This window comes from Brassica napus, chromosome A2, assembly GCF_020379485.1.
Source record: "Brassica napus cultivar Da-Ae chromosome A2, Da-Ae, whole genome shotgun sequence".
Taxonomy (NCBI): domain Eukaryota; kingdom Viridiplantae; phylum Streptophyta; class Magnoliopsida; order Brassicales; family Brassicaceae; genus Brassica; species Brassica napus.
Window position 1 is genome coordinate 12339517 of NC_063435.1, and position 144179 is coordinate 12483695.

The window sequence follows — 144179 nt, forward strand, 5'->3', positions numbered from 1 at the left end:
AAGCCTCGGGTTGTACCTAATAGGATATGTGTACTTAGGCGGTTGGCCTAAGGTACCTGGATTTATTTCGGGAACTTCGGGTTAGTCGTTTATGTACACATTGTGGCTTCTCGGTTTGGTTTCAGTTACGAGTGATCGGCTGTGCATGTTCTTGTTTGATTGTTGCACGGCTGGTCGAGTCAACTTATACTTAGACCAGATCGGGGGTGTCACACCATCGTTCTTTGGTTCTCAAAGGCGACAGCCGGTGTAACGAGTTCTGTGTCATTGCTTGCTTCAGTGTCTCGGTTGGCTAGGGACATATCCCAGTTCTGATTGGGTTCCTTGAACCTGTCAGTGGTGTCGTTGGCTGGTTGTGTGCAGGTTTAGAGAATTTCCTAGGCAAAGTGTGGCTTCTGAGATCAGGCCCGACTTTGGTGTCGAAGGTGAGTGTCAGTGGGGGTTCGGACAACTCTCCTCAGGTATGGGTGTTCTCGTCCCTTCTCTCCTTCTGATGTCTTGCACGTAATCGACAAGGAAGAATGCAAACTTGGCAAGAACACCGACTACCAGCTACTTCAGGAGACGTCTCGGGGACTCCAGCGTCCGATGCAACGAGGTAAAACCCACCTCCCCGAAGTTAACGTCAATAGAAGAGAACGGTCATCGGTAGTCTAGTGATTACTAAGCAATCTATCAGAACGCGTCAGATAGGTGGTATTGCGAAACTAGAAATTGTAAATGTATTGATCTAGATCATTTTGTTCGAGTCTGGTTTGTATTCGACTTTGATGTCCGTTCGGGATTGATTTATATAATAAAAAAAAGTTAAAAAAAAAAAAACAAAACATGTTTTCATCATTGAGTTATCTATTACAAATTTTGAGAATTACTTTGCAACCAACAAATCTGTATAATTAATTATAAAGATTCACGTTTAATGGTCTTATTTGTATTATAATGAGTCGTTTACAAAAAAACTATGTCTAATGGTTGTACTTACGCCATATTGAAAATCTCATGTAAGTTATAATTAATCACAGTTTTTGTAATTCGAACCTCAGACATTCTCCAATGTATGAATATAAACAAATTCTTAATCAAAACTTAAATCAAACCTTGAACTAAAAGATTTCCACTGTTAACAAAATATGTTAGTCGGCAAAAAAGAGACTGATCAGCCTTAAATGATTAGAGCGTCTGCAACGGGGATCCGTTCCGAATCCTTAGCGAGTCCGTGATATTATTAAATTAATAAACGAGCCGAGAAAGGGAAGGATTAGTCCGTAACTAAGGATTAAACAGACTTGATCCTTAGCTACGTGTCATAACCTGAGTGGTCCGGTCTGTTTTCGTCTTTGCTGTATCAAAAAAAAATTAAAACATTTGCGACCGAAGCGGAGAAAAAAAAATAGCTCTCGACGAAAGGTGATTTGTGGCGATTTCGATCCGTCTCGACATCAAGGTAAATCTTCCGATTCTCTTGCAGATTTATGGATTAGGATTATGTTCGTTGTTGTTTTCCTCTCAATCGGTTTGGTTTTGTGTTTTCAATCGAAGAATTTTGGGGGTTGAAATTTTGTTGTGAAATTAGGGTTTCGAAGAATATTTTTTTTCGAGACGATTTGGAGTTTAAGTTCGTTTGTACTTAGAGTTTGATTACGTTCGATGTTGTTGTCCTCTCAATCGTTTGGGATTTTGTGTTTTCAATCGTCCGGTTTGATAAGGATATTGGGGTTTCGCATTTTTTTTTCCACTCGATTTGTGGTTTAAGGTCGTTTGTAGTTAGGCTTTGATAACGATTTTGGTTTTCAATCCCATTTTACCACTTGTTGTTAGCGTTTTATACTTATTGGTTTGAAAGAAGATGAATGTACTTAAAAGTCATGTAGATTATAGGTTCATTCAAATGCTTGTTTCAATTGATTTGGGTTACATGATTTATTTCAGGTTTACGAAGAATGGGACAAGATTATTCATACAGCCAGCCTTCGTCATCAGATGAGTACGAAATAACCGCACTGATTCAAGCTGAAGTTGAACTGTACGGGGATGAAGCTGAGAGTAACTACCATATTGCTGAGCCGCTTCAGTACCTACCTCAACCCGAGTGTGACGAAGGAATCCCGACCACCTGCTATTGTGGTGGTGACCCTGTGGTTTCTATATCTTCCACGGCTAAAGATCCAGGGAGGAGGTACTTCACCTGCCCAAATGTCGATGATGGGGACTGCCACATTTGGAAATGGTGGGACGTGGCTATCACGGAGGAGATGCGTGAGTTGCAGACACAAATTAAGCAGCTTAAGGATCAAGGTTTTGAGTGTGAGCAGAAGGTGGTAAAGCTACATAAGACTATGTGTGCGTTATCTAAGAAGAAACCGGGCTTATTACAAATGGCTTTGCAATGGAAGTTTGTCTAGTGGTCTCTGCAGTAGTTTTTTTTAGGTTTGGCGGTCATGTATCTGTCTGGTAAGTTACTCTCTTGTGGTTTTGGGTTGGTCTTTATGCATTTTTGTAAAAAAATTGTGACCGTTTGATCTCATGTTGTTGCAGGAAGAGCTTCAAAGAAGTAAAAGCGAGTGTCTAAAACCTCAGGAGTGTCCGTATAATAAGGTACGATACAACTATTTCCTAGTTATAGGGGTCTATGACTACTGATATGTATTATATAAAACGTATAGTAGTGCAAAAATTTAAAAACTTAAAATCTATTGCGTTTAAATGCTTCCTTTTTTGCTTTCCACTTCCTACCGCCTCAGATGTGATTGTTTTAAATGTTTTACAACGTTAGGAACTCGGTTTTACTCTGATTTGATAGGTGTTTAATGCAACTAGTTTGATTTCTACCTTCCTAACTGCTCGGTTTTCATTGATTTTAATTTTCCTAACTTGAAGTGCGCCTACTTAAGGATATGTATTGCTGTTAGAGTGACATACTACACTTCTCTAACCATGGATAAGAACACTAGTTATGTTAATCTCATGTTTAGTCAATCTCAATCTTCAGTTGACCTTGATTCACCTGAACCTTTTTGGTTTGGTAGCCAAGGTCATGAGGAGCCTATTGTCGAGCCTGTTATCGAGTATGGGGTCGAGTCTGGTGGGAAGGAGAGGAGGAAATGGTCTCTGAAGGAGGATAAAATACTTATTGGTGCTTGGCTTAACACCAGTAAGGATGCGGTGGTGAGCAATGAGCAGAAATCTGGACAGTTCTGGAAGAGGATTGTTGCCTACTACAACGCAAGTCCTCAACTCGTTGGGACAAAACCTAGAGAGCTTGGTCAGTGCAAGCAGAAGTGGGCTAGGATTAACGAGCAAGTCTCCAAGTTCGTTGGGTGCTATGATGCGGCTCTGAGAGAGCAGAGAAGTGGTCAAAATGATGATGATGTGATGAAAGCTGCACTAGACTACTTCTACAATGATCACGGTTACAAGTTCAGTCTGGAGCATGGATGGAGGGAGCTGAGGCACGACCAGAAGTGGTGCTCAACCTATCCGTCTAATCACGGTGGTAAGGAGAAGCGCAAACAAGTGCTGGAGGTGGATACAGAAGACGAAGTGGGAGAACCAGAGGCACGACCCGTGGGCGTCAAGGCTGCTAAAGCTGCTTCTAAGAGAAAGAAGAGTGGTAAAGAAGAGGAGTTGTCACAGATTCAGTCTATCATGGCAGTGAAAGAAAAACTTTCTAAACATAAACTGCTTGAACGTTTACTTGGCAAGAAAGAGCCACTCACTGAGATGGAAACATCTCTTAAATTCAAATTAATGTCTGAGATGTTGGGTAGTTTTGTTACTCGTTTGGTTAGTTTATCTCGTGTCGTTTGTTTGTATTGTTTAGTGCTAATAACTGTTGCCTTTTTCTGTTGTTTCAGGTTGAGCAGTAGGACATGTGAAGGCACGGGTGCTGCAAGAAAAAGGTGTTTTGTTGTCTAGCTTCATGTGAGCCAACTCACGGGTTCTACTGTATCACTCTATGTTCTATAAAAGTTCACGGCTGGAGGATGTTTTTTATTGCTACCTATCTCATTTGTTTACTCTCAACTAGTTCTTCTTTCCTTTCTTTTGGTTGCTACTACTCGAAAGTGTTGTAATATTTTGCTATCAAGGTGTTGTAATCTTTTCCTACTACTCGAACTTGTAACAAGTATAAACTGCTGCTTCACTTATTAGGTAACACAAACATTTCTCCTTTACCAATCTGTTATAGAAACTAATCTAAAACTTGCAAAAGATTATAGAAACCAATCTTAAACTTGTAAAACCTAATAGAAAAGATCGTTAAAACTTTAAAAAAATTGCAAACCTTGTTGAAAGATCTTTAAAACTTAAAAAAAAAAAATTAAAAACCTTGTAGAAAGATCTTTAAAACTTAAAAAAAAATGAAAATCTTGTAGAAAGATCCTTAAAACTTAAAAAAAATTGAAAACATTGTAGAAATGTCATCATCTTCATCCGATAAAGTCGAAGAAAGACTGGAAGAAATTTTCGAAGAAATCGTCGAAGATACATACAATGAAATAGTCCTGTCCCATATCAATAAGCAAAGGAGACATGCTTATATAGAACGAAACCGTGAAGCAGGACACAACCGTTTATGGAATGACTACTTCAGCGAAGATTCTACATTCTCTCCACAATTATTCAGACGCCGTTTCCGCATGAATAAGGAATTATTTATGCGTATTGTCGATGGCCTCTCAGAGAACGTTCCATTCTTTCAACAAAGAAGAGATGCAACCGGCAGGTTAGGCCTTTCTCCACTGCAAAAATGTACGGCAGCTATTCGTCTGCTTGCTTATGGTGCTGCGGCTGACACGGTAGATGAATATCTCCGAATTGGTGAAAGCACGGCACTTTCGTGTTTACACCATTTCACTGACGGAATAATACAGTTATTTGGAGATGAGTATCTACGAAGACCCACACCAGAGGATCTCCAACGACTGCTCGATATTGGAGAGAAACGCGGGTTTCCTGGGATGGTAGGAAGCATTGACTGTATGCATTGGGAGTGGAAGAATTGCCCAACCGCTTGGAAAGGGCAGTATGCACGTGGATCAGCTAAACCGACGATTGTCTTAGAGGCTGTGGCTTCACAAGATCTTTGGATATGTCACGCTTTTTTTTGTCTTCCAGGTACCTTAAACGATATCAATGTCCTCGATCGGTCTCCTGTTTTTGATGACATTTTAGAAGGTCGGGCCCCCAGGGTAAAGTACGTGGTCAACGGACACACGTATAAGTTGGCGTACTACCTCACAAACGGTATATATCCAAAATGGTCAACATTTATCCAATCTATCACACTCCCTCAAAGTCCTAAACAAGAGTTATTTGCTAAAGTTCAAGAAACAACCCGAAAAGATGTGGAGAGGGCTTTTGGAGTATTACAATCCCGGTTTGCGATTGTGAGAAACCCGACTCTTACAATGAACAAAGCAAAGATAGGAAAGATTATGAGAGCATGTATCATACTACACAATATGGTAGTCGAAAATGAACGAGATGGATCCATTCATTACGATATATCTGAATTTGAAGAAGGAGACGTCACCAAAAGTTCAGAGGTCGAAACCGAGAGGCCTACAAATCTGAATAATATGTTTCCCAATCGGAATGATATTCGTGATAGGCATATGCATGAACGATTGAAGAATGATTTAATCGACAATATTTGGAACAAATTTGGTGATAAAGATTAATAATTAGTTTATCTTTATATATTTATATTTAATCATTGTATCTTTATTTTTAATCAGCCAATTAATAAAATTTCAATTTCAGTTTAAAAAAAAAATTAATAATATTTTTTTTTTCTAAGGACCCATCCTCGGAAACACCAATGAACGACCAGTTTTGATTCGAAACCTTAACTATTCAAACAAAAACTAAAAAAAAAATTACTAAAATATTTCTAAGGTTACATTGGTGAACCTCACCATTGCATATGCTCTTAGAGAGTGTAAGCAGTATGGATGGAGTCGAACTGTAGAAATCCTAGAGACATGAATTAAAAGAACAAAGAGTGATTAGTTTTTAAAAACAAAGCGACGCCATAGGCGATTTTTGAAAACCACCACCAAACTCGTTTCTTCACCGGAGATCCACGTTTCCGGCGGCTTCGGCCGTCGGAGTTTCCTGTTTTTTCTTTTAGTTATTGTTACTTTAGTAATCTAACCAATTCATGATGAATTGGACATCAAATTTTTCGATTTGGAGAAAACCAAATCGCGTTTTGTTGTCACCCCACCACTTGCGATCACCCGGATTTAACCAGCAGCGAATATCACCTATGATATTGTTCGGAGATATATCATTGCTTATGCGTTTTCGTCGAGCGTTGGGTGTGCGTCTCTTCTCCCTACGGGAGTATCATTCTCCGGTGTTGGAATTCCTAGTCTTATGGAGTTACTGTATCGATGGCCTTTACTTGCACATGTTGCAAGTTGATATAATCATTCAAGGATCTTGCCTTGTGCAGATAAGGAATCGACAAAAAATCCCTCCATGGCCAGGAGATTTCAAGAGATGGATGCGTCTCATACATGAAGAGTTGGAAACGTGGTGTATAATCATTGGGTTATACTTTTGGTGGTTCATGTCGTACAGACAATTGCTACTCATCTTGTTTATTCTAAAAGCTTTCCTTCAAGATTCAGTGGTGTTGATGATTAAGAATAAAATACAGAGGAGTGAATGGGGAAGTGTACGATTTAAAGCATGGAGTCTGAAGATATCTCAACAACAAAACGGTTTGAAGTTATTGCTTTATTGGTCCCAAAGCAAAAGAATATCAACGCCATGGACAGGTATAATTAAACATGTTATCTCCTGCAGCGGGAGTGTTAGGGACGGATTGCGATGTAACAGATGGATCGTATCCAATGATCTTTTTAAAGAAGAAAGGCATTTACTCACAAGAATTGAGAGCCAAAAGAAAGATCTTATAAGACCAAGAACGAAGTGGAAGAAAGCTAGCGAATCAGCCTATCCTACGAATGCGTTAGGAAGCATCGTGTTACTGCTGTCTCTGTTAAATGTTCTTTTTAACATGTTTGATGTATCTTATGTTTCATGTAATATGTTACATTGATTTGAAATTAATAAAGTTAAGATGTTAAAAAAAAAAAAAGTTAAGTACCCTAATGACCAAACTAAAACGGGCCGTATTATTGATCTCTGGCCCATTATAATAACCCGGTTAAAAGGGAACCCCTAGATGGCGAGAAGGATCTCGCTATATAAATAATAACGATGAACTCCAGTTTTGAAAGTACAAGCACTTTCATCACCACTCACCAGCAGCAGGTTCTTTCGGCGCCTTTGTGTGTATTGATTTGTTTATGTTTTTTGTTCTTGAATATTGATTGATTTTCCAATTTATATTTTTTGTATTATTGTTCGAGTTTTTTTAGTGAATCTTAATGCATCTGTTTACCCACTTTTCTAACCAAAGTGAGTAAAATCACGAAGAATGGTAGAGAGGTTAAGAACGGATGCGGAGATCGAAACGGTTATCTTACCAACCCATTGCGTAATTTTTCTCTTTGCTTTGGCGTCAAATGAATCGACCGAAACTTCTCCTTTTAATTTAGAGATTTTTTTATTTAAATTAGCGTAATTTTAGATGGCAGATGAAGAATTGATTAATTTATGCTTAAAAAACGCAGAATAATAGTGTTTGACAAACAATCTCCGCTTATTATCTGATGCCAATGTCTTTATCAAAATTAGAATTTTAAATAGTTTTGTTTTGTAATGGGAAGAAACAGTGATGAGATACTAGCAGACGGGCGGTCTGAATTGATGCCACCGGTTTAGTTTTGGTATAATATTTTTTTTTTTAAAGAAATAATAATAATTCGGATCCAAACTGAAAACACGTTTTTGTGTCACTGATTACATCTGAATCACAAGGTATTACTCAGATCTTCCGATGAAGCTTCTGCGAACAACGACGACGACGGGAGAATTATTCTGGGGATACTTCTTCGTGATAATTGGTTCCGTATCCTTCTTCGGATTCGTCTTTGCAGTCATCGCTTCAACTTTGCTACCGCTCTCTCAAAATCCCTTAAACCAAGGTCTGAAGAAGGATAGGTACTACTACTGCTTCTTGGTCCCCTTGACTATACCTGTTATAACGGTTGCCGTCTACTTTCATTGGCTAAGCATGAAGCTCTTCAAGCACGCCTGATACATCCCATTAGTATTTGTGAATTTCAATTTCACTCTCTCAGCTTGATGAAAGCTAATTTGATGAGAGTGTATATGCATTCTTCTAGAGTTTTGATGTATTCAGATGAAATTAGATTTTTCAATTTTATGTGGTTATCTGTTTATGCTCAATCCATTTGATGATAAATATGCAAGAATGACGTTTGAAATTTAATGTTTTTAACTCAACTAAGCTTAGAACTCACATGAATGACGTTTATGGCGAAATTAATATTACATATTGAGGTTTCGGGGCTTAAAACCTCATTTTATTCAAAAAAACACAGAATGAGGTTCTGGATTAAACGCCTCTACTGGCTACTGCTAAGTTTTGCAATAAAAAGATTATGAAGTAGCATACAAATTACAGGTTTGGTCCAGTGGTTGTTGAAACTATCCTTAGACATTACATCATCTGATGAATGTTTTGACTTGATTGCTGGTTTTATCGAGCACGGAGATTGTACAGTCTTGATGATGAGGTGAACACCGAACTATCCATGATCTGTTCTGGATAATCAGGAGACTCTGATAACTTAAAGAACCGCCACTTGACTCCACTTAGGACTCTGAGGGGTCTCATCATCTTACTCATCTTCCTCTCTACTGCCTTCATGTTCCTCATCTACTTCGCACCACCTTTTGCTCTAGCTCTACGCCTTCTCAGCGTCCACCAATCTAGAAAATCTATATCCTTCATCTTTGGTCACTGGCTAGCTCTATGGCCTTACCTCTTCGAAAAAGTCAACGGAACAACAGTAATTTTCTCCGGAGACACCCTTCCCGTAGAGAAACGTGTTTTGCTAATAGCAAACCACAGGACAGAGGTGGACTGGATGTATCTTTGGAACATCGCATTGAGGAAAGGCTGTCTTGGTTACATCAAGTACGTCCTCAAGAGCAGCTTGATGAGGCTGCCTATCTTCGGCTGGGGGTTTCATGTTCTTGAGTTCATACCAGTTGAGAGGAAGCGTGAGGTGGACGAGCCTGTTATGCTTCAAATGCTTTCAACGTTTAAAGACCCTCGTGAGCCCTTGTGGCTAGCTCTCTTCCCTGAAGGAACTGACTTCACGTATACTACATGTTTCCCTCTCTGACTTTAATTACATACGAGTTCTGTGACGTGTGTGTAAACCTTTGTTGTTGGATATGCAGTGAAGAGAAATGCAAGAGAAGCCAAAAGTTTGCAGCCGAAGCTGGTCTTCCAACGCTATCAAACGTACTTTTACCGAAGACAAGAGGCTTTAGCGTTTGCTTAGAAGCTCTACATAACTCTTTGGACGCAGTATACGATTTGACCATCGCATACAAGCCTCGCTGCCCATCTTTCATGGACAATGTATTCGGTACTGATCCTTCAGAAGTTCACATCCACGTAAAGCGAGTTCTAGCAAAGGAGATTCCAGCAAGCGAGGCAGAGTCTTCTGCTTGGTTAATGGATTCGTTTAAGTCCAAGGACAGGCTGCTATCTGATTTCAATGCTCAAGGGCAGTTCCCAAATCAAAGACCAGAAGAAGAACTATCTATTCTCAAGTGCATTGCAACATTTGGAGTGATAGTATCTTTGACGGTACTGTTTCTTTATCTGACCTTGTATTCACATAGCTGTTTCAAAGTATATGTTGGTCTAAGCTTCACATATTTGTCTTTTGCTATTTACTACAAGTTCCGGCCCTCACCATCTGTTGGCTCTTGTAAAGGAGGTTCTTGTAAAGAATCAAAAACCCATTAACTCTGTTGTACATACATTTTTTTTTCAGACAAGAATATACAGGATCAAAAGATACAATATATTGATGAAAAATTCTGAAATAATACTCATCTATCCAAAAATATTCTCTAATTTCTAAATCATAAACCCAAATCTACAGTATTTCTCAAATCTATAAAAACCTTCCAAAAATAGCAATTTTTATGAAAATAATTTAAAAAAACAATCTATTGATGAAAAATTCTGAAAAAAATACTCATCTATCCACAAATATTTTTGTTATCCTAATTTCTACATCACAAACTCAAATCTATAAAAGTTCTCAAAAAATGAAAACTTTCCAAAATTAGCAGCTTTTAAGAAAATTATTATAAATACAATATATTGATAAAAAATTCTGAAAGAATATTCATCTATCCACAAATATTTTTGTTATCCTAATTTCTAAATTACAAACACAAATCTACAGTATTTCTCAAAAATAAGAAAACTTTCCAAAAATATCAGTTTTTATGAAAATTATTTAAAAATACAACCTATTGATGAAAAATTCTGAAAATATGCTCATCTATCCACTAATATTCTTGTTATCTTAATTTCTAAATCACAAACACAAATCTACAGTATTTCTCAAAAAAATGAAAACTTTCCAAAAATAGCAGTTTTTATGAAAATTATTTAAAAATACCACATATTGAGGAAAAATTCTGAAAGATTACTCATCTATCCACTAATATTCTTGTTATCTTAATCTCTAAATCACAAACCAAAATCTACAATATTTCTCAAAAAAATGAAAACTTTCCAAAAATAGCAGTTTTTATGAAAATTATTTAAAAATATAACCTTTTGATGAAAAAATCTGAAATAAAACTCATCTATCCACTAATATTCTTGTTATTCTAATTTATAAATCCAAACCCAAATCTACAGTATTTCTCAAAAAAATGAAAACCTTCCAAAAATAGAAGTTTTTATGAAAATTATTTAAAAATACAATATATTGATGAAAAATTCTGAAATAATACTCATATATCCACAAATATTTTTGTTATCCTAATTTCTAAATCACAAACCCAAATCTACAGTATTTCTCAAAAAAATAAAAACCTTCCAAAAATAGCAATTTTTATGAAAATTATTTAAAAATAGAACATATTGATAAAAAACTCTGAAAGAATACTCATCTATCCACTAATATTCTTTTTATCCTAATTTATAAATCACAAACACAAATCTACATTATTTCTCAAAAATATGAAAACTTTCCAAAAATAGCAGTTTTTATGAAAATTATTTAAAAATACAACCTATTGATGAAAAAACCTGAAAAATACTCATCTATCCACTAATATTCTTGTTATCCTAATTTCTAAATCACAAAACAAAATCTACAGTATTTCTCAAAAAAATGAAAACTTTCCAAAAATAACAGTTTTTATGAAAATTATTTAAAAATATAACCTATTGATGAAAAACTCTCAAAGAATACTCATTTATCCACAAATATTTTTGTTATCCTAATTTCTAGATCACAAACTCAAATCTATAAAAATTCTCAAAAAATGAAAACTTTCCAAAAATAGCAACTTTAAAGAAAATTATTAAGAATACAATATATTGATAAAAAGTTCTGAAAGAATACTCATCTATCCACAAATATTCTTGTTATACTAATTTTTAAATCACAAACCCAAATCTACAGTATTTCTCAAAAAAATGAAAAATTTCCAAAAATAACAGTTTTTATGAAAATTATTTAAAAATACAATATATTGATGAAAAATTCTGAAATAATATTCATCTATCCACTAATATTCTTGTTATCCTAATTTCTAAATCACAAACCAAAATCTACAGCATTTCTCAAAAATATGAAAACTTTCCAAAAATAGCAGTTTTTATGAAAATTATTTAAAATACAACCTATTGATGAAAAATTCTGAAAGAATACTCATCTATCCAAAAATATTCTTGTTATCTTAATTTTTAAATCACAAACACAAATCTACAGTATTTCTCAAAAATATGAAAACTTTCCAAAACTAACAGTTTTTATGAAAATTATTTAAAAATACAACTTATTGATGAAAAATTCTGAAAAAATACTCATATATCCACTAATATTCTTGTTATCCTAATTTCTAAATCACAAACCAAAATCTACAGTATTTCTAAAAAATATGAAAGCTTTCCAAAAATAGCAGTTTTTATGAAAATTATTTAAAAATACAACCTATTGATGAAAAATTCTGAAAGAATACTCATCTATCCACTAATATTCTTGTTATTTTAATTTCTAAATCACAAACCAAAATCTACAGAATTTCTCAAAAAAATGAAAACCTTCCAAAAATAGCAATTTTTATGAAAATTATTTAAAAATAGAACATATTGATGAAAAACTCTGAAAGAATACTCATCTATCCATTAATATTCTTGTTATCCTAATTTATAAATCACAAACACAAATCTACATTATTTCTCAAAAATATGAAAGCTTTCCAAAAATAGCAGTTTTTATGAAAATTATTAAGAAATACATTCTATTGATGAAAAATTCTGAAAGAATACTCATCTATCCACAAATATTCTTGTTATCTTAATTTCTAAATCACAAACACAAATCTACAGTATTTCTCAAAAATATGAAAACTTTCCAAAAATAGCAATTTTTATGAAAATTATTTAAAAATACAAGCTATTGATGAAAAACTTTGAAAGAATACTCATCTATCCACAAATATTTTTGGTTATCCTAATTTCTAAATCACAAACCCAAATCAACAGTATTTCTCAAAAAAATAAAAACCTTCCAAAAATAGCAATTTTTATGAAAATTATTTAAAAATAGAACATATTGATGAAAAACTCTGAAAGAATACTCATCTATCCACTAATATTCTTGTTATCCTAATTTATAAATCACAAACACAAATATACAGTATTTCTCAAAAATATGAAAACTTTCCAAAAATAGCAGTTTTTATGAAATTATTTAAAAATAAAACATATTGATGAAAAACTCTGAAAGAATACTCATCTATCCACTAATATTCTTGTTATCCTAATTTATAAATCACAAACACAAATCTACAGTATTTCTCAAAAATATGAAAACTTTCCAAAGATACGAGTTTATATGAAAATTATTTAAAAATACAACCTATTGATGAAAAATTCTGAAATAATACTCATCTATCCACTAATATTCTTGTTATCCTAATTTCTAAATCACAAACCAAAATCTACAGTATTTCTCAAAAAAAATGAAAACTTTCCAAAAATAGGAGTTTTTATGAAAATTATTTAAAAATACAATATATTGATGAAAAACTCTGAAATAATACTCATCTATCTACAAATATTCTTGTTATCCTAATTTCTAAATCACAAACCCAAATCTACAGTATTTCTCAAAAAAATAAAAACCTTCCAAAAATAGCAATTTTTATGAAAATTATATAAAAATAGAACCTATTGATAAAAAACTCCGAAAGAAAACTCATCTATCCACTAATATTCTTGTTATCCTAATTTATAAATCACAAACTCAAATCTATAAAAATTCTCAAAAAAATGAAAACTTTCCAAAAATAACAGCTTTTAAGAAAATTATTTTAAAATACAATATATTGATGAAAAATTCTGAAAGAATACTAATCGATCCACAAATATTCTAGTTATCCGAATTTCTAAATCACAAACCCAAATCTACAGTATTTCTAAAAAAAAGAAAACTTTCCAAAAATAGGAGCTTTTAAGAAATTTTTTTAAAAAACACAATACATTGATGGGAAATTGCCACAAATACCACATTCATAGTACCAATTTTCATGTTTACACTAACCACTTTTACCCTCACTTTTAATGAAGGGTAAAATACAATTATACCCTTAGGGTTAACTAATCTAGACTTAGTGTTTAGAGTTGAGGGGTGGGGTATGGTTTTTGGAGTGTGAAATTTATGATTCTAATAAAGATATAAATACTTAAAAAATATATAAAAAATTTTTAAAAATAGTTTCAAACATAATTTTCGTTTTTCAAAAAGAAATTTGAAAAAAAAAATTGAAAAAAAAATTCAAAATTTTTTTTTATAAAAAAGTTCGAATTTGAAAAAGTATAATTCGAAAACATAAATTTTTTTTTTATTTTTTTTATTTTTTTTTTATTTTTTTATTTTTATTTAAATAATAATTTATTATATATATAAATAACAAGGATATAAGAGTCTTTTGCCACTTAATGAAGAAGGTATTTTTGAAAATGTCTCACTAGTGGTGGTAAAAATGAAAAGTGGTACCATGAAAAGTGGTACCATGAAAGTGGTAAACATGTAATTTCCCCTACATTGATGAAAAATTCTGAAATAATACTCATCTATCCACAAATATTCTTGTTATCCTAATTTCTAAATCATAAACACAAATCTACAGTATTTCTCAAAAATATGAAAACTTTCCAAAAATAGCAGTTTTATGAAAATTATTTTAAAATACAATATACTGATGAAAAATTCTGAAAGAATACTAATCTATCCACAAATATTCTTGTTATCCTAATTTCTAAATCACAAACCCAAATTTACAGTATTTCTTAAAAAAATGAAAAACTTCCAAAAATAACAGTTTTTAAGAAAATTATTTAAAAATGCAACTTATTCATAAAAAACTCTGAAAGAATACTCATCTATTTACAAATATTCTTGTTATCCTAATTTCTAAATCACAAACTCAAATCAATAAAATTTCTCTAAAAATGAAAAATTTCCAAAAATAGCATCTTTTAAGAAAATTATTTAAAAATACAACATATTGATGAAAAATTCTTAAAGAGCACTAATCTATCCACAAATATTATTGTTAAACTAATTTCTAAAGCACAAACTCAAATCTACAGTATTTTCTCAAAAAAATGAAAAATTTCCAAAAATAGCAGCTTTTAAGAAAATTATTCAAAAATACAATATATTGATGAAAAATTCTGAAAGATTACTCATCTATCCACAAATATTATTGTTATCCTAATTTCTAAATCACAAACCCAAATCTACAGTATTTCTCAAAAATATGAAAACATTCCAAAAATAGCAGTTTTTATGAAAATTATTTAAAAATACAACCTATTGATGAAAAACTCTGAAAGAATACTCGTCTATCCACTAATATTCTCGTTATCCTAATTTCTAAATCACAAACTCAAATCTATAAAATTTCTCAAAAAATGAAAACTTTCCAAAAATTGCAGTTTTTATGAAAATTATTTAAAAATAGAACATATTGATGAAAAACTCTGAAAGAATACTCATCTATCCACTAATATTTTTGTTATCCTAATTTATAAATCACAAACACAAATATACAGTATTGCTCAAAAATATGAAAACTTTCCAAAAATAGCAGTTTTTATGAAAATTATTTAAAAATAGAACATATTGATGAAAAACTCTGAAAGAATACTCATCTATCCACAAATATTTTTGTTATCCTAATTTCTAAATCACAAACCCAAATCTACAGTATTTCTCAAAAAAATAAAAACTTTCCAAAAATAGCAGCTTTTATGAAAATTATTTAAAAATACAACCTATTGATGAAAAACTCTGAAAGAATACTCATCTATCCACTAATATTCTTGTTATCCTAATTTATAAATCACAAACTAAAACCTATAAAAATTCTCAAAAAAATGAAAACTTTCCAAAAATAACAACTTTTAAGAAAATTATTTAAAAATACAATATATTGATGAATTTTTTTGAAAGAATACTCATCTATCCACAAATATTCCTGTTATCCTAATTTCTAAATCACAAACTCAAATCTACAGTATTTCTCAAAAAATGAAAACTTTCGAAAAATAGCACTTTTTTATTAAAATAATTTTAAAATACAACCTATTGATGAAAAACTCTGAAAGAATACTCATATATCCACTAATATTCTTGCTATCCTAATTTCTAAATCACAAACCCAAATCTACAATATTTCTAAAAAAAAATGAAAACTTTTCAAAAATAGCAGATTTTATGAAAATTATTTAAAAATACAACCTATTGATGAAAAACTCTGAAAGAATACTCATCTATCCACAAACATTCTTGTTATCACAATTTCTAAATCACAAATTCAAAGCTATAAAATTTCTCAAAAAAATGAAAACTTTCCAAAAATATCAGCTTTTTAAAAAATTATTTCAAAATACAACTTATTCATGAAAAACTCTCAAAGAATAATCATCTATTCATGAAGAGGCGGGCCTTCTACGCCTTATGAAAGAGGCGAGTTTATATTTTTTTTTTTATTATTATTATTTTTTAATTTGCCTTAAGAGGCGTTATTAAAACTTGCGTTAATGATGGTCTTATTTGTAGATATTAACTAATAAGGGTGCTCTAGTGACCAAACTAAAACGGGCCGAATTATTTATCTCTGGCCCATTGTAATAACTCCGCAAGCCCGTTAAATGGGAAACCCTAGATGGCGAGAAGGATCTCCGCTCCCATATATAAATAATAACGATGAACTCCAATTTTGAAAGTACAACCTATCTAACACTTTCATCAGCAGCAGCTTCCATCCTCGTCTAAATCACTTTTGAGTATATTGATTTTCCTATTTATCTTTTTTTTTTTTGTATTATTGTTTTAGTTTAGTGAATTTTAATGCATCTGTTTACCCACTTCTCTAACCAAAGTGAGTAAAAATCACAAAGAATGGTAGAGAGGTTAAGAACGGGTGCAGATATAGAAACGGTTATCTTACCAACCCATTGCGTAATTTTTCTCCTTGCTTTGGCGTCAAATGAATCGACCGAAACTTCTCTTTTCTATTTAGATATTTAAGTTTTTCTTTTCTTTATAGTTAGTCTAATTTTAGATGGCAGATGAAGAATTGATTAATTTATGCTTAAAAAACGCAGAATAATAGTGTTTGACAAACAATCTCCGCTTATTATCTGATGCCAAGCAATGTCTTATCAAAATAGTTTTGTTTTATAGGGGGTGTTTTTGTAATGGGATGAAACAGTGATGAGTTACTAGCAGACGGGCGGTCTGAATTGATGCCGTGTAGATTGTCTGCCACCGCTACAACTTTAGTAGCATTCTCTGAGTTTTTTTATCCTTTTTTTTTTTTGTGATTTATGTTGCAGTTTGATGATTTTTGCGATGATGAATTTGCTTCTAATTTATGTCTGGACATATGAGATTATTCAATCTTTGATATGATTGGTGCAAATTTTCTGAGCTTACTTTCGCTTAACTGATTTTTATTTCATTGATTCCAGTTTTTTTTTAATCAAGTAGTAACTTTTTGGTAAAAGCAAGTGTTGTCTCAATGTCGGTTTTGTTACTCATCTGTCATCACAGCAGTTTCACAGAGGAGGCATGCAATGGTTACAACAACTCTCTTGATGATCTAAAGCTATATGTGCATTCTCGTCTGGCCACGGTTCCTGTGACTTCAAGATACTGATAGTGGTAGTTCGTATCAGTTTCAGAGTTGTTGGGTGTTTTAGAATCAGATGATCAGCAAGAACTACAGCTGATCATACAACTTCGGAGAAGAATTTCCTCAAGATATAGGAAGCATTGAATAGCAAAACCTAGAGGGTCTGAGATGATGAAAGACAAGATTGGTGATTGTGGTGCATCAGCTTTTACAGTAGTGCAATGAAGTTAGTTGTAACAGTTGTTAGCGAAGAGGACTAGTGAACATTTGTGGAGGATATGAATGGTATATGTGAAGACGTTTGTTGTGGTCTTTTTACTGATGTATGTTTGTTGTACAATTACCTGAAAAAATACATAAATCTAAACCCCTGGATCCAAAATCATCTTTGTTTTGTTTATATATTTATCTCAAAGGGACCATACTATAAGTAACTCTTACAGTCTTCTAAGTCAATCCAAGAAATCTTACAGATACTAATATAGGCAGTCATAAGCTTTGTTTCTTTCTGAATCTCAACAAACACAAGAAGAGAACAATCTTTCAAAAATTGAAGGCACACAGAGAAGAGAAAAACACTTGAAGAAAGTCTATTACTACACACCAGTATTAGCTATATAGCAGTCAAAAGAGATTGGTGATTGAGTGGAGTTAGAGAAAACAAAGAAGCTTGAGGCAAATTTGAGTTGAAACTAGAAAAGCCTTGCTCTGAAGTTTCTGGTGGTTGATTGATAGGTTCGAACCAGAAGTCCAACTCCAATGCCGAGTCCTACACATACTCCAAGCCCAATTCCTACACCAACCCTCACACCCGCATTGAACCATGACATCTCTCCATCTTCGTACTCTCTTCCCAAATACATATCATCATATTCTTCTTTATAGCTTCCGTATTCTGTTACCTACACACACACACAAATAAAATAACTGCAAAGAAGTCAGCAACAGAGAGAACTCTAACTGAAACTTACCTCAAAATCTTTCCGTGGCTCATACTCCGGAATCGAATCTAATCCACTCCTTCTACTCTTCTTCTTTCTGGAACCAAGCTGTAGCGTCTTTGTCAAAATAATGGGTGTTCCTGAGAAGCAACCAGTGACATATACTTCAACAATTGGCAACGGAGAAGACAACTCCTTCAAGAAACCATACCCTGTAGTAACCTCAGCTTCACAGTTCATTCCCCACCGCTGCTTCACGCTATTACTACCACCACCAGACATCTCTAACGTTCCAGACAAAACAAGCTCATCTTTGTCGTATACCTCCAACTTCACATTACCAGATAGCCTGATGTTGTCTGTGCTGATGAAAGTAGCTGCTTCCGAGTTCTTATCAACACGATCTCTCCTTAGCTGAGAGGAAACGATGCTCGTTCTGACACCGTTGATCTCGACAAGTGTATCAGGATCAAGAGGGATGTGAGTGATTGTGAGGACCTCAGGTGTGGATTCATCCACCTTCAAGTTGCTTATTCTGACGTAGAACACTCTCAATTCTAGCAATGATGATGGTATCCTGGAGTTGTGATGGTTTTGATATCTAACCATCTGATATGCTTCACCGTTGTTGTTACGTGTCTCGCAAGGCTCCACCATGATTTAAGAAAGAACCAAAACTGTCTTTCTATATTTCTTAATGGATCGAAACCTTGTTGGCATCAGAGAAACGTATGTGTTGGATCCGGATTGCTTTGCTGCTGAAATTTTGGATCAATGGAAAGTAAATAACTTTTTCAGGAGCAAAGATAACTTTCATTCATTCATTCCCAAAATAGAAACTTTTACAAGGAATCATCTCAAAAGAATTGTAAAGATTCATACTTTACTTGCTTTTTCAGAAACAGAGAGATAGTCAATGAAGAATCAAATCTCAGGTGAAAAAAGGTAACATACTTTCAGTGAGAGATATAAGCCAATGTTATGTCTGGAAAAGAATAGATTTTGAACATTTTAAAACTATGTTTCTATAGCGAAGGAACTATTTTTAAAAATAAAAAACAAACAAAAAAATTGGAATTTTTCTCAAAAGCGCAGAAAAATCAGGAGAAGAGAAAGGAGGCTCACCAAGAAGAAGTTCCATCCACGAAGTCACAAAGAGTGCTTCTTAACCTTCTTGTCTGCGTCTCCAAAATCAAAACAGCAAATAAGTATTAAAATATAAAACCATTTTTTTAAAAAATACACGAAAAAGGGTTTTGTCTTTATCGAAAATATTTGTATTTGGTGAAACCACGAAAAAGAAATATATAATGAGGAGAAAATAATCAAAAATCAAGAAAATATTTGATGGGGAGGATTTGAGTTTGTATTTGTTGGGTATGATCCAACGAGAGCGAAAGAAGATGGACTCTTTCTGACTTCTGATCACGTGATGTCGTGATCCTTATCCCTTTTGGACCAGAAGCCTATTCTCTGTTTACGAGACACGGTCGCTTTCATTAGAAACGACGCGCATTTTCTTGTTGGTTTTTCAAAAAGGTAAATGGTTCGTTTTAAAAAAATTATTACCCCGGTTAACTTTCTTGATGAAAAGTGGACGTCATGCCGTTTCTACTTGTCCTAACTCATAAATTTTGTTGTGATAAACGACGGTTTGAATCTACTCTCATATGATTGACCGAAACAAAAAAAATTGACCAAAAAAAAAAATATATATATACTCTCATATGATAAATAAGTCTTTCAAGTTTCAATTAATATTGCATTCAAACCATGATCATATATGTAAACAGGTATCATCACTAAAAGAAGAAACGATGTACAAAAATGAAATAAAATCAGAGTACGTGCAACATACGTAATTGTATATAGTTAAAGAAAGAAGCAATATATAGCAACGAATGGAATAACATCTACATGTAGAAGCATGTGAAATTTATTTATGGGTTTCTTTATAGAATTGGAAGCTTTTTATTAGAACTCAAACCTAACACACAAACTGCAGCTACCAACCGGTGGTTACAGGATTGCAATATTCTTCACTAGATTATAAATTTCAATCTTTGAAGCTTTATAGTTTGATATTTCATAGTATTTGACACTGGTATACGAATAGAAGTAGCACATTATACGTGAACCCTGTCTCCAGTAATAATCTATCACATTTATGTATAATATTGGTGGATAATATAGAGAAGAAAAGATAACCGACGGACAAACATAAAATCTTCTTTTGATATTAAATACTATTGTTGGTTTTGTTTCTGTCTGTAAAACATTAAAAACAAAAAAGCCCGATAAATTATTGCCCTTGAAGATATTTTTTTTTATTTTACTATTGTTGTTGAAGATAAAAGTGATTTAAGAAAATATCTTGAAGATATTAAAAAACAAATAAGCCGTTAAAAGAAATTGTATGCTGTTGAAAAAAACTGATGGGAAAGAGAAGGTTTCAGAAAGCAAATGAACCGTCAGTGACGGTATCAGAAACTTCCTGTCCGTCGGGGTCTCAGACAACAAGGAGACGAAGGGGAAGGCCGAGGAAGAATCTTGAGAGTTCAGAAGAAAATAAGGAAGAATCTGAAGAAGACGAAGACTACGAAGAAGTTGAGATTATTGACAGAGAGAAACAGAAGAGGAAAGTTAGACGTAGCACTAGTGTGGAAGAAGAGCAAAAGTGGAGACATGAAGACTTACAGAATGAGGAGGATGAGAAGAAGCCGGATACGACGGTGAAGGCAGTTGCACCGCTGTCACATAGACGGTCGAGGAGGAAGAACACACCGGTGAAGAGCTGGTATCAATAGGCTTAAAATATTGTGTGTGTTCATCGTTTAACTATTGTTGAGTTATAAATTAGTTAAGAACCATGATGAGAAAAAGATCTTTGATTTATAATTTCATGAATCCGATAAAAACAAGTTTTGCCAACAACTGTTTGGTTTTAGAGAATAATTTATGGCGATTTGAAATAAACTAAAAATTAATTGTTTCATAAATAATGCTTGATAGGGGTTTTAGTTGTGGTAGGTTTGTTTAATGTTTGATTTATGTATTTGATGGTAACGTCACTTTCGGATATTTGAATGATACCAAAAAGATGCACATGGTGAATAGATAAGTTAAGAAACTAATGGATATTGCTAGTGTAACAACTTGTCTATTATTAAAAGGTAAAGCTAGATTTAATAGAACTTGATGTATTTATCATTCAACTAATTAATCAATTTACCCACACTAATTATATTCAAAGAATCAAGAAGCAAACGTCAAATTTGGTAAATATCATCCGAAGCCAAGAACAAGCAATAGACTATATCGATAGGATGACCAACCATAGTGCAAGAGACAGATCTTTCTAACACAAAGCTATAAAAGTTAAAACATACAGAGAACATGATTGTTCATGCACATAAATGATTAAGAAATTCAAATTGTCTATTTAAAGAAGTAATATATTTTTTTCACTAAACATTACAGTTGAATCTATATACGGTAGTCATAATCTATAACATGACTCTTTATTAGTTTAGCAATTACATATGCCCGTTTCTTAGAAACACTCCTATAATTTTCTGTGATAGTAACTCAGTGTTACTTTGCCTTAGCAACAAAATAAAAACTTGAGGATTTTGTAATAAACTAAAGTCAACAACTTCCAAATCTACCACCTATTAAAGAACAAAACGGTTCCTATTAACCGAAACAAAACCTTAGATAGAAGATAATATCAGAGCACCTATTCCACATGGCTACAACAGGACTTTAGATACTTCTAATTTCTTGAATTTGACATTAATCCTAGAAAATCAAGAAAGGTGAATTGCACATTCTAACTACACACAAGGATTCAAAAGATTTTCAAGCTTCATCAACTGAGTAAGACTAGGAGACCAAGGGATAGTCTGTAACAATTATAGAGTGTAACGAAGTAATTAACATCAGCATATGAGAATTGTGAACTTGTCATTTCACATGTTTAGAAATGATCACAAAGGGTTTAGAGTAATAAAACAAAGCCTAAACACTCAAGATTCAAGAAAACTATTACGACAAGCAGCAAGATACATCATACATTCAAGCACCAAACAAAGTAACAATATAAACACGAAATAAAATATAACTTTTCATTAAAGTATATATTACCAATCAGTTTAGAATTCTACAGATAGTTAGTAATTATATGAAAAGACTTTTTAAGAAACATTCTGATGCTTAAATAATGTTTTTTTTATAAGGATTAACAAGCAATAAGTTTCTACAATCTCACGAATACTAGACCAATGACAAAAATATTGCCAAGACTCATAGACTTGATAACAGATAAAAATCACTGTTACTGTAAAAACTCAAGTCCATGTATACAATTTATAGAATCTAACAAAGTAATCGTTAGCTTAGTATGCAGAGTTGTGAATAATTCATTTCACATGTTTACAATGATTAAGACTTAAGAATATAACACAAAGCAGAAACGTTCAATATCCAAGGAAACTACAACCACATTCACCTACGTTGATCTAGAAGTGACCTCATAAAAATAAGATACATTATAATACATACATACACCAAACTGATTTAAAATAGTAACTTTTTCTAATCAACATACATATACTAACGTAGTTTAGAATGATCATTGAGAGAACGAGGATCATACACACAAAACGGATACATTCAAAATTCAAGGAAACTACTCACACAATCCATATGATTTTCGCCTGTTGCTCTACAAGGGACTCTAAAATATATTAGTTACATTTGTTTATCTAGAGGGAGACCTTATTCATAAAAGCATCAAACTAAATAGATACTAACAACATGATGGAATCTCTAACCTATGTTGATTTAGCAGAGAATCCAAGATACATTGATTTCATAAAATGAGAGACCTTATAATACATACAAGCAACGAAATAAGAGATTCTAACACGTTTAGAATGACCACTGATGGTTAAACGCGTGACACAAATAAAAAACATTCAAGATTCAAAGAAAAAACTACTACCACAGTTTACAGGAGTCTCTCACCTATGTTGATCTACAAGAGACTCCTAGATACTTTATACGTCCAAGCACCAAATTAAAGATAACAGAGATTAAACATTGTAAACACAATGTAATGTTCCAATATTAAAAAAGAATCTACTTGCTCATCAATGGATATGTTAGCAGTCAGTTTTTAGAATCTCGTGGATGCTAAATCAATGAGAAACGTTGTCACTTATTTAGATTAAACATTGTAAACGCAATGTAATGTTCCAATATTGAAAAAAAAAATCTACTTGCTCATCAATGGATATGTTAGCAGTCAGTATTTAGAATCTCATGGATGCTAAATCAATGAGAAACGTTGTCACTTACTTAGTTTGTATTCATATGTAAGAATATCAAATTGTAAGAGAAAAAGTGAAGAAAAGCATATACCTGAACAAGCGTCAATGAGAATATGAACAATACCTAAACAAATGTAACTAGTATTCACTTCATAATTGAATGTATCAACTAAGTAACAAACAAGTTTTGAAAAGCACATACCTGTCAAAGAAATCTGATACACTTGAAATCGTCTCTGAGTCTTCTGAAGCACATACAAAACCTGAGGAAATCATAAATCTAATTAGTCTTTAGTTGACGCAAAATGCCTCATAGTTACCCAATAAGTGTAAAATAAAGTTATATATAGTATTTTTCTTAAGGCTTGCTTTATGGGACTGAATGTTTTTTTTCTATCCAACAAGTTCAAATGTGATGAAGACATTTTCATTCAGTCTTTGTCTGAAAATTTATTTTTAGGCAAGCCGTGGGTACTGATGTGATGAAGACTTGTTCACTCACCGTCTTTGTCTAGAACTTTTTTACTAAGCTGTGGGTACAAATGTGATGAATACTTTTTCAATCACAATCTTTTTCTAGCAAAGCCGTGGGTACTGTTGTGATGAAGACGTTTACAATCACAGTTTCTGTCTAAAGACTTTTTGCAAGCCGTTGGTACAAATGTGATGAATACGTTTTCAATCACTGTCTTTGTCTAAAGACCTTTCTTGCAAGCCGAGGGTACAAATACGTTTACAATCACAGTCTCTGTCTAAAGACTTGTTTTTTTAAGCCGTGGGTGCTGGACTTTTAAAGCTGTGTGTAAGTAATGGATCTGGTTTAGATGTAGAGTCTTTGTCTGAAGACTTCTCTCAAACCCTTAATAAAGCCGTGGGAGCAAGATTTTCCAATTAGTTTGCATAACTTGTGATCGTTATTTCCATTCAACAAGTTCAAAACCAATTCATAGTCTTTGTGTAAAGAGACCTTTTTGGCATGCATCTGTTTTCAGTAACCAGCCTTTGTCTTAATACTATTTTCATAAGCCGTGGGTACAAACGTGATGAAAACTTATTCAATCACAGTCTTTGTCTAGAGACCTTTATCGCAAGCCGTGGGTACTAATTTGATGATTCACACAGTCTTTGTCTCAAGAGTTGTTTTGAATCCGTGGGTACTAACGTAATGAAAACGTTTTTTCAATCACAGTCTTTGTCTAAAGATTTGTTTTTTTAAGCCGTGGGTACTAAATTTTGTCACACTTGGCATCTTCAAACATCCTTTTGCTTTATAGAGCTGTGGATAAAGCAATGGATCTGGTTTAGATTTAGAGTTTTTGCCTAAAGTTGTTTTTATAAGCCGTGAGTACTTAATGAATCCAACCTTTTATAAGTCGTGGGCTACTATTAATGTTTTTCAACTCGTAGTCTTGTGCCTTAAAAGACGTTTTCTGAACCGTTGGTCGTTTTTCCATCCAACGAAAGATTCGCAAGCTGTGTGTTCAATTCATAGCATTTGCCTTGAGACTCCATGTTAAGTCGTTGATTGACTTTTATAAAGCCGTTGGTCGTTATTTCCATCCAACAAAGTTGAAAATCAATGCATAGTCTTGTCATAAGACTTTTGCACTCTAAATATTGTCTTGCAAGCCGTGGGTACTAATCACAGTTTAAAGAAGTCTTTTGTCTAAAGAACTTTCATGCAAGCCTTGGGTATTGTTGTGATGAAGTCTTCGCCAAAAAGACCTTTTATGCACGCCGTGGGTACTAATGTCACAAAGACGTTTTCAATCACAGTTGCAAGCCTTAGGTACTAATGTGATGAAGACGAGTTTTTCTTGCAAATGTGATGAAGACATATTCAATCAGTCTTTGTCTTAAGACTTTTTTTGACAAGCCGTAGGTACTAAAATGTGATGAAGATGTGTTCACTCACAGTCTTTGTCTAGAACTTATTGCAAAGCCGTGGGTACAAATGCGATGAAGACATTTTCAATCACAGTCTTTGTCAAAAGACTTTCTTGCAAGCCGTGGGTACTAATTAATGTGATGAAGACGTTTTCAATCAGTCTTTGTGTAAAAGCCTTTTTTGCAACTGTGGCTACTAATGTAATTTTGTCTAAAGACTTTTTTACAATCACAGTCTCTGTCTAAAGACTTGTTGTTTTTAAGCCGTGGGTACTAGGCTTGTTTTTTTAAGCCGTTGGTATTAATTAACATGATGAAGACGTTTTCAATCACAGTCTCTGTCTAAAGACTTGTTTCTAAGCCGTGGGTACTTTTTAAGCCGTTGGTATTAACATGATGAAGACGTTTTCAATCACAGTTTTTGTCAAATGATTTTTTTTTGTAAGCCGTGGGTACAAATGCGATGAAGACATTTTCAATCACAGTCTTTGTCAAAAGACTTTCTTGCAAGCCGTGAGTACTAATGTGATGAAGACGTTTTCAATCAGTCTTTGTGTAAAAGCCTTTTTGGCAACTGTGGCTACTAATGTGATAAATACAGTCTTTGTCTAAAGACTTTCTTACAATCACAGTCTCTGTCTAAAGGCTTGTTTTTATGCCGTGGGTACTAGGCTTGTTTTTTTAAGCCGTTGGTACTAACATGACGAAGACGTTTTCAATCACAGTCTCTGTCAAAAAACTTGTTTTTTTTAAGCCGTGGGTACTAAACTCGTGAACGAGACTCGGGACAATTAGTTTTCATCACTTGTGGTCGTTATATCCTCCATCCAACAGTTTCACGCAACGGGACTCGGGACAATTAGTTTTCATAACTTGTGGTCGTTATTTCCATCCAACAAGCTCATAACCAATTCATAGCCTTTTGTCTTAAAGACATTTTGCAAGCCGATGGTTCTTTATCCATCCATCAATTTCATAGTCATAGCCATAATCATAGTCATTTTATGTCTTAAGACTATTTTAAGCCGATGGTTGTTTTGTAAAAAGCCGTGGGTACTAAAGACTTTCTTACAATCACAGTCTCTGTCTAAAGACTTGTTTTTTAAGCCGTTGGTACTAAATTGTGTCACACTTTGCACCCTCAAACATCCTTTGCTTCATAGAGCTGTGGTTAGGCAATGGACCTGGTTTATATTTAAAGTAGTCTTTGTCTGAAGACTTCTTTCAAACTGTACATACCAATATTGATAAAGCCGTGGGTTTACTTACTTTTCAGAACTTGTGATCGTTATTTTAAACCAATTCATAGCCTTTGTGTTAAGGAATTTTTTCAACGATCTCATAGCCTTAGACATAGTCATGTTCTGTCTAAAGACATTTTGTAAAGCCGTGGGTACGAAAGTAAGTTTTACTTACCATCCCCAAACATCTCTCGCATAGACATGCACTACGAACCAATAGTTTTTAGAGCAATTGGGACGATCTCATAGCCTGTCTTAAACTTTTTTTGGCACAGGCGTTGGTATTTTCTAAGCCGTGGGTACTTTCTAAGCCGTGGGTACTAATGTGATGAATACATTTTCATCAGTCTCTGTCTAAAGACTTTTTTTTTTGTAAGCCATGGGTATAAATGTGATGAGGACGTTCTCAATCACAGTTTTTGTCAAATGATTTTTTTTGCAAGCCGTGGGTACTAATGTAACGAATACAGTCTCTGTCTAAAGACTTTCTTACAATCAGAGTCTCTGTCTAAAGACTTGTTTTTTAAGCCGTGGGTACTAAATTTTCTCACACTTTACACCCTCAAACATCCTTTGCTTCATTGAGTTGTGGTTAAGCAATGGACATGGTTTAGATTTAAAGTAGACTTTGTCTGAAGACTTCTCTCAAACCGTGCATTCCAATATTAATAAAGCCGTGGGTTTACTACTTTTCACAACTTTGTTCGTTATTTCACGCAACGGGACTTGGGACAATTATTTTTCAACACTTGTGGTCGTTATATCCATCCAACAGTTTCACGCAACGGGACTCGGGACAAGTAGTTTTCATCACTTGTGGTCGTTATGTCCATCCAACAGTTTCACGCAACGGGACTCGGGACAAGTAGTTTTCAACACTCGTGGTCGTTATATCCATCCAACAAGCTCATAACCAATTCATAGCCTTTTGTCTTAAAAGACTTTGTAAGCCGATGGTCCTTTCATAGCCATAGCCGTAGTCTATTTTAAGCCGATGGTTGTTTTGTAAAAAGCCGTGGGTACTAAAGTAGGTGTTACTCTCCATCCATCCCCCGCCAAACATCTCTTTGCACTACCAACCAACCAACAGTTTCTAGGGAGATGGATTTAGATTTTGTATTGGGACTAAGCTAGCTTTCACGCAACAGGGACTCGGGACAATGTCCCCAAAATAAGAATCTGGCTAGAACACTATTAGATTAGTGTCTGCCTATGATCTTTTGGAGTCTGATAAAAAAAACGTAATGACTAAAGCAGTAAGAGAACTTATCTGCTTATTGTTGCCGTTGAACTCAAAGATTCACACTTATCTTCAATCTGTCAATGATGGTTTCTCCACATCCACATTCTGTAAAACAAAAACAGAGAGAGAGAGTTAGGCTAAAGTGATATGTAATTGTCCACTTGTACAAAGAATACATAAGCAATCGGCACAAGAAAGAAACGTATGTATACAAGCAATCGCTTTATACAAACCAATTTCAAGTGGTAAAGATATAGATAACATCCATAACAGAACATCAAGTAGCCCAAATCTAAAGCACCATCAACGATAGAAGAACAAAAGCAATTCGCGTAGACAGAGGGGTTACCCCAACGATGATTCCATACGGATTCAGGCGCTTTCCAAGATCACTGCAACAATAAATACATGAACGATTAAGGAAACTTGAAACCCTAAAACAAAATCGTAAAAACCCAATCGATTGCATCAAACCCTAATTAAATAAGAACCCAACAAGACAAATTCACCATCAAGAGAAATCGAAGAGGAGAAAGAACTTACTATTTTAAGAATGCCGTGAACTTCCGCTTGTAAAAAGTCTTTGAAAAAGAGTTATCTCCAGACAATTCGATAGAGAAAACTCTAACACCCTCTAAGAAGTGAAGAACCGTGGATCCCTCTGATATATACGCTTTAACAAAGTATCGCAACGGATACATTTTTAATTGTACGGTGAGTGTTTTTCCACGTGTCATGCTTTTAATCACACGATTTAACTTTCTCCTCAAGGTTTCATTTGAGTTTCAAATGTAGGCTCAAGAGAGTTTTAAACTAGGCCCAACAAGGCCCATTTTAAATATTAGACTTATTTTACGTTCCATCTGATTCATCTTTGTCACTCTGGTTTCACCAAATATGCCTTCTTTGTCACATAAGCTTTCAAGAAACTATTTAACAACTTGAAATTAAATCCTTACAAACCAGATTTTAAACTAGTTTCGAGTATTTTTCTGGAGGAACATTGCATCAACAAATAACCTGTAAAGTTAAAAATTCTAGATCATCATTGTTCATTTCTGGCAATGCATAATCTGTAGTCTATGAGAATAACTTGATCAAATTACAAACAAAAAAAACTTGAAAGTGTGGTCATATACATTGTAACAAAAGATTATTGACACATAACAAACAAACAAATCTTAGTAACTTCTCAGCCCAACAGCTGGAAAAATCTCACACTTCTTTGTTTCTTCTTCCGTTCTTGTCCAAAACAGAGATGTAGAGAGAGATAACTACAAAGAATGAACTTGTTTTAAGTCTTCTCATCTGAATAAGGCTTGAAGTTCTTCAAGCGTTTTCCCTTTGGTCTCAGGAACCCACAGAGTCACAAACACCACTGTGAATGCACAAACCACTCCGTATATCGTGAAAGTTGCTGTCCAAAAATAACCAAAAACCACATCAAGAAGATGATCTATGCTGACAGAGAGAAAAGAAGAAGAGAGAAAGAGAGAGGGAGAAACCTCCGCTGCTCCAGGCTAAGAGCAAGTTAGCAGTCATGGTGATCAACCAAGAGAAGAACCAATTGGCTAAAGTTGCTATACTCCCAGCTAAACCCTTTATGTTCACAGGAAGGATCTGTTTTATCACAACAACAACAACAACAAAGCAATCAAAAAGTAGTTTCATAAAGCTTTTTAAGTTCTAACTTCTAAAACCAACTCTATACCTCAGACATAATGAGCCATGGGATTGGTCCCATTCCCAATGAGAAAGAAACAACCATTGCCTGTAATGATTTAAAAGAGTTAAAAGCAAAGACAATAAAGCTCAATGCATCAAGAAAGTTTCAATACATAACAAAAACAAACTTACCACTACTCCAACTACTGACAAGATGCTCAGCATACTGTACATGTCTGAATCAGGAGACACAAATCCCTATAACAAAGAGATGTTAAAAACTCAAAAAGAGTCAAACCTCAGGATTGGTGGAGAAGATAACATTAGTGTGTTTACGGAAATTAAAGTACCTTAAGGTAGAAAGCAGCTGCAACAATCACAAGGCTAATCGTCATCCCAACCGAAGAGATCTAGAAAACATTTCCGTTTGCCTCGTTAGTTTTCAAAGAAGAAGTCTTAAAGATAATGAAACTAACGAAGTGATACTCACGGTAAGCAGAAGCCGACGACCTGCTTTGTCCACCAACCATGTTGATATTGCAGTCGCCACTACTTGAATAGCACCAACCCCAAATGTTGCTGCGTTACTCGATGTAACTCCTATGATTGAAAACACACAAAGAATATTAGATTATGTAATACTACGAAACAAGAAGCAGTAAGTGTTATAAGGGTACCTGCAGATTCAAAGATTGTACTAGAATAGAATAGGACGCCATTGATTCCACCGAGTTGTTGAAGTACAAGCAACCCTATACCAACCTATTTTGCACACACAACAAAACATGGGAGTGTATGACAATGGTTCTTAAGGTAGAAAAAGTATTAACCAAGGAAAAGTATCTGCACCATAAGAGGGAAATAGTATCTCCTGCGCTTGAGATCTACAAACCGAACTGTAGATGATCTCTTTGTAGATGATGCTACAGATCTCTGCACATTTGCATAAAAAATGTTCAAACATCTGTCTTCATGGTACCTTTTGAAACCAAGAACATTTTTTTAGTAGTAGTTTACCTTAATCTCATTAACCTCAACGGTAATATCAGTCTCAAATCCCCTAAGAACTTGTAATGAAGTCTCAAAATCATCAGTCATACCCATCTTTGCCTACATTTAACAAAAACAAAGCGTCCCATCAAAGTGGATTAACCATAACATGCACTGAGCTAAAAAGAAAATTAAGGCGTACCAGCCAGCGAGGAGACTCTGGGATGAAAAAGAGGCCTGGTATAAGAACTATGCACGGCAATGTCCCTAAAGGTTAAAAGGAATACAATCAAGAAAGTGCTTAGAGCCTTACAGATATAAGAAAAAAAAATGGTCTCAGGCTTTTACCTAGAACTGCTAGAATTCTCCATGGAACAAAGAGTCCAAGTAAGTAGGCCAGCATTATTCCAATTGTTACAGAAAGCTATAGAAAATATATTACAGGGAATCTACAATTAGGATAGAAGAGGTGTCAGGTTCATCAAAATACAAAAGATGAGTATCTCAAACCTGGTTAACTGAACCCAATCCTCCTCTCATGTTTTGTGGAGCTATCTCAGCTATATATACAGGCACCTAAGACCATTTGAAAAAAAAAGTTGCATATAATATACCAAACGTGTTACTTCCATAAGCAAAAAAAGAACAAAAAAAAACTAGATGAGTTGAGTGGTTACCGTGTAAGAGATGATACCAACACCAAAGCCTTCTAAAAGCCGTCCCATGTAAAGAAAAGAAGTATCCTACACAAAACCAGATATGGAGTTGAGAAGCTGAATGGAGAAATTGAATGACAAGAGATACTCACTTTTGCAAATGATATGCAAAGCCATCCAATGATATTGGGAATCGCAGCAATCATCAAAGACTGTCCAAGACAACACAAAAAAGTTCTTTTTTTTTTCTTTTAGAGCAAAAACAGAATAATCATGAATCAAGCAAAAACAAAAGCATACCCCTTTTCTTCCAATGTATTCTGCAATCTGACCACTGGCAATTGCACCAACCATAGCACCCACATTGGACAGAGAACCAAACACAGAGTACTAAATACATGAAGCAAGAGACCCAAGTCATGAGAGAAGCCCATTATAGAAACCAGACAGACAGACAGGCCTAGACATAGAGACATTGGTCTAATTACCTCAGATACAGTTAAACCAAGATCCTTGGTGATTTCAGCTTGTGTTGGAGAAGAATAACCACACTGAACCCAAAAAGACACAACCAAAAACAGAGTTTCACATCAAAAGGTCAAACCTTTCTTCAAAAAAAAACAGAGGAAAAGTTTGGATTTTTTTTTTCTTACAGTGAATCCGAATTGAATAGGACCAAGAGCAACGATCAAAACACAAGCAAGAACAGAGATTGAGTTGTCTTTAATAATCTGAGACGAACCCATCATACTAGATTGTCTCGAACCCATCCGGTACCAGCTTCCCGTGTGGATGAACGGTCGTCGCAGATCATTCCTCGCATCCTCTGTTTCATCCCTGAAACTCATCTTTTTGATTATGTCTAAATCTCTCAAGCCAAAGCTTCGAGATTTCGAAGTTAAAATGCAGATTCTAAACCGGAGAAAGGTGTTGGACTTTCTTGTTCGGTTTAGAGGATCTACAAGATTGGTGTTCGAGGAGGAAAGACTTGGATACGAAGGGATTATTAAGGGACGCCGTCTTATTTAGAAAATGGAGAAAATGGGAATGTGGGTATGTATGGCTGTAATGTAGTGATTATTCGCTGGAGAGACTGCTTCAGAGGTTTTTTAGATCAAAGTTAAGGTCTTCGCGTAAATCAAATTTAGACAAAACCAAGGTTCTTTCTTGTGTTGGATAAAATGATAAATGGATAATTATTTCTGTACACTTTCTTTTTTCTTCTTAAACTATAAATATATGTAACCATTACAAAAATAAAAATTTACTAAAATCACAAGGGAATCTATTTCTAAAAAACTAATATTTCTATTTCTAAAAGAAAAACATTTTTTTTAAATCAGACATATTAAAAAAGTTATTTAGTAATAATATATTGTATTTTTAAAATAACTGGGTTTATCAAATTTATATTGATTTAATGTTATTAAAACTATTAATCATAAACTTATGTATTTATAAATATGTGTGAAGAGCTAAAAAAAAATCTATTGATATAAAACATTATAAGTACTATTTTGTGAAACTTTAGGAAAGATCCAATCTTTGAAGACCAGCTAGTAGGGATGGCAATCAAGGACCTGGACCGCGGGCTTGGCCCGTAAAGGCTTGCTGCGGGACGGGATTGGACCTCCATTTGGTAAGCCCGCAAAATTGCGGGCCTCGCGGGACAGGTTCAAAGCGGGACGGGTCAAAAGCGGGACGGGTCAAAAGCAGGACGGGTCGAAAGCGGGATGGGCTTAACCCGCAGGATTTTGAAGACCCGCAACCCTAAGTCCCCATTTCTGCTTTCGCCTAAAACATCGAGAGAGAGAGAGAGAGAGAACAATTCTTATGACTTTTTCCCCATAAAACATAAGGAGTTCCGGCGATGATGCATGATTCGAGCTCCGGTGATGATGATTCGAGCTCCGACGATAACGACTCCAGCTCCAGCGATGACGATTCGAGCTCTGGTGGCGATGCCGATTCGAGCTCTGGTGTTGTTTTGATTTGGTTTTCTCTTTTTATTACACACAACTATGAATTGCTTTATTACAATGTGATATTTCTTGTTTAAGTTGATTGGTTTTGTTTTCAGTATTGTGAAGTGGTGTTTTTCTTAAATTAAATTTGGTTACAGTGGTGTTGTTTAGGAGAAAAGTTAGTTGTATAACACGTCACTTGTATAATTTGGTAAAGTGATTCACGATTTTCTTTGCAATCCAAATAATTAAAAAGAGAGATGGTTTGATGAAGACATAAAACACTTGAGCCAACTTATTACAAAGATAACAACTCAATCAGATTCAAACTCAACAAAAGCTTATGCTGATAACAAAAGAAGGCTTTTAACTCAAGAACGCAAGCACAAACGGAACTTTGTGGCATTGATTTTGATAAGTCTTTAGTGAAGCTAAATGAGCTCTCTTCAACTCTCTTACACAACTCTTATACTTGAGCATTCATGAAACAAACTGTAGTAGGCGGTTTGATAAGGAGGTGTCCCGCGGGACGGCCCGCGAAGACCTATATATTTTGCGGTACGGGTTTGGGCCGGCATTTTGAAGACCGCAGCCCGCGCGGAACAGGCCCGCTGTAACCCGCTCGACGACTAACCCGCTGCGGTACAGAACGGAACGGGATCGGTAAACCTGTTTGACATCTCTACCGGCTAGTATTATTTGACGAGTTTTAATTTGGAAAATATGATACTACAGATAACTACAATAATTAACTGAAGGAAATGTTTTTAAAATAATTTAATGATTTTTAATTCTTTGGATAAGACATCCACGTCTTACTGACATCACTAATGCAAATGCGTATCAGAAATAAAAAGAAGTATATCAGAAAATAAATTTAATGGAAAAAAATAATGAATAGAAGCAATAAAAATCTTGTTTGAATCCAGACAACATAATCGGTTGTTTGAAGTCATGTAGATATGTATACAGAAAAAGTCTGATTATAATTATTTGTAAATAATATGATACTTATAAGAAAATGATTTGTAGCTACTAACTTCTTTCTTTTTTTGAACACATTTGTAGCTACTAACTAATTCATATAAACCACGTGGTGGTGAATTAGTAGTCTTGAGGGAGCAAAAGCCCCAAACTTCGAAATTCCGTGTGACCACCCGGACTAGCATTAAATCGCAAGAATACTTGGAGTGTCGTGGACCTCGTGGAACTAGTCGGTTGACCTCGGTCGCCGGATCTCCACGGTTATAAAAAAAAAAAAAAAAAAAAAAACTAATTCATATAAGAAATGTCCTTTCTTTAAACAAAAGAAGTTCGATCTACAAGTCTTCAGTGTGAATTTTTCCAATCGCCACAAATCATTTTTATTCATTTTTATCCGTGTGGCATCATATCGAGGAAGAATAAAATATGTAGATTTTTCCACAACATCATGAATAAAATCATGATCTCTTTATTACATTAACTTGTCAATCTGTGAATATTATACACTACTCATGTACACATCTATACTATACTAAAAGCAATATATCCTCAAAGGAGAGGGATGCCACCTCAGATTAAAAAATTAGCCAATAAAAATAAATTATAGTGCCACATCATCATTATATTCTCTGTCTCGCGAATATCATCTACGTTTCCTCTTCCTTTTTTTCCCAATAAAGATGGTCTTCATGTTCATCTTCCTTTCTCTCAGCGTACAATTTTTTACTCCCACAAACTCTTTGTCTGCCTTTCTTTACAATCCAAGCTTTATTCGATTTGAAACCAAAAGGATAACTCAAACCCTATAAATAAGAGAAGTTTGCGATTCCAATCCCCCTACACCGACACCTTCTAATCTTTCATCTACTTGCCAAAAGCCAGACACCTCCTTCAAGAATGTATTCCTCTGACGTTGTTGTTGCCCAATCAGATATAACTCAACCTTTGATGCTCTCCGATTTGGTAGGACTTCCCAATACATTGTTGGTCGTCTCCTCCTTTTCTGTGGTTCGCTGGGATTCGCGCAACATAAAAAAAAAGGGGTTACGGGAATCATCCTCCTTTTCCTTGATGAAAAGGTATGGTCTTTTCACAATGTAAAGCATGATTTATTCTATCTTAGTTTTTAAATTAAAAAAAATCTACACTGCGCATGATATAAAGCTTGGATTGTAAAGAGATGTTGAAAAACAAATGTTGACTTCTTCTATTGATTGCATACGCAGAATTAGGTGATTCAAAGATTCATCCCATCTGCTCGCGCCGATCACTACCGTCCATCTTTAGTGGACGGTTCCATTATAAAACTTGATAGGTATGAAGTTGCAAGATGCACAAATATGTACAATATTATGTTTCATCTCTCAAACACGTATTGATGAACGCCTAACCGCTACTCATGTGATTAACCTTCAGGAATTTATGCTTCAGAAATTCCTGCCATGAGAGAGTTCACAGCCAGGTTACAACTCATTCTTTATAGCGCTAAGACTCAGATTTAAATGTCTGTTAATATTCTGCATAATACATGCTGTCTTCAGCTTGGGAGGTGCAGCAGGAGAGATCGGAACACTTTCATCTCCAACTCTAATCAGCAGGTAGCGCTCAGGCTTACACTATAGTTTAATTGTCCTTTGTCACTTGAAAATAGCATTTGCTATCGTAACTGTATTGACTTTGTGAAGACGCGAGAAGCTGATTTCATTTGCAAAGCGCCGATTGTTGAGGTCCTCCACCAGAATGGCAGGCCGTTCGTTGCTTGCATCGGGTGCAACAGAAGTTGGACAAATGTGGCACTTCTCTTCGTTGCAACAAATGCGTTTCTCCCAACGTTACCGGTGTTACCCAGGCATGCAATTTACATTCTCACACACAGTTTAGATAACACTGAGTTTTAAAAGGATGTTTATTTTTCCAAACCTTTTTGCAGAGGTACCGTGTCGAGCTATCAGTTGATGACGGCAACGATAATGCTATGTTTGTGGTCTTCGACATGGAGAAAACTAAGCTCGCTAAGAGAGATGCTGCTGATCTGGGTGGGTCATGAGCTGTATGTTTTTCTCTTTCACCTACACGCTACATTTGTCTATATTTACAATTGTTACAGTCACCCTGAATGCCTCTAAACCCTGAAACAAACTACAGATGAATGGCGTTGGAGGGCAGGAACTACCGACATGTCTTGAAGAGCTTGCTAGAAAGGAATAATACGTGTCACTTCATACATTTTCACATCAAACCATCGTACCTTTTTCACCGTCTCTACAATAAGAGAAAATAGCTTCTTTGACAACCAAACCAAAACGTTTTCTTCTTGCTAATTTGAAATAACACATTTACAACTATCTCAGAGAGTAGCAGCAACAACCAAGCCCCAGTTGTTGAAGGGGAAGGTGGAGAAACAGCTGCATCTGCCAGCAACACTGCTGCAGCAGGAGACGATGAACCAAATCCTCCCGGTTTTGAAGCGATAGAGAATAGTCGCAAACGCACGTGTGAGTGATAGTTCCAAGCCCGTCCTGCTGTCAACCCCACTTAGCTTTCGTCTGTTTCGAATTTCCTAACTTGCTATGATTTGAATCGATTATATATGATTTTCAACTTTGATTTTTCTCTTAAATTTCTGGCTAAGTCTCTCCCACAAAGAGGACAATTACTAATTTTTTATATTAAAAAGGCAGTGTTGAGTCTGTTGACGGCATTTTGCATATCGATAATGTCCACAACTAAATACATCACTACATGTTTACATAGACTTTCGTAAAGAAACGTAACTCAGAAAAAATTGCATAAATGTCAGCTCTGTATCCATGCATATAGGTTGAGAGCATAAAGCTCTTGATTTTGTTTTTCTTTCTCTTTGAAAAGGAATTTGCGATGATAAGATGAAAATAAATGCAAACAAACTAGATAGCCATAGTAGGCTACAGTTAAAACAACATTTTTAACACCATAATAAGAATATATACACATACCTACGTAAGTCCAATAAACAAACAAATCCCAAAACAATCCATCCATATATCAACAAACACTTACAAAACCTGACAGATGCATTTCGAATATCCGAATGTATCCAAAATAGATTTATATACCTACATATATTACTTATTTTTAGATTTAATGTCCAAATATATAAGATACTTTTAAGTTGTCCAAAATATTTGAAAATATATAAATAGTCAAAATTAAATATCTAAAATAGCTAAAATATATTCAAAACACCAAAATTCTTGAAATGTCTATTGATTTCTTATTCAAATATTCAAATCAAGCCAATTTATATGTTAATTTTTAGGTATTTTGACATATGTTATTCAATTTTATATGTAATATATTAATTTATTTATAGATTTTGAGAAGATTTAAGCATATAATAAATTTTAAAAATTAAAAAATAATTTAAATTTGTTATCCGAACCCGCAAAGATCCGAACCGGAACCGAAACTGAACCAAAATTTAGAAATATCCAAATGGGGATGAAATCTTCGAATTCAAAAACCAAAACTCGAATAGACCCGAACCGAACTCGAATGGGTACCCGACCGTTCATCCCTAACTCGGCTAATCCACTTTGCAATCTCAAAAGGAATTGCCAAACATGAGTCACTCTTTTATAGATAGAAATATATTCAAAACACCAAAATTCTTGAAATATCTATTGATTTCTTATTCAAATATTCGAATTAAGCCAATTTATATGTTAATTTTTAGGTATTTTGACATATGTTATTCAACTTTATATGCAATATTTTAATTTATTTATAGATTTTGAGAAGATTTAAGCATATAATAAATTTTAAAAATTAAAAAATAATTTAAATTTGTTATCCGAACTCTAACCCGAACCGAGCCCACAAAGATCTGAACCGGAACCGAACCCGAACCAAAATTTAGAAATATCCAAATGGGGATGAAATCTTTGAATTCAAAAACCCAAACTCGAATAGACCCGAACCGAACTCGAATGGGTACCCGACCGTTCATCCCTAACTCGGCGAATCCACTTCGCAATCTCAAAAGGAATTCCCAAACATGAGTCACTCTTTTATAGATAGAAACAACACAACACCAACGTTTAAATTTGCTCTACTTTATAATATTTTTTTGGTTTGGTCTTAAACATGACTAATTAATTTGGACTTATCGCTTGAATGGTTTAGGAAAGCAGTTCTGTTTTCTTATCTTACATAAATTGAAAATATGAATTCAATATCACAACAAAATCAAGCTCTAATCAGACACACAACATAATACATCTGTGTATTTTAGTCCATCTCACAGTCTTATACTAAATGGTCGCCTCAATCATAATGTCATTTCCGGCAAAGATTATGAAGACAATCGGCTTGAATTTAACGCCATGGTATTGGAATCAACATATAATCTTTAAAACTCAGCAATAAATACCAAAAACTAAAAGTACTGGTAGAGCTAGACCTAGGCACGGTCTGAACATCATAGACGAGGCTGAAATGAAAAAGATAACAAATGAAATAAAAAATGAAAAAGTGGGAAAAGACATTCAAAACAAAGATTATGGCCAAAATACGAAAAGAATAAATAAGATGAACCAAAAGCTAGATAACAAAACATTTTAAATTGATTCAAATAAAAATTTAGACGACAATTTACGACAACAACAAAATAATAAAACCAGTATCTATATACTCCCCAAAGTTAACCCGAATAATTGATTTCACTAAAATCAGTAAAAGATAAGCACCTAAGTAATTAATCATTGTGTATCGATCATTCCCACAAAACAATTACATATAATAACCACAAATAAACGTTAATATACAAGTCAAACATAAAATAACGATATGTATCCACAAAATACTGAACCATAAACACATAAAGCAAGCAGTCGAAAGGGCGAGATTGACAAATATTCTTATGTGATACATAAGAAATAAATATACAAAGAAACAATAAACCGACTGGTTAGAAGTGTTAATCCAAAAATATATAAATGTACTTTCACAACAAATGAAATCCTACTATCAATTATAATATTAATCACATTTAAAAACAAGAAATAAAAATTAATATTCACTTTTATACCAGGAGCAAAATTCTAATCTGATAAAGCAAATGTTGTATCCGGTGGTTTGGGAGAATTTGAACTTCACAAGTCTAACTATTACTCCCTCTGTTTTATAGTAGATGAAGTTTTGGTCATTTGCACACATATTAAGAAATTTTTTTTTCTAAACAAGAAATCATTGAAATATAATTTAAAATTAATTTACTTAATTATAAACAAAAAAAATAAAAACACAATTGGCTACACATTTTTTGATAAATTTAAAGTTACATAGATATGTTAAACTATCATCTATTGTGAAACAAAAACAATCATCTAAAACATTACCTATATTGAAACGAAGGGAGTATATTTAAAATGATACATAATTGTAAATGGGCATCAACTTCAGAAGAAAATAAAATGTGACATTTATTGAATTCAAAAATGCATTTTCTTATATAAATACATATGTTATAGTATTCCTGCAACCAGAAATGTAATATTATTAAAATAAAAAATAAAATTCGTTGTTATAATATCTCCTCTTAAATAAATAAGTATATGTTCTTTATTCACCGAAACATAAACATTTAAAATGAAAAATATAAATGAATATATGACACATGAGAGTAAAAAGATTACAAGACATAATACATTACAAACCAATATTACAACAAAGACAAACACAAAAACCCAATTTACTTTACTACATATTTTAAAACTAATCGAAAACAGTGAATAAAAATTAGTATTTACCGCAAGAGGGGGTGTGGCAAGTACCCGCACTCTAATTTGCTTTTTTCCATTATAGTTAGCGCTAAATTTAAATAAATATACTTAAACCTAACATAAAATAAAATATTAAATACATATATCAACATGATCATATTTTCATAACAGACATTTTTCCTTGAGGCTAATGATAGTGTATAAAGCTTCATTTCAATGGCATGAACTCAACTCGCAGATTCTCCACTTTCTCCACACTCACTTTGTGAATGATTCCTTCAATCTTACCTTCTCTATTTCTACAACAATTTCAAATGGTGTTAAGTTTTTTTTTGTAACTCCTGAGTGAGTTTATAGCGTACGATGATAGATTACTACGGATTAAATGGATAGAGAACTCATGTATCAACAATACACAAATCATGAAATAATCCATGCATTGTCTCTTTAGTGTTGTGTATTGTCATATTCGTGCCATCAAGCATCAGCCATTGGCGTCTCTAATGCTTGGGTATGAGTGAAGGCAATAAATCTTAGTTAACTTTATTCATTTGCATTTTCATTCACCATCATGTATCCCACATGTAGTTTTAGATATTAAAAATACAAAAATTAAGTTTTAATCCTATCAAATCCAATTTATAATTTTGTAATTTGACCACAATATATATTATATGCATTACTATGTTAAATACAAATATATTTGTCCAGACCCGGGCGTAGCCCGGGAAAATCCCTAGTTTAATTAATCATGCATCAATTATTTCATACCATTTCCAACTTATATTATTGAAATTCAATAAACTTTTTTCTCATCTTCAAATTCAATTAACTCAGGGGGGTTAGTAGGAGTAGAATTTTTATAGAGTTGGTTGATTCTAAAAGTCAAGATATTTGTTAAATTTGTAAAGAGTTATAAAGAGTATTTCATATTTTAAAAATTTATGAAAATGTTCTAATTCAAGGATTTTAAGAATCTAGAGAAAATATGCAAGATTTTTGAAGTTTTGTCTTATAAGTAAAATTATCTAGAATTCAATTCCCAATAACTCTAGATTTGATAGAAACTTAGAATCATTAAAAACCAAACTTTTTGAATAACAAGAGATTTTATAAGTCATTAAACAATCATCAAACCAATAACACTAGATTTTAGTAAGAATCTTAGAATTCACCAACCAATAATAATAGAATTTGAAAATTTTAACAATCACTACAAATCCAAAACAATTACTGTTTATATTTGTAACTAGCTATCTGACCTGTCAAAAATGTGTTTATATGATGATATGGAATCTTTAATTCTTCAAGATACATGAGACATAATATAATATGTTGTTTATGATTTTAAACTAAACCAAAACGGTTTAAAATTTTGTTGTTTGGTAAGAAATATATAAGGCAAAACGAGATAAATGTGAGCTAAGAGAAGGCCATGACAGACAAAGACAAAGTATCATATCATACCAAACACGTCTTTGTGATCTGATACTACTGTCTGCATTCATCACTTATAATTTTTTATATGTCTTGTATACTATAATACTGTTGTACTTAGCTAACATTTGATAAAGTCTTCTGTTTCCTCGTTTCTCACCGGTACAATAGTCCCTTCGTCATTAGATATTTTATTCTTTAACCCTCATTGTAAAAATGATCATAACATTAAGCAAAAAAAATTAACCAAAAAATTACTCAATCAAATTAAAGGACAAAATAAATTAACACACAACGTTTTAAGATCGAAAAAACTGTGTCATTTAAATACCAAACTTGTTTTTGTTTGCCAAAAGAAATACAAACTCTTCAATAACTCAAATAAACACCAAACTTATTTTGACCGAGCCATTTTAGTATTACTTTTTGTCAAACATATATTGTCGTGTATATGGCTTTTAATGTTAACGGTGATTGAAAACTTTTGTTTTAAATTAGAACACAGAACAAAATTCCTGAATCAAAATACCTAATTCCAAAATTGATTTCCTCTCATCACTCTTCTATCTCGTTTTTTGATATCAAATCCAAGACATCCTAGAATCAATCATTCAAATAGAGACAGAATAAAAAGTTGCATATTCGTCGCCCCAAGGCGAGAGAACCATAACCTACTCATGATCCTTCTCCCGTAATTGTACTGGGACAGGTCGAGCTGAGAAGATCAGTGTTGGGGCTTGGTTTTTGTTATTGAATAGCTCAGCACTCATCATGATGTTCGTTTTGGTGTTTTTATTTTCCTTCTTTTAAACATTTCACAACTACGAGAAGAACAATAACAGCAACAAACAGTTTCAAAGAAACAATTAATAGTTGTTCAGAAAAAAAAGAAACAATTAATACCAAATAAAGACATTATACTCGACCATGACATCAAAACCATTAAGCTTATAAGTCTCTGCCTGTGCATGGTCTCTAGCGAACTCGAACGCACCACTGCCTCCTAAGATCGGAAACTCTCTCACCTTTATCAGTATAGGATTCCGTCCGTACATCGAGACGGTGATGCCGTTCAACTCTCCTTCCGTGAACACCAAGTTAAAGACCATTGTGAAGCTTAAGGTGTTCATATCCGTCGATGCGTACATCCCTGAGCTCTCCCGACGTCCTTGGAGCTCAGGTCGAGTCCCTAGGTGATCAACAGGTTATCGGCAACACAATCACACCACACGAGATGGCCAAGGAGTTTGTAACTCTGATGGCGATATGGGTTTGTCACCGGAGATTACGTCATGGAAGTAGAAGTGGAGTTGTGTGAGCTTCTCCGGCTCGTGTCCTTACGACAAAGTTTAAAGACAAAGTTTTGATCACCGTTAACATTAAACGGCATATACACGACAATATAATGTTGACAAAAAGTAATACTAAAATGGCTCGTCAATGTGAGTTTGATATTTATTTGTGTTGGTAGCAAAATGAGTAAGTTTGGTATTTAGATCAAATTATCAAACATTTTTTTCCTTGGCAGATCAAAGACTTTTCTGTCTTTTGGAACTTAAATTATTTTTATTGGGCCCAAATCGAAGACCCAATCAATCTAGTTTATGCTAATGAAGACCCACTATTTTTTTTTGGTCAAAACAGCCCTTACAGAGGACGTTGGAGCGTGAAAGCCACTCTCGTTGAAAGCGCGTTACAAAAGAAGACCAAGACACAACATGATAAGTGGTGCTTTTCTCATCCAAGTCACTATTTTTTGTTGTAATCTGAATACTTGCTTTGTGAATTAAGGACTAGTTATTATTATAATAACGAAGTTGATAATGCATTAGTCTTCTTATGAGGAAAAGTCAACGAACAGAGGATGTTATGTCATTGTTGTGTTGAGTTGTCAAAACACACTAACAAATCATAGTCACATGGAAGAAAAGGAAAAGAACCCTTTTGATGATGCATTAGCCTTGGTATCTTCTATTATCAGTTTGAAGACAATATAGTAGATGAAAACTACTGTTTGGTTTCTTGCCTCTGTCACTATAACAGTAAGGCAACAGATTCTTCATTCTTCATTGTCCTCCACACAGCCTAAAAACTGTGTTAAAGTAAGCGGGGAGTTTAGTGTATAAGAAAGTGAAGCATGAAAGAGTGGGGAAGACTTGAGAGACAAACAAAACTCATTAGTTTTGTTTTTGTAGAAAACAACAAAGCAAGTGTTCCGAAACAGTGAAGTAGTAGGAGTCGTTTTGGTTTTGGCTACAAAACAAGTTGGCCGCCTACACATAACCCTTAAGTTTTGTTTTTCAGAAAGAAAGAGAGCTGATAGGGACAAATCACTGATTTCCTTTTTATCCAGCTAAAAAATGTTTATATATATACTATATAGAAACGGTGGCTGCCTGGCTGCTTAAAATATTTCATTAGCTTAATCCAATCGCCAGGTTGATGCAACTTTAAATGCATCTAATTAACCAGAGATCAGTTTAGGTGGACTATGCATAAAATTGAATACTTTAGTCAAACCAAGTTGGTGCAATTTGGTGCAATTTTTTTTAAAACCAAATTGGAAATTCCAAATCCCAAAATGTTCCCACAGCTATGCTTAGGTGTAAAAAAGCATAGCAAGAAAGGAAAAGGGTTGCTTGGGGGAAAGCGTGGAGGGTGGCAGAGAGTAGAGAGAGAGATTCAGATATTGTTGGGTTCTTCTACAGTTGTTATTACATCAAACTGCCCTTTTTGGTTTGATTCTCTGTGTGAATGTATACATTTCATATCGTAACAATTCTCAATCGTGTTCCCTCTTGCATAATCTTATTTAGTAATCTTTCTTAGCATATATTACTCTGTTGTATTTTTTTAGAGCATTAACAAATCAAGATTCCAGTATTATAGTGGTTCTGCAATGTAGCTAATAGCTTGATGGTACTATAAATATTGTTTTTAAGAAGATACATTTTTCAATAGTAGCATCAAGCTATTTTAACCTGAGAAATTGGTGCATTTATTTTCTTAACAATTTCTTGTGGATTTCCTGAGGATGTGATTCAAGAACCTAATTAATTTCAAGAACAGTAGTAAAACCAGGACACAATAGTTAGTAAACTTGCCAGTTTTTGGTTGGTTAAACTATAAATAGGTTTTAGTTTGATTCGTTTTATTAAAGCCAAATAAATTGTTAGAAAGTGAATGAGGTCATAATGCTAAAGGGGACAAAACATGTTATGGTAGAGAAGTAATTATCGTGCGACAGGCTGTCCATGGAAAATTCTGCAGAAGCTATGACGATTACTTTTATTATCTTTGTATCAATTCAGTTAATTAAATTACGACATTTTAACATTTTCGCAACATTTTTACCTCTTTTACCTTTTTCACATTTATTCATCACACGCATGAATTGTCATATTGACGATTTTTTTTTTTTTTTTGTCAACTTGTTCATTTCATTAGTCCAACAGGACAAATTGGATCGGTTTACAAACATAATTTAAGCCCATACAGAAATATGAGAAAGGCCCAACATCATATACTTAAATAAAAGAAGCGATCCAGAAAAGCTTTGTCTTCCACGTATCTTAATCGAAGCTTCAGAACGCACAAAACAATAACACGTCTCTCACACGTGTCGTTCATGCATTGAACGGCAATCACGGCCGCCGAGAAGCTTCACCGCCGCAATTCTCTCTGTAACCGCTCCTCCATCTCTGTCTCTCCACCGCCGTAAAGGTTGAAAGCCTCACTGTAATGGACGTAGATGCCGACTCCAAAGCTCCTAACTTTCGCCCAAGCCGTTTCGTTTGGTCAGAATTTCTATCCACCATCAGATGATAAAACTGGGAAGAACTCAGATGCTTCAAGAGGAGACCTTATCAGACCATCTTCACTATAAAAGATGCTGACTTTTCTAAATCTCCAACTAAAACAACTGAGATTAATCCACTACCGCATATTCCTTTCGTAAAGGGTACTTCACTCCAAGCCGATCTACTGGCCCCACCTCAAAGGAGGGTGAAGGTTGATTCCCATAAAAGGAGTTAGTGCGTATCTGAGAAGAAGAAGATAACCCAACGCTAAACAAAACGGGATATGAAATAGTTTGCGAAAGAGGAGAGTTTTATTTAAAACTGAACCCAAAAAATCAAAGAAAAGAGAACATCCATGAAGAACAGCTTTGATTTTGAGTTTGGAGACACAACGAAAATCGCCTATGCGAAACATCAAAATCGCCAAAGCGAAGACTGATCCGCTAATCGGAAAACATAATCGCCTAAGCGAACAAAACAAATCGATCTTTCGATCGAAGAGTTATTTTATATCAAAACATAAGGCATATCTCTTTTTCCCTGTGAAAGATATGAGTTTGTGAACCAGGAAAGAAAGAGAGAATTATCTCTCTCTAAAGAAAAGAGAGAGAGAGCCTCAATCTTTCAATTATTTTCGTCATATTGACGATTAGATATGCTGATGCTGTATTTTACATCTTCTGAAAGTACAATATGTTACGTAGCTAAATGGCACAAAAATGAATGAATGAATGCACGTCTAATTACATCAGTTTTACACTACAAGAAAACATATTTTTTACGAGGGCAATATACGTTGTAACTTCGTCGTAAACGCGGTGTTACGACGAATGAACTTTGAAACACGTTTCGTCGTAAAACGTCCGTCGTAACCGACGTTTCGTCGTAAATGACTTGTTAAGTTTACGACGAAATATATTCCTCGTAAAGCGCAAGGCAGAGATTCGTCGTAAACGACACGTAAAATTTCGTGGTAAACTCCACGTAATGGATTCGATGTAAAGCACACGTAAACAATTTCGTTGTAACACCCTCGTAAATATTTCGATGTAAACTCCACGTAACATTTCGATGCAAAGACCACGTAAAAACTTCGATGTAAAAGACTCGTAAATCTTTTCGACGGTAATCAGTTGTAAATGTTTACGTCGAGCCTACATCGACGTTTCGTTTTATAATATATTTTGAATATTGTTTTTAACCTCAAATATATATATAAATTTGAATTTATTTAAAATTCAGAATTTTAAATAATTTTAATTTTAAAACGAAATATGAAAATAAAAAACATATATAAAAAAGCATTTAAAAGTCATAATATTTAAATTCATAATACAAACCGAAATATTAAAAAAACTAAATATCATCGAAGTAGTCGGTGGGGTTGCTCGGCTGTTGACGGGTTGGATCGGACTCTTGGGGATCTCGTACTGGCAACCCAAGAGCGGCTCGTCTCTGACTAAACATTCTCTGCATAACCGGGTTTCCCACGGCCATCACGTCTAGCAAATCCTCAAGAGAGTCTAAACGAACCTGCTGGCTATCCATTCGAGCTTTCATCTGAGAAGTCTCTTCATCCCGTCTCGAAGTGTATGATGAAGTTGCCCTTGCAACTTGGTTAACAGAGCCTATACCGACTATTCGTCCCTTCTTTCTAGGAGCCAGCTATAAAATTAAAACATATATTAATATAGTTATTAAAAATAATGTAAACAAAAATTTTTAGTTGTACTACCTCTTCGAAGATTCTGTCGGCTTCTTCGGTGGACAATGTGACGGGTAATCCATCGGGAGACTCCTGAGTTAGTTGCATCTCCCGTTCTTCAATCCAAGTAGCCACTGCTTAAGCGAGTTTCTCAGATGCAGGATCCACAAAAACTCCGTCGGATGTGGCGTGAGTCATCTTGAATAGGTCAGACAGAGATGGTAAGACTCCCGTCTTCTCCAACTACAAAAAAAAATATTAAAAATTATATTAATTGAATATTTTAAAATAAATATTTAAAAACAAAACTTACAACTTCTAGACGGATGCCTGCATGTGGTTTTTGGCCGGTTCTGTGAAGCATGGGCAAATTACCATCTTTATCCTTCATTCTTCGAGAAGCCGAGCACGAATTGGCCTTTTTGATCGAAGAGGGGTGCTTCCAATAGGCGATGAGGCCATCCCACACATCCTTCGTGAGCTCAGTGGGCTTTCCCTCATACCCGTTGAGCTCCCACTTGTCCTTCCAATCGGAGACTGTGCTGCAGAGGCGGATCTTTGCTTTTGCAACGAATTCCGCCTTCACCATCTCGGTGATTCCCAAAGACCAATGCCACTTTTGCTGAAACACAAAAAATTTGAAAAAATTACAATTAATAATAATATTTTAAAAATATATACATATTTAAAAGTGAAAATTTAATTAAATTTAAAAATCTTACCGCAAACATTTTAAACCAAGTGATCTTAACGTGATTTGGAGTCTTGCTCCAGTTCGGATATGCCCCGTCGTAGTAACCCTTAATCGTTTTCGAAACGCTCCGGCCAACACGGTTGTTAGCCCCAAACCTGAAAGGAAAACAATTTAACCGTTAGAAAATAAAAATAATTTAAATTTTAATGTAATAAAAATTAATAACTTACCAATAAGTTCCTCGGGGTCTATCAGGGTCTAGAACATCCAAACCCTCCCGTCCAGACTGGGCAAGCAAATTCTCTACCGTATATCTCGCGAATGGGGCATATGAAGGCACACGCAAATCCGGATGAACTGCACCTTCTGGGACAGGCTCAGGTGCAGCCGCTGGAGGAGGAGGTGGAGGCATATGCGGTGGAGGCATTTACGGTGGAGGCATCTGCGGTGGAGGAGGACTCCAAGCAACTCTCTGAGAAGGCTGAGAGTCTGGAACTGCGGTGGAGGATGATGGACCGGAAGACGATGGACCGGAAGAAGATGTACCGGAACCATCGTCGCCAAACAAATCTCTATAACTAGGTGCTCTGGATTTTCTTCTAGGAGCCATCTAAAAAAAACTAAAATATATTTAACTAATTACGACATAATAAAAATATTATTCTGTTACCTAACTAATCACCTAAACTAATTACCTAACCAATCACCTAAACTAATTCCGTTACCTAACTAATCACCTAAACTAATTTAAAAAAAAAAAAAAGAGAGAAGAGAGAGTTTACCTTAGAGAGAGCAAAGAAATTTGGGAGGAATGAGCGAGGCAGCCTCGCTCTCGGCGTCTCCTTATATAGATTAGGATTCGTCGTAAAAGCGACGTAAATTTACGACAAATTTACCAGGTCCGCGTTTTTCCATTTACGACGAATTTACCAGGCCCGCGTTTTTTTATTTACGACGAAATTACCAGGCCCGTGTTTTTCGTTTTACGACGAAATTACCAGGCCCGTGTTTTTCGTTTTACGACAAAATTACCAGGCCCGCGTTTTTCCATTTACGACGAAATTACGACGTTTAACCCTAAACACCGAGAATGAAATCCCTAAACCCCAAAGTCACATATCATCTAACATCATATTTTATTTCATACTACTTCTTACTCTTTGATACATATATTACATCACTCTAAATCGTTTTCATTCTCATCACTATTACATCACTCTAAATCGTTTTCGTTCTCATCACTATCATTATAATCATCATCGTCGCTTCTCTCAAACTCGTCTTCACGTGCTTCATCTGTCGCATCTTCGGGAATATATTCATATTGAAAGTTTTGCGGGTCGATCAAAAGGATTTCATCAGTTGGTTGTTCTGGTACCTCAACTTCAGTGATAGCGTCTTCTTCTTGTAAGGGCGGTTCTTCTCCAACGACAATGCATCCACGAGGTATAACTTTGATAGCAGTTACCCAGTTTATCCCAGAAGTTCGAAGCCGAGGATAAGGAAGGAAGCTAACTTGCTCGGCTTGTGAAGCTAAAATGAAAGGCTCAAATTTGTTGTATCTTCTCCCAAAATTGACATCCACAACACCAAATTTGTTATACCGAATCCCTCGGTTCATAACAGGATCGAACCATTCACATTTGAAGATGACGCATTTTAGCTTCAATAACCCCGGAAATTCCACTTCAATAATCTCTTGCAATATCCCGTAAAAGTCTATTTCACCTTTCATGCATATTCCGTAGTTACTCGTTGCCCGATGTCTCCCATACTCGTATGTGTGAAAGGTAAATCCTTGTGTGAAATACATAGGTGATGTGGTGACCTTTGCAACTGGACCTTGAACCAATTCGTGAAACCATACGGGATAATAAGGATCGTCATAATCAACCTGCGAAAAACATATATATATATTCTTAAACACTTACTTAATTAATATAATAGTATGAGATATATTACCTGTGATTTTAACCACTTGACAAAGTGCTTATCTTTACGTGTATCCACATCAGTTGCAGATATTCCTGGTATTGCTTCTTCAACTTGAGATACAAACATCCTGCAAATTGAACAAATAATCAAATCATACATAATTAACTTCAATTCATATAATTAACATTCACAAAAATATTTACCTTTCAAAGTAACGGGTCATTGCATCCTCGCAGTTGAGCAGAATATAAGTGTGGGCACTATGTTTATCTTCTTCACATGACCACCATACTTCTTTCGTTTTACCACCAAACCGTCCAATTTCGCAGAAAATGTCAGGAACACCATCAATTAGATATGATGTCGGTACTCCACCATCATCATATCTCCTAGGAACTCTTTTTCTCGTACGAACAGTTGGAGCAAAGTAGTATGATGTGAAGTTAGATGTTTCGGCTGTCAAACTCCCTGCAACTATTGAACCTTCTACCTTTGCAAGATTTCTTGCTTTCCCCTTCAAATGTTTCATCTGTCGCTCATACGGATACATCCATCCGTTGTGAACAGGTCCACGAAGCAATGCTTCATACGGTAGGTGGACAACTAGATGCTCCATGACGTCAAAAAATGAAGGAGGAAATATCTTCTCCAGGTTGCACAATATGATCGGAATGTTCTGATGAAGTTGTTCGATGACTTCTTCTTTGAACGTACGTGTGCTAAGATCTCTGAAAAATGCTCTGACGGCTGTATATTTTAAAAGGAATCAAATTAATAACATTTCGTAACATATGTATATATATATAAATTTATAATTACCTGCAGTGTTTCGTGGACATTTGCTGGAAGGAGCTCGGCAAAAGCAAATGGAAGCAGTCGTTGCATAAACACATGACAATCATGACTTTTCATTCCGGAGAACTTTTGACATCGTTCAATACATCTTGACATATTTAAAACATAACCATCAGGAAACTTAACTTCCGATGCAACCCAGTCAAACAAGGTTGTTTTGGCTGCTGATGACAACCGGAAGATGGGAACAGGAACGTTTCCATTGCTCTTGATATGTAACTCACTTCTTGAGCAAATATCAGGTAAGTCCATCCTTGACTTTTTGTTAACTTTTGTCTTCCCAGGGACGTTAAGTAATAATGTATTCATGATGTTCTCAAAAAAGTTCTTCTCGATATGCATGACATCCAGATTGTGGCGTAAGAAAAGATCCTTCCAATAGGGTAGCTCCCAAAATATACTCTTTTTATGCCAATTGTGAGATACACCATACCCATCAGGCATATTTCCAGGAACATGCCAATTTCCTCCAACCTTAACTGTTTCCTGAGCTCCGTAATAATCAATGTCCGCTTCAATCTGCTGGCCGGTGAGATATGGAGGAGGACTGTCTCTGACAATTTTTTTGTGTCGAAACAATGTCTTATTTCTTCTTTACGGATGGGCAAGTGGAAGAAACCGACGATGACAATCAAACCAACAACTCTTCCTAACATTCTTCAGTTGAAAAGCATCTGTGGATCCAAGACAATACGGACAAGATAATCTTCCATGTGTTGTCCAGCCAAACAACATCCTATAAGCAGGGAAATCACTTATCGTCCACATCAGAACTGCTCGCATCGTAAAATTGTTTTTCAAGGAACAATCGTACGTCTTCACCCCTTCTGACCACAATTGCTTTAGCTCTTCTATCAACGGTTGAAGAAAAACATCAAGAGACCGTTTTGGATGCTTCGGCCCTGGGATTAATATGGTCAAAAATAGAAATTCTTGTTCCATGCACATATCCGGCGGTAAATTATACGGCGTAAGAATGACTGGCCACAAAGAATATTGTTTACCAGACATTCCAAATGGACTAAATCCATCGGTACATAACCCAAGATAGATATTCCGAATATTTGTAGCAAAATCTCCGTGTACCTTGTTGAAATGTTTCCACGCTCTTGCGTCTGATGGATGTGCAACCTCACCATCTCTCTGGACATGTTCGGCATGCCACCTCATCGACGCAGCAGTCCTCTCAGATTGATATAATCTTTTCAATCTGTCTGTAATTGGTAGGTACCACATCCTTTGGTACGGTACCCTATTCCTCCCACGGCCTTGCGGTTTGAATCGTGGTTTTTTGCAGAATCGACACTCTTCTAACTTGTCATCTTCCTTCCAGTAGATCATGCAGTTGTCGATGCAAACATCAATCATCTCCGAGGGTAACCCAAGACTATAAACCAATTTCTGAATCTCATAATAAGATTCAGCAGACACGTTGTCTTCTGGCAAATACTCTTTAAACAACTCCGCCCATGCATCCATGCAATTCTCAGGTAAATTATGATCCGTTTTAATATTCATCATCCTAGCTGCTAGAGACAATTTAGAGAGACCTTCTCTACAACCAGTGTAGATTGGTTGATTTGAAGCATCTAGCAATTCATAAAACCTTTTTGCATCCAAATTAGGTTCTTCTACATTTCCAGTTCCATCTGCTATTGGTGTAGTTGTTTCTAAAAATGCATCACTAATCATATCTTGAACCCTATCATGATCTACCATCTGCTCCTCTTGATGATAATTATATTCATTATGCACATGATTCGGTTCTTCATTATGATGAGCATCCTCAAAATTAGCATTACTACTACTAGCTTCATTTCCCCCATAACCCTCTCCATGTTGATACCAAATGTAGTACTGTGGTGTAAATCCTCTGTTTACTAAATGATTCCATACAGTTTCACTACGTGCAAATTTTGAATTCTTGCATTTTGAACAGGGGCATAACATCTTACCGCTTTCCTGCGTGATCGGTGTACATCCCGCCTGGTGCATGAATGTCTCTAGCCCATTCAGAAATGCATTCGTCAATCTCCCGTCGGAATCTTTGTGCAAATACATCCAACTTCGTAACTCGTAAATACTACCGCCACCGACCATTTTTTCTTCTATTTTTTTTTAAATTTTTTTTTTCCGTTTGGGTCTTGTGAGGAAGATAGTTGTGTGTTGTGAGGAAGAGAGTTGTGGGAAATGACATATATATAGAGAAATATTCGAGTTGGGTAGTTGAAATATAACAACGATTTTACAAGAAAACTTTTACATGGATTTTACATAGTTTTTTTACAACGACTTTACAACGAACTTCGATAAGTTTTTCACCTAAATATAACGGTAACATGATTCGTTGTAATATCGATGTAAAGTTTTCTTTTCGACGTAATTACGTCGTAATATTACATGGCGTTTACGACGAAATTTGGTTTCGTTGGGTTCGTCGTAATTGCGTTGTTAACCCACCATTTACTATTTCTAAGACAACGATAAAGAACCTGTGTCGTTCGTCTGTCTGCCAATTCAGTGGAACGACAAGGAGAAAGTGGACGGAAGTGCGACTGGTTTGTACTTGAGAGGAACCTTTGACGATGGTCGGAGGTTCCACTCAAGTATAAACCAACTGCACTTCCCTCCATTTTCTCCTTGTCGCTCCACTGAATTGGCAGACAGACGAATGACTCATGTTCGTTATCGTTATCTTCAAAATAGTAATTGGTGGCTGAATGAGGAGCATAGTCTAAACGCCATCAGGTTCGAGAGGAAGAGAGTTGTGTGTTGTGAGGAAGAGAGTTGTGGAAAATGACATATATATAGAGAAATATGGTAAGTTTTACATGGATTTTACATGGAAAATTTACAACGCGTTTACAACGAATTTAGGTGAGTTAAAGCACATTGAATACACGTTTTCACCTTTATATAACGGTAACATGATTCGTTGTAATGTCGATGTAACGTTTACAACTATTTCGCATTCCACGTACTTTCGTCGTAAACTTACATTGACTTTACGACGAAAACGTTTCGTCGTAAATTACCATGTAGTTTACGACGAAGTTATGTCTCGTCGTAATTGCGTTGTAAAGCTTATGTAAATTTATGAGGAAATTATTTCCTCGTAAAACGCCGTTGTTACTGCTACGTTTTCTTGTAGTGTTAAGATATAAAGAAAATATATTATATATGCATGATGACTTCATCGGATATGAATAGGGAAAAAGATTAATATTCGTATTAAAATGATGAAAATTGATAAATAATACACTATATTAGTTTAACTAGCTTGAACATGATAAGTATAAGTTTTCTTTATAAAAAAAACAGAAAATAGAACAAATATCTCAGTGCATGAAGTTACGGTGGAAAAACAGTCATTTCATATCTAATATATCGCGATAGTTTCAATTTATATCAGACTTATATGACCGTGCAAAAATATGTAAACATTTCAAAAATTTCAAAGAATATACATTTTGTTTACTTTTTGAGAAAAATATATATCAATCACCACATCATCTAATTTTGCTAACGTAAATAATAGTCAGCTATTTTTCTTCACGAAGATACCACATGTATAATAATTAAAAAAATAGTCATTTAATAAAAAACTTTTTCAAGAATGTAATTTTTATAATTTTTTATTATTTATCAAAATAAACAAAAATTAATTAGATAATAAAATTTTAACCTGATAAGAGATATATTTTTTAATGTTTCGATCCTATCCAATACTGTCCTTATAGGAATTATATGTGTCGTAATGATTCAAATTCAATGCTAGTATTGCACTCGTGTACTCTCGATTAATCATGATTATGTTGTTTACAATTAAAAGTTTAACATATACTAAATATTATCAAAACATTATTTAAAATATCTCTCATATATAAAATTTAGATTTCATTATTTAATTAAATTTGGTTAATTTTACTAAATAATAAAATTATTAAAAATTTACATTTAAAAAAAATATTTTTATAAAACAATTGTTTTTATTTATTTCATTTTAAACAAAAATTGTGTACACATGGTATTTCCGTCAGCAAAACGAGATGATGTGACTGCTGATGTAGCGAGTAATGTATAATTTTGCCAAAAAAAAATAATATGTTTGTTATATGAAACTATTTGTTTCATGCACTATGTTTAGTAATAAAATTTTAAATCTAATTTATATTTAGAAACAAAATTTTATTATTACTTTATATTTTATTATTTTTTTACCAAAAATTTACTGTAAATTTTGATTTAATTGAACTTAAATTAAGAAAAAAAACAATTTTGTTTTTTTTAATTATATTTAAGAATAGATATGTATATATTTAAAACTACAATCTTAGATATATTTTAATCTATTTTGGATAAATATATTACATCAATTTGCATAAAATTAATAAAAATTAATATAAAATTTGTATAATTATCAAAAAGTATAACTAAACATTAAAATTTGTAGATATATAAAAGAAGTTAATAATATTACTATAAAATTATAATTTTAAAAATTGAAAAGATCTTTTTAGTAATAAAGCTGTACAATTATAAAAAATAGAAATAGATAATATTTGAAATATGTAAAATATTATATATTTTATTATTATATTATTTAATGTCATATTTGAATTGAATAGATTTATTTTAATGATGATGTATAGTTTACTAAAAAATTACCAAAAATATAAATAAGCATTTAATGTAATTATCCATGTTACATTTAGTCATAACCTATGCCATCAATTTTACTATCTTATCTTATGTCATATTTATTTAGTGAAAGTGATTGAAGAGATGACATATGTCAAAATTACTTTGTAAATAACTTCTAGAGAATTTTTGAAAGTATATGTATGTTTTTGCACCGTCATATAAGTTGGTATGAATTAAACATATCATTATATGTTAAGTATGAAATGACTGTTTTTCGATGATATGGTCTACTAAATTTTAAACCAGAAAACTCTAATGAGAGAACTCCGATAAATATCTCAATTTTTTTTCATCAAGAATCTCACTAATAGAAAATAAATACTGTAAATACAGTTACTGAAACTCATGGAACTTTATATAGACTTATCAATTAATTATTAGTTTAATTTCTTTAAAATATTGAAATTTAGTTAAGTAGTTAAGTTGTTAGGAAAAAAAAATAGTATTTTAACTTAGAAATTCACTATAGAAACTTTGACAATGAAGTGCTCTTAGATATTTGTATTAAACTCCTACTTTTTTATTCTAAAAAGCTTAAAACTCTAGTGTATCGAAAGGGATAAAAGGTATAAAATAGGGAGAAACACTTCGTATGTTATTCTGTAGTGTTACAAAAATAAAAATAAAATCGAAGTTTGTAGTGATACTAAAAACTAATTAAAAATAGTAAACGTTGAGTAAACGGGTTTTGGATGAAAAACATTCAGATTCGGTTTTTCTGTTTTAGAAACTAAATCGCATTATTCTATTTACTGTGGTTGTGAATCCGTCCATATAAATATCTGAAAGATAATTTATCGTAGGCTGTATTTTACACTTAGGATTTATATCTGCATTTTTAATAGATCTGAGTTTAACCATTTCACTTAAACAAAATTGGTCGTCAGACAAGAAAAAAAGGGATCGACAAAAAAATAATGAAAGAGGAAGGAAGAAGAGATATGAGTGAGGGTAAATGGTGTTTGGACAAATTAGGGTTTAAGGGTTTGGAAAATCAAGAGAGATAAGTAATAATGAAGGAGAGAGAGAGAGAGAGAGAGAGAATGGGCGGGGCCCATAATGTGGCAGGGCATGTGGCTGGGCTTCCAACTTGACTTTGTCGGCTGTTCTCTGCACTGCCCTTCTCTGCGACCCACAGACTATAAAGCCTAATTTCATTTCATTTTTCATATTAATTTAACTCTTCTCTCTTTTTTGTACATTCTGAAAATAACCGTATATATGGTTATTAAGTTTTGATTAATTGTTGACAAAAAAAAAGTTTTGATTAATTATTTATTAATTTCAGTGTCCAAACAAACTTACAACGATTATATTTAAACAATTTTTAAAATAAACAACAAACTAAATAATATTAATATGATTATAATTATTTTTCAAAATAATATTATATTCTTTTTGAAAATATGATTTTCTTATAGAATAACTTGGAAACAAAATCGCAAATGACCAAACTGGAGTATGAAACAATCAAAGAGGACCTCTGCACCGACTGAATCAAAGTTCTTAGATAGATTAATTAAGAGTGTTTGGAATACTTAACCACTAAGTTGCACGAAAGTTTCATCAAACTTTTAGTTCTTGCTTTAATACCGGAATCAGAATCAAAATCTTATGAAAGATTGCGAAATATTATTTACAAGATACTTTTAAAATATCTTTAAAAACACGTTAGAAACATATAATTTTATATTAAAAATGCAATGTTATAAGTAAATATAAAAATATAATCATGTCATTTGTTTTCATAGAAGATATAAACTTTAATAGTAACAAATAGTGATAATAGAAATATTAAAATATTAAAATATTAAAATTAATACTATAATTAGATTTTATGCATTAATAGAATAACCGTTCGAAATATTTAAAAAATGATTTTAAAAAAAATATTTTATACATTGAGGTTTTTGTTAAAGATATGTCCAAAAAAAATTGAGTCAGTTATTTATGAATTTTAAAAATAATTACAATAATAATTTCTTATAAACTTAATTTATGTGTATTTTCACAGTTTTGATATAAAATAATAATTTCTTATAAACTTAATTTATGTGTATTTTCACAGTTTTGATATAAAATCATTTAGAATGATTATAAATGAATTAATTTTTTATTTTAATTAGAATCATATAATTTTTAGTTATAATATTTTTAAAAATCTTATATTTTAATATATTTAAGTTTCAACACGCATCTCCTTTTTAATTTTTTGGAAAAATTCTGCTTATGATTTTTCATACGGTTCCGCTTCCTCGTATCTGTCTTATTTACATAAGTTAACCACCTTTCTTTTTTGAACAACAAGGTTAATCACCTCAAGAGTTCTTATTTACATGTGTTTGGATCTAAGGCATATTTACTACCACTAGATCACAAGGTCCGCTCAAGAGAAGAAGAAGTATTACGTAATAAGATCATCCTATTACCAATGTACATAAGATCATCCTATTACTAATGTACATATGATCCACATGCACAACCTACAATGTTTTGAATTGATTATTGTGTTAGTGTACATTTAATTATTATGATAGTGTTTATTTAACTTTTATAAGTTGATTATTTAAATATTTATTATGCTTAAAGGGAATTAACTGTTGGAACGCACATGGAAGAGTCTTAATAAGACCATTACAGACTGATTTGCATTTTAGCATTATGCATCAACAACAAAAAAAAAAAATCACAATACTGTTGAAATTTCAATTTTCTATTTTCACCAATTTTTTTATTGTATTTTATACATATCAAGCACAAATGACAAACTGTACACGGTAAAAAAAAATCTATTAAAAAAGGATACACTTCAGACTTATTGACTTTTTCCAATGTTTTTAAATCCGACCTGGACACTGAACCGAACAATTTACCGAGTCGTTGGATTACTGAATTTACCACGGGTGAACCACATATTAATAAATGAATTACTTTTTATATAATAATATATAAGCTATAAAAGTAAAAATATAATCTAAAGTTTAATATTTTAACACATAAAATAATAGTTTGGATGTGTATATATTTTATGTTTAAAAACATTTAGAACATACTTGACTTTAGTTTTTTTTATTTTTATGTTCATTTGAGATACAAAATACCAAAATCTAATTTAGAGTATTTAAAATTTGTTGTAATAAGATAAAAGTTATGACATGTAAAAAAAATCAAGAGATAAAATCATAAATATTTAAATGTCTAATATGAATAATAAATTAAACATCAAATCCAAAATAAACCAAAAGTAAAAGATCATTGTAATAAATTGTCAATAACGGAAATAAACTAACTCCAAATCACATCAACTAATTTCGGTTCTTTCTATTGTTCACTTCATTTTTTGCAGGTGGCATAGTAAAATATTCATCAAAATCTAAAAATCACAAATACAAAAACTGAAAAGGGAAAATATAACCTTTTTTGTCAGCACTTAACTTCTTAATTAGAAAATTAGAATATAAAACATAATTAAAAACTAAAAAAAATTATTTATTGCTTCAACCGGTGGTTCAACCGGTATCGGGTTATGGGTTTTAGTTTTGCGATTTTTTAAATATTGGGGTTTCACAAAATCCAAACTGTATTTTTTTTAGATTACTAAATTTACCGGTTCAACCGCGGATCCGAATCGGGTTTCAAACACACAGTTTTTCTCTAAAAATCCATACTTTTCAATGTAAATGGTGTCATTAATTAACGATGTTTTGGACATTAATATATCTACCGATTCTGTTGGTATTAATGTATACATTGAGATTTTATCAAAGATATATCTATATTGAAAACCAATTTAAATGGTTATAATCCTAACTAGATTTTGACCCGCACGCCCGTGCGGATGTATTTATTTAAAGAAAATATGATGTTATTTGATTTTTATGTCACTATTTAGGGTTAGGCAAAAAACTCGAATTTGAAGAATTGAACCGATCCCAATCCGAATAAGTTGTACTAAATCCGAATCGAAATTGATTAAATATCCGAATTATTCAAAATTTGGTATTTGAAGAACTGAAATCTAATCCGATCTGAACCGAAGTATTTTGGGTATCCAAAATAGATTTATATACTTATATATATTAATTATTTTTAGATTTTATATATATAAAAACATCCAGAATATATATGATACTTTTAAGTTTGCTTAAATGCTTGAAAATATATACAAATAATCAAACGTAAATATCTTAAATAGTTAAAATATACTCAAAACTATAAAAATACTTAAATAATTATTAATTCTCTACCAAATATTTAAACCAAACCTATTTAAATTGATTATTCAAATCCGAACCAAATCCTCAAAGATCTGAAATGAACACGAAATCCCAAAAAGACCCGAAAAAGAACCCGAACGGCTACCCCTAATCACTATTATATATATATATATATATATATATATATATATATATATATATATATATATATATATATATATATCCTATATGTGTCATCATAGGTTACAAAATATGTGTTATCATATAATTAATCGTATTTTATACGTACCATCAAATAAGTTTTCTTATAATTAATAATATTTTATACGTACAATCATATAAATAACCACATAAATTGTATTTTAAAATTTAATGTGAAATATAAAAACCATAATTTAAGTTGGTGTTTGAAATTGGGATTTGTATTGTATTTTTCTTATATATATTAAAATATTTTTATAATAGTTATCGAAAAATATGTTAGTAAAAATCAAATTTTGAATATATCTTTATTTTTGAATAAATTTTTGATATAAATCAATTTTAAATTATTATTTTGATTTGAATATATATATTATCAAGTAACATAGACCCATTACTTTTTAATATAATGTAATGAACTTTCAATTTTTTAGTAGTATAAGCCCATTATTATTATTTTTCTAACTTACTACTATCCATGTTTCCAAACAATACTATTTTTTAACTACTATCCATATTGCCAAACAATCTCAATGTGTACTTCAACTATAATAATATAGATACGTACAATCATATAAATAACCACATAAATTGTATTTTAAAATTTAATGTGAAATATAAAAACCATAATTTAAGTTGGTGTTTGAAATTGGGATTTGTATTGTATTTTTCTTATATATATTAAAATATTTTTATAATAGTTATCGAAAAATATGTTAGTAAAAATCAAATTTTGAATATATGTTTATTTTTGAATAAATTTTTGATATAAATCAATTTTAAATTATTATTTTGATTTAAATATATATATTATCAAGTAACATAGACCCATTACTTTTTAATATAATGTAATGAACTTTCAATTTTTTAGTAGTATAAGCCCATTATTATTATTTTTCTAACTTACTACTATCCATGTTTCCAAACAATACTATTTTTTAACTACTATCCATATTGCCAAACAATCTCAATGTGTACTTCAACTTTAATAATATAGATGATTATAGGAACTAATCAATCTCAATAATATAGGAACTAATAAATTATTAGTAATAAAAAATACGATAAGGAAATAAAATTAGCACATAATTTTCTAAATTACATTAATATATTCCTAACAATATATTATACGTTTTGATATCTTTCGTCTAACTAATCTGTGATTAAGAGTATTCTATCTACTAGGGGTTGGCCCGCCCTACGGGCGGGTGAGTATACATTAAAACTATTTTATACTAAAATATGTTTTAATTTTATAAAACATTTGACAATTTACTTTAAACTGTTTTTATTATAAGATCATATATATTGTAAATTTTATTAAATTTTGCTGATTTGTTTTGAAAAGACCATTCACATTTTTTTTGTTAAATACAAAATTGTTAAATAAAAACTAAGAAAAATGCATTGATTAATATTTTTCTATTTTATTTCCATTGCAATTTGATAAATTTAAGAAAATCTAAAGCAAGAATAATAATTTTTTTTTTTCTAGTACCAGATTTTAATATTATTACAATAATTTATTTTTTCGCGATAATAGTACATCCACCTCCAAGCTAAATCAATCGAAAATCAAATGTAATGTGATAAAATTATAAATATTTATATTTTTAAAGTAATATATAAAAAGTTTCGATAATTTCATAAATGATAATTAAAATATTTTATGTAACAAAAATTATGTTTTCAAATATATGTTTTCAGGTTATATTAGATATTCAAGTTATAATGAAGTTTTCCTTAATTTTTAGTGTTTTACTAATTATGTTTTGTAAATTATTTTAGCATTTTCTGAATTTTTTTAAAATTTTTTTATTGAAATGTCACTCATGCTATTTAATTTTTTTTATAAATAGTGTTATAAATTAATAAGATATTACATTTCTAATAGAATTTTACTTGAATTTCACACCCTATCATAACAAATAATTTACTTTGAATAAGCTAGAGTAAACCAAACATAATTTAATCAAATAACTTAATTGTAGTGTAATCATTAATAATATGGAAATTAAGAGAAACTAAACAGCGTACAAATGTTTTCTGAAATTTGTTTTTCTTTTCAAAGACTAAAACCTAAAGAAGTAACTAAATCATTTAATCTTTTCAGTGGTGATGTATTGAATGTTTCTATGTAATTAAATATCTCATTCTCAGTTTCCACATAGTAACATAACATCATAAAGCATGTATACTTACATAATTAAATGGAACAAAACAATATGTTAGGTTTATATTCCAGACCAAAACAATCAAAGAATATATCACCAAAACTGCAAACAGTTATGTATATACTTTGAATCTACACAAATCATGATTTATTTTTTACTTTTGTACATTTACTTTGATTTTTTGTTATACTTTTTTTTTTAATTTTGATTTAGATATTGCGAAAGAAGAAATAATTGACTCAATGTAATAGAGTTAGTATCTTAATTAGATACACAATATAAAAGTTAGTGTTGTTTGTTACTGCTATATTTTTTTATGTTTGCTTTTTTTTTTGAACATCATGTTTTCTTATTTTACGATCAAGTTATTATCCATATATAAAATATATATTTTTATCATAATTTGGATTGAAGAATTTTAGAGTTACATAGCAAAGTTGTGTATGTCAAAAGCATCATGCCATCCTTTGTGTATATTATCGAGACAACCACGAACCAAACCAACTTCACCATCACAACCTGCCACCTATCCTCATCATCATCATTGCCACTAAAACCACCTGCCACCTATTATCACCATCACCTGAGGTCAGAATGTCTCACAGACCTGTTGTCTCCATGCCAGATACATTTGAAGCACCTCTGCTGATGCAGACATTACAACTTTGAGCTGAATTCTATTTTTTTGGGGGGAAAATATGCTTTCGCTTTTGTTACATACACTGCAGCAAAGAACGAAGCTACCAACGAAAAAATCTTACTGCACTTTAAACAAATGGAGATATTAAAAACCACTTCAATCAGAGAAACAAAAGCTACAAATTATTGTGCAGGAAGTTTTCTACATATCAATCAAGTGTAGACAAATCAAAACCTGGCTCGTCTCTGGTAGAATCTTGATGTTTCTTGATACAATTTGGATTGAAGAATTTTTAGAGCCAAGTTGTATCGAGACAACCAGGAACCCAACCAACTGAATCATCACCACCTGCCATCTATCATCATCATCATTGCCACTCACTTGAAAAATCTAATTCCCATACGCTAAAAGTTAAAGATGCATATATATTACTCATCATAAACTGCATCCTTTCTCTGCACTCTCTTGCACATTCATCTCGTTTCGCTGCAAAACGCCAAACTGTACCGTACAATGGGTTTCACTTCTTCAGATCAAATACCTGTAATTGTATAACCACCTTGAGCTCACAAAGCAAGTACAATTATCATAGAAGCAAACAAAAAACAATCCAAGTAATAAAGTTTTTGTTTTTTCATGATAAGAAAAGTGTAAACGTTTTTTAATGTACTAAGAAACTTTCTTACACATGAATCAGAATCTTTAAAGCCAAAAGATTGTGTAACTTTCACCGATAACAATCAGAGAAAGACAGAAGATTTAATCATGACAGAACACTAAGAATATCGTAGCTCTACAACCCACATCGATTCAACTTGTACCATATAGTTTACAACAAAGTGATTCCATCCACAATCTAAACTCAAATAAAGTGAAAAGTAGATTAAAATCCTCTTCATATAATTAAAGAAAGAACGACCCAGAACCGTGAATTAAGTTTTTTTTTAACCAACATCAACGTAAATGCAAAGTTGAAGTAAGGTGAGCTCAAAAGTTACGATCTTTAATATCTGATACAAAAATCAAAACAAAAGACACAGACCTGTTCTGCTCTCATCAACCATCGAAGCCTCTCTTTAAGAACATGTACAAACTAATCACTAATGACTGAGAAAAAGAAAATGCTGATTTTTACAGGAGGAAAATTACATATTTATAACTCCAGATTCACCGTCTGGAAGAAGGGAGATGATATATTGAATGAGAAATCGTGAAAAGAGTGGGGGAGATGATGTTAAATAGAATGTTAATGACAAAAATGAATGATGTCGAGGTTCGTAACTGTGCCAGTTTTCATAGCAGGTGAGAAGAATTTCAAGGGTTCGACGCAGACGGCGAAATATTTTTAGTGAAACTCACGTCAGTATGCTGATGTGTAATTTTGATTGGTTCTGAATATTTTTGCTGATGTGTCATGTCTAGAAATCCTTCAAATTAGCTTCTTTTATATAATAGGATTTATTAGTTTATTTATGAAAATACAATCATATTTAAAGCAAAAAAATAGTATAGATAAGAATATATCTATTAATATTTCAAAGGATTTTCAAAACGTTATCGAAAAATATTCGTAACAACTACACAATATCTTTATCTTGGAAAATACTTAAAATACTAATTACACATCTAATATTGTCGTTTTTTAGAATATTCCGATTAAACAATACTATTTCTATTTTGTAGTTAACTTGAAACAATATATGGTGTAGATTTCGATCAAGAGATTAATATCAATTATTATTTTTATATTTAACAATTTCAAAAGATATGATACACTAATTTTTTTATATGTATGAAAAATAAAATATCAAATATAAATAATTGTGCATGTTAATTCAAAATTATGTTAAATATCTATAGTGTGATATGTCAATAAAAAAAACTGTTGTAATCTACTCCATAAAATTTTCCTTTTCTTCTTATATATATTTTATATTTAAATATATGTATTGGAACATGTCAATCAAAAAACTGTTGCAATTAAATAACGAAATATCTTTTCTTCTAATTTCATGCATTTAATATTAAATATTTATAATGAGATTTCTCAACTCAAATTCTTGTGAAATTCACTCATGAAATATTCCAAAACAATCTTACCTTATAAATATAATATTTTGAGAATTTGTTAAAGAATATTCTATTTTATAGCTTATAGTGAAACCTATATCATTTATAACAAAGAAACGAAGTCCTTGAATTTTTTATGATGTTAGCTTTTTGATGCTTACGATTTAGTAAATTTGTTTTATTTTAGAATGGTAAAGTTTTATATATATATATATATATATATATATATATATATATTTGTTTTTTGGTTTTCTGATTTTGGTTTTAGTTTATGTGCAAATGGACTATCATTTGAAGTCACATATGATTTGATCATTTTTCTTCAGATTTTTCCTGTGAACTAAACAGTTGTCACATCTATAAATCTCAAGTAAATTCCTTATCTTTGCATTTCATATTTATTTTATGGGTTAGATCTAATCATGATCGATTTAATATAGCTACAAAAATAGTCGACCTAAGAATCCAAAACTATTTTGACTTCAACTTTCAAACACTCGATTTTATCGGTAAGTTTTCTCTACTTATATTTATAGTTTTAATAGTATAGATGATGTAAACACCAAATAAACCAGAACCAATGCTGTTATTTTTCGTCTTTCCTTTTGTATTTCTCATTTGTTTCAATTATGTTATTTAACAGTATATTTATATTTCTCATTTCTTTCAATCATTCACAATTATCAGTTTTCATAAAAAATAGAATCAAAACCGAGAAAGTGAAATAAATATACTAAACACACAAAAATCATCGAATTCTCTTATTGTTTTTTTTTTGTTTCTCTCAATCTTGGCTTTTGATTTTTTAGATGGCAGCAGGAAGAGGAGTCATTCATTCAGAAGTTCCAGAAGAAGAAAGCAACTTTGGATCAATCTTCCTTCCATTCACATAATGTAAAAGAAAAAGTAAAAGTAAAATATCTTCATCATCGGTTATTACTCTTGACCATGTAAAGACTTTAAACTTTGACCACCAGGCCACTTAGATCGACAAACAGTTCTGCGTATACGACATCTCGATGAACATGTTCTCTGTCCACAGCACACGACCACAACAAACGACTCTGCCTACAACATGTTGGAACCTCCGAAAGCTTGCATCCTATAATCTGCAAAAAATTGTACTTCTTCGGGAAATCAAACCCCAAATATAGTGTAAAGCCTTTAAACTTTAACCACTAAATCACGTGGCTATGGCTTCGCCTAAGTTTAATATATAAAGCAATGTTTTCAGATGAGATCCAGATATAGTGGCACATTAAGTAATTGTGTTGCTATTATAATCATCAAAATCCAATATTAATATATGTTATTTGTGATTTAAAATGAAATAATTTGACTATACGAATTCTAGAAATTCAGCAGAATATTGATGAAAATGATCGAGAATATTTGGTTCGATGAATTGATATTTTATTTTTTGTTTATATACATTTTGATATTCAAGATTTTAGATTTATATTGTAATTGTTAAACATGCTATTTAAAAATAAAGATTGTTATGGTTTATATGAAAAAAAAAAAATATATATATATATATATATATATATATATATATATATATATATAAGTAAATTATCACTTAACCAAGTCAATTTCGATTCATTGCGTAATGACATAAAAGATTGTCCAGTTTGTGTTGGATAAATAACTCTAATCCCTATATATTAAAAGAGAAATATTACAACGTTTGAGATAAACATGTGTCATCACCAAAATAATTTTTAGAATCGCTAGAAAAATATGTTGGTTCATCTAAATACATAATAAACTTTTAATTAAATTAACCATAAACTAATTATTAATGTTCTTTATTCTTTCCATAAATAAATATTACGGAATTGTCTAATGTGACTAAAATATATATGACAATTAATGATTTTAAATAATAAAAATTTAATAAAAATTAGTGTATCCTCTATCATTTTTTTCAATTTTAACTTATTAAAATAAATTAAACACCCACATAACCATATAATAAAAATTTAAAATTTTTCGTATATATTTTATTTTGAATATTTAAAAAACGACTATAAATTACTAAAACAGTTAAAAGTCTCACATTAAAAAAATTTGTGATCCATAGTTTAAAATTCTTATTATTAAAAGATACAAATGATTACAAAATTATATAAGTATGAAGTCTCATTTAATAAATATTAAGATTAAATATATATACATATATATTATATATATTATATTTTTATATATTAATATAGTTTAAATTAAACTATATACCATATAAGAATATATAAATATTTTAATTTTGAAATTTGTTTTGAATTTTTTTTTAAATTATAAATTACTAAAACTTTTAAACATCACACAATGAATTTTTTTTGTTATCCATGATTTAAAATTTTTTTTATAAAAAATACAAATGATCACAATATCAGTAGACAAAATCATTTAATAAATATGATTATTAAAAATATACTATATATCTATGTTAATCTTATTTAAATTTATTTATAGACCATGTAAAATAGAAAACGTGTTTGTTTGGATTAATAAAAATTATTTATGTATTCCCATCAAATTAATAATATATGTAATAGTTACTGAATTTTAATATTTAATATATATTTATTATTTCATAATATGTAAAAAACATAATACGTAAAAATAATATATATATATAATGTTCATACCGCACAAGGAGCGGATCTTAACCTGGTTATAGTTAATTAGCCAAATACCCAAAATAATAAACTTTATTATTTATTCATGTTTCAGTTTTTTTTGTATGTTTAATTTTTGGTTTTCCTTAAAACCATAAGGACCTTAATAAATATGTTATGATAAATATAATAAATAGTATAATATATAGTAGGGTATGAGTATGGCCTTAGTCTCATCTCTCACAAGCAAGGTGGATCATCTCTTATCTCTTTCCCATGGCCTCACCACAAGCAACCAAACTGTCTCTTATAATCAGATCTCAAAGGTTGGCTTGTTGGCAGCACTGAGACATCAACCATGGTTTCTCTCTTTCACTCTTAAAATCAATTAACCCTAAAAACACTTTTTCAGTATTAATCCCAAAAGTTCCTCTCTCATCTCTCTATCTCTTTCCATTAAAACAATTCACAAGCAAAAAGATCTGAGCTCTTAAATGAGTTTAAGATCTTCTTCGGTTCCTCCCTGCAAGAACTGGGTCTTACCTCGTGTACTTTCTCTAACCTGTAAGTCTCTCTGAATCTCTGTCTTGGATCTTTTTTTTTTCCTTATGAGTAACCACATTAATATGTTCTTTTCAGACATAAAATTAAACAAACTTCAGTATATGAGCTTAATTATTTGTTTATGGATCTCCTTAATTAAAATTAAATCCATTTTTACAACAATTAAATCCTTTTCAGGGCTTTGATTTTAATTAACTCAAGACGAAAAATGGATATGAGAAGCCATGAAATGATAGAGAGAAGAAGTGATGACAATGGAAACAATGGTGCTGGTAACATCAGTAGCATTATTACTAATGAAGATAATTGTAACGGTAATAATAACAACAACACTCGTGTCTCTTGCAACTCTCAAACCCTAGATCACCACCAATCTAAGTCTTCCTCCATCTCCGCCGCCGCTAAAACCACCGTATGGTACCGGGAGTGTCTTAAGAACCACGCGGCGAACGTCGGAGGTAGTGTACATGATGGATGCGGCGAGTTTATGCCGAGTGGTGAAGAAGGAACATTAGAAGCTCTCAGATGCGCTGCTTGCGATTGCCACCGTAATTTCCACCGGAAAGAAGTCGACGGTGTTGGAAGCTCTGCTCATCCCCACCGTCACCACCACCAGTACGGCGGAGGAGGAGGGAGAAGACCGCCGCCGCCGAACATGATGCTTAACCCACTCATGCTTCCTCCACCGCCGAATTACGCTCAGATGCACCACCACAAGTACGGAATGAGTCCTCCTAGTGGGATGGTGACGCCGATGAGCGTCGCTTACGGCGGAGGAGGTGGAGGAGCTGAGTCGTCTAGCGAAGATCTGAATATGTACGGACAATCAAGTGGAGAGCACGGAGGAGGTGCCACGTTGGGGCAGATGGGGTTTTCTAAGAAACGGTTTAGGACAAAGTTCACAACGGAGCAGAAGGAGAGGATGATGGAGTTTGCGGAGAAGCTAGGGTGGAGGATGAACAAGCAAGACGAAGAAGAGCTCAAGAGGTTCTGTAATGATATCGGAGTTAAGAGACAAGTGTTCAAAGTGTGGATGCACAATAACAAGAACAATGCCAAGAAACCAACAACAACAACAACACCAGGAACTCTCTAAGGGCGAAATGATTAAGTACCTAATTGAGAGATTATGTCAGAGATTTTCTTTTAATCTATTGTTGTTGGTTTTTTAATGTTATCTAGGTTTTTGTAGCTTGTACGATCTTTGGATCAATCAATGGATGCTTTGATTGCGTAGTTAATGTTTTTAATTTGGTTTGCTTTTTTTATTATTTTTTGTGTTTTGTCTTTTACCCAGATCGTACTTGTAATCAGTAGCTTCTTTTACTTGGTAGTTTATGCTTGTGTCTTTTTTGTTACGTTTAGCTTAATACAACCATTCTGTATTGTAACAAAGTACAAACTTTGATATATAGCCTAATACAATCCACATTACTATTAAGAACTTGATACTAATCTTATAAAGGAAACAAAATATGCAATAGCTAAGCTTCATATGCAAACATTCTAAATTTTTATGTTTCTTAGTTCGAATATAAAGAATCTTATAGATAAGCATTACTTGGTGTTAAGTGTTAACCAAACAAAGAACAGGTACGTAGTGTAAAGTTGTAAACACAACATTTTAGCAGGTTAACTTATATATAATTTTATAGACCAAAAAAAATAGTTATATATAATGTGTATATAATATATATATGAATATTTCATATTTTTGTTATGATTTTAATTTTTGTTCTATAGATACATGATAAATATATGCATACGCAAGCGTTATGATTAAAGCTGAGCTATTTTTATATGTTTGATGTGAAATAAGTCCAAAATTGTAACCATATGATTTGAGTCTACTGTAGATCTGTCACCTTCCAGCTTTGTACCAAAACGAGAAAACATGAGAAAAATAAATTAAACAAACAAAAGAGATATTCTCACACATATCTCACCGATAAGGCAAGGATTATATATAACTCACGACCAATGTATCTTTTCTCTTTTTCTTTTCTGTGTCGTCACGACCTATGTATCTAAGCTACCATATGTAATAATTGGTTATAAATAAAACTTTTGGAGTTTCTATTTTCTTTTGCGACCATCTTTGTGTGTGAGACTGTTGATAATTATTAGGAGTATTATTTTCATCGATTTTATGTTTCTTCTTCTGATAAAAAAGAAAGTGGGGCCAAAAGAACTATACTTGAAAGCTTCGCGTATGAAAGTCGAAACTTCTGTAAAATACGCAAAAGTATATAGGGTATTAGGCTATTAGCGTTAAGATCCTTCTCCATACGTAAAGACTCGTTTCTTGTTTTAGTTGGCTACCATGTTCACCTTTGAAATGGGTCGGTTCGACGGATTAAAGGCCCCACTTACCTAAAACAATTAGCCAGGAAGCCCACAACAATCCATTGTAATCACTAATCACCCACATATATATATATATATATATATTAACTGCTTTTATTTATTTATAACCTCAGATAACTACAATTTTATCACCAAAAAATTACCCACAACCGGAAAGCAAATATAAACCTAACTATACAAACGAGTCAAAAAAAAAACTGGTAACCAAAGAATATCTCAACTCTTCTCTTCAACTTTCTTTACCACTCTTACTCTACAAAACACACAGACTATAGATCTTCTGTTACTGGAATAATCCTAGCCAAGTACCAAACACAGTTGTGTCTGTCTTTCTAGGGTTGTGAACTTTTGACAAGGGATCAACACGTGCTTGAATGATTTGCTTCATCTCAAAGATCACCGCTTGAGCCGGTCGAAAACTCTGGTTATGGATTTGGGAATTCCTCTCCTTCCAAATATAGTATAATGATACTTGAAACACTAGCTCAATGATCAACTTCACAAACTCATCACGCGAAGGATTCCTAAGCCATCTCAAAATGTCTTCAAACAAGGCTGGGGGTTTATATTCAATCTTGAACAGAAGAACGCCCACACCTCCGAGCTGAAGCTACAATCAAAGAACAGGTAATGTCTTGTCTCATCTGCCACATTGCATAGAATGCAAGTTGCAGCTACCTGCAATCCCCAACTCCTCATTCTGTTTCTTGTACCCAATCTATTTCGCACTCACCCAAATAATAAAAGCGTGTTTTGGTATCCTTCCTTGAAATCAAAGTTGTCTATGCCAAAACACAGCCTCCCTTTGAGGATGCAAAGCTGTCCAAGTATCCGCAGTAGAGAAAGAACTCGAAGCAACTTTGTTCCCTGGTTTCCACAGATAGATATCGGTTGCTTCAAAGGAAACAATAGGGGCTACATCTGGTAAGCACTCTCGGATCAGTGAGATAAGCCTATTCCTGCTATGGCTCCTACTTAGCCACCAAGTCCCTTCTCTAATTGCTTATGCTACGACCGCATCCACATGTAATTCAGTAACCCCTGGCCCTCTAGGTCATGTTAGATCAATCAACAGACCTAGAGAAGTCCAATTATTATGCCAAAAACTCGCAATATAGCCATTCCCCACCTCACAAATAATTAGCGTAGGCCGCGCAATATACCTTAAGTTACACAAACTCTTCCAAAGCCAGCTATCAAACCTTTGCGATTGTAACTCCCAAAAATTCCCATTCCCACATATATGAATATGTATTAAGTAAAGCACATAACAGTCTATTAAGTTAATTATTAACAACAGTATTAGTGAAAAGAAATAACAATGTACTGTGTAGATGTTATCAACAAGACACTATTGAGTTTTATTGGGGTTATTCAAGTGCATGTATTTTCTTATATCAGATTAAATGATGTTTAATCTTGCTTAGACCTACTTTATTATGATAATTGATATTTACAGTTTTAATGAACTTTTTTATTTGCTTACATATGATGGGTATTATTACTGATCGTTTTTAACACGTTGAGTTTTTCACACACAATAAAAATGATTAAAAGATATTTATATTTTTAATAATTATAATTATTTGAAAAATAATGTTTGAGATAGTTAAAAGTATTTATGAGAATATTTATTTTACAATTCAATATTAATTTATATATATATATATAAATTGTATTGAAAAAATTAAAGTGATATTCTTTTTGTCAAAAAAAAAACATTGTCAAAATAACACTTTTGATGAAATAGAAAAAAATACTATCTAATATTTCGGCCATATACAATTTTGGAGGAGACAGCAAAATAGATAAACTAAGTATATAAAGTGTTTCAAAAAAAAAGAAAAACTAAGTATAGAACTCGCGTGATCAATAACCACGTCGTAGACGGGATAAGCATCAGAGTATCCTTCGGCTACATTTTATAGTTTAAGTTTAACTAGTGTTTTGAAACCCGACCCGGACCCGCGGTTGAACCAGTAAACCCGGTGACCCAGAAAAAATCCGGTTTGAATTTTGTTAAAAATCCAATATTTAAAAACTCACAAAAATCCGAAAAAACCCACTAAAACCCGGAACCCGATATCGGTTGAACCACCGGTTAATCCAATAAATAACTTTTACGTCTTTTTTTAGTTTTTAGATTATGTTTTATATTCTAAGTTTCCAATTAAGAAGTTAGTTACTGACAAAAAAAAGTTAGGTTTTCCGTTTTCGGTTTTATATTTGTGATTTTTAGATTTTGATAAAAACTTCACTATACCACTTGAAGAAAATGAAGTGAACAATGGTAAAGAGAACTAAATTTAGTTGATGTGATTTGATGTTAGTTTATTTCTGCTATTGACAATTTATTACAATGATCTTTTACTTTTGGTTTATTTTTAATTTGAAGTTTAATTTATTATTCACATTAAACATTTAAATATTAATGAATTTTATATCTTGATTTTTTTGTAGATTCAGAAATTTTTAAATAGTCTAAACTATTTTTTGATATTTTGTATGTCAAATGAAAATAAAAATATAAAAATTAAAGTTAAGTATTTTCTAAATACTTTTTAAACATAAAATATATACATATCCAAACTATTGTTTTATGTTTTAAAAAACATTTAGAAAAAATTAAACTTTATTTTTTTATATTTATTTTCATAGCTAATATATTATTATATAATAAAATTAATTCATTTATAAATCCGCGGTTGACCCGTGGTTGACCCAGTGACCCATCGTCCGGTAAGTCGTCCGGTTCAGTGTCCGGGTCAGGTTTAAAAACATTGAGTTTAACCTAAAAGTATTGATTATAATTTATGAAGATCAATATTGCTTAATTAAAGACAATTACCACCTTGTTGTTGTATTCTTCTTTTGGGACGCTCTTCGTATAAATCACTCTTCCCCATTTGCTAAAATAGGAGAACACAATATTCTTGTCGGGTTCCCTTTATACTCTCTAGTTGATTTATCATAATTCAAATCTTCAACAAAGTTTCAATTCTTCAATTATAGTACATTAAACAAAGACAAATATGAAAGCGAAAGAAGAATACATAATCATAAATCAATAGACTTAAGAATGTGTGATACTTGTCCTTACAATTGATCACAATAAACTTCATTATATCTTCATATTCTTCATTAACCTGCAAAAAAAAAAAAAAATACAGTAAAACAAGAGCATGTGTAATGAAGTTATCGGTCGTCCAAGCATGTTGATTAGATTCCAATCACATATTTAATTAGCAACTTGAATATATGCTTAATTAAAGGTTTCCCTACGTACCTCGAGTGTTGCTTAATTAACAGCTTGTAATATTAATAAACACTCGATATGTCGACCACCGACCATGTACAGAAGTAGAAAAAAACAATATATCTATTTATGTCCATCTTATCATGACATAATGTTATGAGCTTCAAAAATAATAAAGACAATTTGCATGTGATCAATAATAACAAATATAGATTAATTTTCACGTAAACATTTTCCTTTGGTGTGTTAATTTGTGTGTTTTTTGTACTAAAATATTTTATTGTCAAAATTTATGCATTTACATTTAAACAAACATTTTGTTATTTGAGTTTTTTTTTTATGAAATACTCCATCCATTTCAAAATAATATATATTCTAAAGTTTTCACAATTATTAAAAAAAACAAGTAAAATTTTGACAATAAATACATTGTTTTCGTATTTAGCTATTTTATATGATTTTTAACCAATCAAAGATTAATAAATACAATTAATATCTTTGAAATTTACAATTTGTCATTTTTACAAAAGTAAAATATGAATCTTTTAGAAACAATTTTTTTTCTAAAACATGGATATATAATTCTGAAACGGATGGAGTAGTTTCTTATAACTTTTTTCGTTTTCTTTAAATGTTTGATAGAAAAGAAACTATAGTTTTGTATTTTTATAGATCGTTTTTGTAACACATACTAGTGATTATGTTATTAAGATCTAAGCACACTATTTAACATATAAACGCAATCTAAAACAAGACCATAAAATCCATATTCCAATGTTCATAATTAATTTATCTGGACAACCGAAACTTAAGCATGTTAAACTAAAACAAATATATATCATAGATTAAGATAATTAAGTACCTCGTGTCAAGGTCATTGATGCCTCTTTAGTTAGATTTAGTCTTGTAATTGGGCAAAGGGAGACGACCAGTTTCGATGCTGATGAGATCTTCGACGAGAATGTCATAGTGACGCTTAACTTCCTCTGCAGATTTCCCTCCGACTGCGTTTGCCACATTGTGCCACCGATCTGGTGTGTCCTTGTCGTAAACTGCCAAGGCTCTCTCGAACATCTTGTTCTGTCTGAACGTCCATGACGAGCCCGAGCTTCTAGTCTTTGACGCCATTAATAATATTATTTGAGGAGAGAGTGGATGAAAAAGTTGCTATAAGAAGGGCAAGGGAGGGCTCCTTATAAGGAGGAGACAAAGGGAGTTTTTAGATTCTGCAAGTTGGAGAGTTTATCAATTTTTATATATGAAATTATTCTTTCATTAACTAGTCAAATTTATATAAAATACATTTTGTAACACATTAATGTCCATATATGTGGTCTACAAAAAGTCAATCGTAACACTGGTTTAATGTTTTCTAATATACTATCTTCTGAATAATTAAACAATAATGTATTGATATTTCAAGTTTTTGAAGGAAATTTTATATATTTATGTTTTCATTGCAATATCAATATGATGATGTTATAAGCTTGCCACGTTTGATGCAATTTTTTGAACCGAACGATCATATCGACAACCAGTTTAAAACGTAGGGTTGAAGTTGGTAAGTTGAACAACTTGGCCTAATATACTTATTATAGACAAAATTATCACGATGCAATATTAATATAAGTACTCCACTACTTGTTTTCTTATAATACATATCTATTATTTCACAGTTTTCGATATGATAACGTAAGCCATCTATTATAGTTCGTGTTGTGAATGACAGATTTAAGAAAATATTAGTAGATAATAATCATAGTGGACGTATAATATTATCCATGACATTACTGGCCCATCAAAAGAAAATGGTAATATATGCCAACATTTTATATCCTGCAAAGCTTAATCGTCGGTCCAAAAATGCTTATAACTAAATAATGATAAGCCATCACTATTTGAGAATCGTCTCTGACTAAATTTGTAGGAGAAAAAGTGAACTAGCAGACATAAATTGCGTAAATTTACCATTAATTACAGCTATCCAGCATATATTACAAGATATCAAGATATGATAGTTCTTATTCTAATTATCAGCATCTACTAATAATGAGAGAAAAAAATCCAAAAATGCTTAGAACCGAACAAATAAAGGATTCGACATGTCGTCATCATCATCATCTCCAAAACCATAGTTCGTGGATCTCTTTTTTCTTCTACAAAGCATATTCATTTACAATTTTCACCAATTCAAAATGATAGATAAATGTATTCTCCGGGACCTTGAATCTAATGACTAATTATGTGTGTTGTAGTGGAGTAGACCCATCTGAATGACAAGCATTTTTACAAGAACCACCAAAACTTTGATGCAAAAGAATAAGGACATAAGGTATATTATCATTTCCTTTTGTGATAAAATTCTTATATCCCGATCTAATCTATTTTCTGTTTTAAATACCTCATGTCGACCCCCCAAAAAAGTATGTCTAACGAAAATGACGATAGAATTGTCCAATTTCATTGGTAAAATTCATTTGGTTAATTAGAAAAATGTTTTTAGTCCAAGTTAGATGTTTCTTGGATGGAGAATATTGTTAATAAGTAGATTCGACTTACATTAATTAAGAAAAAAAGAACTACGTACGTATAGTCCATTTTAACATTTACTACAGCGAAAGTCATGTATCAACTACGCCCTCCTCGTCCTGGAGGGATCGCTCAGGCCTCAAAGCCAGCCACGTCGCTAGAAACAAATCCCACGGTGCCTCCGTCTGTCAAAGGAAAATTTGGGAGTCTTGCGGCCATTGCAGCTTCTTCATATATGTCTCAGTTGCCTTCTTATAAAACAGCTCAGGAAGAAGAGAAAGAAACCTAAAAACTTCAGTGTAAAAGAGTGATCCAGGAATTTATGAGTTTGAGATTTGAAGAATCGAAGAAGAATGATGAAACTATTCCGCTAGCGAATGCGGCTAAACAAAAAAAAATATATTACGTTTATAAAGAATACTGAATACACAATCATTTGTATTTTTGTATTTGCTATTGGGCCATTCCACGGTCCCACTTACCGCCAATTGATTTTAAATTGGAAGCCTAAAAAATTGGTATCAGAGCGGGTCCACACCCTAACCCATTAATCCAGTCTAGACAATGATCCGTCAACCCACTAACTGATGGTCTATAGAAGGTTCAGTTCCTCCGAAATTGTTAGAAAAAAAAACATTGCTTCGGAGGGGATATGATGGATTCTGCGAAATTAATAGTTATACGTACCAATATCTTGAAAAAGGGTGTTGGAGAGAATATCTCACATTGGAAATATGTAAGAAACTAGAGTAATATATAAAGAATTTGGATCAATCCACATACCGCCAATTAATTTTAAATTGGAAAACCAATAAACTTATCATAATTAAGTTGAAGAATGGGTCGAGGGTGAAGAGGAGATGCTTGAGAGGGTAACTTGCAGAGTCGAGGGAGTGGGAACCGGACACTGCCTTGAATCCCCGGAGGCTGAGACATGGTTGGCAGTTTTTACTTGTAAAGACAAAGATATAGAGAACACTTGACCATGTAAATTATATGGAATCTATGTAAATGCTCCTCCATTTGACCAGTTTCTATTTGTTCAAGAAAATGGAGTGTGGAGTGTAACAAATATTGTTGTTAATTTGTACAATGAATCGCACTCATTGATGTTTAAAACGTGAAGTATGTTTTAAATATTTTCTAGGTGGTTTTCCTTGAAGCCTATGTCATATCTTGATATTTACCGAAAGAGTTTTTTGACACCTGTCTCATCTAGAAGCTTTGACCATACATGGAAATTTCTTGCAATGCTTTTTTGACCTTGGTGTTCTAGAAAGGCGTAATTTTTAAAAATTAAGCGAATTAGTATCGCATCAAAGAAAATCACTCGCAACTTTTTTTAAAAAAAAAATTGGTATTCTAGAAAAGTGTAATTTCAAAGTTTTAAATTTATTTATAAAAATGATAAATGAATAAGCTAAATACTAGTGTTTTACCAAAAAAAAAAAGAATAAGCTAAATACTATCCATAAAGAAAAATAGAAAATTCATCGCATGGCGTGACGTTTGAATCGGAAGAAATAAAAAGCAGCCAGAGACTAATAAAAGTCACAACCAGAGACTCTTCAGACAAAGGTCAGTTTCGTAAATCATAAACTCACACGGTCACGGTTCCTATATAATACATTCATCCGACGGCCTGAAAGTGATCAAACAATTCAAAAACTATTTTACCAAATCAACACAACACAAAATCAATGACGACGGAGAAAAGCAAGATTCTGGTGATCGGAGGAACCGGTTACATCGGAAAGTTCATAGTAGAAGGCAGCGCCAAATCCGGCCACCAAACATTCGCTCTCGTCAGAGAAGCCTCTCTCTCCGATCCAGCCAAGGGCAAAATGGTCCAGAATTTCAAAGATCTTGGTGTCACTATCCTAAATGTACGTAGCTAATCGAGTATTTTTATATTATGGAAGTGCCAGACCTTAAACCATCTTTTAGAAATTCGGATTTAAAATTGTATATAAAAAGTTGAGCAGATCCATAATATGCATTATTTAATCATGCTCAGGGAGATTTAAGCGACAAGGAGAGCTTAGTGAAGGCGATTCAACACGTTGATGTAGTTATCTCAACCGTTGGTCTCTCTCAACTCATGAACCAGCTCAATATCATCTCTGCTATTAAAGAATCTGGCAAGCATATTAAGGTCAGAGTTTAATCTTTAAAGCAATAAGAAACAAAAAAAAAATACAAAGTGTCATTCTTTAAATCGGAATTTTCTTACTTATGATATGTAAGACATTATATATGAGATTTGAAGTCTGGGCTATAAATATAGGTAATAATTATAATAATAATAATAATATGTTTGTTGATTTACTTAAAAAATGTTTACAGAGATTCTTGCCGTCTGAGTTTGGCAACGATGTGGACCGAACGTTGGCGACTGGACCAGCAAAGTCGGAGTTCTCAATGAAGGCTGAGGTCCGTCGTGCTGTTGAAGCTGAAGGTGTACCATACACATACGTTATCAACAATTGCTTTGATGGCTATTTCTTAGCCACATTAGCTCAATGTGAAACCAGACTCACTTCTCCTCCTAGAGACAAAGTCACCATCTATGGAGATGGTAATGCTAAAGGTAATAATCATGCTTTTGACATTAAACATGGTTGTAGATGAGAGATATTTTTTTCTAATTTGTTTTTGAGTGAAAATGCAGCCATTCTAAACAAAGAAGAAGACATTGCTGCATACACCATGAGAGCCGTTGATGATCCTAGGACTCTCAACAAGACTGTCTACATCAACCCTCCAAAGAACATTGTTTCACAGAACGACGTCGTTGCCTTGTGGGAAAGCAAGATTGGTAAAACTCTTGAGAAGACTTACGTTTCAGAGGAAGAACTCCTCAAGAAAATCCCACGTGAGAGAGCAAACTTTTACACCTTTTTTTTTTAATACAATGCATAAACAAACAATCATGATCATGTGCGTTTGCTAATATTTTGGTAACTTTGCTGCAGAGTCTCCCCATCCTCTAGATCTTCTGTTAGCTTTGAATCATGCCATCTTTGTGAAAGGAGATCAAACCTGGTTTACAATAGAGCCTTCCTTTGGAGTGGAAGCTTCTCAGCTTTATCCTGATGTCAAGTACACAAGCGTCAATGAGTATCTCAGCCAGTTTGTCTGAGAAATGAAACAATCTTCGTCTTGTAGCAAGCACTTACTACTGTAATGAGAGAGTTTAATGACCGACCGATCACTGGTCTGTAATAGTACTAAATTGAATAAAGGACATGATTGTTTTATTGCATCATTATTGATTTGATTTGATAACACAAGAGTATTCGCTCGTTTCATTATTTGGTGATACTGATAGTACTTGAAAGCGAAAAAACCTTATTTTTTTAACTTTAAAGCAACATAACTTTTTTATTTATTTTGAAGCAACATAACTTGAAGCAGCTAATATGGATCGGCACATCACTTGTTCACCTTAGATGCCCAACCAGCGACCACAAACTCCTTCTTAGCTTTGGTCTTCTCGAACGAATCTCTAGAGAACAAAGCGTTGGTGTAGCTTCGAACATTGGTCAAGCTCTCAGGGACAGACCATTTCTTGTAATGACCAAGAGCAATCTCAAGATGGTAAAGCTTTGGTGCTAAACTCAGATCAACCGCAGTGAGTTTCTCTCCAGCTACAAATGGACCAGGACGTGTCTTAAGGTGATTCTCCAGGGATTCTAACTCATTAAGCAAAGCCTTGTCGGAACCGTCACTGGGGTCTTTGCTTGTCAAGAAAGTCACAAAAGAACCAAAGATTTTGGATCCAACAGAGGCGAACTCAGGAGGAGTCTTGAGAGAAGGCTCTGGATATTTCTCTTCGAGGATCCCGACGATGACGTCTGAATCAGCCACCCATTTTCCGTCAAGCTTCATCACCGGAACTTTGCCTTCCGGGCTAATGTCTAAAAACCTATAAAGCACAAAACATATCAGCATCACAGAATCTTGTGCCCTAAGAAACACTCGATAGATCTGCTACATCAAATAACATGGTTAAATCAATTATAGGTTTCACAGAAACTAACCATTGGGGTTTGCCGGAGACGTTAGCGAGATGAATCTTGTAAGGAAGTTTCTTCTCTTCGAGGGTCAGAAGAACCCGTTGGCTGAACGGGCCTGGAACACATTTCAAAACCCTAGTTTGTGAGATCAAAGCTTGATGTAAAAGAAAACAAAGATCGATGATCTTAGAGAGAGAGAGGGAGAAGACATACAGTCACCGAGAACATCAGGAGCACCAACGGCACCCTTCACGCAGATCTCAAGAGCCGCCATCGATCTTCAGATTTCGCACGAAATCAAATCAAGAGAATATATTCTCTATTGGTGAATGTTTTAAGCAGATACGTAAATGAGAATTAAATAATTTATAAAAGCTTTTGACTGATTTAATTAGAAAATAATTAAAGGAAACTATGGCGTCACAAGTGAAGTGGTCGTCACGAAGTTGGTTTCAAGTTCCGACATTATCGAACCTTAAAATTTATAATATTTCCATTTTCAGGAATCAGTCGTCAAACCTTAAAAATTTGTCCAATCAATTGTACTTTTCTTATGTTGAACTGCGCACCATTTTAATACTTCTTCCAGATTTAAATGATTTTAAATATTTAGTTTGAGTTTTATATTTGAAAACATGATGTTGTGGAGTTTAATTAATATATTTTATTTTATAAATATTGAACAGAATTTTGTTTAATTGCAAAACAAATACTAAAATACTAAATTAACTAGCTTAATATGTAAAATCATAAACATTTTTAAATACATAAAAACACTACTCTCTCCGTTTTTTAATATAAGTCGTTTTACAGCTATGCACATAGATTAAGAAAATCATTAATTTTTTATATTTTCTAAACAAAAACATCATTAACTATTTACCTAACCACAATTCAACCAATAAAAAAATATAAGATATATTATCATTGGTCAGACTACATTAATTATTAATAAATATTACATAGAAAACCGAAAACGACATATAATTTGGAACAAAAAAGTTTTTGTAAAACGACTTATATTGAAAAATGGAGGGAGTATTATTTAATTAATGTATAGCATAAAATTATTTTTATAATCAAAATTATTGTTATTGGCAGCTGTGATCAACAAGGAGGAAGATATTGCACAATTAAGACAGTGGATGATCCCAAGACTGTTAACAAAATCCTCTACATTAAACCTCCCGAGAACACTTTGTCAATGAACGAAATGGTCGCCTTGTGGGAGAAAAAGGTCGGCAAGTCGCTTGAGAAGACTCACATCTCAGAAGAACTAGTGCTCAAAACTCAAAAGCACCCAAGGCTTATAAGTATCATGCACCATGAGGCTTTTGGCATTTTGTATTACTTACCGCCTTTTTCATTATTTAAATTCGTTAAATAAGAATATACTAGGTGATAACCCGCGCCTTGCGCGGAATGAGATTATTAATTTCGTTATTTATAAGATAAAAAGATATTAAGTGTGTTTAATGTGGATATCAATTTGGTTATAGGTTGGATTTTTTGGACTTTTCATTGGCCACAACTTATATGTAGAGGTTGAGATATATGAATCATTATCATAGGGTGTCTATTCAATGTGAACTTATTTTTCAGACAAAAAAATAGGATTGGAGCCATCACAAAAGTGCAAGAGGTTATCATGAAGGATGTTGTAGAAAAAATCTTATAACTAAAAATACATTTTCATGTTTATGATCACCAGAGTTTTTTTTACTTTCGCTAATCTTCCACATAGACTTGTACGGTTTCAAATCTGATACATCAGTTATCTCAACCATTATAGAAGAATGAGTGAAGAATGCTCAAGTTTTGTGTATAGGTTATGAGTAAGAAAGATGGGAGACACGTGTCATATATAGGTTTATAAAAACCTAATGTAAGTCACGTTGATCGCCGAAAAAAATAAATTAATGTCATATATTTGTGTCTTGCTCAATATAATACGATGTATATATTGCCATAAACCAAAGTTTCGAAATATATACAAATCCTCTATCATTAATCAACCTTGCCAATCAGTCAATGTAGCATAATCCATTTCAAAACAAAGATTAACTGTTTCTGATATAATAACAAACTAATTTTAAATTTTGGTTTAATAGTGTTAACCATTAATAATAGGGATTAATTTTAATTTTGAAAACGTTTTTATTATACCGAATGAAACGCTAAGCATTAAACCATACCAGAGCTTAGCGTGTACATCCCTGTTTCGGTTTTAACACTCAAGAATAGAGTGTTTCTTTATTATACCAAAAAAAAAACTTGAGTGGGATGAACGTATCTCGTGTGTTTCTTAGGTGTAGCGTTTTTGCAACTCTCTCAAAAGTTGACAGTTTCTTTGGTGTTGCGTTAACATATAATTAAAAAATGTGTTAGGTAATGTCTCAAAGCTGTTAAAAATTATTAACTATTAAATGGAAAAGACGAAACAGTAATACTCCAATTAAAGATCATGAAAAAAAACGCTATCCGGTTGTAAACGTTTTCTTCATACGTATAAATTTTGGAGCATATAACTGTTTTTTTGTCATCCACACAACATGGAAACACGTAAGATGAAAGTATATTATTGTGATCACCATTAAGAGTATTGAGACCAATCCCAAATCTCATTTTAGTCTTGGCATGGCTTGCCAAAAGGCTCATTTCGAGATGCAAATTTTCGACTTGTCTAACAAAATCTCCAATCTCAAGAGCCTTAAACCTTCCACTTATATCGACAATTTGTTCCAACAGCTCATGTCCACGTGCTTGCCTACGGACACAAATATCGAAGTTGAAAAGTTGTGCCCAAAAGTCCAAAACATCAGAACCAATCTCATCAACCTACGTAGTGAAGATATAGGGTATTCAGAGCAACACTACTCTACGATCTTCGGATCTCTCGAAGAAAACCCACTTCACCGTTTAGATCTCTGCCCTTACTACACTAACTACCTCAAACTGAGCAAGGTCGAGTTTGATCTCCTCATGCTACACACGAGCCATGTCCCAACCAAGATCGTGTTTGTGGCCTCCGGTGTGTTGCCCTTCACATCCATCATCTTAGATATGTCCCACCTCCCAAATACGACGTTCGAGAACTTTGACATCGACCCTCAAGCCAATTCACTTGCCTCCCAACTTGTCTCACGCGATACTAATCTTTCTAGTTTTAACATATCTCGTCTGTTTTATAATTGAAGTAAATAAGGAAATAAATTGTGAGAAGGTCTATTTAAGCGACACGTGGCAAATGTAGAGTGAAAGCATTAAATACAATGCATCTCTTTTAATATATAAGGGATGTTTTTTTTTTTTTGGCAGTGTATCCGGTTCCATGAACGTTATTATGTCGATAAACCACTCAGTGTTTGTGAAGGGAGATCAGAAAAATTTCACTATAGAGCCTTCCTTTGGTCTTGAAGCCTCTGTGCTTTACCTTGATGTCATGTACACATGCATTGACGAGTATCTCAGTCACTTCGCTTGAGGAAAATTTCTTTTTTTTTATGGTCAAGAGAAATTTTTTTTAAAACACCTAAACTAGCACGATGATGGCAACAACATTATTATTCATTAAGGTTTCAAAAGGGGTTTAAAAGCCGAGCAAATGAAGCATTATAGCATTTTGAGCATGCATGCGATTCTCCGCCTGTGGGAAGACAATGGAATAAGGAGCCTCCACGACTCCATTAGTCACCTCAACTCCTCTCTCTGCAGGCAAACAATGCATGAAATAGGCTTTTGGTCCAGCCAACTTCATAAGAGCTTCATCCACCTGCAAGCAAAGCAATATACCGAAAACATGTTCAAAATCTAAACACGGGAGATTCATTTACTGCATACCGTATGTTACCTGGAATCCTTGGAATGCTTTAAGGCGGTATTCAGCTTCATCCTTTTGCCCCATACTGGCCCGTACGTCTGAGCACACAACATCAGCTCCTATTACAGCTTCTTTAGCATCATTTACGATCTCTATCTTACTTAATCCAGCTTGCTCTGAACTGGGTTTTGTTAGAGATAAACTTGAAGATAAACATGAAGAATAACTTGGAGATCAAGTCATACTTATCCTATTCGAGTTATGTTTAGGATAAAGGGTTTTCCTAGTTAGATAAGGATATATATCTCTATATAAGAAGATGGTGAGTTGGGCCATGAACTTGTGAGATTAGAGATTATTTGTGAGAGCTTAAGTTTTGAGGAATTTTCTTAAGCTAATAAAGTGTGAGTTCTATAATCTTGAGTTTCATATACATACGTTTGGATAAGAATTGGTATCAGAGCAAAATCTGAAATCAATAACTGCGACAGAGATGGGTGATATAACGACTGTTGCAATCAAACCTAAAGAAGGACCATCAACGATAACATGTCCAATGCTAAACACAACAAATTATACGGTATGGGCTATTCGAATGAAGATCCTTCTCAAAGTACATCGAGTGTGGGAGATTGTCGAGGAGGAAACGAATGTAAGCGACAAAAACGACATGGCCATCGCTCTCATCTTTCAATCCATTCCGGAGGCGCTCATCTTGCAGGTCGGAGATCTAGACACAGCAAAGAAAGTTTGGGATGCCATAAAAGCTAGACACCTAGGTGCTGATAGAGTTCGGGAAGCTAGACTACAAACCTTAATGGCGGAATTTGATCGTTTAAAGATGAAGGAAACTGAAACAATAGATGACTTCGTTGGCAAGCTATCTGAAATTTCGTCAAAATCTGCAGCTCTAGGAGAAAACATTGAAGAAACAAAGCTTGTGAAAAAGTTTCTTAAAAGTCTACCCCGAAAGAAATATATTCATATTGTGGCATCGCTGGAACAGGTTCTTGACCTCAAAGAAACGAGTTTTGAAGATATCATTGGTCGCCTAAAGGCATATGAAGAACGGATCAGAGAGGATGATGACGACGGTCAGGAAGATCAAAGCAAATTAATGCTTGCAAATTCGGAGAATCAGTACACTCAGTCGAATCAAGACTATGGTGGGAACAGAGGACGAGGCGGTAGGTTCTATGGAAGAGGACATGGTCGAGGAAGATCATACCGCGAGTTCGATATAACTAAAATAACATGTTTTCGATGTGATAAGAAGGGACATTTTGCGTCAAGTTGTCCGGACAGACTACTCAAGTTGCAGGAGGCATACGAAAACAGAGCTGATGAGACACAAGAGGCAGATGGATTACTAATGCATGAAGTGGTCTATCTCAATGAAAAAAATATAAAGCTTAAAGAGTTTGAAGCTAATTCTGAGAGTGAAAACGTGTGGTATCTAGACAATGGGGCTAGTAATCACATGACAGGCCGACGAGACTACTTCAAGACAATGGATGAAACCATAACAGGGAAGGTAAGATTCGGAGATGACTCGAGAATAGACATCAAAGGTAAGGGCTCAATCCTATTTGTAAGCCAAAACGGAGATAAGAAGATACTGGCTGACGTCTATTACATACCGGATCTTAAGAGCAACATCATTAGTCTTGGACAAGCAACTGAGTCTGGTTGTGAAATAAGGATGAAGGAAGAACAACTTACACTTTGTGACAAAGAAGGGAAGCTTATAGTACAAGCAAAGAGATCAAAGAATAGGCTTTACAAGGTCATCATGAATATCGTCGACCTCAAGTGTCTCCAAGCAGCTGCAAAACCAGAGTCAACTATTTGGCATGCCCGTCTAGGGCATATTGGTAAACAATCCATGCGAGCAATGATGAAAGATCAAATGGTGATAGGGTTACCTGAGTTCAAAATAGAAAGCGAAACTTGTGCTTCTTGTTTGCTTGGCAAACACGCAAGATCTCCATTCCCTAATGCTACCTCTTACCGAGCCACACAAGCGTTGGAACTAATACACGGCGACTTATGCGGACCCATCTCACCTCCCACAGCTGGTAAGAACAGATATATATTTGTTCTTATTGATGACTACTCTAGGTATATGTGGACAATCCTGTTAAAAGAGAAGAGCGAAGCTCTGGATAAGTTCAAGGCGTTTAAGAAAGTAGTTGAAGGAGAAACAAAAACAAATATAAAGACGTTAAGGACAGATAGGGGAGGTGAATTTACTTCAAACGAGTTTAAGCTGTTCTGCGAGAATTATGGTATAAGTAGACACTTAACTGCTCCGTACTCGCCGCAGCAAAACGGAGTGGTAGAACGTCGAAACAGAACGCTAATGGAGATGACGAGAAGCATTCTTAAGCACATGAGCGTGCCAAACTATCTATGGGGAGAAGGGGTTAGACATTCTACCTACCTCATCAACCGAGTCGCAACAAAAACTCTTGAGTCAATGACGCCATATGAGGTCCTGAAAGGTCGAAAACCAAATATCGCACATCTTAAGATATTTGGATGTATAGGCTATGCCAAAGTCGATACACCACACCTTCGAAAACTGGATGATCGCACAAGAACTCTTATTCATTTAGGGACAGAGCCAGGGTCCAAAGCATATAGGCTCTATGATCCAATGTATCGAAAGATCATCGTTAGTAGAGATGTCGTGTTTGATGAGACCAAACGATGGAATTGGAGCAACTCAACTAAAGACACGTCGAATGAACCTGGTATGTTTAAGCTAACGTTTGGAGATTATGGGAACAATGGAATACAGGACGATGAAGACATAGATCAGACCCATACTGGTGAAGATACCGTAGAAGAAAGGGAAGATGAAGAGCAACCATCCGATATGATCACTTCTCAAGAGGAGCCGGAGTTGAGAAGATCAACTCGAGTCACCAAAACACCAGCCTACTTGGAAGATTACGTATATCTTGCAGAAGTGGAAGGGGAAAGACTGCTTCAACTGATAAACGAGGAGCCATATGACTACAACGAAGCATGTGAGGAAGAGATATGGAGGGATGCGTGCGATGATGAGATGGCATCTATAGTCAAGAACCAAACGTGGGATCTAGTTGATCTACCACCAGGAGCTAAAGCCATCGGGTTAAAATGGATTTTCAAGATAAAAAGAAACTCTGATGGGACTATAAACAAACACAAGTCAAGACTGGTGGCAAAGGGGTATATTCAACGTCATGGCATAGACTATGAAGAGGTATTCTCTCCCGTAGCTCGGTTAGAGACAGTACGGCTCATGATCGCGTTAGCAGCAGCAAGAGGATGGGAAGTTCACCATCTCGACGTCAAAACAGCTTTCTTGAATGGAGAGTTGAAGGAGAATGTGTATGTGAGCCAACCTGAAGGATATATCGTCAAGGGAAGTGAAACAAAGGTGTACAAACTAAAGAAAGCATTATACGGCTTAAAACAAGCTCCGAGAGCGTGGAATGAAAAGCTCAACAAAACTCTTGGAGATCTCAAGTTCGTAAGATGCACGAAGGAACCATCTATCTATCGGCTAAACAAAGACGGTCACTTGTTACTTGTAGCTGTATATGTTGACGATCTATTGATTACAGGTTCGAAGGTCGAGTTGATTGACGAGTTTAAGAGAAACATGTCAACAAAGTTCGAGATGAGTGACCTTGGATTATTAACATATTATCTTGGCATTGAGGTACTACAATACAATTGTGGGATTGTGATAAAACAAGAAGGATACGCCAAGAAGGTGTTAGAAGAAACGCATATGATCGAATGCAATGCAACTCAATACCCAATGGATGCAGGACTACAGCTCTCAAAGGCGCAAGAAGAATCAAGTGTTGATGAGAAGGAGTATCGCAGGACTATAGGGTGTTTGCGTTACCTGACTCACACACGGCCTGACCTGTCCTACTCAGTGGGAGTGTTGAGCAGGTATATGCACGAACCCAAAACTTCTCATCTTGCCGCATTAAAACAGGTTCTTCGATACATCAAGGGTTCATTTGCTTATGGTCTAAACTTCCGAAGATCAAACGAACGGATATGGACAGTGGTAGGATACAGTGACAGCAGTCACAATGTGGATGCTGACGATGGAAGAAGTACTACAGGTCATATGTTCTACATAAACGACTGTCTTATCACTTGGTGCTCCCAAAAACAAGAGACAGTGGCTCTTTCTTCTTGTGAAGCCGAGTTCATGGCAGGTACTGAAGCAGCTAAACAAGCAATCTGGTTGCAAGAGCTACTGGCTGAGGTAATGGACGATTCATGCAAGAGAGTAGTGATAAAGATAGACAACAAGTCTGCAATTGCTCTCACAAAGAACCCGGTGTTCCACGGGCGCAGCAAGCACATTCATAAGCGGTACCATTTCATAAGAGAGTGCATCGATAATGATCAGGTGGAAGTGGAACATGTCGCAGGAACCCTTCAAAAGGCTGATATACTTACTAAAGCATTGGGAAGGTTAAAGTTCAAAGAGATGAGAGAGCTTGTTGGAGTTCAAGAGGTAAAGCATGGTGACTTCAAGTTTAAAGGGGAAAATGTTAGAGATAAACTTGAAGATAAACATGAAGAATAACTTGGAGATCAAGTCATACTTATCCTATTCGAGTTATGTTTAGGATAAAGGGTTTTCCTAGTTAGATAAGGATATATATCTCTATATAAGAAGATGGTGAGTTGGGCCATGAACTTGTGAGATTAGAGATTATTTGTGAGAGCTTAAGTTTTGAGGAATTTTCTTAAGCTAATAAAGTGTGAGTTCTATAATCTTGAGTTTCATATACATACGTTTGGATAAGAGGTTTATGATGCTCACTCTTCTTCAGTGACACTCTGTTTCTTTTACCTTTCCAGTGGCAGCGGAGATTCACTGGTGGTTTTTATATTGGGCCTTATGAGGCCCATCTTTGGGTTGTTTAGGCTCAAAGCTCATCTTTATCTGTACTTATACCTGTGTGATTTAGAGTTTTTGATTTATTTCATTTTGCTAAACAAATATTTGCATTGCCAAAAGTCATTTTGAAACACTCCCTACATGTAATCAGAAATTGAGCTTCTTTGCTACAGAAGCAACACATGATAACAAATGAAAGTTGGGCTGGAGACAGTATTGTGTATGTGGGTCAATAGGTCATGCCCCCAATACAATAATGTCATTCTGTTCATTTCAGTTTGGAAGGCAAACACTAGCTACTGGGATTTTGTCTCGTGGGTTAATGTAGAAGGAAAAAAATGGCTCAATCAAGTTTCTTTTTTGTTAATGGCCAATCAACTGTACAGTGAATAGATTTCTTTCTGCTAAGAGAGGGTTGTATTGCTAAATTGTTAGTAAAATCAGAACTGTGGGAGCAAAACAATGCCTTTAGATACTTTTATGTATGCAGTTGGAGCTTAGAAGTTTCTTTAACATCAGTATGTAAAAACTAAAATTAATGAACAGTAATATAATTTGGTATCAATTCAAACCTAGGAAGTTGGTTGGAGTTGTATATCCTTTTTATTGTTAGAAAAAAGTTTGCGATCCTGACTCAACTCGATGTAGATTTATATATACAAAGCTCAGAAATTCTTAAACTCACCCGATAAAATAATATCAATTAGATCAAAGAATAATTGTGTTTCATGTTTCCTAATCCTAACACAAGCAAGATCAAAGAGTTGGTTTTGTTGACCATGTCGTCTAACCGTATCTAATTAGTCTCTTGATCATGTTGGAATAATTCAATTGTTCTGTTTATGTCCGATTAAATAAATACAAATGTTTGCTGTCTCGTAAATTGTTTGTTAGTCCAAAATAATGCGATGGTTTGTTCCGGGACGACGCCAAGATCAGACAGTTTTGAGCTCTGTTGCTACACCTAACCAGTCTTTGTCTGCATTAAATACAACTACGTACTAGCTCCCTCGGTCTATTTTTATAAAATGTATGCATCAAACTGTTAATCATTAGTATTAACCTTAACATAATGTTTGCAAATATATAAACCGTATGTGTAAGAAGAACTAAGAAGTTCTCCTCGTGCATGTGACTCTTCTCATTCTCACGCGATTCTCGACCATTTGCCCAATACCCTTTTGTTTTCGAAAGTCCCATGAACTTCGTAAATGTGAGCAAGGCCCAGTATTATTACTTATGTGTGTGGATAAGCTTGTTGCTCTTTTACCTTGACGCCTTGTGACTGTCACATGTCCTTTTCGAAAATTTTACAAGTGGTTTAATAGGCGGCTTAAACAAGATCCATGTAATCAACTTTTATTATGATAATTTTCTTTCCGAAATGTAACATTCGAATATTCTGCAACAAATAGCCTCGTTAAGTTATACTAAGCTGGAATATATCCAGTATATGTACCACGGGAAACTATATCTTCAAATGAAAAATATATAGAAATAGATCTCTTTATCAACATGGAAGTTTCCATAGAGAAAATATTGTAATGAGATGGCATAATAATTAGTTGTGGTAGGCAACTTAATCATTGTTTCCAACTTTTCATAGACAGGAGACAAAACATTTTGAAGATAATAGTAGAATTCACCAAAGGTTAAGAAACTTTTATGTATTGCTATCATTATTGGTCTAATGTCCACACAAGATTATACTAATAATTTAATTTTTGAAAAAAGCCAAACAATATTAGATCGAACAATTAAAGAGCATTAAAAATTTTTTAAAGTTGTCTATATAAATAAGATCATAATCAGTGGCAGTGTATCTCTCCCTCCCAGATCAAATATTCTATCGATCGCTTCACTTTCCTGATTTAAATTTCCGAGAGGGATCGGATAATCTCAATCTTCACCGTATTCAATTTCTCAAACTCAGATCAAAGAGACAGAGCAAAGCATTTATACCTTCGCTGTTTCACGGAAACATAACAAACAAAAAGATTCAGACAACTACAAAAAATAAAAAACATGACGAAACCGTTTGAGTTCCATGGTGTGGAGGCGGAGAAAGCAGAAGCGATGAGGAGATACAACAACCAAAAATGCTTCCGGAACATTATACGAGCATGCGCCGTCGCTTTACTGTTTTACTTGTGGTTTCCGACAGTGACGGTTTCACTGCTAGCTGTCGGCGACTGGTTTTACCGAACCGGAGCGGTTATCGTAACCAATCGTACCGTTGTCTTCGTCTCCGCAAACTTACTCGTCGCTTTGGTTTTCATTCTATCTCGCGATCGCGACGACGAGAGTAGTTCCAAACCAGATCTATACGATCAGTACACCTCCTCCTCATCCTCCTCCGCCGTTATCGTACCCGCCGCCGATGAAAAAGTGGTAGACGATGATGGTTCGAAAAATCAAACCGTTGCGGCGTTGGAGGTAGTTGCGGAGAAGGAAACCGTTATGGCGTTGGTCGAGGAGGTAGTCGCAGAGAAGCAAATCGTTCCGGCGTTTATTGAGGAGAACGTGGCTGTGGAGGAGGTGGAGGCGGTTAAAACAGAGTTAAAGAGAACCTATAGGAGGACGAAGTCGGAGAGGAAGAAGAAGGTTAACCGGCCGGTGACGGAGTTTCGAAGGACAGAGTCGGCGAACTCGGGGATAGAGAGATTGAGCAGCGAGGAGTTTCGTTTGAAGGTAGAGGCATTTATAATGGAGAAGAAGAGATGTCTTGTTCAGGAAGAAAACGACGTCGTTGCATGTGGACTCGAGCTCGTTGGTGCTGCTGACTCTAGCTATGGATCGTACTAAGTAGATGTGCAGAAATGTGATAATCTCAAATTATATTATCTACTTTTGATTAGTTTTAGGAGCGCTCTTCAAAACTAGACGCAAAATCATCGGCTATATTTTCATTGCTGATGATTATGTTTTGTGACGGTGAAGCGAAATTAGCTGATTTTCTATGTTGCAAAACGTATTTGAATAAAATATCATTCGGACGGTTTGTCGTATCAAACTTAGCTTCGTCTTTTCAAAAAAAAAAAATTTGGTTGCCACTGATCAATGCTGGTTCATTCATGTTCCTTACCGTTTCAGTTAGCTAGCTGAAAAATGGGAATTCCAGTTGATCAGTCAGAAAATGGATCACTTGTTATTCTTTTCCCTTCTTTTTCTTACACCAAGACCAACGTTAAGAAATCGTTTAGATGATAATCATATGTTTTATGGAGAATTAGTGCACAAGCAGACACCTAAATGCAGTTTAGACTGTCTTAAACATGTTTTTAAAAATCGTTTGTTTATGACTGATTTGCAATTAAGATTAATATAGAAATCTATATGATGTTTAAACAGATTTTTATTACACTAACTAAAACTAATGTGGTTACATTTTCCATGAAATTGTTATTGTAATAGGAGTAAGACATATACCCAATATCTACCTACTTAGTCAGATTTTATTCAGCGATTTTGAATGTATCAATGTAACTTGTAATCTTATTAATTGTCAATAAACCTTTTTTTTTTCATTTTATTTGTTTCCTGATATTTTCTAACTCGTGTATATAGGTTGAAGCTATTCAGGTCTCTTCTTCAACAACTTCTTTTGTCATGAATAATTGGCAATTATTGTCACCAACATTTCCACTTAGTTTCCGAAGAATATTTCTCAAAAATATTCACTGGGTGTTTCCAAAGGACCAACCAATGATACTTTCCTTTACCAAACTGTTTGACATTGGTTTTCTAAATGAATCTAACATTTTGTTGCGGGAAGAAACATATACTTAGAGAAAACCCGTAACAAAAGATGGTAGTAGAACGAAGGACATGTTACATATATTAATATTATCCTTGGATTCCTACCAGCTTCTTGATTCTTTAATTGTTACTTTTCTAGTGTCACATGAATTGGTTATGTTTTGGCCTTTTGACATGAAGTGTATACATTAATCAATCTTTTCGGAAGGTTCATCATCCACTTACGACAATTGTTTAAAGAACTCAGTGTGGTAGTGTGCCATTATTGAGTATTTTTTATGTATCCCCTTAGCAAACAGAGATCACTTTTTATTGTATTTGTATTGTTGTTTTGTAGAGGTTGTTCCTGCAGAACAAACCTGTCAGATAATAAAATGCTGTTAGGACTACTTATACATCTAAAAGCATAAGAGAAGGCCAATGGAAGAATGAATCAAACAAATGATAATCATTTTAGTAACCTAAACCCAAATACAATTAGCATAACCAGTTAGAGATATTAACAAGAAGAAAAACACTATTCATATTCACTGCAAGTCACAGGAAATTTATATAACTTCGACATTGAATTACAAACTCCTAAATAGTATGTAGAACAGTTGAGGACCCTAGGTTATAGTGTTTACCTTTTGGTGTAATCTACCTTTAGTTAGTTGAGCTCGCAAATAAATTCATGTCTCGTCACCACAAAACCTAATACATTGATTGAATACATGTTCAAATGTAAGAAACTATCTTGACCCCTTGGATCATTTGTGTCTACAATAAAAAAAAATATAGAACACGTACTCCAATTATATCGTCTACACCATAAGAATTGTGTACGTGCAAATGATTTCATATAACTTGCTACACAAATTGAACTGGTATGACCGAGAGAGAAACGATAGCAGAGAATATAATCACATTAATTCTTCAAAGATCTCCGTAAGTTACAGTGGATGTGGAACTTTCATTTTTACTTCCGTAGTATAAGGGTGTGCAATATATACATCGACTACCTTCTCCGACTAGTTCTATTTATTTATCACGTAACCAATGTGGAATGCTGTTATTAACACACATGAAGCCGTTTGACACGATACTATACTGAGCTTTCTCAGTTATTTGGGCTTAAGCGTAATTTATGTCAATAAGAATTCTTATTATTCCAAACAAAAATTCCTTTAATACCAGTCGATTAAATATTTAAACTCAGAAATTGTAGGGCTTTACCCCGAAGGGAGCCCTTCCAGAAATTCTCGAAGGACCAAGACAAGCTTAGGCCCAGGAGGGGGTTTGGAAATAGTTTTCAACCAGCAATAGACGCGCCTCGGTTAGTACCTCATTAGCTGCGTCATTGCCCCAAGCGCAAAGATGTTTTTCAAGAGAGCACGCGAGACTTTATTTATAGCGCAAGTTTTTGAGCTTCAGAATTTCTACAACCGATGTGGGACAAATACACGCACCACCTTAGATACACAACAAGCTTTGTACGTCTTGGGCCTCTTAAATTGAGCCCAGCCTTTTTTTTTCTGTTTCGTTGTTAATAATATTCGAACTCGTTTTTGCTACTTGTTCACTCTTACAGTTGTTTTCATTATCTTTTTCCATAAACATTTTCTACAGTTATTCTTAATTCTAACTGGAAATATACATCATTACATAGTAGAGTTCTTATGAAATCGACATTCTTGTCTATGTATTTAAATAAAATATCTTGTACAAACTTTTGGAAGGAGCGTGATAGTCTCCATCGATCCTAGTTCAGATCGACAGATTCCATCTTCCTCCTAATAGATTATATGATCAGAAACAGCAACAAAACCTCCACAAGCAAAAAAATACAAAGTTGGAATCGGCTCTTTAGCTATAATATGCAGGCGCTACATCACGTTTGTGAAACTCTAATTGCTGACTCCATTGTCGACCGGCTCTTTCATTGTGTTTTATATCTCTCGTCCTCACTCCTCTGGAATTAGCTGGCTAGATAGGTTTCTGAGCTGATTCTTAACTAGAGTAGATTCTGAGTTTTAAAGAGCGTTTGTAATAGAAAAGCAAATAAAAAAATAAAATGATACTGATGATGATATTTATTTGATGGTATATAAGTTTAAGACTGATGATGGTAGGGACCGCGCGAACGCAGGCCCCGTCTGCCACAAATAATGACGTAGGCTCTTTCTCATGGAAAGACCTTAAGCTAAGCACCCCTCCTTACAGTGCAATGGAGGTCACTAGCCTAGGCCACTCGTCTTCCTGATCAAGAGCTGACCCCGTCCAGGTAAGTACTTTACTCGTTGCGCCAAGATCTCCTCTTATACTCTGTTTCCCGAATCAACTTATTGTGACGTAACCGATGTGGGATGTTATTGTTAACACACATCATGCTGTTTGAAGTTCCTGTTATAGAACAACGTGCTGGTCTTACAGCAACTTGAACGGGGCTTTTGAGTAATAGACATCGGCTAACAACTATAGTCCCGCTCGCTTACAGATATGTTCCACATTATAGACTGAATAAGAAATATATTCTCTGTTTAAAGCTTTTGTAAAAATTGTATATAAACAATTGACCAGAGAAAAAACAAAGCTATCTGAACTTCATAAATCATAATGTTTACAGACTTGCCAATCAACCTAAGAAAACCAAAACCAAAGTATATGTAAGATTAGTTTTAAAGACACTGCAATTTTGTCGACAAAGGCATCTCGTTTCTCTTTTCTTTCAATTTGTTTGCTATAACCATTTCTATTTATACCGCTTCGACTAAGTGCTCTCATAGTAAATATCTAATTTACTTGTTCTTGGATAAAGACAACTGCAATTAACTGAATAGAGACAAGGCCGAACAAGAGTGAGTCTCAAGATACAATCAGAGTGAACTTAACGTGCACAAGAAGACGCAGATTAATAAGCATTATGTACACATCACGCTAGATACATTTAATACATTATATAATTGTTTTTTTTTGTTTCTGGGAAAATGGGTTAAGTGTAGAGCATTCTTCAATCTCCAGACTCTGCTTCTTCCTCCACTTTGATCCCCGACAATGACCTTCTTATTATGTACACAAACAAATACTCGTTGGTCGAGCTGTCAGAAAGGAGGAACATAAGCGTCGATGATGATACAATCATTTACATGAACATTCGTTTTATGCGTCGTACCTCTTATGTGTATTTCCTCAGGTTACGCTTGGCCCGAAACTGGCCAAGCTTGTCTCTCCATTCAGCTGCAAAATCATAAAACAACAATGCATTTACCTTTAGAGCAATGCTACATGGAAAAACAAGATTATTGTATATAATCAAAGCTTACCAGCTTCATCATATCGCTCTTCATTAACGGCTTGCATCATGTTGCTCAGAATATTGAACTCTTTGGTATCAAGGCAAGCCTGACCATTTGGTCTGCGCAAAGGTAAAATGAAGTTTAAGTTTCGACACTTAAATCCACAGCACAGAAGATATGATTTGATCTTTAGGTGTCTGAAAACTTTACCGGTCTTGTTCAGTAAACAATAAGCCATCTGAAGCAGGTGTCTGTTGTGACAGCTTCCCTGACTCGATGACTCTCATTCCATCACTATAAGCAAGGTACTTGTTCACTTGGATAGGTACCTAATAGAGAGAGTAACACAAATTTATAACCCTGAATGCGTATTTGTATTCAGCTAAGCTGGTTTCTAAACATATTTATGCATTACCTTGCATCTAACAGCTATGTTAATTGCATCTGACGGACGAAGGTCAAAGCTAATGCAGTCCGATGCATTACCCACCTGCAACATCGTCAGAAACCAGCCTTAATAATGAGACACTGAGTAAAGAAAGTTGGATAAAAGACACCAGATGCAAACCTTTGAAAGGTATAGTTGGGCAAAATACGCCTCGTGAACTCTTTTGGTGACTCTCACAAGTCTAACCTGTAGAAAAGTTACAGAAACAGTTTACATGAGCAATGTGTTCAAGAGACAAGGATATCACATAAAGGAGAGAGGCTGAAAGTATAAGACATACTTCGTAACCCATTTTGTCCACCATCTCCTTCACCACTTGATACATGGTTGGTCTTGCCTGCAACCAGTAACCAAAACAAAACCCCATTAAATTACTCTTCAATCACTCCTTACTGATCCAAACAAAAGAAACAAAAAGAGCTTACAATCTGGACATTGGTCATTGCAGCCATAAGTAACACACTAGGCATCTCCACTGCAATAAAACAAAACCAAAAACATTTGTGAGACTGGGCACAGAACACTCACTTTGAAACTCCATCAAAACTAAGTTACTCAATACACAATTCTAAGTCACGTACAGACAATAATGGGAAGGAGAAGACCAGTCCCATCTTCCATTTTCAAAACAATAGCAGGGTGTGGAGCATAATCAGGCAAATGGCCTCCTTGAGGATTGTTATGAACACATCGTAGCTGCCTGCCGTCTCTCATCTTCACCATGAAACCATCAGCTCCACTCTTCACCTCAACTACAAAACATTCAAAAAAACAATATATGAAATTGATACAAAATCAAACCAGAGAATCCACTAAAGCTTACCAGCTTCCACTATGCTAGAGTTGACATACTCCTCATCGTTTTCGTTGAAATTCTCAGCGGTGCTTCCGTTACCATCAGAGTGAGAGCTGAAAACACACTTGATGCTAATCTTGCTACACCCCCGAGGAAGCAGACGAAGCGTGACATGAGACTTGATCCGATGACCCAAGAATTGGCTTCTGAGAAGCGTAGGTTTCAGAGCGCATGCACCTACTTGTCTTGGACGAATCGCAGGGCAAACAACCGGTGCTTGAACCGACCTCATCTTCCTTTACCTCTATACATAACAATCATGACTTGTTAGCATCAATCTACAACTGAAAGTGAAAGATTCTACCACAAAAATCAAAAACAATCAACGATCGGTGTGTTCTTCGTTTGTTCATCAGATTTTCACACGTATATAGCGAAAATGGTGATCAGTAGCTAGGAAGAGTGAGTTTTTCTGAGTTACCTACAATTTCGCGAGGGAGATCGACGGATCAGATGATCGCAGATGGCGGGAACAGTCAGGGAACGAGACTCGAACGGATCGGAGATTTTCCGAAGCGAAGAGGAAGATGATCAAACGGATAGAGAGAGAGAGAGAGATTCTTAGCTTGGGAGTTGAGAGATCAGAAGAGTGAGAGAATCTCTCCGTCACTTTATTGACCCAGTTTTTGCTTCCATTGTCGATTCTACCCTTTTACCAAAAATGTTTCTTTCTTTTCCTAATACTTCTGTTTAGTGATTAAATCATTTAAAAAAAAAAACTATGTTCTGTGTACCTGCCTCTTCCTTTGTATCTATGGACAAAAAATATTTGAGGTTGGTGAACTTTTGCAAGGTGGAACCTAATTATTCTTATTTTTAGTATAGATAAAAATTTAAGACTTTTCAATCAGATATGTTAATTGAAAAGTAAATTTTAGATATATCTGTACGAAAAATGCTAATTTTAATAAATATGTTTGTTATGAAACTTCAATATTGTTTAAAAAATCTGTTGTTTTAGTTAATTTAAAACATAAAATAATGTACCCTGTGCTTTGACATTTTTTATAAGGAAAGTCAATGAATGATTCATGTGAACTATTTTCATTGTAAACACACATGATTTGTGTTTTGATCATTTTATAAGAAGGACACTGTCAGTTACTTCTAATTTAAGCGAAGATCTAACAACCAGGAAACACAAGTGAGAAAAAACAATGCAAAATAAATCTTTTTTTTTAAACGTGATTGGACTAAAGAATTTTGATTTCGTGTTGTTTTCATTTATTTGTATTTTTTGTGCAACCATTTTATTCGTAATTAAAATAAAATAAAAATTTGTCGGTTTAAAAGAAAGGTAAGAAACTGAAGTAAGGGCGAAAAGGTAATTCACTGATATTGATGTATGATGACGTGAGGCGAGAAATCATAAAGGATCGACAGGTCATCAATTAACGGCAGCCGGTGTATGTATTTAATCGCCTAGATGGATTCCACGTGTACCTGCGCCGTTTGTAATTGTATCACAGATGGTTTTGGATAAGGTCGTAGAATTTATCATATACTGACTCTCTTTTTATTTTATTTTTATATTGGCTTTTTCTAGGTTATGATTTTCTCCCTCTTCTAGACATTATTATGGCACTACATGTATTTTTTGGTAATGTAAATAATAACATAATTGAACTCTTTTTAGTGTTAGCTTTCCCTCTTGGTTATCTGAGATTTTTTGCTCGGTTTCTATCTAGTGGTGTTTCTTTTTGGACGCTCTTGTGATTGATCTAGATCTGATCTTTTGTTAGTATGTTATGTTGTTCTTCCTGTTGTAAAAACGCTCTTATAATATATGAAATGGTAAATATTCAGAGAAAAGAAAAAGAACTCTTTTAAGTGGAAAATTTAAACCTAAATTGGAATGGGGAATACATATAAAGAAGAAATTTATTTTGTTTAGGATAAATGAATACTTCAATTTGGATGGTTTGATTCCGAACTAAAGCATACTATAACCCGTGAAAGTGCAATACATTTTTGTTAGAAAGTAACTATAGCTGAATTTGCAATGTATATTATTAAATCTGAAAGTGAGACACCATTGTTTATATATATATATATATATTATTTTTTTGGCATCCATCATTATTTTTAGAAAAATCCTCTACACTAGGTTCTATAGTTTATTTTCATAAAAAGTGCATTCTATAAAAAATGAGTAAAAGATGTTTCATTAAATAGTAAATCCTCTAATTTATTAGATTTTAGAATTAGGTAGTGAAATTAGGGGTAGCGTTTAAAATTTTAAAACATTTTAAAAATATTTTTTTTTTAAACAGTAGTTTTCAAAAAACATTTTCTAATTTCAAAGAGAAAATTTGAAAAAAAAGTTTGAAAAATAAAAACTTACAAAAAGTTTTAATTTGGTAACAAATAACTTGAAACTATAAATTTTTATTTCTTTATTTCTTTATTTATATTTATATATTATAAAATGAGGGATAAAAGATTTTTGACATTGTTAATACAATTTGTTTTGATCATTTTGTGCTTAAAAACTTTTTTGGAGATAAAAATTTAAAAAATATTATTCAAAAGAATAATGTTTCTCAAAAAAAAAAAGACTATTCGAAAGAATTGTATTTATTTAAAAAAAAAATCTAATAAAGGTAATTAGCGGGAAATAAAAGTCTTATTGGAGGAAAGTGAAGGAAGCAAGTGGAAGCTAAATTGCAGCTTAGAAGTCAATGTCGATGATGGGCCCATTGATAAATCAATCGGTCCAAATCCAGAAAATTGATAGGCAAATGGCTTCACAAGCGTTCCTTCGTTATCCATTGTCCCAGACTCCCAGCCCCAAAAGAAATATCTTCTCCACAATGTTTGGATACTATTTTTCTTACTTGGAATAAATGTTTGCGTTGTACCTTGTTTTATGTTGAAAGTGCTCAGATATCTTGAGATGGGCTTTTCATTGCACATACATATTACACTTTTGATCCAAAAGTAAATTGGGCCATAGTTTGGCCCAATAAGGACCCATGGACAGCAACGATTTTGAAATTTTTGATCCGAGTAACCACATGTATACACATACGCTTTTCAAATAGTTGAAACTGTTTTATATCAGACTTGGGTCTAAACGAAGGCCCAGCGTATCATCAGCCTTTAGTGGAAAGTCAGTGGTCAAAACAATTAGCCGTGAGACGGTATAAAATGGTCAAAAGCATTAGTTTCTTCTGGTACTCTGTCTATATTACACTTATAATGGAGGATTACTGTATGTATTCATGAAAAAATTATAGCAGAAAATTAACAATTATGGATCACAAAAGACCTCCAAAATTTATACAATATATATAATAACAAAAGTATTTATATAACATCATAGGAAGCTTCCTTCCCTTTGAAGAAAAGCTAAAGTTAAACTGAATATAAATAAGTTCGCTATTTACTAAAAATAAAATAAAAAGATATTCACATGCACGTATATATGTGATACTGATAAGGTACTTAAAGATTTTTGCGATTTTTAAAGATTCGATGTCGACTGCTCTAAGCCTCATTCACTCACTCTCAAGATTTTAGCATCTCCCGACCAACCCTACCATATGTCTTTCTTTCATCTTTTGTTTTTATTCCTTTTTAATCACTTTGCGTATTTTTCATTTTTTCATAATATGTTTAATCGATTGTCTGTTTAGACTAATATTTTTTTATATCAAACTCAACAATAGCAATACTCGCATGAAATATCAAATAGTTTTACCATCCAATGATTCACACACTTCAAATGATGCTACCAAAATTATACCAGTCTCCTTAGCATCTTCACACATGACACAACTAGCAAATCACGCAATGAAACAGCTAACATGTTATTATATGCTTAAATAATTCACTTGATGCGTGCACTTGAACAACAGTTTCAGCAACTATAAAATATATTTATTTTTTCTTTCAAGTGCATGCACTTCCACAGCGGTATTATTTGATAGGTCGACGATATATTATTTCGATTTTCTATTCAACAATCACGAGACACGAATTCTAAGCAGCAAACGGAGACAGCGAGTTTACACACATTGTATGTAACATAATTATGTAACTCATATTGTAGTATCTAACGTACGTACATGTATGATTTTATAATAATGTATACATTAGTGCATATGCCTATTTATATGTCTAGATCGAATCTGGTTTTATGATAGATCTTGCATGTCTGAACTCTGATATGCTGGTGTCTGGAACTTGTTCCTCGGAGATTATCTTTTATTATTATTTGGTCTTTGGTTTAAAGAGAAGGGTTCTATAATTCACATATACATATAAATCATGTCTGTTGAACAAAAGAATATACCTTCAGAATATATATTTTATAAATCATGTCTCTTGAACAAATTAAATAATACCCCTTCCATACATATTTATAAGTTTAAGTATGCTATCCTTCAAAGACGTAGACGCACCCATACTTATTCTGATTAAATATGTTTTTGGTTCTTTTATAATAGGGCTTATTTGCTGAATAACCTAAATCATAAGTGAAATAAAGTGCATGCTTATGATTTTGACATAATTAAGTAAGTAACAATTATACCTCTTTTGATCCGGTTATAACCTTCTTTCGAACAAGTAGCAGGTGAAAGAAAGAAGGTAATACCACATCACTTAAATTAAATATGGCTAATAATAAGGCCACATCACACACATACAAACCACATAAGCCAAATTAAATAAGGTCACATCATACACATACAAACCACATATGTTTTATTGTTTCAGTAAATATATAGAGGATAATAGAAAAACAATAGTTTGATAAATAATGTAGTCCATTCATTTGTGTAAATATAATGATGTTGTTCTCCATTAAAGAATAAATGTTGACAAATGTGTAGATGATGTAATATGGTAAAGTTACAATATATTACGTACTATTCCTTAAAAAATTGAATATCTCTAACCTAATCTGGATATGTCAACCTACATTCAACATATAAACAGTTTCTCACGTTTTCAAATATCAAATGTACCCAGGTTCATACCACTATACTATATAATGGATATAATATAGTACGTTTACAGTGTACTGTGAAGTAAACTTTAGTAGTAAGGTTATATGGATGTTTAATTACTATATTATTGGATAGAATAGACTGACACTACGACATGGATGAGTTCATATCACTAATACAAGTAAAGGAGCAACGAGGGTGAGTTATTGAAACCTCCACCCAGATGATAACACTAAACTCTAACCTGGAAATGTCAACCCACATCCGAGATATAAACAGTTTTCCCCGTTTTCAAATAATGACATTATCCAGGTTCATAATACTATACTACACGGTGGATATAGTATAGTACTTTTAGAGTATACGAGGAACTAAACTTAGTTCTCGTTCAATAATTCAGAGGAGTTTAGTAGCAAGGTTATATGAATGTTCTATTATTCAATTATTGAATAGAATAGACTGACATTACGACACTGACGGGTTCATATCACTAAAATCTAAACTCTAATTAGTAAACCCTAACTCAAATATAAATCCTAAACCCAAATATAAACACAAAACCCAAATAGAATGGAACAAAATAAATAACATGGTACATATAAGTGAAACTATAAAATATCGATGATTGCATGAAAGAAGTTAATGATCATCCCAACCATACCTCCTCACCTTATAAATACTAAACCCTAAATTATAGGCACTAAACCCTAATCCAAATATAACCTAAACCCTAAACCTAAATAAATAGATTAAGCTAAACCCTAATCAAGGAAGTATAAACCCAAATAGAATGTATATAATATGGTTTACTATACCCAAACCTTTACTTAGTAAATCTAAACCCTAGGCAGGAACCTATAAACCCAAATACAATCTATAAATTGTTTTCCAATATTAAACACTTGAAAGCACATTTACTTGAAATAAATAGATTAAGCTAAACTCTAATCAAGAAAATATAAACCCAAATAGAATATATATAATATGGTTTACTATACCCAAACATTTACTTAGTAAATCTAAACCCTAAACTCTAATCACTAAACCCTAACTCAAATATAAACCCTAAACTCAAATATAAACACAAAACCCAAATAGAATGGAACAAAATAAATAACATAGTACATATTGGTGAAACTATAAAATATCTATGATTGCATGAAAGAAGTTAATGCTCATCCCAACCATACCCTCTCACCTTATAAATACTAAACCTTACATTCTAATCACTAAACCCTAATCCAAATATACCCTAAATCTAAATAAATAGATTAAGCTAAACCCTAATCAATGAAGTATAAACCCAAATAGAATGTATATAATATGGTTTACTATACCCAAACCTTTACTTAGTAAATCTAAACCCTAGGCAGGAACCTATAAACCCAAATACAATCTATACATTGTTTTCCAATATTTAACACTTGAAATCACATTTACTTGGTTAGCATATTGCATATCTTATATTCCATATAGTCTAAGTAGTATACTTAACGAATGTTCCAAATAATCAAATTTGTCCAACACTCGAAAAATGAATTTCATATTACAATCAATCACACAAATTGACAAAGAAGAGACCTATCAAATTTAAAAACATGATATATTATTACATTTTTAAGGAGTAGTATAGAAATATGTCTCAAATAGTATGGTAACCGTACATAAGTAGCTATACTTAAAAATATATACTATACTATTCATTTCACGAAATATAGTATAGACGGCGAATTCATCTTCTTCAATTCTTCTTTTTTTAGACAGGCTGATACACATTCATTTCGTTCACCACCATATAGAGATCATCTTCATCTCCTCTCTTTTTCCCGACACGATGATGCTTTAACTGATTCGCCGTCGTTGTTCTTCACCACTAGATCTGTAAAACAAAATCAGAAACAAAAACAGAGTATGTAAACAAAATCATGATTGTGAGAATCAATTGATTTAAGAAAAAAAAGGAAAAAAAAGAAAAAGATTTTGTGTGTGCTTACCGTCTACGCTTTCATTGCAGTCTGTTCTTCACCACTGGATCTTAAAAACAAAAACAGAAAAGAAAACAGAAAAAACAGAGTATGAAAATAAAAGCATGATTGTGAGAATCAATTGATTTTAAAAAAGAAAAAAAATGAAAGAGTTGTTGTGTATGCTCACCGTCTTCTTTAGAACAATTGATTGTTCTTTTGGTGAAGTATTGAAAGAGAAGAATTATGTGACAGAAGAAAATGTATGATTGTTTTGATAATCTGAAGAAGAAAGAGAAACAGTGGAATGAGATGGTGGAGTACAGATATGGAGGTGGTGGTGATGGATTAGAAGATGTGGCTAAAAGTTTTTTATATATTTTTTAATTATTTTTGTTAGTAGGTTTCACCGGTTGGTTGCAAGGGTAATATGGCAATAATCTATAAGTATAGTGTATATTGAAAAAACAGAATTTTTAGTTAGTGGATGAATTATAATTTGTTTGATTGATGTAGGATGCAATTCCCCTTTATAATATCAATCTGCTTTTGTGTACATTTAGCAAACTCTTTTATTTTTATCAGTCGGTACATTTTCTCGGCGCATGAATACTTGGAAAAGAAAAAATATATATCGTGCCAACTGCCAGCTGAAGTGACCTGGTTTCGAATTTGATATCATAGTTTATATAACTGGAACAGAACAGTCACATTGTAATAGTTACTTTGTTCAAAACTTATATACGGTTATAACGAAGTTCAATTGACACAATATTAATACTCTTAAGTATAATGTTTAACGAGCCCGGGTGATACTCCTTTAAGTGTATATATGTGTATATCATGTGTTCAATGCATGGTAAATAAATCTTTCGGTTAAATAAATATACGATTGGTCAACGTGCACATCGTTATACATTTATATGTTCACATTTTTGCCTTAGTAACGGAGGAAAAGTCCATGACCGTACAAAGGTAGACAAAAAAATTATCGACCCCGAAGTTGCAACATCAGTTTTGATAACATAAAATGTTTTACGTAGGTTCTTCTTTATAATGGATGGTCCCAATCTGTAAAACAAATGTCAATTATAACGTGCGACGTGCAAGGGCAGATCTAGAGTAGTATTTAGTATGGGGCACATACTGAAACAGATACATAATTTAAAGATATATAAATAAATTTTGGTTAAATTATTTAAGAAAAAATACAAAGGAGTATAGGGCCCATGCCACACACTTCTTTCACTTGGATCTGCCACTCGCGATGTGTCACGTGTCCCTAGGCACTTCCACAAGATACTTTGCCTTGGATTTTCCATAGGCGCATAGAGTTAAAAAAACTTATAATTAAATATTAATATATACATACACATATATTTATTTTGGGAACACCGAAACTAGAACTTCCTATTGGGGATGCTCTAAGCATCTGAAGTATATTATGGTTTATTTTAAATACTTATAGAGATTAGTTTACATTGATATAAGTTTATGAATTTAAGGAAGTTTCATCCGATTTTATTTGAAAGCAATTGAACTCTTAAACCATGTACAATAGCCAAGTTCTTTTTGTAAATGTTGGCAGTAGCGGCAGCGACTAAAAATAACACTTCAACGGAGACATAAATGAATTTAGTCATCGCCGTTTGCCGCAGCGACTGAAAAGGGAGACACTGCTGACGCTTATATTTTAAGCGTCATATTTACTTATTGCTTCTTGCCACTGCGACTGAAAAAAAAAGGTTTGGGTCGTCTCACCAGAGCCGTATTTAAGATGAAAAATATGTAATTATCAGTCGTTGCCGCTGCCGCCAGAGTACAAAAAGAACAGGGCTAATGTCTCATAACAAAATCGGAGCTTTTAACTTAGTAAGCGCGAGAACCTTGAAGAATGGTTAAGACTACCAACGAATAAAGTAAATGAATTGGAACCGTTGTAGATATATATACACATTACAACGTTTGCATTTTGTTAAAGAAGCTTCTATATACAGAACCTTAGAGAAAGTACCGTGGACGTTAATTAAGTTGAATGGGGAAAAAAGCAGGAGAAGAACTTCAAGAACATACCCGCTATATAAAAAGATAAAAAGGAAAAAGAGTAATACAGCCTTTTAGGGCTACCGTTTATAAATGTAAGTGTTTGCATATACTTAGATGTGACCCTACGTGACCAACCATCTAAGATTCATTGTCTTCCTAGTTTTTCTTTCTCCTTCATTGATTAATTTCATTATAAGAAATGATATTTGAAGCGTTCATATTAGTAGAACAGTCTACTAAACAAATCAGGAATCCATAGTTAATCTATCTATATGTGGCCGAGGCCCGAGACAGTCGATTGAAAATTATTAACGCAGGCGTCTTTTTTTTTTTTCTTCACTGAAGAATATTTATTTATTAAAAAATAAAATTATAGAAGCGGATACAAACCGGATATATTCCGGCATAATCAAAGTTTAAATAAAACTTAAACACCGAAAACTAGAATACTATCTACTACTAAAAATAAAAACACAAGAATTTTAAAGAATAAAAAACTACTAGATTTTGATCCGCACAGGCGCGCAGGTGTATATTTTGAAAAATATGTTGATATTTGTTTTTCATGTAATTATTAGGATTTGGAAAAATGAATCCGAGGAACATAACCGATACCGATCCAAAGATATAGTACCAAACCCAAACATAAATTGATTAAATATTCTAATTATTCAAAATTTTGTTATTTAGAGAACCGAATCTGATCCGAACCGAAGTATTTGGGTATCCGAATTTATCTAAAAATAGATTTATATACTTATATATATTAATTATTTTTAGATTTAACGTATATAAAACATCAAAAATGATACTTTTAAATTGGTTTAAATACTTGAAAATATATATAGATAGTCAAAAGTAAATATCTGAAATAGTTAAAGTATACTCAAATCACCAAAAATACTTAAAATAATTATTGATTTCGTATCCAAAATTTTAAATAAAGCCAATTGATATGTTAAGCTTAAGTATTATGACATATGGTATTCAAATTTATACGTAGTATATTATTTTATTTATACATTTTGAGAAATTTAAAATATATAATGATTTAAGACTTTAAAAATAATTTAAATTAGTTATCCAAACCCAAACCAAACCCGCAAAGATCCAAATCGAACTCAAACCAAAATTTAGAAACATTCTAATAAGGCTGAAATCTTTGACCCCGAAAACCCAAAATACAAACCGATCAGAACTAAACCCGTATGGGTATCCAAAAGCCCATCCCTAGTCATTATTATATATCGTATTTTATCATCATATAATTAATCGTATTTTATATGTACCATCATATAAGTAATCATATAATTAATAGTATTTTATACATACCATCATATAAATAATTACATATATTATATTTTTAAAACTTAATATGAAATATGAAAACCATAATTTGAGTTGGTATTTCAAATTGGGCTTTGTATTATATTTTTCTTATATATATTGACAATATTTTTTTATAATGGTTATTGAAAAATAGTTTAGTAAAAATCCATTTTTGAATATATGTATATTTTTGAATCAATTTTTGATATAAATCAAATTTGAATTATTATTTTGATTTGAAATATGTATATAAAGTTTAAATTTTGTTTTATGGTTAGTTTAGAAAATTTTTTTTTAGGGAATTAGATTGACCCATTTTGGTATATTTTAAAAGTGGCCTAGATAATTTTCAATTTTTTAAAAAAACATAAGCCCATTACTTTTTTTCTTAATACTACTATCCTTGTTTTCAAACAAAAATATCTAAACTATTAAGGCAGAAGTACAAATAATACTTACTCCTTAAAGTTGCACAAAAATTACATTCTAATGCCACTGGAATTAAAACACAGTAGTTTTATCTCCTTACTAAACGTGATTAAACCTACGACATTGCCCCACATAATAACGGCGGCTTTCGTCGAGCTCTCCTCAGCTATAACACCAGCCTATGTAATCTCTCTCTCTCTCTCTCTCTCTCTCTCTCTCTCTCTCTCTCCTCTCTCTCTCTCTCTCTCTCTCTCTCTCTCTCTCTCTCTCTCTCTGTTTTTGTCTCTGAAGTCTCAAAGTTGATTTATTTGATATGTGATTTGGGGTTTTGAAGATGATCCCTGGTGATCCAAAGCAGCTGGAGATCCTTACTGTACTTTCTTCGTGGGTCGAATCTCCTCTCATCTTACGTCGGAGGAGACTCTTCGTGAGGTAAGAGTATGTGTTTTATACGTGGAATTACACTTTTGTTGTAGGAGTGAGGATAAAGGCTCTTCTTTACAGGCTATGCATAAATACGATAAAGTTAAGAGCTTTCTGCTGGTTAAACACATTGGTAAAGGCTTTGCAATTGCTCTGCTTTATGATCTTACTTCTGTTGGTTTGTACACATATTGTCTTAGCATAACTGTGTTGATTATACATTATGTTGTTACATTTCGATTAGTGAGGGTGCTTCACGAGGATATGCTTTTGTGGAGTATGAGCCTGAGAAGGAGATGTGTCGTGCTTACGAGGTACTAGGTGATGCTTACTTTTTTTTTTGTTCTTTAAAGCTGTTTGAAATGTACATTTTCTGTATCAACAGTGGAGTTTAGTTGTCGGAAAGAAATGTTCTTTTGTGATGGTTTCTTGTAGGATGCTCATCATTCATTTATTGATAGTCGAGAGATTATTGTTGATTATAAGAGGCAACAATTGATGCCTTGATGGATGATCAGGTGAGTGCCATTCTCTTACTATCCCCTAAGAGTTAGGTCTTCATCATCCCTTAGATTAATCTTTGTTATTCTTCTCTGGAAAAGGAGATGGACTTGGTGGTAGGAAAGAATCTGGACAACTTCGTTTTAGAGGATGAGAAAGACCTTTTTGTGCTCCCTTTGCTCTCCTTCTTTTAGCATGTTCCAAACAACTATAACCAGCAGAGAGTATCCAGCTTCCACCAGAGGGAATATTATATCACGGACTTATTGGAGAAAACAAGTAACTATGCCGGCTAAGCATAGACTTTGACCCATGGGTATACCTTCCTAATATATATGAACCACATATATATTTTTGTAAACGTGAGGAAGCTCTAAAACATTCAATCTTGGAGAAAACAAGTAACTTTGACGGGTTTGTTATAAAGCTTGCTCCTTTATATGATCTTGACCAAGCTCTAAGCCTGGCTCAAGTAGCCGTATGTGATCTTCAAAGTTCTAGAGCAGACGGTAATTGTATTGCTTGTGGACTGTGGTACAAGTTAAAAAAAAAACACATGATGGACTCTGAGTCATTCTTTTCCAAATAGCCACTGTGTTTTTGTTCTTTACAAAACTATACTGAAGTTTTTTTCTCAAAAATTGTGGTACAATTGTTTTTTTCGGTTACTTGCTTTCATTATTTTTTATGTTTCTGTCTAAATAATTTATTTGTTTTAAAAAATCAATATAAAATTTGAACTTATATTTAACTATAAATCCCAATGTTAATAGTATAATTTCGTAAAACTATAAAAAACGTTAATATCTTACAATTTAATTTTTGTTTTACCAAAATCGACATAATCTCATAATTCATAAATAGATGCAAAACACATTGAACATAACACATCATTGACAAAACTTATGAATTTATAACAAGAAAATAAAAATAATTGTTTATGACATTGTTAAAAGTTAAAAACATGAATAAACCCGTGCGGGTGCACGGGTCAAAGGCTAGTTTTTTTTTAAAAGACTGCAATCCATGTTTCCAAACACTCCAAATTTTTAAAAGTCCTATTCAAGTCTCCAAACACTCCAATTTTGTACTTGAGTTTTAATAAGATAGATTAATTAATTAATGAAAGATGCAAAAGGAAAAAAAAACAGCAGGCGTAGAATTACAGTGCTCACATATCGCAACAAAGCATAACTATAAACAGAAATTAAGGGGGTTTTATTCAATCAAATTAAATATCAATATTTTTCTCTTTTTTTTAACACTGAATTTTTAAGCCATGCAGGCAAAGGTTCAAAGAACTGGAACTACAAATTATAAAGGAAAAGCCATACCAATAGATAGGTAAAAAGTACTTAGGATGGAAACCTACTGTCCAAAGGACATCAACCGGTACCAAGATTATTCGCTGCTTAGGAGGAGTCAAGATGGTCGGTTATCCATTACAGAGAGAGATTTAGTGCCACTGCTTCAGCGTCACTCAAAGCTCTCAACCAGCTAGAACCACCTTTAGCTATGTAGGACTGATATCTGAAATCAATGGTAACTGTCTGCAATTCATTGCGCCATGATGTTCCTCTGGGGAAAACATGTTCCAAAATACAGTATTGCAGGCTAGGAACCACCTCAACGATTTGACGAGCCACTCGTGCTCCTTCACTTGAGGATTCAAAGATGACTTTATTCATGTGTAGAGATTTTATGCTATCCATATCAATATTTTTCAATCCAAGAATTTTTCAGAATTATAAAATATTTTAAATTGGTGAATTCTAAGAGGCATTGAATATCAATGATTGAAAATCAAATAGTATTAATGTTTTACAATTCATCAAATTTTAAATTGGTTTAAAGTAGGTAAATTCTAAAATCTCAGTAACATATCTAGAATTTTGATTTCAATCTTTTGTACGAGATTCCGTTGTAAATGATTTGAAATAAATTTAATGTACAAAGAATTTTAAAATTCTTTCAAAGATTTGAGAGAATTCATGAATTGAAAGTTTGTTTCCGATGTATATGAACCTAAAAATGTCTAAATAACAAATGTATCTAAAACAGATTCAGATATTTATACCAAAAAATAACCATATTATCCGATTCAGTCCAAATCTTTTGAATACAATTATTTATATTACGATTCATCTAAAATATATAACACTAATTATGAATAACATATATCAATGTATAAAAATTTAAAAATCAATACCCGCGCGGATGTACAGATCAATCTATAGTTTTGTTTTATATGTTTAAAATTTTAAATAGATATGAGGAAACTGTTTTTATTTCAACAAACCACCTATATTCATCTTATTTCACATTTATGTCAATGTTTTTATAACTGAACCATTGAGAATATCGGTTTCTTTCTGTTATTATTATCAAGCTTGATTCCACATAGTTTTTAAGCACATAACCCAGCAAATGAAAAAATGTTAATATATAACTGAAATGGAATATTTTCTTTTAGGATGCCATCGTGCAAATTGTTTTATATTTCCATCTTTCTTTGTAATAAAGTATACATTCATGCAAATTGACAAGTCACCAGAACCCACCTTAAAAAATAATTTAGCAGATTTCTTTTGGCATTGTAAAAGCTAAATTTATGTTTATTAATTACAAGCCACGCACCGGCTTACGAGATCATTCAATATGGTTGTCTATTGTATGACTAAAATCCAATATTGAGATAAATAAATTGTGAGTATATGCTCTTTTTGATACGGCCATGATTGAATTGGACTCAGTAAAATAAAATGTTTTTGTTACTAATTTCATATAAACATTTAATAGAATAGATATAGAATAGATATCTATACTATTATTTGCGAAGTAAATTTTTGAAATCGAGCTCTCACGTTAAAAGTTAGAGCGGTTAATATCTATATTACCCTTAATGAATTTGTATATAATTAATTATATAATCAAAAAATTTTTTTATTTATAATATTAATTTTATTTTCAAAAAGATAAATTTTACATTGTGTTGTTATCTTAAAACATATTTTATATAATCAAAAATGAATTTTTATTTATAATATTAATTTTATTTTCAAAAAGATAATTTTTACATTGTGTTTTTATCTAAAACATATTTTTCAGTTATAAAATTTAAAATAAGATATAAAACTATTTATAATAATCAAGCGGTTAAAGTTATTGTTATCCTTAGTGAACTTTATATATAATTAATTATATAACTACAAACGAATTTTTATTAATAATATTAATTTTTAAATAAGATAATTTTTATAGATTGTGTTGTTATCTTAAAATTTATTTTTCAATTATAAAATTTAGAAAATAACAAATTTATAATTAAACATTAATCAACTAAATTTGTATAAATATATTTACTAAAATATTTTTAATATGTGAATGTTTTCTTTTAAAATTTCAGCATAATAATAAACATATATATTTTAATTAAATTTACGTCATATATTTATATATGTATATATATATAATTTGATGTTTGATTTTTTTTTGAAAACATAAATAATAAGTTATCATGCTGATTTTTGAATTAATAAAATATAAACTAATTTATATGCGTAAAACGATTAGGCCCGCAAGTGCGGACAAAACATCTAGTAGAACTATATGAAGAAATAGATTCTGGTCGGTTAGATTTGTGAAATTATTAAGGATGACATGCGCAAACCGAGAAATTGTTCAAATATTTTTATTTTTCAAAAAATTAAATTATTATTAGAAGATTATGCTGATATTTCTATCACTATCAGTCTATCGTAAGTATAATTATGTCGAATCGATCAATGGTATATATATAGATCTCTGATCAATCAAAATTAAGTAAGAAAGATAGGTGCATGTACTTGAGAATCTCGCTCACAATGTTTTTTTTATAAAAGAACATTTTTTTTGTTTTAGAATAATTATTACTACAAGGGATTACATTTTGCTTCGGCTTTTGGCATAGAAACCTGTTTTTGCCAGAACGCAATATCTTTGGCTTAACTTTCTTTTACAATACTTTTTCCCTTATCTGTGTATATGTTTCAGTTAGCAACTTGGAACCCTTTTGCGTTGGGTAAAAAGAGTCTTCACATCACTGACCGCACACCCACTTGCTGAATCTCTCTGCTTTGATCGGTCTTGATGAGTTTTATCATTTTTGAGATTCCAAAGTAGATATATGGTCTTTCAAATAAAAACATGACTGTTGCAACGTGCATAGAACATCAATATTATTAAAATAGAATCACTATTAATATTTGCCGCTATCACTACTTGGCATATTACCATTTTTGCCACTGTACCTACATAAAAAAAATTGTCTGCCGATATTTTACATTTTCTAGCTATTTATAATTTGATATTACTCCCTCCGTTTTTAATATAAGTCGTTTTAAACTATGCACATAGATTAAGAAAATCATTAATTTTTTATATTTTCGAAACAAAAATATCATTAATTATTTACTTAACCACAATTCAACCAATAGAAACATAAAAGATATATTATCATTGGTCAGACAACATTAATTATTAATAAATGTTACATAAAAAACCGAAAACGTCATATAATTTAAAACAAAAAAATTTCTCTAAAACTACTTATATTGAAAAACGGAGAGAGTATATTGTAATCTCCTCTTTTAGTTCATATATTCTCGGAATCCATAACTTCTACCTTTTTTTTTGAAAAACCCACAACTCTTACCTATACAAAGAGAAATCTACGTTACAAATTAAATGTTATGTTTATAAGCGTGTGCAAAATGACTGGTATATGTTCGACACTTCGACTAAATGTATATAACAACTATAACTGAGTCTATATTTCAAACCCTTTAACAAAAAAACTGAGCCTATATTTCAACCTAAGGAAATTTGTATAATCATAACTTCTTTATTTTCATATAAATCATGCAGACCCGATCCACTTCTCTCAACTATCTATACTATTAAAGCAGGATCCTATTGTCATAATTACCTTAGGGGCATGTTTCCTTCACTAACATTGCATGTTTCATTAAGGGTAATTAAGTAATATTAATAACAAGTCTATATTGGGTCATTATTTTTGGATCCAGCCCAAATCAAATCTCTCTTGTGCCATTTGGGCCTATTAAAAAATCAGATTCAATTCTCACTTTTTTTTTCCTTTGGGCCATTGAGTCCAAGTTCAAATAATTTTTTTTCAACTATTCTTAATTATTATTTTTTTCTTTTCTTAATATAATTTAAGCATTCATAAAAATAATTGATTTTTTTTATTGAAAAGTATAAATCTTTATTAAAAATATATAATTTTTTAATTAAAATATTAACCCCATAATAAAATTAATTTATCAGAGTTATACCAACTTAATTCATTAAAAAATAAAGTTTAATTTTTTTAACATAAATAGTCATTTAAAATGAAATACGATAAATAAAGATAATTTTTTTAAGTCTTTTATAAAATAAAACACAAATATATGAAAATGTGACATTTACTAAATATTTGTCAATTGAAAAAAAACAAAAATAAATCCGCGCTTTGAAAGCGCGGATCAAAATCTAGTCTATATTATTAAAGTTGAAGTACACATTGAGATTGTTTGGCAATATGGATAGTAGTTAAAAAATAGCACTGTTTGAAAACATGGATAACAGTAAGTTAGAAAAAACTACTAAAAAATTGGAAGTTCATCACATTATATTAAAAAGTAATGGGTCTATGTTACTTGATATATATATTCAAATCAAAATAATAATTTAAAATTGATTTATATATCAAAAATTCATTCAAAAATAAACATATATTCAAAATTTGATTTTTACTAACATATTTTCCAATAACTATTATGAAAATGTTTTCAATATATATAAGAAAAATACAATACAAAGTCCAATTTCAAACACCAACTTAAATTATGGTTTTTATATTTCACATTAAATTTTAAAATATAATTTATGTGATTATTTATATGATTGTACGTATAAAATATTATTAATTATAAGAAAACTTATTAGATGGTACGTATAAAATACGATTAATTATATGATAACACATATATATAATAGTGATTAGGGGTGGGCGTTCGGGTTCGTTTTCGGGTGTTTTTGGGATTTCGTGTTCATTTCAGATCTTTGAGGGTTTGGTTCGGATTTGGATACTCAATTTAAATAGGTTTGGTTTAAATATTTGGATAGAGAATTAATAATTATTTAAGTATTTTTAGAGTTTTGAGTATATTTTAACTATTTAAGATATTTACGTTTGATTATTTGTATATATTTTCAAGCATTTAGGCAAACTTAAAAGTATCATATATATTTTGGATGTTTATATATATATATAAATTCTAAAAATAATTAATATATATAAGTATATAAATCTATTTTGGATACCCAAAATACTTCGGTTCGGATCGGATTAGATTTCAGTTTTTCAAATACCAAAATTTTGAATAATTCGGATATTTAATAAATTCCGGTTCGGATTTAGTACTACTTATTCGGATTGAGATCGGTTCAATTCTTCGAATTCGAGTTTTTTGTCCAACCCTAAATAGTGACATAAAAAATCAAATAGCATCATATTTATTTTAAAAAAAACACCCGCACGGACGTACGGGTCAAAATCTAGTTCTTTTTTATAGATGTAACTGTATTATCAGACCACAAAAATCTTTATAGGTATATTTTTAGCAAATAATTATATATCTTATCGATTTATTTTTCGTTATATTAACTTGATGGATTTTAAGATTCATAGTCTCTTAACCGGGGCTTCTAGCTCTAGTGGTAAAGGACGTACAGCTGTGAGTACTGCCACCTGGGTTCGAATCCTGGCCACTGGGGAATTAACATTTCGGCATCGCCAGGTGATGTTAGGAGTTTTCAAGGCTCCTAAGACAAATGTTGTAGTATAAATGATTGTCGAACCAGTTCTGTGGGATATCAAAGCACTGAGAATGCAAGTACTCACTTAATCTAAGTGCAACCAATGATTTAGATGGGTTTTAAACTACTACTAAACTAGAAAGCAATAACAGAATGATACTTTCTTGACTAAGGGAAAAGAGAACTCATGGGCATAGGGATTAGACCTTGGGTGATCAAATATCGAACTAAGGATGGCAAATGATCAATCAAACTATCAACCTTAAGCCTAGACACAATTCTAAGCAAGCTCTATGTCTAGATGAATGCTCATTTGCTAACATATCTCAAACATCAAATGTCTTTGGTTGAATAATATGAAAACAATCATTACTAACAAGTCTATTAGCTATCTTAGCATCTTTAACAACAAATGTCTTTGGCAAAGTATACTAAAAGCCTAGGAGAGTTGTCTCAGGCATTTCATCAAACACCTTTTGGGTGGGAAATGTCTATTGATCAACTTTTGAGTGGCAAACTCAGAAGATGCATTATGAATACTCTACTAGCAAGGAACAAAAATGATCTATACTAAAACATCCTAGAACTAACCTAATCACCCTTAATCTCCCTAACCCATGAATTCAAAAGGTGATTACTCACTAATCTCCATGATTCTTCTTAAACCCATATTGGATTTTAGATTAACCATGTAGAGAATTAGATAAGAAATCAACAAGAACACAAGATGAAAGCAATGAAATCTGAATCTAAAGAGGTTTTTTTACTAGTTCTTCTCTAGAAAAAAAATTATCTTGCCTCCAATGGCTTACCAAGTACTTAACTTAGGTTTAGAAAGTGTAAAACATCAAAACAAATGACCAAAAGGCCCCTGAAATAACATAAAAATCGTCCAAGCAAAACACGCGGAGCGACCTAGCATAGTCGCTCCAGGAGGTCGCTCCCGACGCGTTTTTTTGTGTCTCGACGCGTCAAAACGCGAGTGACTTGAGCTGGTCGCTCTGGCTGGTCGCTCTGGCTGGGAGTGACTTGAGGTAGTCGCTCTGGACTGGTCGCTCTGGCTGGGAGCGACCTCGGTAGGTCGCTCTGAGAGGTCACTCTGCGATGCTCGACCAGGATGGATATGCCTCTAGTAAATTGATCATAACTCCTTCATTACATCTCCAAATGACTTGAAACCACTTCCATTAGAAAGCTAACTCAATTTTCTGTGTCTCCACAAAATCTTAGCAACAGAAGATTTCTCTAAAGGCTCCATCCATGCTCATCTTTCACCCCCTTTTGGATCACAATGCTCCCAAACATCTCAAATCACTCCATGGCACACTCCAGCACCTAATAAGGACAATGAATGCAAAATACAACCTAGACATGGCTAAATACTAATCTATATGATGAAAATGCTCATGGATGAATGGATAAAACAATGTAAATATGCAAGATATCACCAGGGACAGAGGACCGACACGTGGCAACATGTGACTAGTCTGGATCACTTCTGTGGAGCCAGGATACCTCTGTATAATTCAAAAAAAAAAGATTCATAGTCTTGGACGACTGACAAGAATGATATATATATATATACACACACTTAATTTTAATCAAATATATTTTATTTTCACAATCTAAAACATTGAGCTCATAAGAATCTACTCTAAATATCCAGCCGTTCATATAAAAATATTTAATTAAATATAACAAAAAAATCACACATTTTCACGGTTTTATAAAAAGTTAAGTCAAAATTTGTTAAAACATCTATTTCAAATCAATTTTAATTTTTTTTATAAATAATAAATTTTAATTCAAAATATTTGAAATAGATTTAAACAGATATAAATGGATCAATAAAATTGTCACGAGTATAGATTTAAATAAATATATAATTCCATTAGAATTTAAAATTAAACAAGTCTATTTTTTTCTCAATTCTATTTGATGGAATAAATATATGGACTCAGTTAGATATCAAATGATTTTAAGAACATTTTAACCTATTTGTGGTATTGGATATTTGAATTAAAAGATACTTTGTTTAAAAATAGATACATATAATTGTTAGCAGTTATTGCACGGTGATTTAGTTGAGATTAGGTGTGGGTATTCAGGTATTCACTATGGCACAAGTCGGTTCTTTCAGGTTTTTCTTTAGGTTTTGGAAAATTTCCATTCGTGTACTATAAACTGTGCCATGTTCGAATCAGATTCTTTTGATCTGGGTGGGTAAGATTCTCATGTAATAGAACCGAAAAAATACTGGATAACTATTATTATTCCGTTCGTGGTAAAACATTTTGAACCAAATTACTTGATTTGGTCCGGGTATTTAAATCCAAATTACAGAAACTTACCTAAAATAACCAAAAATTCATTAGGTATGGTTCAAATCAGTTAGTTTAATCCGAAAGTAACCGTGAATACAATTGATTTGGATATTATGTGTCCAAAACATCCATTTTTTACCATAAATACTCCAACTAAGTTTGTTTTGAGTAAAAACTTTTAAATTAAGTATTTAGTAAAATAACCCCTAAACTAACTTTATTTAATGAATTAAACTTTTTGTCTACAGTGCCGGTCAAAATTACAAGTACTACCGGTAAATCTTTAGTTCATGAGTTTTTATATGAAATAAACATAGTTGATGGTTTTACATTTAAAGATCTAAGAAATTCAAAAAAGTTCAAAAATACTAAAACATAATAACATTAACTAAAAATTAGTAACTTAAAAAATTTCAAAATTAGCACTTTAAAAAAATTAATGCAAATAGATGAGTTTGATTTGTTTTAAAATCAACATTATCAATGTATAAATTGAAAATGTAAAAGACTAGAAAGTATAATAAAAATGATCCAAAGATTTACTGGTAGTAGTAGTTCTTTTGATCGGCACTAGAGATAAACTAATTATCTAAAAAAATTAGTAACTAACATTTTCAAAACAAGCACTTCGGATAAATTATGCGAATATCGATGAAATATATTTATTTAAAAATCCATATCATATGTGGGAGTTAAAACTCGCAATTATAATTTTAATGTGAATAGAGTTAGGTTTAGTAAGACTAGGCTATATTCAAACTAAAATTTAGTTGCGGGTTTTAGGTCCCACATATAATATGAATTTAAAAATAAATCTATCTCATCGATGCAACATAATTTATTTGAAATGCTAATTTTGAAAATGTTTGTTACAAATTTTTAAATTATTAGTTTCGCTCTAGTGTCGGTCAAAAGAATCACTACTACCGGCAAATTTTTATATATTTTTATCATATATATCTTTTTAAAAATTTTAATTTATACATAAGTTTTAATTTCAAAATAAATCAAACTCATATATTTGAATAAACTTTCAAAATGCTAATTTTGAAAATTTAAGTTACTAATTTTTAGATAATGTTTTTATATTTTTACATATTTTTGATTTTTTTTAAAAATCTTTAATAGAAAAACCCTTCAACTATGTTTATTTCATATAAAAACTCATAAACTAAAGATTTACCGGTAGTAGTGGTAATTATGACCGGTAATGTCGACAGATGGTTGAATTTATTAAATAAAGTTAGTTTGAGGATTATTTCACTAAATACTTAGTTTGAGTTTTTTTACCCAAAACAAACTTAGTTGAAGGGTTTTAACGTTAAATATATATATTTATTTGCACGCTTGGATACTCATTTGGTTCTTGGTACAAATAAGATTCGGTATTGGTTTTTCAGATATTGAAATTTAAAACCCGTTCGAGTATATAAACCGGGTCTAATCAGATTTGGAATGTTGACTTTTGGGTCCATTCTGAATTAGTTTTTTGGATAGGGATGTTATTAACTAATTACACCGATAACTCAAAATTTTCAAAATGCAAGAAATATTCATAATTTTATTTTAACATGATTACATATCTTAAAACTTTGTCACTTATATTTACTTATCATTTTAAAACCTAATTACATATTTCATAGTCAAAATTATTTTTGTTAAAACATTAAATATATAATAATTTGTACAAATATAATGCTTTCGTCGTAGCATTTAAATGTAAATACACAATCAAAAATTTAATTTTATATCAAATAATTTTAGTATTTTTTTCTGAAATAAACTCGTGCTTTCAAAGCAGGATCAAAATCTAGTTACACTTTTAATTAAAAATAACATGACTGCTGCAACACACACAGAACATAACTCTTTTTAATTGAATTAGCAGGTGAAAATATGATCGTAAACTTAAAATTTATAGTCTTTCGCATTTAACTTTTTTCTATAGCTATGGGATTCGGCGACCAAGGTCGATCGACCAGTCCCACAGATCCGTGGTACTCCATATATTCTTGCCATTCAAAACAATCCAGATGGCCAACGGGAATCGAACGAGTGTTTTGCCGTATTGAATTTATTTTCTCTCAATCGACACTGGACTACCACAGTTGGTTATATTTAAAATATTGATATTGATATTAAATTAAAATTTAATCTATAAGTGACATAATTTTATTACAAATAAATTAAATTTAAATTAATTGTTATAAATAAAAAAAATATTAAACGTACAAATAACAAAATCAGAGAATATGTCTCGAAGGTTTTAGAAATTTATAACATTCGCAAAAGAATACCCCTAAAAGGTTACTTCTTCTAAATAAAATGTCTAAAATGATTATTGGTTATTCACGGAATCATGAATTTAAAATTAAACCCATACACAGAAATACAAAAATATTGCAAAACAGCTGGAAACAGTTTCCCTTGTTTTCGTAATAATCACTTACTCATATTATTTTTTGTTTATTTGTATCATTTTTGTCTTTCTCCCACTATAAAACCCCATCACAAATCCTTATTAATTTTTACCTCCCCCTAGCTCTCCAATACATTATCTATCTCTTCATCACCACCTCGTTTTTCTTCTTCTCTCTTCTTGTTTTCTCAAGAAAAACAAAACCCTTTGTGTTTGTATTAAAACTGGATCTTGATGTTCAAACCTTCATGTCTCCGGTAATAAGTGAAATCCTTAGATCAGGCCTAACTATAGACTCATCTCTTAGACGCAGGAGCCATCTTGTTCAATCATTCTCCGTCGTATTTCTCTACTGGTTCTATGTCTTCTCATAAATCATCTCTCCTTTAGTATAATATATATATACATATACTATATAAACATATAAATACGTATATCATACTACTATATAGTTTTTTACTATACTATATGGTTTTTACGTAACGTTTCGTCGTATTTTCGTGTGTTTACCTTTGTCAAAAAATAAGAAGGTATTTTCGTATGTGTTTTAATAAAATATGAACAAAACTGAAATGGGATCGCCCGCGAGCGGAAACTGCTCGTCCGGTTTACAAAACTACGGTTCTGAGTCGGATGAGCGGAAGAGGAAGAGGAAAGAGTCGAACAGAGAGTCGGCGAGGAGGTCGAGGATGAGGAAGCAGAAGCATCTGGACGATCTAACGGCTCAGGTCGCTTATCTCCGGGAAGAAAACAGCCATATCGTCGCCGGGATCGCCGTCACGACGCAGCAATACGTTACCATCGAGGCGGAGAACTCCATTCTCAGAGCTCAGTTTCTGGAGCTCAACCAACGACTAGATTCCCTCAACGAGATTGTGGAAATCGCCGGAGGATTTTGGATGGAAACTGGTCAGGGAGGAGGAGTGATCGGTTACGGAGGCGGTGGAGGAGGGTTTTACGACGGAGTGATGAATCCTCTAAATCTAGGGTTTTATAACCAAACTCTCATGGGTTCTGCTTCTACTGTTCCTGCTGATGTTTTCAACTGTTGTTAAACCATGCACCCAGGGTAAAATTATAGGTTTATATATGAATGATGTGATACTCTGTTTTGTTTTGTCTGTAATATAAATAAAACAATCAACTCTTGTTTAAAAATGGATTGTAATTATAAATATTCAACTTCTTTCTTTATATATATTAAAAGTTGAGGAATATTATTTTGTCTTTTACTAAATAATTTCTATTTTTTTTTCCTTTTTTGGGAGCATTTTTAAAGATGAAACTTTGGATACTAGTGAAGACTGAAGATAATGTGAAAGCTCGTAGACATTCTATTATAGGTGGTCCATTTATTTTTAAAAAATACTATATAGACATGGAGTGTTATAATTATTGTGCGGGAGGCTATATTTTTATTGATTTTTTTTTTTGAGGGAGGCTATATTGTGATAAATATTTATGCAATTTAGAAATTACAAAAAAATCGAGTGCATATGGCCTTGTATATTTATTTCTACAAATCTAGTTAAACTGATCTTATATATTACATATTAAGAGCATTTGCATTGATAAGTTCTTAGAAAAATTTTAAACTTAGAAATTTGAAAAGTAGAAAAGAAATTTTTTATCACCATTCTTTAAGAACTCAACTACGTAGATCCTTTTTTTTTGAAAACCTCAACTACATCCTTGCTTAAAATCTAAAATCTATTGGTCTAAGTTATTAAAAACAGTTATATAATAAAATTGTTAAACTTTTACAATTTTGAGTAATTCACATGTATTCCTTTCAATAGCCAAATTCTAATTAATTTCACGAGACCATAAAATTGCATGCGTCTTTGATTATTACTTATTGATATCTAGACTTTGTCTAGATTAAAACATCAACTATATAAATATATGAAGAACAAAAAAATGCATCCTCTTCATTTTTCCTTTGCTTCATCTTGTGGCTCTTGTTTTCGGCCGAAGAAATCCTTTTCGGTGGATATGGTGAGTTACGGCTCGTTCTCTTCTATTTTTGGTCGATTTTGTTAACTAGCTCGTGTTCTTCCTTTGCACATTGTCGGTCTGGTGCGCATCTAAGTGGTGCTCAGTAACAAAGCCAAAGCTAAGAGAATGGGTGCGCAAATGAAGAAGATTAATTTTCATTAAAGTATCTATATAATCCATCATCATATTTGCTTTTATATTATTATATATATATATATATCATAGTATTTACAGGTAATATGCTTCCTCATTTACCAAGATATGAATGGTTTAAATTAGTCAAAGAATATGGTTCCTCATTTCTATTATTTTATTTAGAATAGAAATTTATATTTTTCTACATTTAAGAAAATAAATATAATTTTCTACATCCTTAGCATATAAAAATATTTTTAAAATATATTGAAATAGATCTCATCGCTATTATAGAATTACTTATTTTAGAGAAAAATAGCAAAACACATTATAAAAAGACTTCTATTCTTTGTTTTTATGTCCGATTAAAAACCGAATACATCTTAGAATTTTGGTTTAAGTGATTTATTTTCTTAAAAGAAAAATTGTGTGTTGTATATAAAAATGAAAACCCACCAAAATCCAATATTCTAAAAATCTTTTTGACAAAAAATATAGTCTAATGGCGTTGGGATGTTATTTTTCTAAAACGTGACTATAAAAAAATCACATCATGAGTTGTGTAAAAGCAAACATTAAAAAAATAAACAATTATGAGCTAACTAAAAATTGTAGTCGCGTATGACAGTAATAAGTTATCTTGAACTCAAAGATTTATAGTTATATATGTAAAATCATCTTCTTGAAAGAAACCTTATTATATATTTTGGGAACTAATATATCTCACATATAGAGATATTTAACTGATTGTTTTACTATATATTCTCAAACGGCATGGATCGATGATTAAGTAAAATGATGACATTTGGTGAGATAATTTGACCAACAAATCACCCATCACCCTCAATGATCGTCATTCGTCACGCACCAAAACAATACTTTTTATATCAATTTTCGCATCTCCACCAAGCAAATAGCCGTAAAGTCACATATGAAATGATTAAAACAGAAACAAAAAGATCATTTTTCCTATATTTGAAAACTCATATATGTTCAATGAATCCATGTAACATGTTGATTAGCATGTTGTCCTTATTTGCGTGTAGCAATTTTTTATATTATATACTGTGAAAAACGGGAAACTGGGGCAGGTACGAGTAAGAGTAAAACTCTGTTCAAGTAATAAGAATATGTGGAGTATATATCTATGTGGATTCTAATGAATAAATTAACCTTTAATTTTGTGATTTGATAAGTTTAGAACCCTTTTTAGGACCTGACTGGTTCAAACGGCGGTTGCGATTGCGGTTGCGGGAGTTTGTGGATGCGGGCGGTTGCGGTTTCTAGCGGTTTTAAGAGATTTGTACGACTGGTACTGCGGTTAAAAATTGATGCATTTGCGGGTGACTTATGACTGGTTAACTACCTAATGCGGTAACAGTCAAATAATAAATTAACAATATTTACATTTAATATAATTATAAAAAATATCAAAAATCATAAAATTATATTAAATATAAAATTTATATTTAGAAAGTTATAATTTTAATTTTTGAAAATTTATTGAAATTGTTTTTATTATAAAATTTTATAATATTAATTAAAATATAATAGATATATTTTAATATTTTCATAATTTCAATTTTAAAGTTTTTATTAAATATTTTTACTTTTGTATATATATTGTTTTTAAAAAAAAGAAATTTTTTTTACCCTCCCGCAACCGCCCGCAACCGCAAACGCTAGCTGGAGCCAGCTTTTGAATTTATGAGATTCGGAGCGGTTTGAAGCGGTTTGAAGCGGTTTGAAGCGGTTTAGAACGATTTGAGTGATTGTTGCAAACCGCCGACAACCGCTACCAACCGCAAAAGCTGCGTTTGCGGGTGGTAGCGGGAAAACCAGTCGCCCCCTTAGTCTAATTATTTTTTTGAGCGTTTAATGGAAAAACCTCATTGAGGTTCTTAAATATATATATATATATATATATATTAAGTTTGAAAGATTGGATATCATAACATTAAAAAAAACATACATAAATATTGAAATAAAAATGACATAAAAGTAATTGAGGTTAGGATATAACAAGTTTTAGGCTGTGGAACAATGCTTGAAATAATGGTGAAGGATAGGCTAATACCCGTGGCTTGGTGTTGTACATGTGGACATACATACACTCAGTAAAGTGGTGTACAATCTCGTTGAAGTCAGTGACAGGCCTGGAAGAATATAATTAGACTGAGGTATATATCTTTCAGATTCAGCAAGTTCGTTTACTTAGACAAACCTAAAAAGTCAATGACAATGCGATTCATTTTCAGACATAACATATTTATAATCTATGGGCTCTCTGGCAATGGGCTCTCTGACATTTGGGGACAATCTATACTCTATTAAAAGGAAAATATGGTGCAAGGAGAGCTATGCCACATAAGATTAAAAAATCATCCAATATAAATTTTCTATTTTGTCATGTCACATTTACTTCAGTCAAATATAAAAAAAGGGCTATTTGTCTGGGCTCATAATATTTCGTCATGGCCTGTTTAAACTCCACATTTCCCATACGCCATACCTAATCTTAGACGCAAGCAGAGATGGACTCCAGCTCTTCCACTTCCTTCCATATTCGAATTTAACACCCAGTCACTCCCGATCATCATTCAATTTTGTTCTTTACTCTTTTCATCCGAAGAAATGTTATCGTTTCGACTGCTTCTGTTTGTCACCTTATATAAACCCCTTACCACCAATCTTTTCCCTTCGCAAATTTTTTTTTTTGTTTTCATCTGAATCATCTTATTGTCTCATATTAAATAATAAACTATCAGTTTCATTTTGATTTGTGTTTATCAAACGAAGGTTTCATTTTGATTTGTGTTTATCAAACGAAGGATTTTGTTTTCTCTTTCTTCAAAGAACTTTTGATGAACACTACGGATTGGTTTCGATTGCTTATATACCGTCGGATCAACACAAATCACATGGAGAAAAAGGTGAAGAGAAAGCATGTTTTTTCTCTATTATGAAAATTGAGTTATTAAGACATCTTTGTTTTAACAGGATATTGGAATCTTAATCGTGGTTCCTAGAACTTCTTTACAGTCTTCTCCATCAATGATTTGATGCTTTTTCGTAAGGGGTTTGACTTTGTTTCTCATATTTTGTGTCTGCTTTCGAGTAATCTAGACAATTCTACTATTGATTATCTATTAATATGATCTGAAATTAGGATTGTTCGTTTTTCCATGATTAACGATAAAATCATGACATACTTACAAACGTTAATTATCAGTCTTAAAAATCTATGTTTTTAACTTTTTCTATAGATTGGAGATTTAGCCAATGACGATAAAGCCAATGACGTTACGACGGTTCGTCATTCTCCTTCTTTATTTCCTGTTAATGTGTGTTTGTGTTTTCCCCACTACTATGCATTCGTTCTGACTTCTTCTCTTCCAAGAGTAACTCGCTACAACAACAACAACGACTGCACGAATCTAAATAGAGTTTTGCCGTAAGACGAACCTGTTTCATTTCACTTTCTAAGATCACAAAGTGTTATGTTTTACTTTTCAGTAGGGGAAATGGAGTTGCTAAAGGAGTTGTTGGCCAAAGCTTGATGTTTTTGCTGGTACCTTGCTGCCGATTTTGGACTTGAGTTAATAAACTGTGTACTTAAAGCTGGAGCTCAACCTAATCAGAAAGACGAGGTAACCTCAACGTAACAGTCAGCTCTTTAGTGATGAGCACAAAACTTCATATGGCTGTAATTTTCAGGAAGGCAATAGGCTATTAGAAATTGCAGCTCTGAGAGAAAACATAAAGATTGTCGAGACTCTCTTACCATTGACAACAAAACCTGAAACTGTTTCAAATTGGACATTTGTTTGAATTCTCGCTCATATAGAATCAAATATAGAACAATAGGGAAACTCAAACAAGAAATCTGGAGAGACTGTGACTAAGAAAGACCTTCTTGAGGTATTTCGTACTCCGAAATTTTCTAAAACAGACTGTTATGTATTTCTACTACTCATAGGGAGATTCTCAAACTTTTTTCCAATTTGTGACTTTGTGGCCTTTTATTTGAACAACGACTACTGATTTTGACCCCACTGATCTTACCTTCTTCCCAAACCCAAGCCTCTGCTGGTTTTGGGTTAGGACAAGCTGAACATACCTTATCTGATGCCAAAGTCTGCAGAGAACTAAAACCTGATTGGCCTAAATGATGTTTCTGAGATGGTGCTACTCTTAGTTTGCTACAGATAAAAAAAATCTCAATTCTATTACAAAAATCCTTTGATTCTGAATACTGGAACATTATAATTCACTGAGTTCTCAATGAATCTCCAGCTATTTGATGAGGCAAGCCAATGCTATTTATGAGGGAGTAAAGCAAAGAGATCATTGATGCGTTCAGTTTTGTTTGAAACCCTCATGATGTTTTGTTTATTATTGAAGAAAAGAAGATGATGAAATAAACTTTCTCATTAACCGTAGAAAGTATACATTGTGATGTATTTATACTAAAATGGTTTAGGCAAAAGGAAACCAAACCACATTAAACCAATGGTTAGCTAAAGGAAACTATACCAAAGATAATATATATGCTAATATACTCCCCTCAAACCGTTTAAGGCTGTGTCTTAAAAAGGTTTGAAATTGACATCCGAGCTAGAAGTGAATGAAACAATCCCGGATGCAGAGGCTTGGTAAGTAAATCGGCATGCTGATTTGAGGAAGAGACATGAAAAAGCTTCAAGAACCCGCGCTTCAGTTGATCTCTGACGGTATGACAATTAATCTCGACGTGCTTCGTACGCTCATGAAAGACTGGATTCGAAGCAATATGCATAGCTGACTTGTTATCACAAAACAACTTAGCTGGAGCTGTAACATTGACCTTGAAGTCCCGCAGTAACTGAGCAAGCCAAAGAAGCTCACAGGTAGCCAACACCATGCTCCTGTATTCAGCTTCAGTGCTGCTACGGCTCACAGTTTGTTGCTTCTTAGACTTCCAGGTAATGAGTGAAGTTCCAAGATAAACACAAAACCCCGAGATAGACCGCCTTGTTTCTGGACAAGTAGCCCAGTCTGCATCAGTAAAAGCATTGAGACAGAGCTCTGTATCAGCAGCATAAAACAATCCTTGACCCGGATTTGACTTGATATACCGCAAAACTTTGTAGGCTGCTTGCATATGAACATCAGTGGGACAAGAGAGAAACTGACTCAGATTATTCACGGCGAAAGTGATATCTGGTCTCGTGATAGTCAAATACAGAAGACGACCAATCAACTCCCTGTATTGAGTAATGTTTTCCAATGGTGTGCCAGTTGTGCGAGTAAGCTTGAGTGTAGGGTCCATCGGTATAGAACTTGGCTTACAAGCGAGCATGCATGTTGCTTCAAGTATATCCAAAGCATACTTTCTTTGACACACCGAGATACCAGTAGAGTTCCGAGCAATCTCCAAGCCCAAAAAAAACTTCGGTCGCCCCAAATCTTTGATAATAAAGGCCTTATGCAAGATCATCTTAAGCGCCTAAAGATCCTCATCATTGTTTGAAGCTATCAAGATATCGTCAACATACACAAGCAAGGCAATGAATGAAGCACCAGATTGTTTGATAAACAATGTATTATCTCCAGGTGATTGAGCAAAACCAGCGGAGAGGATCACACGTGAGAAACATTGATACCATTGGCGAGACGCCTGCTTCAAACCGTATAATGACTTGTGTAAACGGCAAACCGGAGTACGAGGAAGCTCGCCAAAAGGTGTATAACCTTGAGGTAAAGACATGTATATCTCCTCATCCAAGTCTCCATGTAAGAAAGCATTAGACACGTCCATTTGTGTTAACGACCATCCAAAAGCAGAGGCTAACCCAAGGAGAAGCTTCACACTTGCGAGCTTTGCAACAGGGGAGAACGTGTCAATGTAGTCAACTCCTTCAAGCTGAGTATAACCCTTAGCAACAAGACGAACTTTAGGACGATCTATAGAGCCATCCGGGTTGTACTTGATCGTAAAAACCCATCGACATCCAATAGCATGCTTTCCTGGAGGTAAAGACACAACACTCCATGTCTTCTTTGTCTCAAGAGCTGTTATCTCTATTTCCACAGCACCATTCCAAACAGGATCTGCTAAAGCCTCATATATATTTTTCGGTTCTGTCTCAAGGGTACAAGAGAGGACAAAAGACTGATAGGAAGGTTTTAATATGGAATAATCAGTAACAGATGAAATAGGATAGTTGATAGAACAAGGATAAGGAGGATTAGTAGTATTTGTGGAAAGAAAACAGTGATAATCGGAAAGATAGCTAGGTGCTTTACCATGTCGTCGTGATCGAGCAATGGGTTGATCAACCTGCCTTGTGCTTGATGTAACAGTGTCCATCGATCCAGTGGTAGTACTAGATTGCACAGGAATAACGGGAACCACAGGAGATGGAACATTATGATGCACAGGTAATGAAACCGTATCCAAAGAAACAGGAGTAGATACTGGTAAAATCATTTTTGAAAACAAAGAATCAGCACAAACTGGTGTAGATTTATCTTTGAAAGGAAATTGCGTTTCATGGAATGTAACATTTCGAGATACAAAAATTTGATTAGAATCAATATCCAAAACTTTGTATCCCTTGTAACCCGAAGAATAACCAAGAAAGACGCATGAATTAGCTCGAGGAGTAAACTTGTTTCGATCTTTAGCATACGTTGAAGCGTAACATAAGCAACCAAATGAACGAAGAAAACTATAATCAGGTTTCTTCTTGCACAAGACTTCATAAGGAGAAAGCTTTTTAAGAAGCAAAGACGGTGTTCTGTTTATCAAGTAGACAGCTGTTAACACACAATCACTCCAGTAAACAAGTGGTACATTTGATTGAAAAAGTAATGCACGAGCTACATTCAGAAGGTGTTGATGCTTACGTTCTACAACAGAATTTTGCTGAGGAGTGTATGCACAAGAGAATTGGTGAACAATGCCATGATCAGTCATTAATTGCGTAAATGCTAACTCAGGTGCATTATCACTACGAATTGCTTTGATAGTTGTATCATATTGAGTTTGAACATGTCTTATAAAAGTAGGAAAAATTGAACCAACGTCACTTTTATTTTTCATCATATAAAGCCATGTAACCCGAGTACAATCATCTACAATCGTTAAGAAATATCTATAACCATCAATAGACTCTACAGAAAATGGCCCCCAAGTATCCAAGTGAACCAAATCAAACGGGGATGAAGACAAATGATTATGCGAGACATAAGGAAGATTCTTTTGTTTAGCCAAAGGACATACAGAACAATGATCTAGACTCGATTTAGACAAACAGATACCAGGAATGTGTTGCATCTTCACAAGTGACGGATGTCCTAAACGTTGATGCCAAACATTGCCATCTACCAAAGATCCACAAAAAGCAGTGCGAGGAGTAAAGACTACTGGTGATAGAACATATAAGTTGTTGACAAGAATCCCTTTACCAATCATCAAGCCCCGAGTATGGTCCTGGATGAAACAATCACGAGGGTAAAAATGAGCAGAGCAATTATCACGTTGTAATAGAGAACTAACACTGATCAAGTTGAAACGAAAAGATGGAACATGAAGAACATCATGCAAAATCAATATATCAGAAATGCGAATGGTTCCTGCATGAGTGATAGCAACTCTAGTACCATCTGGAAACGACACTGTCACACCCTGCACAGGAAAGGTCTCACTAAACATTGTCAAATGTGAACAAACATGAGTAGTAGCCCCACTATCTAGTATCCAACTATCACTAGAGATTATGTTTGCAAGAGTAGAGAAACACTTATGTTGGAAGGTAAGAGTATTATGAGTATAGCGAAGGCTAGAAGATGGAAAAGGAATTAAGACAGTACCGGATGATGATTGAGGATCCATAAAACCTTGTGCAGTAATAGTGGCTGTGGGAAAAGTAGATATAGCATCTGGAGCCGTAGAAGTAGTCATTGCAGGAAGTCGAGCATGAGAAGTGAGTTGACTGATCAAAGACTGCACCTGGTCAGAGCTGAATTGACTTAAATCCAAAGTACTCGATGATGGATAAGTCACAGCATTAGCAGCAGCATTCTTCTGATAGTAAGCCGGAGAACTCTGAGACCCCTGTGAAGACTGTGAAGGTCTGGGTCCAGACTGTGAATTGCCTCGAGCGTGAGAAGCTGATGTCTGACCAGATCGAGTATGGAGCTTATGACCAGGGGGATAACCGTTCAACTTATAACACTTCTGGTACGTATGACCTGAACGCCCACAATGAGTACAAACAATCTTATTGTAAGGACGATATTGTGCAGCATAAGCAGCATTCTCCAATGGCCCATTATAAAAACCATTCTAAATAATCTCTGATGTAGCAGAAGCTTGGAAAACAGCAGACCCTGGCTTGACAACAGGCTTTATATTCTTCTGTCGTTCATCTTGAGAAACCATGTTGAATACCTCATCAATCGTTGGTACAGGTTTCAACATCAAGATGTGACGTCGTGTTTGTTCATACGCCTCATTCAAGCCCATCAAAAACTTCGTAACACGACTTCTTTGCTGCAATCTTTCCCAAAGCATAGCTGCATTACACTCACAATGTCCACAAGTACACACCGGCAACTCTACATAGTTCTTATACTCTTCCCATAAAGTCACAAGCTCTGTGTAATATGTACTTACATCCATAGAACCTTGTTGAATCGAGCTTAGACGTTGCTCTATCTCATACACCCGTGGTGCATCATCCTGCTTGAAACGAGAAAGAAGATTCTTCCAAATCGCCTCAGCTGTTGACATGAACAAAAGACTCGGTCCAATCTTCTTGGAAACCGAGTTAATAAGCCAAGTTGCTACCATATCATTGCATCGTGACCATGATCCAGCATTGCTATCAGTCGGCAAAGGCTTTGGAATCGTTCCGTCGATGAAGCCGAGTTTGTTACGAACGTTCAAAGCCATCCGCACCGATCTTCGCCAAGAATGAAACTCAGATCCAGAAGTCAATCGATCAGAAACAAGCACCAAACCAGCATGATCAGAAGAATGAAGGTAATACGGATTCTCGTATTGATCCGTAGAAGGACGATCAAGATTCGCCATATTCGCGGAAGCTAGAATGAGAAAGAAAAGCAGAGAACGACCTCAACAAGCTGAAAAACCCGATCGATTGAACAGAATCCAGCAAGAACGAGCTCGATATGAACTCAGATCAGCTCAATCGAAGAATCGGAGAACAGCAAAAGAGAAGACGGTCGAAACGAATCCAAGATACTCGAGCAAAAGAATCACGTAGCGAGTACAGAGAGCAGAGAGATACTGCGAAAGAGAAACGCTCATTGTGAGAGGAAAAGCTCGAGTAACATAATCAATGGAGGATCCGTTTTGGCTCTGATACCATATTGAAGAAAAGAAGATGATGAAATAAACTTTCTCATTAACCGTAGAAAGTATACATTGTTATGTATTTATACTAAAGTAGTTTAGGCAAAAGGAAACCAAACCACATTAAACCAATGGTTAGCTAAAGGAAACTATACCGAAGATAATATATATGCTAATATTTATTTAATCATTTTTTCAAGATAGTTAAGTGTTTTTTTCTTTCTTTTACAGACAAACCGTAGATGGTCGAAGGAAGTTTCAAGGCAAATACAAGATTAAGGTCAAAACATCTAGAAATGGCTTTGTTCAGTATATGTTTCAAATTTTGATTTTTCTTACTTTAGTCTCTCCTCTATGCAGTTCTTTTTTGAGAAACTATCCCATATGCAGTGTTGCTTATCTTTACTTAAATTTACTAAAAAAAATGTAAGACAATAATGCTATTTATTTTAGTTAAATTTTATTTAATTTTTACCAGTAAAATCTAATCTGTTAAACCATTTTTTTCTTAAAATTACACTTTCTACGATAATATGATATAATCTAGATATTTGTGTAACATTATTACATACAGGCGACGTCTTCTTCGTTGCCGATGGAAGTTACCACTTTTCTTAATGATGATGCGTAACCGCTACCAGCTGCACTTCCCCTCCCATTTAGGCAACATTAAGAGCGGATGAGTTTATACAGGGTTTTGCTCGACCATAAGGTTATCATACTCAAGCTTCTATCTTTTCATCTGTTGTAGATTTACTCAAAACCTCCCTAATTTACAGCTCTCCAATCACGTTTTATATTTGCAGTCTACCCTGATCCATGAATCCGCCACACTCCATAGATTAAAAACTTTCAAATACCACCTCTTTAAGAAGGGGATTCTATTAGCTTTGCAAATTTGGTGTTAACATACCCATTTTGTGGAGGTCACAGAGACGATTGCTAGCACTCTCACATAGAAGTTTAAGTTTTGTGGTGACACAAAACAAAATACACTTCGATATTATACAGTAATAAACAACTACAATACTTGGATAACTATACAGTGACTATAATTAAATTAATATATCAACATATCATCTATACATATTTTGTTTTCATACTGTTAAAAAATATTCTAAATTATAAAACTATAGCTAAACCATATTAATATTAGCAAAACCGGTGCGTAGCACCGGCAAATCCTCCTAGTAATTAATAGAAGCCAGAGAGAAGACCCATTCCTTAAATACTGCTCCGGTAGATTTGTCGATCAATAATCAAATCTAGTGAAATGAAAGTTACAAAAAAATACATCATACCACAAAGTGCAAATAAGAAAATAATTCAAAATGTGGAAATTTCTTTGGTCCAATGATTTAATTAATGTTCATTAATACTTCTACATCTCTTTGATTCTATAGGACGGTTTATATGATGCAATTAAACGTAAATTTTTAAAAGACATATAAAATTGTCGATTCTATAATTGTTTGTAATGTTCTTAATAGTATAATTATTCAGCGTTAAAAATAAATTTAAAATAAAAATTTCAAAAAGTAACCTAAGCGTAATCAAATTACAAAATTAGGACGAGTTTTCTTTTGATTACAAAACATGGCGTGTGCAATTGGCCCAACACTAGTCGATGACAAGTTTTGGCATTTATACATTGATAATGATATTTTCTTGTCAATACACTGATAAGGATATTTAATTCTCATTAATTAATTGTCTGAACTGATGAGGGTGGCTGAACAAATCCATTACTTGAGATGAGAGTAAAGAAGTTGTGGAAGTAGCACTGCCATTTAAAACTTTATTTATTTATTTTTGATCTAAAAGCGAATATTTATTTAAGTGTTAACAAAACATTCCGGCTTCCAAACAAAAATTAATTAACATTTGAAGGTAATGAAGAAACAGTAACACGTTGATCGCCCTACCAGGCACTACTAGGCATAAGCTACCAATCTCTCCCTAATCCATGATTTTTACCATTAATTAGTTATGAAATTTACAGACTGTTACACTACTAAATACTCTCTCTCTCTCTCTTTCAAATTATAAGTAGTTTTGGATAAAAACACAATTATGAAGAAAAGCATCTTTTTATCTTTAACAATTAATTTAAAAAATGACCAATGCAAACCATATTTCCAATTTTGCTTTTAATTTTATGTTTAAATTTGTTTTTTAATTAGATTTTGGAAACAATTTATATTGTAAAACAAAAAATAATTCTTCAAAACTACTTATATATTAAAGCAGAGAGTATATTTATCAAAATCTCATTGTATTAGTATTAGGTAGACATAACTTTTTTAACAAAAAACTACTGTTGTTAAATTTGATATCTACTGTTTTGAAAATATTGTTAAATTTTAAGATTTTTAAAGAATATTTTCATGTTGTTTTGTATTTAAGAATAAAATTTAGATATCATAATTTAAATGAGCTTCTAGAATGACTTAAGAAAAACAAATTTTTTTTTAATCCAACTAAAATTAGGTAAATTAATTTAAATATTAAATTAATTAAAATTTTAGGTTGAATATACCCCATTTAATTTGATGTGGTCTTTTGTCAATATTTAGAATATTTTATTCAAGTCTTTTTTTTTGTCAACTTTGTATTATTGGAAGCTTGAAAATTACAATAGTTAAGAGTACCATGATATTAAATAGTTCTGATTTGTAATTCTGGCTTGTTTTGCTAGCTGATCAACATTACATGTAAGAGATCTAGGAACATGTTAAAAGTGAAATTGTTTGTTTGGATGAAACAATGATGTCTTGTATTATAGTCCTTGCTTCATTAACCTCATGTGCATTTAATTGTCTCTGTTTAATTCCATCTAAGCATCTGAATAGCTCTGTGCAATCTCCTAGCATGAGAACATTGGTGTATGCAAGTCTGTTAAGTTGTTGAACAGCTGACTTCATAGCTATTGCTTCAGCTTCTAATTCTGAGTTTGTTGGTGTAAGTGCAGCGCTTCCTTGAATCTTTAGAGTGCCTTTTTTGCTATGCAAGGATCACCCAATTCCTATATTTTCTGTAGATGCTTTCCAAGAGGCATCTGCAACACAATAAAGCTCAGTTTCTTGTGGGAAGATAGCTTCAATTGTATTCGGTGAAGAGGTATAATGTGACTGATAAGGTGCATCAGTAAAGAGATAAACACAATAAAGAAATCTAGAATAGGAAAAATGAAGTTTTCTATTAGATTAGGTTTGTGTTTTGCATATCCCACATGTTAAAGGGAATTGTCTTTCATAACAATAGAGATCTAATGGAAAGGTGTTCCATAAGATTGAAGAGATCTAAGAGAAACATTGAAGTGTTTTAGTTTTAAGTAGTTTCTAAAGCTAATAAGAAAAAATTGTTCTTATAATTCTTTGTATTTCTAGAGATCCTAGAGATTGGAATTGATATCAGAACCTCAGGTTGGAGACTCGATCTAAACTTAAGTTGAAGCTTCGATACAGGAGGAAAGATCATGAAAGCATGATGGCCGACATGACTAGCTTTGTGCCTCGTACAAAGGACTTTGGATCCGCATCCATCCACTGTCCAATGTTGTCATCGACAAACTACCAGGTTTAGTTGATGAGGATGAACGAGTTACTGCATGGAGATTTTTGTGGACAAATCAATTCACTAACACCAGCAAGTAACCGTGAGGCAGTCTATCGGTTCAAAGGGTTTCGCACCGATAGAGGATGAGATTTTTCCTCATCTGGTTTCAATCTACTTTGTGAAGAAAGTGGAGTTGAAGCTATGGCAGCCGAGGTAGATTCTATCACAAGAAACAAGACATGTGAGCTTGTGGATAGATCGATTGGTGTTAAACATACAGGGGTATGTGACACAAGGATGAAAGCGTGTAACACAACTTATGTAGGTGTTATACATACATGGGTATGTGACACAAAGATGGAAGTGTGGAACACAACGCACGTACCAATAGAGTCAAGGTTAAATATTTCAAAGGCTGAAGACGAACCAGAGATAAATGCGCTGAGTGTTGAGCAGAAGGCCGATATCCTCACTAGAGCTCACGTACGCAAGATGGTGGACGTGACCAGAGTTCTCGTCGTAGTGAGCTTCAGCCGCAAGTCTCATCGCAACTTAAGTGAAGAGGTCAGGAGATGGTTCTACAGGAATTGGACCAATTCTAAGAAGAGGCGGTACGGAAGCAAGGAGAGCATCCAATCTAACCTTGAGAAAGATGTGACTCCAATGGATGGATACGCACACAATGGTGTGGAGAAAGATGATTACGTGGTGATTAAGTTCAAGCACGCACGGAGCTTAATTGGAGTTCAAGAAATTGATCTCCCAAATTCAAGTTGGAACTAAGATGGTCATTTTTGGATAATTTTAAACTTGTGGAAATTTAACATTTTATTAGATGTTTAATATGTTAAGAAATAAACACAATAATAAAATCTAGAGTAGGAAAAATGAAGTTTTCCATTAGATTAAGTTTGTCTTTCATATAAATAGAGATCTAATAGAGATGTGTTCCATAAGATTGAAGAAATCTAAAAGAAACATATATAACTTTAGTTTTGAGTAGTTTTGAAAGCTAATAAGAAAAATTGTTCTTATAATCTTTGTATTTCTAGAGATTTGACGTTCTGACTAATTACATTATGTAGGCAAGGCAAGTTTTCCATGCTATCATTTAGCTGATGTGGTATTTCTATGGAAAGTATTCTTATATGCCCTAGTTAGAAAATTTATATTCTTACTATCCCACTTTTTTTCTAACTACCCCACATTTTTGCACCTTTTCCCCTTTCCTTTCTTACCCTTTCTTTCTTTATTATTTCTGTTCTTCTTTTCAAACATCGCGGGACCCACCATTATTCTTTCGTTTTTTCCTTAATTTTTTTTCTCGAGTAGGTCCCATATAACTTTCTCTACCGACCAGATTTTTTTCTAGTTTCTTTTAATCTTTTTCAGCTGGGTCACAGATTTTATTTTCCAGATCCTTTTTTTAAGATTTTTTTCTAAATTGTTAAATGATTATATAGCTGAAATTTTATGGAAAATAAAAACTTTCAGTTTATCTTGAAATAATATTTTCATAAACAATAAAATAACAAAATAAATTATTAAAATAATATTTTAATCCACAACTATTTTTCAAAAATAAATTTGGTAATATTTATATAAATTAATTTTCTTTAATTAAAATTTTATTTCTCTTATATAAAAGCAATCAAATTTAAAATAAGATATTTTCTATTTAAATCAAATATTAATTTTAAAAAATAAAAAATATTTCAGTAATATTTCAAAAATACAAAAAGTTTTTAAAAAATATTTAAAAATATTTTTATAAAAAATTAATTTTAAAATTAAATTTAATAAAAAAATATATAAATTTTTTTACATAAAAATGTTACAAAACTATAAATTTAATAAAAAATATATTTCAATAATATTTTAATCAAAAATTAATTCCAAATTTCCTTAATTTAAGCTTTTATATATTTTATATGGCCTTCAAATTGAAAAATAATATATTTCATATTTTTACTGTTTATATTTGTAACTAAATTAACAACCTATATAAATAATAAATAATATTCTCTGTTTTATAAAAAGTAAGTTTGACATTTTTTCTTGTTATGTAAGGAGTATCATTTAAGATTCCAATTCAGTTATAGCTATTTTAACTTTAATATTATTTACAAAATACTTTGATTTTATAAATAATTTATTCATCTTAAAATCTTTTGATTAAATAGATATATTTATTAAGAGCATGAATGCATTCAAAACATTTTTAATCTTTGTGAAAAATATCAAAATTACATTCTTCTTGAAACAGAAGATACATATTATTTTATATAAATTTGAAGATTTGATATTATATTTTTATTTATATAAATGTGTGCGTGGACTACTAGCACTACTAAAACTACTTTGTACTACCTTGGACTACTATGTATTATACGTATTTTTAATAACTTTATATTTTTGGGTTATTATATATTTTCAGCTGATATAACTTATATATTTTGAATTATATGTCCTCATATGTGTTAAGGTATCAAATTAGTCATGAAATCTTTAATATTTCTTAAGTCGTTAGAAAAATTATCACTTCCACAAAAAACTTCCTTATACTTCCATATCTAATGTCTCGATAGTGATGTCATAATAAGGTAAATCACACAAATTACATATTTTCCAAATTTTGTTTCTACAAAAATGTTATATACAATCTAAAACTATCTAAATGCATTGGTTCTACTAGCAATATTTTATTTTTCACGTGGTATTACTTATAAATGTTGAAATTGACAAAAGTATTACTATGAACAAGATAATATTACTACTACCTTGAGTATTACTGAGTGTAAATATAATACTAGTGCTTTTTAAATATATGGCATAAAGACATTTTAAATGAGTACGTTTTTAATTATATATTAATAACATGTGTTAAATATGTTATACACGTTTTAGACATGCTTGAATTTTTTTTTATTTAGCTTAGTAATACCTAGCAAAACTAGTAGTTCAAAAAATTTCTTGCACTTAGTGTTTTATTTTTATTCTTACTTCACTAAGTTGTAAATATAATATTATTTGATGGTATGCATGTTTTAAATGTATGATTTAATAATTTTGTAAATATATGTTATATACAAATTTTTGAAGAAATAGATTCCCGAGCTATGACCAACAAAAACAATTTTTGCTTTGTTCCAAAATTTTCTAGTCATTACACGTACGTTTGAGTTGGGTCTATAATTTTTAGAAAGAGATCCCTGATCTGATTTGATACGACTAGGGCTGGGTAAAATATCCAGAACCGAAGAACCTACCCCAAACCGATAAAATATGATAGTTTGGTAGAAATATTCAAACAAAACCGTATTTAGTGAGTACTTTTGATTATTTTTAGTACATTTGGGTACTTTGAATACAAAATACCCGAACCAAATCGGGTAATATGGTTACTTTAGGTATTATTATCCGAACTTATTTCAAATATATTCGTTATTTGGTTATTTTCAGGTTTCTTTACATCAAAATTGAACCCACCAGGACCGAACCCGATCTAAAATTTTATAATGCCGAACATCGCTAATTTCTAAACCGGAAAACCCGGTACCCGAAAGAACCGACTCGTACCATACGACCAACGAAAACAATTTTATTTTACCGGGAATAACATAAGATTTTATTTTATAATACAAAATTATATACAAAATGAACTTATGAAAAAAATATACAAAATGATAACTCGTAGTTTGGTGTTATATTGCTTGATTGTTAACTAGACAGTCCCTGGATCAATACTCAGCTTCGTTAATTTATTTGGTTAGGATTATTTTATTTTTAAAAAGACATTTATATTCAAAATTTAGTTGATGTGATGATACGTAAAAGTAATTTGCGGTCTGGTGGTATGCTCCTGGTTTCTTAACTTTACGGCTCCGGATTTGTTATCTTTTTTATTTATTTTTTTAATGAGTGGAATGGCAGTTTCGTAATTATTTCATCTTCCTATAAGGGTTTTCCTGATTCAGCAAATTATTTTTCACGGCCGCCATGGAATTTCTTCAAAGAATCTCCATATTTATGGGTTATAGTTGTTGTTTACACATCAAAAATATAAATTTATCCATATTCATCAATTTGAACTTAAAATTGGCGGAAACAAACATAACTTTTTCTTTATCCTCACCATTGATATGGTTTAGAATCGCGAAACAGAACATTAAATGACATTGAGCTCACCAGGCTTATTCAAAATCGCAGGCTACCATTGATATTCATTAACAGGTATAGAGGTTGAAGAAAGAGAGGGAGAAACACGTGTGTGTGGGGGAGGGGGAGAAGGAAACCTTTGGACTAGTTTAGAGGGTTTAATTTAGGTTGAGTTGTAGTTTAGATAATTCATTAAGGCTATTTTAGTACTTAGCCATATTTCTGTAATTAAAAAAAAATAAATAATAAATAATTTATTAAGAGGGACAAAATAGCATAAATATAGGAGTTACTAGGGCAAATTAGAATAAAGTCCTATTTCTATGCCAGCCAATGACCATATTTCGCAGGCCTCCGTACATTTGAAGACCATTGATCTATGATTGATAGATTCTATTCCTTCTCCACAAGTTTGGCATTCACCATTAATCTTACATCCTATATTTTATTTTAAGTCTAATGTTTATTTCTTTTATAATGATCATAACGAAGTATTAGAACTTGATATGCGCCTCCACCCAGGTGTTTGATTTAACTTGTGTTCAACGTAAATTCATAAACCGTTGGTTTTATAAAAAATCTCATGTATATTTTTTTATGTTTTGTAATTTACATATATAGTAAAATATATTATTTTATAATATAGATGTCTGATAATATATTTTTTATTTGTACATAATATTATATTAAAAAATTTATAACTTGATTCAATTTGATGTAATTGTATTATTCATATATTAGCATGTTGTTTTTTTTGTTAATTTATTTTAAAATGAACAACATACTAAATTTTTTAATCTTTTGCATTAGTTTTCTAGGAATTATTATTAATTTTATGATATTTTGTTTTCTTGAAAATTGAACTCTCGAAATTTTTATATTTGACTAAACTAAATAAAGTAATATTTTTTTTTATATAATATATATTATTTTAGGTTGTGTTTTTATTTTCACCACAAAGAAACAACAACCATTATAATTAATTAATTTAAATTAATTTTAAATATAGTGGTAAAATCTCTAAATTAAAAGTAATACAAAAATGAAATATTTAATTTATTGTAAATACAATAGATAAATGTGCAAATAAAATGAAATACTTAATCTACTATTTATATTTTCAAATAGTTCTCATTATCCATACTAGAGGTTGGCCCGCCCTACGGGCAGGTGAGTTTACATTAAAACTATTTTATATTAAAATATTTTATAATTTTATAAAACATTTGAAATTTACTTTATATTAGGAATAATAAATAAAATTTATTTTTATTCTAAATTATAAATTTTATTAAATTTGTTGGTTTGAATTGGAAAGACGACTAACATAAGTTACAAAAAACCACTAACATTGTTTTTTGTTAGAGAACACAAAATTATTATATTAAAATTTTTGGTAATTGTAATAATTTATATTCCTATTTGATTTCCATTTCAATTTTTCATTGAAGAAAATATAAAGTATGAATAACTACTATTTTTTATATTGTTGTTAACTATTTTTCCTATTGATTTGGGTTTCATGGATTTTTCTTTATGTAAAGTTGGTACGATGATTTAATGTATTGTATTTTATAGTTTTGTCATGATTGTTTGATTGTTATGTGTAACAATTCTTTCGGGTGATTATAGATGATCTATTTTAGTTTTATCATGTTTGTTTGATTGTTATGCGTAACAATTCTTTCGGGTGATTATAGATGATTTATTTTAGTTTTGTATAGTGTTTGTTTTACCTGAGTCTGATGCTTTCAAATCCGTTGGCCCCATGAGGCTTTTTTACCATGGCATTGGGTGTAGGTACCTCTAATAGCAAGTTCTGCTTCACCTTGTTACGGTGCGTGCAAATGAGTATGTTCTCAGGTGAATTGCATCTGTCACAACAAAACGAATTGAAAACAGAGTTTATTCACACATTCAAATATCATTCACATTCAATGAGATCATGCTATAAACCCAAAAAAATCACAATCAATCTCTTTGAAATCAGAACTAACGCATAACTATCATCATCAAAACAAATGAATGTGCAACTAAGATCTTCATATAAACCCTAAAATTTACGAACCAGTATCGCACATCAGAGAATAAAGATGAGATATACAAACCACCATGTCCACACCCATAAGCTCCTCCACCTTTCTTCACAGTTCTTGCTTCCCAAAACCGTAGAAGTCGTGTCACAACAGTCTCCTTACAACAGCCGGTCTTCAAATTGGAGAGCAGCATGTTGGTTATCCCATGTCTTTGAAGCGTTTCAGTGAAAGCTTTTGAGATATAAGGATTTGCAGAGATTGATGACTTTCTCTACAGCTCGACGAAGGGACATATATATATATAGATGCAGCTTTCAAATCGAGAGATTCAGTTTGCTAGCATCGAAGGAAACCTAAATCAAATCGTTAGAACCCTAGAATACAGAGAAATCCCAAATTTAAAATCTCTCTCGCGGCGACGAAAGTTTCAAGAGACGGAAGAGTGAGAACTATGGAGAGAGATTGAAGATGATTACCATTAAGATGGATTGAATCGGAGAGGATGAAGAATCAGAATCTTTATTTTCTCTAGCTCTAGGTTTCAAATTAACTCTTCCGTTTCCAAAAGCCAAAAGCATTTTTAAGCTTATTTCCTTTTTTCTTTCCGTATCATATTAACATATTGGGCTGCGAAATGGTTCAAATGGGCTGGACAGCCAACTTATTTTTTTAATTGCAAGCCCACTCCACCAGTGACGTGGCACTTTGATTGGTCCTGATTATTTTGACCATGTGGATAACCTTAGACCATCTCCAATGGTACTCTATAATTTTCTCTATATTTCACTCTAAAATAGAGTAACTCTATTATAGAGTTGGATTTGCTCCAATGGTTCACTCTATAATAGAGTTACTCTATAATAGAGTGAAATATAGAGTATTCTTATTTTTTCACTCTATATTTGGAGTAAAAAAATAAGATTACTCTATATTTCACTCTATTATAGAGTAACTCTATTATAGAGTGAACCATTGGAGAAAATTTAACTCTACTAGATCCTTTCTCCGCGCTACGCGCGGATAATATATTTAAATTTGTTACATTTATCATTTTTATTTGTATGTGAATTTTTCTATATTAAATTATATATAACTAATTTTTAAAATTATTTTTTTATATTTTTAGTTTGAAGTAAATATTTCTATTATATGCAACACAATTAACTAATAAAATATGAAGAATCAAGTCCAAAATTTTAGAGTTATGTAAAAAATATATAATTATGTATAGAACACAAATTATCTTAGTTTAAAAGATCAGAATCTCATCTCGAATAAATTTACGAAAAGAAAAAGTATTCCAATAACCTACTTAAAATATAAACTTCTTTTTCAAAAACAAAATGCGTACTTAACAATATTTTTTTACGTGTAATAGTTGAAAACTGACAATTGAATATCGATCTAGAATATTATTTTAATATATCTAATGTAAAATATTAATTGTAATAAACAAATTTTGAATTTTGTAATATTACATGAATTAGAAGTCTTTAAAATCTAAAATCTATTTTATTAAAATACTATATTTTTTATTCATTTATTATTTTGACGTTACAAAATATTGCTTTAGTTTTATTTGTATATTAATTTTTTAATAATTTAGTTTCTTTTTAAGTAATTTTAAAATTATCAAGAATATAATATATTTAAAATTATTTATTTAAATATATCCAAATATGATGTCTCATTTTTATGTGTGTTTGCGTTGAGCATATTTAATTTGTAATTTGTATATTTAATAACACCTTATTGCGTGTCGTTCTATGGTTTTAATAAATGTGTTGTCATTTCATTTTTATTACTACTAACATGATTTTTTTAGTGATCAGTGATAATGTATTTTTAACGTTATGTATTATATTTTATAGTATATTTTTTAACTCTTCGTGCTGGCACTTTTTTTAAAATCATTTTAATTAGATAATAGGTTTAAAGATGTAAATAAAACTGTGTATGTTGTAAATTTAGACTTTTTAGTGTAGCTAAGCACTATCAATTAAGGAAATTATATTATGATTTTATTTTCCTAAATCTTTTTTCTGTGTATTTTTTTTGTTTTATTTTGTATTTTTACAATTTTATCGCATTATTCTTTAATTGCAGAGAATTGATATTTCCAAATTTTGTTTCATATACCTGAAGTCGTCGGTTGATTTTTGTTTGTTTTCTTTTTCTAATTATACGTACAGTTCGACCGTTTCTTCTTTTTTTGGATCAAATTACTAATATCATGAGATAGAAAAGTTTAAACTCTAAGAATGGAGTGAGTATTTGTGCTAGAGAAAACTTATTTAACCACTAATATAGTGAGATATTATAATATTAGAAGGTATGGAAACTCTTCTATGTTGTCCTACGCTGGACATAATTAAGTTGTTGTCAGTTGATTCTATATTTGTGATAACTGGAAATACATCTTTATGTCTTCCTTAGATCATCCTTAATTGGTTTACGGTTCGACCATTTCTAATATACTGAGAGTAACATAAAATTAGATGTTGATTATCTCCTCCCAATTAGGAATGCATAGAATGAGAGAAATTCAAGATGAGACCTCTTTACAATTTTGTCCTCATATCTATATAGAGTTAGTAGATTACTCTATCTGTTTCAAAATGTAATCATTTTTAATTAAAATCTGTAATATTTAAAAGTTATTGCTTTAGAAAACTGCCATTTAATATATAAATTTAATCAATTACACAGTAATTTACATAATTTAATTGGCCACACAATATCCAATAAATATAAAGTTACATTGAAATATAAA

The 144179-nt window shown here is 32.7% G+C and overlaps 12 protein-coding genes, 5 long non-coding RNA genes, 4 other non-coding genes and 1 pseudogene across 27 annotated transcripts; 14 read left to right on the top strand and 8 right to left on the bottom strand.

Annotated features, from left to right (window-relative positions):
- Nucleotides 1-7296: 7296 nt before the first annotated feature.
- Nucleotides 7297-8388, top strand: LOC111211439. Its single transcript, XR_007323685.1, has 2 exons — nucleotides 7297-7808; nucleotides 7900-8388. It is a non-coding gene; the product is annotated as an uncharacterized LOC111211439 (long non-coding RNA).
- Nucleotides 7609-7699, top strand: LOC125589607. Its single transcript, XR_007325777.1, has one exon. It is a non-coding gene; the product is annotated as a small nucleolar RNA R16 (small nucleolar RNA).
- Nucleotides 8389-8724: 336 nt separating the features above from the next.
- On the top strand, nucleotides 8725-9983 carry LOC106353658 (probable 1-acyl-sn-glycerol-3-phosphate acyltransferase 4). The gene is made up of 2 exons (XM_048757849.1): nucleotides 8725-9271; nucleotides 9355-9983. The coding sequence occupies exons 1-2, from the start codon at nucleotides 8814-8816 to the stop codon at nucleotides 9929-9931; spliced, it is 1035 nt and encodes a 344-aa protein (XP_048613806.1). The 5' UTR covers nucleotides 8725-8813; the 3' UTR covers nucleotides 9932-9983.
- Nucleotides 9984-16306: 6323 nt separating this feature from the next.
- On the top strand, nucleotides 16307-17749 carry LOC125587423. The gene is made up of 2 exons (XR_007323694.1): nucleotides 16307-16513; nucleotides 17283-17749. It is a non-coding gene; the product is annotated as an uncharacterized LOC125587423 (long non-coding RNA).
- Nucleotides 16791-16881, top strand: LOC125589612. Its single transcript, XR_007325782.1, has one exon. It is a non-coding gene; the product is annotated as a small nucleolar RNA R16 (small nucleolar RNA).
- On the bottom strand, nucleotides 17224-21164 carry LOC106397124 (uncharacterized protein At1g01500-like). Of its 4 annotated transcripts, none has more exons than XM_013837691.3 (4): nucleotides 21003-21164; nucleotides 19431-19483; nucleotides 18336-19063; nucleotides 17224-18266 (listed from the first exon to the last, which is right to left on the bottom strand). In XM_013837691.3, exons 3-4 carry the CDS (start codon nucleotides 18960-18962, stop codon nucleotides 18057-18059), a joined length of 837 nt encoding a protein of 278 aa, XP_013693145.2. In that variant the 5' UTR covers nucleotides 18963-19063; nucleotides 19431-19483; nucleotides 21003-21164; the 3' UTR covers nucleotides 17224-18056. The 4 variants fall into 4 exon arrangements, with proteins under 4 accessions (XP_013693145.2, XP_013693153.2, XP_022558743.2 ...); XM_013837699.3 differs by having other exon boundaries at nucleotides 18336-19060; nucleotides 21003-21159; XM_022703022.2 differs by lacking the exon at nucleotides 19431-19483 and having other exon boundaries at nucleotides 21003-21141.
- Nucleotides 20741-21239, top strand: LOC125587419 (trichohyalin-like). Its single transcript, XM_048757868.1, has one exon. It carries the CDS (start codon nucleotides 20741-20743, stop codon nucleotides 21110-21112), a length of 372 nt encoding a protein of 123 aa, XP_048613825.1. The 3' UTR covers nucleotides 21113-21239.
- A 7851-nt stretch (nucleotides 21240-29090) lies between these two features.
- On the bottom strand, nucleotides 29091-32490 carry LOC106397151 (sugar transporter ERD6-like 6). The gene is made up of 17 exons (XM_013837718.3): nucleotides 31974-32490; nucleotides 31809-31871; nucleotides 31621-31710; nucleotides 31473-31532; nucleotides 31342-31407; nucleotides 31175-31240; nucleotides 31013-31088; nucleotides 30867-30931; nucleotides 30692-30784; nucleotides 30524-30607; nucleotides 30352-30436; nucleotides 30165-30274; nucleotides 30025-30084; nucleotides 29867-29932; nucleotides 29721-29780; nucleotides 29515-29629; nucleotides 29091-29426 (listed from the first exon to the last, which is right to left on the bottom strand). The coding sequence occupies exons 1-17, from the start codon at nucleotides 32166-32168 to the stop codon at nucleotides 29314-29316; spliced, it is 1467 nt and encodes a 488-aa protein (XP_013693172.2). The 5' UTR covers nucleotides 32169-32490; the 3' UTR covers nucleotides 29091-29313.
- Nucleotides 32491-34871: 2381 nt separating this feature from the next.
- On the top strand, nucleotides 34872-36121 carry LOC111210498. Its single transcript, XR_002661823.2, has 5 exons — nucleotides 34872-35347; nucleotides 35495-35583; nucleotides 35685-35730; nucleotides 35810-35866; nucleotides 35954-36121. It is a non-coding gene; the product is annotated as an uncharacterized LOC111210498 (long non-coding RNA).
- A 72-nt stretch (nucleotides 36122-36193) lies between these two features.
- LOC106384457 lies at nucleotides 36194-36959 on the top strand. The gene is made up of 3 exons (XR_007323696.1): nucleotides 36194-36318; nucleotides 36414-36512; nucleotides 36620-36959. It is a non-coding gene; the product is annotated as an uncharacterized LOC106384457 (long non-coding RNA).
- A 5348-nt stretch (nucleotides 36960-42307) lies between these two features.
- On the bottom strand, nucleotides 42308-43530 carry LOC125584227 (annotated as a pseudogene).
- Nucleotides 43531-67301: 23771 nt separating this feature from the next.
- On the top strand, nucleotides 67302-68909 carry LOC106397159 (zinc-finger homeodomain protein 5-like). 3 transcript variants are annotated; one of them, XM_013837737.3, is made up of 3 exons: nucleotides 67302-67647; nucleotides 67825-67913; nucleotides 68010-68909. In XM_013837737.3, the coding sequence occupies exons 2-3, from the start codon at nucleotides 67856-67858 to the stop codon at nucleotides 68741-68743; spliced, it is 792 nt and encodes a 263-aa protein (XP_013693191.2). In that variant the 5' UTR covers nucleotides 67302-67647; nucleotides 67825-67855; the 3' UTR covers nucleotides 68744-68909. The 3 variants fall into 3 exon arrangements, with proteins under 3 accessions (XP_013693191.2, XP_022558735.2, XP_013693184.2); XM_022703014.2 differs by having other exon boundaries at nucleotides 67303-67647; nucleotides 67807-68909; XM_013837730.3 differs by having other exon boundaries at nucleotides 67304-67647; nucleotides 67825-68909.
- Nucleotides 68910-72919: 4010 nt separating this feature from the next.
- Nucleotides 72920-75034, bottom strand: LOC106422223 (protein RADIALIS-like 6). Its single transcript, XM_013863040.3, has 2 exons — nucleotides 74133-75034; nucleotides 72920-73160 (listed from the first exon to the last, which is right to left on the bottom strand). Exon 1 carries the CDS (start codon nucleotides 74396-74398, stop codon nucleotides 74159-74161), a length of 240 nt encoding a protein of 79 aa, XP_013718494.2. The 5' UTR covers nucleotides 74399-75034; the 3' UTR covers nucleotides 72920-73160; nucleotides 74133-74158.
- Nucleotides 75035-77424: 2390 nt separating this feature from the next.
- On the top strand, nucleotides 77425-79064 carry LOC106397174 (isoflavone reductase homolog P3-like). The gene is made up of 5 exons (XM_013837747.3): nucleotides 77425-77685; nucleotides 77817-77954; nucleotides 78146-78389; nucleotides 78471-78674; nucleotides 78775-79064. Exons 1-5 carry the CDS (start codon nucleotides 77500-77502, stop codon nucleotides 78939-78941), a joined length of 939 nt encoding a protein of 312 aa, XP_013693201.2. The 5' UTR covers nucleotides 77425-77499; the 3' UTR covers nucleotides 78942-79064.
- LOC106397189 (glutathione S-transferase DHAR2-like) lies at nucleotides 79035-80610 on the bottom strand. The gene is made up of 3 exons (XM_013837774.3): nucleotides 80032-80610; nucleotides 79843-79933; nucleotides 79035-79727 (listed from the first exon to the last, which is right to left on the bottom strand). Exons 1-3 carry the CDS (start codon nucleotides 80090-80092, stop codon nucleotides 79235-79237), a joined length of 645 nt encoding a protein of 214 aa, XP_013693228.2. The 5' UTR covers nucleotides 80093-80610; the 3' UTR covers nucleotides 79035-79234.
- A 1845-nt stretch (nucleotides 80611-82455) lies between these two features.
- On the top strand, nucleotides 82456-83302 carry LOC106453283 (nicotianamine synthase 1-like). The gene is made up of 2 exons (XM_048752362.1): nucleotides 82456-83000; nucleotides 83137-83302. Exons 1-2 carry the CDS (start codon nucleotides 82456-82458, stop codon nucleotides 83300-83302), a joined length of 711 nt encoding a protein of 236 aa, XP_048608319.1.
- Nucleotides 83303-90211: 6909 nt separating this feature from the next.
- LOC106422234 lies at nucleotides 90212-91578 on the top strand. The gene has a single exon (XM_013863048.3). The coding sequence runs from the start codon at nucleotides 90591-90593 to the stop codon at nucleotides 91368-91370; it is 780 nt and encodes a 259-aa protein (XP_013718502.2). The 5' UTR covers nucleotides 90212-90590; the 3' UTR covers nucleotides 91371-91578.
- Nucleotides 91579-93531: 1953 nt separating this feature from the next.
- On the bottom strand, nucleotides 93532-93682 carry LOC125589668. The gene has a single exon (XR_007325842.1). It is a non-coding gene; the product is annotated as a U4 spliceosomal RNA (small nuclear RNA).
- Nucleotides 93683-94431: 749 nt separating this feature from the next.
- Nucleotides 94432-94595, bottom strand: LOC125589627. The gene has a single exon (XR_007325804.1). It is a non-coding gene; the product is annotated as a U1 spliceosomal RNA (small nuclear RNA).
- A 516-nt stretch (nucleotides 94596-95111) lies between these two features.
- Nucleotides 95112-97804, bottom strand: LOC106397218 (bifunctional nuclease 1-like). 2 transcript variants are annotated; one of them, XM_013837812.3, is made up of 11 exons: nucleotides 97329-97804; nucleotides 96871-97147; nucleotides 96629-96799; nucleotides 96473-96522; nucleotides 96328-96384; nucleotides 96168-96233; nucleotides 96015-96089; nucleotides 95810-95928; nucleotides 95627-95718; nucleotides 95476-95540; nucleotides 95112-95401 (listed from the first exon to the last, which is right to left on the bottom strand). In XM_013837812.3, exons 2-10 carry the CDS (start codon nucleotides 97133-97135, stop codon nucleotides 95479-95481), a joined length of 957 nt encoding a protein of 318 aa, XP_013693266.2. In that variant the 5' UTR covers nucleotides 97136-97147; nucleotides 97329-97804; the 3' UTR covers nucleotides 95112-95401; nucleotides 95476-95478. The 2 variants fall into 2 exon arrangements, with proteins under 2 accessions (XP_013693266.2, XP_013693259.2); XM_013837805.3 differs by having other exon boundaries at nucleotides 97325-97804.
- Nucleotides 97805-107618: 9814 nt separating this feature from the next.
- LOC125587430 lies at nucleotides 107619-109218 on the top strand. Its single transcript, XR_007323701.1, has 6 exons — nucleotides 107619-107809; nucleotides 107961-108058; nucleotides 108131-108182; nucleotides 108294-108363; nucleotides 108485-108567; nucleotides 108652-109218. It is a non-coding gene; the product is annotated as an uncharacterized LOC125587430 (long non-coding RNA).
- A 10993-nt stretch (nucleotides 109219-120211) lies between these two features.
- Nucleotides 120212-121374, top strand: LOC106422271 (bZIP transcription factor 44-like). The gene has a single exon (XM_013863087.3). The coding sequence runs from the start codon at nucleotides 120715-120717 to the stop codon at nucleotides 121210-121212; it is 498 nt and encodes a 165-aa protein (XP_013718541.2). The 5' UTR covers nucleotides 120212-120714; the 3' UTR covers nucleotides 121213-121374.
- The last annotated feature ends 22805 nt before the right edge of the window (nucleotides 121375-144179 follow it).

Coding starts and splice junctions, on each gene's coding strand:
- LOC106353658 (XM_048757849.1), top strand. CDS start 8,814: ATGTTCCTCATCTACTTCGCACCACCTTTTGCTCTAGCTCTACGCCTT. Junction 9,272..9,354: donor CCTGAAGGAACTGACTTCAC/GTATACTACATG, acceptor TTGGATATGCAG/TGAAGAGAAATGCAAGAGAA.
- LOC106397124 (XM_013837691.3), bottom strand. CDS start 18,962: ATGGTGGAGCCTTGCGAGACACGTAACAACAACGGTGAAGCATATCAG. Junction 18,267..18,335: donor AGCCACGGAAAGATTTTGAG/GTAAGTTTCAGT, acceptor GTGTGTGTGTAG/GTAACAGAATACGGAAGCTA.
- LOC125587419 (XM_048757868.1), top strand. CDS start 20,741: ATGGGAAAGAGAAGGTTTCAGAAAGCAAATGAACCGTCAGTGACGGTA.
- LOC106397151 (XM_013837718.3), bottom strand. CDS start 32,168: ATGAGTTTCAGGGATGAAACAGAGGATGCGAGGAATGATCTGCGACGA. Junction 31,241..31,341: donor TTGGTATCATCTCTTACACG/GTAACCACTCAA, acceptor AAATGGTCTTAG/GTGCCTGTATATATAGCTGA. Junction 30,785..30,866: donor CAGAGTCTCCTCGCTGGCTG/GTACGCCTTAAT, acceptor TGTTAAATGTAG/GCAAAGATGGGTATGACTGA.
- LOC106397159 (XM_022703014.2), top strand. CDS start 67,856: ATGGATATGAGAAGCCATGAAATGATAGAGAGAAGAAGTGATGACAAT.
- LOC106422223 (XM_013863040.3), bottom strand. CDS start 74,398: ATGGCGTCAAAGACTAGAAGCTCGGGCTCGTCATGGACGTTCAGACAG.
- LOC106397174 (XM_013837747.3), top strand. CDS start 77,500: ATGACGACGGAGAAAAGCAAGATTCTGGTGATCGGAGGAACCGGTTAC. Junction 77,686..77,816: donor TTGGTGTCACTATCCTAAAT/GTACGTAGCTAA, acceptor AATCATGCTCAG/GGAGATTTAAGCGACAAGGA. Junction 78,390..78,470: donor TGGAGATGGTAATGCTAAAG/GTAATAATCATG, acceptor GTGAAAATGCAG/CCATTCTAAACAAAGAAGAA.
- LOC106397189 (XM_013837774.3), bottom strand. CDS start 80,092: ATGGCGGCTCTTGAGATCTGCGTGAAGGGTGCCGTTGGTGCTCCTGAT. Junction 79,934..80,031: donor TCCTGATGTTCTCGGTGACT/GTATGTCTTCTC, acceptor AATGTGTTCCAG/GCCCGTTCAGCCAACGGGTT. Junction 79,728..79,842: donor GTCTCCGGCAAACCCCAATG/GTTAGTTTCTGT, acceptor TGTGCTTTATAG/GTTTTTAGACATTAGCCCGG.
- LOC106453283 (XM_048752362.1), top strand. CDS start 82,456: ATGGCTTGCCAAAAGGCTCATTTCGAGATGCAAATTTTCGACTTGTCT. Junction 83,001..83,136: donor AGTTTTAACATATCTCGTCT/GTTTTATAATTG, acceptor TTTTTTTGGCAG/TGTATCCGGTTCCATGAACG.
- LOC106422234 (XM_013863048.3), top strand. CDS start 90,591: ATGACGAAACCGTTTGAGTTCCATGGTGTGGAGGCGGAGAAAGCAGAA.
- LOC106397218 (XM_013837812.3), bottom strand. CDS start 97,135: ATGAGGTCGGTTCAAGCACCGGTTGTTTGCCCTGCGATTCGTCCAAGA. Junction 95,929..96,014: donor ACATAGCTGTTAGATGCAAG/GTAATGCATAAA, acceptor TCTCTCTATTAG/GTACCTATCCAAGTGAACAA. Junction 95,719..95,809: donor TTGTTTACTGAACAAGACCG/GTAAAGTTTTCA, acceptor ACCTTTGCGCAG/ACCAAATGGTCAGGCTTGCC.
- LOC106422271 (XM_013863087.3), top strand. CDS start 120,715: ATGAACAAAACTGAAATGGGATCGCCCGCGAGCGGAAACTGCTCGTCC.